This window comes from Calonectris borealis, unplaced genomic scaffold (genome assembly GCF_964195595.1).
Source record: "Calonectris borealis unplaced genomic scaffold, bCalBor7.hap1.2 HAP1_SCAFFOLD_68, whole genome shotgun sequence".
Lineage (NCBI taxonomy): Eukaryota > Metazoa > Chordata > Aves > Procellariiformes > Procellariidae > Calonectris > Calonectris borealis.
The window spans coordinates 1,390-132,939 of NW_027441472.1; positions in this window are offsets into that span (position 1 = coordinate 1,390).

Here is a 131,550-nt window from a genome sequence, read left to right on the forward strand (position 1 = left end):
ACTCTGTTTTTTTTCCTCGAGCTCTCGTTTTATTCCTTGGGCTCTGTTTTTGTTCCTTGAGGGCTGGTTTTGTTCCTCGAACTCTGGTTTTTTTCCTCGGGCTCTCGTTTTCTTCCTCAGGCTCTCATTTTGTTCCTTGAGCTCTGGTTTTGTTCCTCGGGCCCTCCTTTTGTTCCTCGGGCTCTCGTTTTGTTCCGCAGTCTCTGGTTTTGTTTCTCAGGCCCTGGTTTTCTTCGTCAGGCACTGGTTTTGTTCCTCGGGCCCTGGTTTGGTCCCTCGGGCTCTGGTTTGGTTCCTCAGGCTCTGGTTTTGTTCCTCGGGCTCTGTTTTTTTCCTCGAACTATGGTTTTGTTCGTCCGGCTCAGGTTTGGTTCCACGGGCTCTGGTTTTCTTCCTCGGATGCTTTCTTTTTCCCTCGAGGGCTGTTTTTTTTTCTCTGGCTCTGTTTTTTTCCTTCGGGTTCTCTTTTTTTCCTCAAGCTCTGGTTTTGTTTCTCGACAGCTGGTATTGTTCTTCGGGCTCTGGTTTTGTTCCTAGGGCTCTGGTTTAATTCCTCGGGTTCTGGTTTTGTTCCTCGGGCTCTGGTTTTGTTCCTTGGGGTCTGGTTTTTTTCCTCGGGCTCTGGTTTTGTTCCTTGGGGTCTGGTTTTGTTCCTCGGGCTCTGGTTTATTTCCATGGGGTCTGGTTTGGTTCCTTGAGCTCTGGTTTTGTTCCTCGGGCCCTGGTTTTTTTCCTTGGTGTCTGGTTTTGTTCCTTGGGCTCTGGTTTTCTTCCTCGGATTCTGGCTTGGTTCCTCAGGGCGTGGTTTTGTTCCTCAGGCTCTGGCTGTGTTCCTCAGGCCCTGGTTTTGTTCCTCGTGCTGTGGTTTTGTTCCTCGGGCTCTGGTTTAGTTCCTTGGGTTCTGGTTTTGTTCTTCGGGCTCTCGTTTTCTTCCTCTGGCTCTGGTTTTGTTCACCGTGGGCTGATTTTGTTCCTCGGGCTCTGCTTTTGTTGCTCATGCTCTGGGTTTTTACCTCGGGCTCTGTTTTTTTCCACGAACTATGGTTTTGTTCGTCGGGCTCTGGTTTAGTTCCACAGGCTCTCGTTTTCTTCCTCAGGCTCTCGTTTTGTTCCTTGGGCTCTGGTTTTCTTCCGCGGGCTCTGGTTTTGTTCCTCAGGCTCTGTTTATATTCCTCGAGCGCTGGTTTTGTTCCTCGGGCCCTCCTTTTTTTCCTCAGTTTCTCGTTTTGTTCGTCAGGCTGTGGTTTTGTTCCTCGAGGGCTGGTTTTATTCCTCGGGCTCTGGTTTTGTTCCTTGGGCTCTTGTTTATTTACACGGGTTCTGGCTTTGTTCCTTGAGCCCTGGTTTTGTTCCTCGGGCTCTGGTTTTGTTTCCCATGCTCTGAATTTCTTCCTCGATCTCTCGTTTTCTTCATCGGGCCCTACTTTTTTTCCTTGGGCTCCGTTTTTGTATCCTCAGGCTCTGGTTTTATTCCTCGGCATCTGGTTTTGATGCTCGACCTCTCCTTTTATTCCTCAGGCTCTGGTTTTGTTCCTTGGGGTCTGGTTTTGTTCCTCGGTCTCTGGTTTATGTCCACGGGCTCTTGTTTGGTTCCTCGAGCTCTGGCTTTGTTCCTCGGGTCCTCCTTTTGTTCCTCGGGCTCTTGCTTTGTTCCTTGGGCTCTAGTTTTGTTCTTTGGGCTCTCGTTTTCTTCCTCTGCCTCTGGTTTTGTTCACCGTGGGCTGGTTTTGTTCCTCGGGCTCTGGTTTTGTTGCTCATACTCTGGATTTTTACGTCGGGCTCTGTTTTTTTCCATGAACTATGGTTTTGTTCATCGGGCCCTGGTTTAGTTCCACAGGCTCTCATTTTCTTCCTTGGGCTCTCGTTTTGTTCCTTGGGCACTGGTTTTCTTCCTGGGCCTCTGCTTTTGTTCCTCGGGCTCTGGTTTGGTTCCACGGGCTCTGGTTTTGTTCCTCAGCCTGTAGTTTTCTTCCTCGGTCCCTACTTGTTTCCTTCGAGGGCTGGTTTTGTTTCTCAGACTCTGGTTTTGTTCCTGGAGCTCTGGTTTTGTTCCTCGCACCCTGTTTTTTTCCTCAGGCTGTCGTTTTGTTCCTCAGGCTCTGGTTTTTTTCCTCGGCCATGGTTTTCTTCCTAACGCTTTGTTTTTGTTCCTCGGGATCTGGTTTCCTTCCTCGGGCTCTTGCTTTGTTCCTCGGGCTCTAGTTTTGTTCTTTGGGCTCTCGTTTTCTTCCTCTGCCTCTGGTTTTGTTCACCGTGGGCTGGTTTTGTTCCTCGGGCTCTGGTTTTGTTGCTCATACTCTGGATTTTTACGTCGGGCTCTGTTTTTTTCCACGAACTATGGTTTTGTTCATCGGGCCCTGGTTTAGTTCCACGGGCTCTCATTTTCTTCCTTGGGCTCTCGTTTTGTTCCTTGGGCACTGGTTTTCTTCCTGGGCCTCTGCTTTTGTTCCTCGGGCTCTGGTTTGGTTCCACGGGCTCTGGTTTTGTTCCTCAGCTTGTAGTTTTCTTCCTCGGTCCCTACTTGTTTCCTTCTAAGGCTGGTTTTGTTTCTCAGACTCTGGTTTTGTTCCTCGCGCCCTGGTTTTTTCCTCGGGCTGTCGTTTTGTTCCTCAGGCTCTGGTTTTTTTCCTCGGGCCCTGGTTTTCTTCCTAACGCTTTGTTTTTGTTCCTCGGGATCTGGTTTCCTTCCTCGGGCTCTCGTTTTGTTCCGCAGTCTCTGTTTTTTTTCCTCGGGCCCTGGTTTTCTTCCTAACGGTTTGTTTTTGTTCCTCGGGATCAGGTTTCCTTCCTCGGGCCCTGGTTTGGTTCCTCGGTCTCTGTTTTTTTTCCTCGACAATTGGTTTTGTTCCTCGGGCTCTGTTTTTTTCCTCTTGGCTGGTTTTGTTCCTAGGGCTCTGGTTTTGTTCCTCGGGCTCTGGTTTTGTTCCTCAGGCTCTCGTTTTGTTCCTCAGGCTCTGCTTTTTTTCCTCGGCCCTGGTTTTCTTCCTAACGCTTTGTTTTTGTTCCTCGGGATCTGGTTTCCTTCCTCGGGCTCTTGCTTTGTTCCTCGGGCTCTAGTTTTGTTCTTTGGGCTCTCGTTTTCTTCCTCTGCCTCTGGTTTTGTTCACCGTGGGCTGGTTTTGTTCCTCGGGCTCTGGTTTTGTTGCTCATACTCTGGATTTTTACGTCGGGCTCTGTTTTTTTCCACGAACTATGGTTTTGTTCATCGGGCCCTGGTTTAGTTCCACGGGCTCTCATTTTCTTCCTTGGGCTCTCGTTTTGTTCCTTGGGCACTGGTTTTCTTCCTGGGCCTCTGCTTTTGTTCCTCGGGCTCTGGTTTGGTTCCACGGGCTCTGGTTTTGTTCCTCAGCTTGTAGTTTTCTTCCTCGGTCCCTACTTGTTTCCTTCGAGGGCTGGTTTTGTTTCTCAGACTCTGGTTTTGTTCCTGGAGCTCTGGTTTTGTTCCTCGCGCCCTGGTTTTTTCCTCGGGCTGTCGTTTTGTTCCTCAGGCTCTGGTTTTTTTCCTCGGGCCCTGGTTTTCTTCCTAGGGCTTTGTTTTTGTTCTTCGGGATCTGGTTTCCTTCCTCGGGCTCTCGTTTTGTTCCTCAGTCTCTGTTTTTTTTCCTCGGGCCCTGGTTTTCTTCCTAACGGTTTGTTTTTGTTCCTCGGGATCAGGTTTCCTTCCTCGGGCCCTGGTTTGGTTCCTCGGTCTCTGTTTTTTTTCCTTGACAATTGGTTTTGTTCCTCGGGCTCTGTTTTTTTCCTCTTGGCTGGTTTTGTTCCTAGGGCTCTGGTTTTGTTCCTCGGGCTCTGGTTTTGTTCCTCGGGCTCTGGTTTTGTTCCTCAGGCTCTCGTTTTGTTCCTCAGGCTCTCATTTTGTTCCTCGAGGCCTGATTTTGTTCCTAGGGCTCTGGTTTTCTTCCTCGGACTCTGGTTTTTTTCCACATGCTCTCGTTTTCTTCCTCAGGCTCTCATTTTGTCCTCGAGCTCTGGTTTTGTTCCTCGGGCACTGGTTTTGTTCCTCGGTCTCCCTTTTTCTTTCTCGGACTCTCGTTTTGTTCCTTGCGTTCTGGTTTTGTTCCTCGGCTTGTGGTTTTCTTCCTCGGACCTTGCTTTTTTTCCGCGAGGGCTGGTTTTTTTCCTCGGGCCCTGATTTTCTTCCTAGTGTTTTGTTTTTGTTCCTCGGCATCTGGTTTTCTTCCTCGGGCCCTGGTTTTGTTCCTTGGTCTCTGGTTTTGTTCCTCGAAATCTGGTTTAGTTCCTCCAGCTCTGCTTTAGTTCCTCGGGTGCTCCTTTTGTTCCTCGGGCTCTTGCTTTGTTCCTCAGGCTCTGGTTTTGTTCCTTGGTTCTCGTTTTCTTCCTCTGGCTCTGGTTTTGTTCATCGTGGGCTCGTTTTGTTCCTCGGGCTCTGCTTTTGTTGCTCATGCTCTGGGTTTTTACCTCGGGCTCTGTTTTTTTCCACGCACTATGGTTTTGTTCGTCGGGCTCTGGTTTAGTTCCACAGGCTCTCGTTTTCTTCCTCAGGCTCTCGTTTTGTTCCTTGGGCTCTGGTTTTCTTCCGCGGGCTCTGGTTTTGTTCCTCAGGCTCTGTTTATATTCCTCGAGCGCTGGTTTTGTTCCTCGGGCCCTCCTTTTTTTCCTCAGTTTCTCGTTTTGTTCGTCAGGCTGTGGTTTTGTTCCTCGAGGGCTGGTTTTATTCCTCGGGCTCTGGTTTTGTTCCTTGGGCTCTTGTTTATTTACACGGGTTCTGGCTTTGTTCCTTGAGCCCTGGTTTTGTTCCTCGGGCTCTGGTTTTGTTTCCCATGCTCTGGATTTCTTCCTCGATCTCTCGTTTTCTTCATCGGGCCCTACTTTTTTTCCTTGGGCTCTGTTTTTGTATCCTCAGGCTCTGGTTTTATTCCTCGGCATCTGGTTTTGATGCTCGACCTCTCCTTTTATTCCTCAGGCTCTGGTTTTGTTCCTTGGGGTCTGGTTTTGTTCCTCGGTCTCTGGTTTATGTCCACGGGCTCTTGTTTGGTTCCTCGAGCTCTGGCTTTGTTCCTCGGGTCCTCCTTTTGTTCCTCGGGCTCTAGTTTTGTTCTTTGGGCTCTCGTTTTCTTCCTCTGCCTCTGGTTTTGTTCACCGTGGGCTGGTTTTGTTCCTCGGGCTCTGGTTTTGTTGCTCATACTCTGGATTTTTACGTCGGGCTCTGTTTTTTTCCACGAACTATGGTTTTGTTCATCGGGCCCTGGTTTAGTTCCACGGGCTCTCATTTTCTTCCTTGGGCTCTCGTTTTGTTCCTTGGGCACTGGTTTTCTTCCTGGGCCTCTGCTTTTGTTCCTCGGGCTCTGGTTTGGTTCCACGGGCTCTGGTTTTGTTCCTCAGCCTGTAGTTTTCTTCCTCGGTCCCTACTTGTTTCCTTCGAGGGCTGGTTTTGTTTCTCAGACTCTGGTTTTGTTCCTGGAGCTCCGGTTTTGTTCCTCGCGCCCTGTTTTTTTCCTCGGGCTGTCGTTTTGTTCCTCAGGCTCTGGTTTTTTTCCTCGGCCATAGTTTTCTTCCTAACGCTTTGTTTTTGTTCCTCGGGATCTGGTTTCCTTCCTCGGGCTCTTGCTTTGTTCCTCGGGCTCTAGTTTTGTTCTTTGGGCTCTCGTTTTCTTCCTCTGCCTCTGGTTTTGTTCACCGTGGGCTGGTTTTGTTCCTCGGGCTCTGGTTTTGTTGCTCATACTCTGGATTTTTACGTCGGGCTCTGTTTTTTTCCACGAACTATGGTTTTGTTCATCGGGCCCTGGTTTAGTTCCACGGGCTCTCATTTTCTTCCTTGGGCTCTCGTTTTGTTCCTTGGGCACTGGTTTTCTTCCTGGGCCTCTGCTTTTTTTCCTCGGGCTCTGGTTTGGTTCCACGGGCTCTGGTTTTGTTCCTCAGCTTGTAGTTTTCTTCCTCGGTCCCTACTTGTTTCCTTCGAGGGCTGGTTTTGTTTCTCAGACTCTGTTTTTGTTCCTGGAGCTCTGGTTTTGTTCCTCGCGCCCTGGTTTTTTCCTCGGGCTGTCGTTTTGTTCCTCAGGCTCTGGTTTTTTTCCTCGGGCCCTGGTTTTCTTCCTAACGCTTTGTTTTTGTTCCTCGGGATCTGGTTTCCTTCCTCGGGCTCTCGTTTTGTTCCTCAGTCTCTGTTTTTTTTCCTCGGGCCCTGGTTTTCTTCCTAACGGTTTGTTTTTGTTCCTCGGGATCAGGTTTCCTTCCTCGGGCCCTGGTTTGGTTCCTCGGTCTCTGTTTTTTTTCCTTGACAATTGGTTTTGTTCCTCGGGCTCTGTTTTTTTCCTCTTGGCTGGTTTTGTTCCTAGGGCTCTGGTTTTGTTCCTCGGGCTCTGGTTTTGTTCCTCAGGCTCTCGTTTTGTTCCTCAGGCTCTCATTTTGTTCCTCGAGGCCTGATTTTGTTCCTAGGGCTCTGGTTTTCTTCCTCGGACTCTGGTTTTTTTCCACATGCTCTCGTTTTCTTCCTCAGGCTCTCATTTTGTCCTCGAGCTCTGGTTTTGTTCCTCGGGCACTGGTTTTGTTCCTCGGTCTCCCTTTTTCTTTCTCGGACTCTCGTTTTGTTCCTTGCGTTCTGGTTTTGTTCCTCGGCTTGTGGTTTTCTTCCTCGGACCTTGCTTTTTTTCCGCGAGGGCTGGTTTTTTTCCTCGGGCCCTGATTTTCTTCCTAGTGTTTTGTTTTTGTTCCTCGGCATCTGGTTTTCTTCCTCGGGCCCTGGTTTTGTTCCTTGGTCTCTGGTTTTGTTCCTCGAAATCTGGTTTAGTTCCTCCGGCTCTGCTTTAGTTCCTCGGGTGCTCCTTTTGTTCCTCGGGCTCTTGCTTTGTTCCTCAGGCTCTGGTTTTGTTCCTTGGTTCTCGTTTTCTTCCTCTGGCTCTGGTTTTGTTCATCGTGGGCTCGTTTTGTTCCTCGGGCTCTGGTTTTGTTTCTCGACAGCTGCTTGTGTTCTTCGGGCTCTTTTTTTTTTCCTCGGGCTCTGTTTTTATCCTCAAATTATGGTTTTGTTCCTCGGGCTCTGGTTTTCTTCCTCGGGCTCTGTTTTGGTTCCTCGGGCTCTGGTTTAGTTCCTCGGGCTCTGCTTTTGTTTCTCGGGCCCTGGTTTTGATCCTCGGGCTCTGGTTGTGTTCTACGGCCCTGGTTTTGTTCCTCGGGCACTGGTTTTGTTCTTCAGGCTCTGGTTGCATTCCTCAGGCTCTGGTTTGGTTCCTCGGGCTTTGGTTTCGTTCCTCGAACTCTGTTTTAGTTCCTCGGTCTCTGCTTTTTTTCCTCGGGGACTGGTTTTCTTCCTCGGGTTCTGGTTTTGTTCCTCGAGGGCTGGTTTTCTTCCTCGGGCCCTGTTTTTTTTCCTCGTGCTGTGGTTTTTTTCCTCAGGCTCTCGTTTTCTTTCTCTGGCTCTGGTTTTGTTCCTCGGGCCCTGGTTTTCTTCGTTGGGCCCTGTTTTTTTTCCTCGAGCCCTGGTTTTGTTCCTCGGGCTCTGTTTTGGTTCCTTGGGCTCTGGTTTAGTTCCTCGGGCTCTGCTTTTGTTTCTCGGGCCCTGGTTTTGATCCTCGGGCTCTGGTTGTGTTCTACGGCCCTGGTTTTGTTCCTCGGGCTGTGGTTTTATTCTTCGGGCTCTGTTTTTTTTCCATTGGCTCTGGTTTATTTCCTCCGGCGCTGGTTTTGTTCCTCGGGGTCTGGCCTTGTTTTTCGGGCTCTGATTTTGTTCCTCGAGGTCTGGTTTTTTTCCTCGGGCCCTCCTTTTTTTTCCTTGGGCTCTGGTTTTTTTCCTTGACCTCTGGTTTTGTTCCTAGGGCTCTGGTTTTGTTCCTCGAGCTCTGGTTTTGTTCTTCGACCTCAGGTTTTGTTCCTCGGGCTCTGGTTTGGTTTCACGGGCTCTGGTTTTGTTCCTCGGGCTCTTGTTTTGCTTCTATGGCCCTGGTTTTCTTCCGTGGGCCTTGGTTTTTTCCTCAGGTTATGGTTTTGTTCCTCGGGCCCTGGTTTTGTTCCTTGAACACTGGTTTTGTTCCTCGAGCTCTCGTTTTATTCCTTGGGCTCTGTTTTTGTTCCTTGAGGGCTGGTTTTGTTCCTAGGACTCTGGTTTTGTTCCTCGGGCTCTCGTTTTCTTCCTCAGGCTCTCATTTTCTTCCTCGAGCTCTGGTTTTGTTCCTCGGACCCTCCTTCTGTTCCTCGGGCTCTCGTTTTGTTCCGCAGTCTCTGGTTTTGTTCCTCGGGCCCTGGTTTTCTTCCTCAGGCACTGGTTTTGTTCCTCGGGCCCTGCTTTTGTTCCTCGGGGTCTGGTTTTGTTCCTCGGCCTCTGGTTTGGTCCCTTGGGCTGTGGATTGGTTCCTCAGGCTCTGCTTTTGCTCCTCGGGCTCTGGTTTTGTTCCTCGGGCTCTCCTTTTCTTTCTCTGGCACTGGGTTTGTCCATCGTGAGCTGGTTTTGTTCCTCGGGCTGTGCTTTTGTTCCTTATGCTCTGGTTTTGTTCCTCAGGCTATTTTTTTTTCCTCAAAGTATGGTTTTGTTCATCGGGCTCTGGTTTAGTTCCACGGGCTCTCATTTTCTTCCTTGGGCTCTCGTTTTTTTCCTCGGGCACTGGTTTGCTTCCTCGGCCTCTGCTTTTGCTCCTCGGGCTCTGGTTTGGTTCCACGGGCTCTGGTTTTGTTCCTCAGGCTGTGGTTTTCTTCCTCGTACCCTACTTTTTTTCTTCGAGGGCTGGTTTTGTTTCTCAGACTGTGATTTTGTTCCTTGAGCTCTGGTTTTGTTCCTCGGGCCCTGTTTTTTTTCTTTGGGCTCTCGTTTTGTTTCTCAGGCTCTGGTTTTCTTCCTTGGGCCCTGGTTTTCTTCCTAGGGCTTTGTTTTTGTTCTTCGGGATCGGGTTTCCTTCCTCGGGCCCTGGTTTGGTTCCTCGGTCTCTGTTTTTCTTCCTCGATATCTGGTTTAGCTCCTCCGGCTCTGCTTTTTTTCCTTTGGGACCGTTTTTTTTCTACGGGCTCTGGTTGTGTTCCTCGGGCTCTGGTTTGTTTCCTCTGGCTCTGGTTTTGTTCCTTGGGCTCTGTTCATATCCTCGAACTATGGTTTTGTTCACCGGGCTCTGTTTTTTTTCCACGGGCTCTGGTTTTCTTCCTCGGGCTCTGCTTTTGTTCCTCCAGCTCTGGTTTGGTTCCACGGGCTCTGGTTTTGTTCCTCTGTCCCTCCTTTTGTTCCTTGGGCTCTGGTATTTTTCCTCGGGTTCTGGTTTTGTTCCTTGTGGTCTGGTTTTCTTCCTTGGCTTCTGGTTTATTTCCACAGGCTCTGGTTTTGTTCCTCAAGCCCTGGATTTGTTCCTCGGGCCCTGTTTTTTTTTGTTGGGCCCTGGTTTTTTTCCTTGGGCTCTGTTTTTTTCCTCGGACTCTGGCTTGGTTCCTCAGGCCGTGGTTTTGTTCCTCGGGCTCTGGTTGTGTTCCGCGGCCCTGGTTTTGTTCCTCGTGCTGTGGTTTTGTTCCTCGGGCTCTGGTTTAGTGCCTCGGGCTCTGGTTTTGCTACTCTGGCCCTGGTTTTCTTCCTCGGGCCTTGGTTTTGTTCCTCGAACTGTAGTTTTGTTCCGAGGGCTCTCCTTTTATTCCTTGGGCACTGGTGTTGTTTCTCTTGGCTGGTTTTGTTCCATGGGCCGTGGTTTTCTTCCTAGGGCTTTGTTTTTGTTCCTCGGCATCTAGTTTTCTTCCTTGGGCCCTGGTTTGGTTCCTTGGTCTCTGGTTTTCTCCCTCGAAATCTGGTTTATTTCCTCCGGCTCTGCTTTAGTTCCTCAGGTGCTCCTTTTGTTCCTCGGGCTCTTGCTTTGTTCCTCGGGATCTTGCTTTGTTCCTCGGGCTCTGGTTTTGTTCCTTGGTCGTTTTCTTCCTTTGGCTCTGCTTTGTTCCTTGGGCTCTCGTTTTCTTCCTCTGGCTCTGGTTTTGTTCATTGTGGGCTGGTTTTGTTTCTCGGGCTCTGGGTTTGTTTCTCGACATCTGGTTGTGTTCTTCGGGCTCTTTTTTTTTCCCTCGGGCTCTGTTTTTTTCCTCGAATTATGGTTTTGTTCCTCGGGCTCTGGTTTTCTTCCTCGAGCTCTGGTTTGGTTCCTAGGGCTCTGGTTTGGTTCCTTGGGCTCTGCTTTTTTCCTCGAACTATGGTTTTGTTCGTCGGGCTCTGGTTTAGTTCCACGGGCTCTCTTTTTCTTCCTTGGGCTCTCGTTTTGTTCCTCGGGCTCTGGTTTTCTTCCTCGGGCCCTGGTTTTTTTCCTCGAGCCCTGGTTTTGTTCCTCGGGCTCTGGTTTAGTTCCTCGGGCTCTGCTTTTGTTCCTCGGGTTCTGGTTTGGTTCCTCAGGCACTGGTTTTTTTCCTTGGGCTCTGTTTTTTTCCTCGAAGTATGGTTTTGTTCGTTGGTCTCTGGTTTAGTTCCACAGGATCTCGTTTTCTTCCTCGGGCTCTCGTTATGTTCCTCGGGTCTGGTTTTTGTCCTCGGGCTCTGCTTTTGTTCCCTGGCCTCTGGTTTGGTTCCACTGCCTCTGGTTTTCTTCCTCGGACCCTGTTTTTTTTCCTCGAGGGCTGTTTATTTTTCTTGGGCTCTGTTTTGTTCCTTCCGTTTCTCATTTCTTCCTCGGGCTCTGGTTATTTTTCTCGACTGCTGGTTTTGTTCTTCGGGCTCTGGTTTTTGTCCTCGGGCTCTGGTTTTCTTCCTCGGGCTCTGGTTCTCTTCCTCGGACCCTGCTTTTTTTCCTCGGAGGCTGGTGTTTTTTTTCGGGCTCTGTTTTTTTCCTTCAGGTTCTCGTGTTGTTCCTCGGGCTCTGATTTTGTTCCTCTCTTTCTGGTTTTGTTCCACGGGCCCTCCTTTTGTTCCTCGGGCTCTCGTTTTGTTCCTCAGGCTCTGTTTTTTTTCCTCGGGGCCTGGTTTTATTCCTAGGGGTTTGTTTTTGTTCCTCGGCATCCGTTTTTCTTCCTCAGGCCCTGGTTTGTTTCCTCGGTCTCTGATGTTCCTCAAAATCTGGTTTAGTTCCTCAGGCTCTGCTTTTGTTCCTCGGGGACCAATTTTGTTCCTCGGGCTCTGGTTGTGTTCCTCGGGCTCTGGTTTGGTTCCTCCGGCTCTGGTTTTGTTCCTCGGGCTGTTTTTTTCCATGAACTATGGTTTTGTTTGCTGGGCTCTGGTTTTGTTCCACGGGCTCTGGTTTTCTTTCCCGGGCTCTGCTTTTGTTCCTCGGGCTCTGCTTTGGTTCCACGGGCTCTGGTTTTGTTCCTTGGTCCCTCCTCTTGTTCCTTGGCCTCTGGTTTTGTTCCTTGGGTTCTGGTTTTGTTCCTCAAGCTCTGGTTTTCTTCCTCGGGCCCTGGTTTTTTTCTTTGGGCCCTGGTTTTGTTCCTTGGGCTCTGGTTTTCTTCCTCGGGCCCTGGTTTTGTTCCTCGGTCTCTGGTGTTGTTCCTCGAAACCTAGTTTAGTTCCTCTGGATTTGCTTTAGTTCCTCAGGTCCTCCTTTTTTTCCTCGTGCTCTTGCTTTGTGCCTCGGGCTCTTGCTTTGTTCCTCGGCTCTGGATTTGTTCCTCGGGCTCTCGTTTTCTTCCTCTGGCTCTGGTTTTGTTCATCGTGGGCTGGTGTTGTTCCTCGGGCTCTGGTTTTGTTTGTCATGCTCTGGTTTTGTTTGTCGGGCCCTGTTTTTTTCCTCGAAGTATGGTTTTGTTCATCGCGCTCTGGTTTTGTTCCATGGGCCCTCGTTTTCTTCCTTGGGCTCTCGTTTTGTTCCTTGGGCACTGGTTTTCTTCCTCGGGCTCTGCTTTCGTTTCTTGGGGACTGGTTTTGTTCCTCGGGCTCTGGTTGTGTTCTTCGGGCCCTGGTTTTGTTCCTCGTGCTGTGCTTTTGTTCCTCGGTCTCTGTTTTTTTCCCTCGGGCTCTGGTTTATTTCCTCTGGCTCTCGTTTTGTTCCTCGGGGTCTGGCTTTTTTCCTCGGGTTCTGATTTTGTTCCTCGAGGTCTGGTTTTGTTCCTCGGGCCCTCCTTTTTTTCCTCGGGCTCTGGTTTTGTTCCTTGGGCTCTCGTTTTGTTCCTAGGGCTCTAGTTTTTTTCCTCGAGCTCTGGTTTTTTTCTTCGTCCTTTGGTTTTGTTCCTCGGGCTCTGGTTTGGTTTTACTGGCTCTGGTTTTGTTCCTCGGTCTCTGGTTTTGCTTCTCTGGCCCTGGTTTTCTTCCGCGGGCCTTGGTTTTGTTCCCCAGGTTGTGGTTTTGTTCCTCGGGCCCTGGTTTTGTTCCTTGAACACTGGTTTTGTTCCTCGGGCTCTCGTTTTATTCCTTGGGCTCTGTTTTTGTTCCTCGAGGGCTGGTTTTGTTCCTAGGACTCTGTTTTTTTTCCTAGGGCTCTCATTTTCTTCCTCAGGGTCTCATTTTGTTCTTGAGGTCTGGTTTTGTTCCTCGGGCCCTGGTTTTGTTCCTCGGGCCCTGGTTTTGTTCCTCGGGCTCTGGTTTGCTCCCTCGGCCTCTGGTTTGGTTCCTCAGGCTCCGGTTTTGTTCTTTGGGCTCTGTTTTTTTCCTCGAACTATGGTTTTGTTCGTCCGGCTCTGGTTTAGTTCCACGGGCTCTCGTTTTCTTCCTCGGGCTCTGGTTTTCTTCCTCGGGCTCTGGTTTTCTTCCTCGGGCTCTGCTTTTGTTCGTCGGGCTCTGCTTTGGTTCTACGGGCTCTGGTTTTTGTCCTCGGACCCTGCTTTTTTTCTTCGAGGACTGGTTTTGTTTCTCGGGCTCTGGATTTTTCCTTTGGGTTCTCGTTTTTTTTCGGGCTGTGGTTTTGTTCCTCGGGCTCTGGTTTTTTTCCTCGGGCTCTGGGTTAGTTCCTCCGGCTCTGGTTTTGTTCCTCGGGGCCTGGTTTTGTTCCTTGGGCTCTGATTTTGTTTCTCGGGCCGTCCTTTTGTTCCTCGGGCTCTCGTTTTGTTCCTGAGGCTCTATTTTTGTTCCTCCTGCCCTGGTTTTCTTCCTCGGGCTCTCGTTTTGTTCCTTGGGCTCTGGTTTTCTTCCTCTGGGTCTGCTTTTATTCCTCGGGCTCTGATTTTGTTCATCGAGCTCTGGTTTTCTTCCTCGAGTGCGACGAGCGAGGGAATGCAAGCAGTCGACTCAATTTGAGTGATAAGGCCATCTTCAACTTTTACAACAATTACAGCTGGTGTAATTTTAACTTTCTGCAAGGCTTCTCGTGCTTCTCGTGCTTTCTGCAAGGCTTCTCATAGATTCTACAACACGTCTGGGCCAGTTTGCATCTGCATTTCTACAGAGGCAAAAGGACCTATACCCATTAGTTGTTCTACAGTTACTCCAGCTAAACGATCATTTGGGGCTCGGGGCGAGTGCGCAGATATTTCACAAAGTCTTTGCCAGTGAGCTTGCCAAAGTAATTGTTGTGATTGCTTCAAAATAAGCCTCATTATGTTCTTAATATCTTCTGGACATAGCATTCCGCTACCCCAGATATAGTTTAGCATTTGCCTTGCAGGCTCGCTATGCACTCCCGACTCATTAACTGTGTTTCGCAATTGATTTAATATTTTCCAATCTAGGGCCTGATGCACCCCAGTCATAGCCCCCGCGTTATCTACCTGATAGATTACCGGGAAGGCTTGAGGGCTAATTTGATCTAATAAATCAAAATCTTTTTGTTCAACAGCTTCTCGTGCTATTTTGTCCCAACTAACCCGCACTAAATGCGGCTGTTGATGAGCTTGGGACGGGGGTGGGGGGGTGGGGGTGGGGGGGGTGGGGGGTGGGGCCTTTAGAAGACTTTCAGCTTGAGCAGTCTCCTGTCCGCTACTGTCTACCCTCTCATTTTCACTTGGACCCTCCCTCTCCCCCTCCCTTTCCCCCGGTGGTGCGGAGGGACAAGCCCTTTCTGTCGGTGGATCAGGAGGAGGACGAGAGGGTCGGCGAACGACGGGAACAGGAATTCCTGAAGGCGGAGGTGAAAAGTAGTCACGCCCTGCTGTGAGACGTCCAGCAGCAGGATCGGACTGCTCAAGCTGATCGGAGGCAGCTGTAGCTATTCGCCTTTCAGTTTTATATCTTTTTATGCAATTAATAACATCTCTCCAGGATTTCATTAATTTTCTTGCTGATTTATCATCATCAATTACTAGATCCCACAAACAATCTCCATAAGAACGCCACTCGTCTACTTCAAACATACTTTCAGGGTCTTTAAAAAACCCTTTCGCTTTCCCTAACGCAATTAACCCAGCCAGGTCTTTTAATTGGCTTACTCCCCGCTCTTCTAAAAAGCGTTTTAAAATATCGAAGGCTACCTCTACTTCCATTGCGCGCTATCTTGACCCTCTTAATTATCCGGTCGTTTGCAGCCTTTTCCCAAGGGTAGCCTTCTATCGGACGGCGAATCCCTTTTAATCGTCCTGGGTTTGAGCATGGATCAGGCGCGCCGCGACAGCGTCCGCCGATCTTCTGCTCCCTGGTCGCTGCTACCAGTGCTTCTCCGATCTCGCTGTCCGGTGAAAAACAAGGATGGGGGGTCCCTGTTCGGGCGCCACTTGCGACGAGCGAGGGAAGGCAAGCAGTCGACTCAATGTGAGTGATAAGGCCAGCTTCAACTTTATTGTAAAACCCTACACATATTTATACACTAAGTTCTACCTTATGCATACTTGTCTCACAATCATTGGCCTAGCTCTAAAAATTACATTACCATATTCCTCCTACTTTCGGTTACTGCTACATGGTCCGGGTTCCATCCTGTTTTTCTTATACTGTACTTTCTCAAAGTTGCTTATCTGCACAGAGCAAGGTCAGCATGACTTTCTTTTCTCCCTTGTCAGCATGACTCAGAATTTTCCCACCGCGGCCTAGTCTGGCTAACTTTCTCCAACACTCGAGCCCTTCCTTTTTTTCCTCAGGCTCTTGTTTTGTTCCTCAGTCTCTGATTTTGTTCCTCGGGCTCTGGTTTTCTTCCTCGGGCTCTGGTTTGGTTCCTAGGGCTCCGGTTTGGTTCCTCGGGCCTTGGTTTCTTTCCTTGGGCCCTGGTTTTTTTCCTCGGGCACTGGTTCTGTTCCTCGGGCTCTGATTTGGTCCCTCGGGCTCTCGTTTTGTTCCTCAGGCTCTGGTTTTGTTCCTCGGGCTCTGCTTTTGTTCCTCGGGCTCTGGTTTGGTTCCTCGGGCTCTGGTTTTCTTCCTCGGACCCTGCTTTTTTTCCTCAAGGGGTGTTTTTTTTTCTCGGGCTCTGATTTTTTCCTTCGGGTTCTCGTTTTTTCCTTGGGCTCTGGTTTTGTTTCTCGACAGCTGGTTTTGTTCTTCAGGTTCTCGTTTTGTTCCTCGGGCTCCGGCTGTGTTCCTCAGCCTCTGGTTTTGTTTCTCGGGCTCTGGTTTTCTTCCTATGGCTCTGCTTTTATTCCTCGGGCTCTGGTTCTGTTCCTCGAGCTCTGGTTTTCTTCCTCGGGCCCTTCTTTTTTTCCTCAGGCTCTCGTTTTGTTCCTCAGTCTCTGGTTTTGTTCCTCGGGCTCTGGTTTTCTTCCTTGGGCTCTGGTTTGGTTCCTAGGGCTCCGGTTTGGTTCCTCGGGCCTTGGTTTTTTTCCTCGGGCCCTGTTTTTTTTCCTCGGGCACTGGTTCTGTTCCTCGGGCTCTGGTTTGGTCCCTCGGGCTCTCGTTTTGTTCCTCAGGCTCTGGTTTTGTTCCTCGGGCTCTGTTTTTTTCCTCAGACTATGGTTTTGTTCCTCGGCCTCTGGTTTAGTTCCACAGGCTGTCGTTTATTCCTCGGGCTCTCGTTTTGTTCCTCGAGGGCTGGTTTTCTTCCTCGGCCTCTGCCGTTGTTCCTCGGGCTCTGGTGTGGTTCCACAGGCTCTGGTTTTGTTCCTCCGTCCCTCCTTTTGTTCCTCGGGCTCTCGTTTTGTTCCTCGAACTCTGGTTTAGTTACTCGGGCTCTGCTTTTGTTACTCGGGGACTGGTATTGTTCGTCGGGCTCTGGTTGTGTTCCTCGGGCTATGCTTTAGTTCCTCGGGCTCTGCTTTAGTTCCTCGGGGACTGGTTTTGTTCCTAAGGATCTGGTTTAGTTCCTCAGGTTCTGGTTTGGTTCCTCAAGCTCTGTTTTTCTTCCTCGGGCTCTGTTTTCTTCCTCAAACTATGGTTTTGTTCGTCGGGCTCTGGTTTAGTTCCACAGGCTCTCGTTTTCTTCCTCGGGCTCTCGTTTTGTTCCTCGGGGTCTGGTTTTCTTGCTCGGGCTCTGCTTTTTTTCCTTGGGTTCCGGTTTGGTTCCATGGCCTCTGGTTTTCTTCCTCAGACCCTGCTTTTTTTCCTCGAGGGCTGTTTATTTTTCTATGGCTCTGTTTTATTCCTTCGGGTTCTCGTTTTTTCCTCGGTCTCTGGTTTTGTTTCTCGATAGCTGGTTTTGTTCTTCGGGCTCTGGTTTTGTTCCTCGGGCTCTCGTTTTGTTCCTAGGGCTCTGGTTTTTGTCCTCAGGCTCTGGTTTAGTTCCCCGGGCTCTGGATTAGTTCCTCCATTCCTGCTTTTGTTCCTCGGGCTCTGGTTTTGTTCCTCGGGCTCTGGTTTTGTTCCTCGAGGTCTGGTTTTCTTCCTCGGGCCCTGTATTTTTTCCTTGGCGTCTGGTTTTGTTCCTTGGGGTCTGGTATTCTTCCTCGGACTTTTTCTTGGTTCCTCAGGCCGTTGTTTTGTTCCTCGGGCTCTGGTTGTGTTCCTCAGGCCCTGGTTTTGTTCCTCGGTTTCTCCTTTTGTTCCTCGGGCTCTGGTTTTCTTCCTCGGGCTCTCCTTTTGTTCCTCGGGCTCTGTTTTTTTTCCTCTGGCCCTCCTTTTGTTCCTCGGGGTCTCGTTTTGTTCCTCAGGCTCTGGTTTTGTTCCTCGGGGCCTCCTTTTGTTCCTCGGGCTTTTATTTTGTTCCTCGGGCTCTGGTTTTCTTCGTTAGGATCTGGTTTTGTTCCTCGGGCTCTGGTATTGTTCCTCAGGCTCTGGTTTGGTTCCTGCAAATCTGGTGTAGTTCCTTGCGCTCTGCTTTAGTTCCTCGGGTACTGGTTTTGTTCCTCGGGCTCTGGCTGTGTTCCTCAGGCTCCGGTTTTGTTCCTCGGGCTCTGTTTTTCTTCCTCGAACTATGGTTTTGTTCATCGGGCTCTGGTTGAGTTCCACAGGCTCTCGTTTTCTTCCTCGGGCTCTCGTTTTGTTCCTCGGGCACTGGTTTACTTCCTCGCGCTCTGCTTTTGTTCCACGGACTCTGGTTGTGTTCCTTGGTGCGTCTTTTTGTTCCTCGGGCTCTGGTTTTGTTCCTCTGGCTCTGGTTTTGTTCCTCCAGCCCTGTTTATTTTTCCTCGGGCTCTGGTTTTCTTCCTTGGTCTCTGGTTTTCTTCCTCGGACTCTGGCTTGGTTCCTCCGGCCCTGGTTTTGTTCCCCGGGCTCTAGTTGTGTTCCTCGGGCCGTGGCTTTGTTCCTCATGCTGTTGTGTTGTTCCTCGGGCTCTGGTTTTTTTTCCTCGGACCAAGCTTTATTTCCTCGAGGGCTGGTTTTTTTCCTCGGTTTTGTTCCTTCGGGTTCTCGTTTTTCACTCGGGCTCTGGTTTTGTTTCTCGACAGTTGGTTTAGTTCCTCCGGCGCTCCTTTTGTTCATTAGGCTGTGTTTTTTTTCCTCGGGCTCTGGTTTTGTTCCTCGGGCCTTCCTTTTTTTCCTTGGGCTCTCGTTTTGTTTCTCAGGCTCCTGTTTTTTTCTTCGGGCCCTGGTTTTCTTCCACACGCTTTGGTTTTGTTACTCGGGATCTGGTTTTCTTCCACGGGCCCTGGTTTTGTTCTTCGGGCTCTGATTTGGTTCCTCAGCCTCTGGTTTTTTTCCTTGGACTCTGGTTTTGTTCCTCGGGCTCTGGTTTGGTTCCTCGGGCCCTGGTTTTCTTCTTCTGGCTCTCGTTTTGTTCCTTGGGCTCTGGTTTTCTTGCTCGGGCTCTACTTTTGTTCCTCGGGCTCTCGTTTTTTTCTTCGGGCTGTGTTTTTTTGTCCTCGGGTCCTGTTTTTTTTTCCTCGGGCTTTTGGTTTGTTCGTCGGGATCTTGTTTCCTTCCTCGGGCCCTGGTTTGTTTCCTCGGGGCCTGGTTTTGTTCCTCGGGCTCTGGTTTTGTTCCTTGAACTCTGGTTTGGTTCCTCAGGGTCTGGTTTTGGTCCTCAGGCTCTGTTTTTTTCCTCGAACTATGGTTTTGTTCATCGGGCTCTGGTTTTGTTCACGGGCCGTCCTTTTGTTCCTTGGGTTTTTGTTTTGTTCCTCGGGATCTGGTTTTCTTCCTCCGGCCCTCGTTTCGTTCCTTGGGCTCTGGTTTTGTTCCTCAGGCTCTGGTTTGGTTCCTGCAAATCTGGTTTAGTTCCTCGTGCTCTGCTTTAGTTCCTTGGGGACTGGGTTTGTTCCTCGGGCTCTGGCTGTGTTCCTCAGGCTCTGTTTTTTTTCCTCGTGCTCTGTTTTTTTCCTCGAACTATGGTTTTGTTCATCGGGCTCTGGTTTAGTTCCATGGGCTCTCTTTTTCTTCCTCGGGCTCTCGTTTTCTTCCTCGGGCTCTGGTTTTCTTCCTTGGGCTCTGCTTTTGTTCGTCGTGCTCTGGTTTGGTTCCACGGTCTCTGGTTTTGTTCCTCGGTTTCTCCTTTTGTTCCTCGGGCTCTGGTTTTGTTCCGCGGTCTCTTCTTTTGTTCCTCGGGCTCTGGTTTTATTTCTCGGGATCTGTTTTTTTTCCTTGGGCCCTGGTTGTGTTCCTCGAGCTCTGGTTTGGTTCCTCAGGCTCTGGTTTTTTCCTCGGGCTCTGTTTTTTTCCTTGAACTATGGTTTTGTTCATCGGGCTCTTGTTTAGTTCCATGGGCTCTCGTTTTATTCCTTGAGCTCTCGTTTTGTTCGTCGGGCTCTGGTTTTCTTCCTCGGGCTCTGGTTTTGTTCCTCGGGCTCTCGTTTTGTTCCTCGGGCCCTGGTTTTTTTCCTCGGGTCCTGTTTTTTTTGTCCTCGGGCTTTTGTTTTGCTCCTCGGGACCTTGTTTTCTTCCTTGGGGCTGGATTTTTTCTTCGGGCCCTGGTTTTGTTCCTCGGGCTCTGGTTTTGTTACTCGGCCTCTCGTTTTCTTCCTCTGGCTCTGGTTTTGTTCATCGTGGGTGGTTTTGTTCCTCAGGGTCTGGCTGTGTTCCTCATGCTCTGGTTTTGTTCCTCGGGCTTTTTTTTTTCATTGAACTATGGTTTTGTTCGTCGGGCTCTGGTTTAGGTCCTCAGGCTCTCGTTTTCTTCTTTGGGCTCTCGTTTTGTTTCTCGGGCACTGGTTTTCTTCCTCGGTTTCTCCTTTTGTTCCTCGGGCTCTGGTTTTGTTTCTCAGGATCTGTTTTTTTTCCTTGGGCCCTGGTTGTGTTCCTCGAGCTCTGGTTTGGTTCCTCAGGCTCTGGTTTCTTCCTCGGGCTCTGTTTTTTTCCTTGAACTATTGTTTTGTTCATCGGGCTCTTGTTTAGTTCCATGGGCTCTAGTTTTATTCCTCGAGCTCTCGTTTTGTTCGTCGGGCTCTGGTTTTCTTCCTCGGGCTCTGGTTTTCTACCTCGGCCTCTCGTTTTCTTCCTCTGGCTCTGGTTTTGTTCATCGTGGGTGGTTTTGTTCCTCAGGGTCTGGCTGTGTTCCTCATGCTCTGGTTTTGTTCCTCGGGCTTTTATTTTTCGTTGAACTGTGGTTTTGTTCGTCGGGCTCTGGTTTAGGTCCTCAGGCTCTCGTTTTCTTCTTTGGGCTCTCGTTTTGTTTCTCGGGCACTGGTTTTCTTCCTCGGTTTCTCCTTTTGTTCCTCGGGCTCTGGTTTTGTTCCTCGGTCTCTTCTTTTGTTCCTCGGGCTCTGGTTTTGTTTCTCAGGATCTGTTTTTTTTCCTTGGGCCCTGGTTGTGTTCCTCGAGCTCTGGTTTGGTTCCTCAGGCTCTGGTTTTTTCCTCGGGCTCTGTTTTTTTCCTTGAACTATGGTTTTGTTCATCGGGCTCTGGTTTAGTTCCATGGGCTCTCGTTTTCTTCCTCGGGCTCTCGTTTTGTTCCTCGGGCTCTGTTTTTCTTCCTCGGGCTCTACTTTTGTTCCTCGGGCTCTCGTTTTGTTCCTCGGGCTCTGTTTTTTTTCCTTGGGTCCTGTTTCTTTTTCCTCGGGCTTTTGTTTTGTTCGTTGGGATCTTGTTTTCTTCCTCGGGCCCTGGTTTTGTTCCTGGGGCTCTGTTTTTTTCGTTGAACTATGGTTTTGTTCGTCGGGCTCTGGTTTAGGTCCTCAGGCTCTCATTTTGTTTCTCGGGCACTGGTTTTCTTTCTCGGGCTCTGCTTTTGTTCCTCGGGCTCTTGTTTTGTTCCTCGAGCTCTGGTTTTGTTCCACGGGCCCTCCTTTTGTTCCTTGGGCTTTTGTTTTGTTCCTCAGGATCTGGTTTTCTTCCTCGGGCCCTGGTTCGTTTTCCTCGGGCTCTGGTTTTGTTCCTTAGGCTCTGGTTTGGTTCCTGCAAATCTGGTGTAGTTCCTCGCGCTCTGCTTTCGTTCCTCGGGGACTGGGTTTGTTCCTCGGGCTCTGGCTGTGTTCCTCAGGCTCTGGTTTTGTTCCTCGGGCTCCGTGTTTTTCCTCGAACTATGGTTTTGTTCGTCAGGCTCTGGTTTAGTTCCACAGGCTCTTGTTTTCTTCCTCGGGCTCTCGTTTTGTTCCTCGGGCACTGGTTTACTTACCGGGCTCTGCTTTTGTTCCACGGTCTCTGGTTTTGTTCCTCGGCGTCTCCTTTTGTTCCTCGGGCTCTCGTTTTGTTCCTCGGGCTGTGGTTTTGTTCCTTGGGCTCTGGTTTTCTTTCTCGGGCCCTGGTTTTGTTCCTTAGGCCCTAGTTTTCTTCCTAGGGCTCTGGTTTTGTTCCTCAGGCTTTGCTTTTGTTCCTCGGGGACTGGTTTTATTCCTCGGGCTCTGGTTTTCTTCCTCGGGCTCTGTTTTTTTCCTCGAAGTATGGTTTTGTTCGTTGGGCACTTTTTTATTTCTACGGGCTCTCTTTTTCTTCCTCAGGCTCTGGTTTTGTTCCTCCGGCCCTGCTTTTGTTCCTCGGGCTGTGGTTTTGTTCCTTGGGCTCTTGTTTATTTCCACTGGCTCTGGTTTTTTTCCTCGAGCTGTGGTTTTGTTCTTCGGCCCTGTTTTTTTTCCTTGGGCTCTGGTTTTGTTTCTTGGGCACTGGATTTCTTCCTTGGACTCTGGCTTGGATCGTCAGGCCATAGTTTTTTTCCTCGGGCTCTGGTCGTGTTCCTCGGACCCTGATTTTGTTCCTCGTCCTGTGGTTTTTTCCCTTGGGCTCTGGTTTATTTCCTCGGGCTCTGGTTTTGTTTCTGCGCTCCTGCATTTGTTCCTCGGGCTCTTGCTTTGTTCCTCTGGCTCTGGTTTTGTTCTCGGGGACTGGCTTTGTTCCTCGGGCTCTGGCTGTGTTCCTCAGGCTGTGGTTGTTTTCCTCCAGCTCTGTTTTCTTCCTTGAACTATCGTTTTTTTCGTCGGACTCTGGTTTAGTTCCACAGGCTCTCGTTTTATTCCTCGGGCTCTGGTTTTGTTCCTCGGGCTCTGCTTTTGTTCCTCGGGTTCTGGTTTTATTCCACGGGCTCTGGTTTTCTTCCTTGGACCCTGCTTTTTTTCCTCGTGGGCTGGTTTTTTTCCTCGGGATCTGTTTTTATCCCTCGGGTTCTGGTTTTTTCCTCGGGCTGTGGTTTTGTTTCTTGAAAGCTGGTTTTGCTCTTCGGGCTCTGGTTTTGTTCCTCGGGCTCTCGTTTTGTTCATTGGGCTCTGTTTTTTTTCCTCGGGCTCTGGTTTATTTCCTTCAGCTCTGGTTTTGTTACTCGGGGCCTGGTTTTGTTCCTCGGGCTCTGATTTGGTTCCATGAGCTCTGGTTTTGTTCATCGGTCCCTCCTTTTGTTCCTCGGGCTCTACTTTTGTTCCTCCGGATCTGGTTTTCTTCATTGGGCCCTGGTTGTGTTCCTCGGGCTCTGTTTTTTCCCTCGAACTATGGTTTTGTTCACCGGGCCCTGGATTTGTTCCTCGGACTCTGGTTTTGTTCCTTGGCCTCTGATTTTCTGCCTCGGGCTCTGCTTTATTTCCACGGGCTCTGGTTTTGTTCCTCGAGCTCTGGTTTCTTTCCTCGAGGGCTGGTTTTGTTCCTTGAGCTATGGTTTTCTTTCTTGGGCTCTGGTTTGGTTCCTCGTGTCCTGGTTCTTTTCCACGGGCTCTATTTTTGTTCCTCGGACTCTTGTTTTCTTCCTCGGGCTCTGATTTCATTCCTCGAGGGCTGGTTTTCTTCCTCACGCTCTGGTTTTTTTCCTCGAGGGCTGGTTTATTCCTCGGCTCTGGTTTTGTTCCTCAGTTTCTGGTTCGGTTCCTCGGGCCCTGGTTTTATTCCACGGGCTCTAGTTTTGTTCCTATGGCCCTCGTTTTGTTCTTCAGGCACTCCTTTTTGTCCTTGGGCTCTGATTTTCTTCCTTAGGATCTGGTTTTGTTCCTCGAGCTCTGGTTTTATTCCTTGGGCACTGGCTTTGTTCGTCGGGATCCCGTTTTCTTCCTCAGACTCTCGTTTTGTTCCTGGGGTTCTGGTTTTGTTCCTTGAGCTCTGGTTTTCTTCCTCAGGCTCTGGTTTTGTTGCTCGGGCTCTCGATTTCTTCCTCGAGGTCTCGTTTCCTTCTTCGGGCCCTAGATTTGTTCCTCGGGGTCTGGTTGTGTTCCTCGGGCTCTGGTTGTGTTCCTCGGGCTCTGGTTTTTTTCCTCGAGCTCTAGTTTTGTTCTTTGAGCGCTGGTTTTATTCCTCGGACTGTGGTTTTCTTTCATGGGCTCTGGTTTTGTTCCTCGGGCTCTGGTTTTTTTCCTCAGGCCATGGTATTATTCCTCGGGGTTTCATTTTGTTCCTTGGGCTCTGATTCTGTTCGTTGGGCTTTGGTTTTGTTCATCGGGCTCTGGTTTTGTTCCTCTGGCTCTGGTTTGGTACCTCGGGCCCTGGTTTTATTCCACGGGCTCTGGTTTTCTTCCTATGGCCCTCGTTTTGTTCTTCAGGCCCTCCTTTTTGTCCTTGGGCTCTGGTTTTGTTCCTCGGGTTCTGGCTCTCTTCCTCAGGATCTGGTTTTGTTCCTCGAGCTCTGGTTTTGTTCCTTGAGCTCTGGTTTTGTTCCTCGGACTCTGGTTTTCTTCCTCAGGCTCTGGTTTTGTTGCTCGGGCTCGGGATTTCTTCCTCGAGCTCTCCTTTTCTTCTTCGGGCCCTAGTTTTGTTCCTCAGGGTCTGTTTTTGTTCCTCGGGCTCTGCTTGTGTTCCTCGGGCTCTGCTTTTTTCCCTCGAGCTCTAGTTTTTTTCTTCGAGATCTGTTTTTTTTCCTCGGGCTTTCATTTTGTTCCTTGGCCTCTGATTTTGTTCCTCGGGCTTTGGTTTTGTTCCTCGTGCTCTGGTTTTCTTCCTCCGGCTCTGGTTTCCTTCCTGAAGGTGTGTATTAGCTCCTCGGGCTCTGTTTTGTTCCTCGGGCTCTGGGTTTGTTCCTTGGCCTCTGGTTTTCTTCCTCGGGCTCTGATTTTGTTCCTCGAGGGCTGGTTTTTTTCCTCACGCTCTGGTTTTGTTCCTCGGGTCCTGGTTTTTTTCCTCGGGCTCTGGTTTTGTTCCTCTGGCTCTGGTTTTGTTCCTCGAAAGCTGGTTTTGTTTCTCGGGCTCTGGTTTTGTTCCTCGGGTTCTGGTTTGGTTCCTCAGGCCCTGGTTTTATTCCACGGGCTCTGGTCTTCTTCCTATGGCCCTCGTTTTGTTCTTCAGGCCCCCCTTTTTGTCCTTGGGCTCTGGTTTTGTTCCTCGGGCTCTAGTTCTCTTCCTCAGGCTCTGGTTTTGTTCCTCGGGCTCTGGATTTCTTCCTCGAGCTCTCGTTTTCTTCTTCAGGCCCTAGATTTTTTCCTTGGGCTCTGTTTTTTTACCTCTGGCTCTGGTTTTGTTCCTCGGGCTCTGCTTTTGTTCCTCGAGGGCTGTTTTTTTTTCTCGGGCTCTGGTTTTGTTCCTCGGTTTCTGGTTTGGTTCCTCGGGCCCTGATTATATTCCACAGGCTCTGGTTTTCTTTCTATGGCCCTCGTTTTGTTCTTCAGGCCCTCCTTTTTGTCCTTGGCCTTGTTTTTTGTTCCTCGGGCTCTGGTTCTCTTCCTCAGGATCTGGTTTTGTTCCTCGAGCTCTGGTTTTTTTCCTTGGGCACTGGTTTTGTTCCTCGGACTCTCTTTTTTTTCCTCGGGTTCTGGTTTTGTTCCTTGAGCTCTGGTTTTGTTCCTCGGGCTCTTGTTTTCTTCCTTAGGCTCTGGTTTTGTTCCTCGAGTTCTGGATTTTTTCCTCGGGCTCTGTTTGTGTTCCTTGGGCTCTGGTTTTGTTCCTCAAGCTCTAGTTTTGTTCTTCGAGCTCCGGCTTGGTTCCTTGGGTCGTGGTTTTTTTCCTCAGGCTCTGGTTTTGTTCCTCAAGCTCTAGTTTTGTTCTTCGAGCTCCGGCTTGGTTCCTTGGGTCGTGGTTTTTTTCCTCAGGCTCTGGTTTTGTTCCTTGGGGTGTCGTTTTGTTCCTTGGGCTCTGATTTCGTTCCTCGGGCTTTGGTTTTATTCCTCGTGCTCTGGTTTTGTTCCTATGGCCCTCGTTTTGTTCTTCAGGCCCTCCTTTTTGTCCTTGGGCTCTGGTTTTGGTTCCTCGGGCTCTGGTTTTCTTCCTCCGGATCTGGTTTTGTACCTCAGGCTCCGTTTTTCTTCCTGAAGCTCTGTATTAGCTCCTCGGGCTCTGTTTTTTTCTTCGGGCTCTGGTTTTGTTCCTTGGCCTCTGGTTTTCTTCCTCGGGTTCTGCTTTTGTTCCTTGGGCTCTGGTTTTGTTCCTCGGGCTCTGCTTTATTTCCACGGGCTCTGGTTTTGTTCCTCGAGTTCTGGTTTTGTTGCTTGGGCACTGGTTTTTTCCTCGGGCTCTGGTTTTGTTCCTCGGGCTCTGCTTTTGTTCCTCGAGGGCTGGTTTTTTTTCTCGGGCTCTGGTTTTGTTCCTCGGTTTCTTGTTTGGTTCCTCAGGCCCTGGTTTTATTTCACAGGCTCTGGTTTTCTTCCCATGGCCCTCGTTTTGTTCTTCAGGCCCTCCTTTTTGTCCTTGGCCTTGGTTTTTTTCTTCGGGCTCTGGTTATCTTCCTCAGGATCTGGTTTTGTTCCTCGAGCTCTGGTTGTGTTCCTCGGCCTTTGGTTTTGTTCCTCGGGCTCTGGTTTTGTTCCTCGGGCTCTGGTTCTCTTCCTCAGGATCTGGTTTTGTTCCTCGAGCTCTGGTTTTTTTCTTTGAGCACTGGTTTTGTTCGTTGGGCTCTCGTTTTGTTCCTCGGGTTCTGGTTTTGTTGCTTGAGCTCTGGTTTTCTTCCTCAGGCTCTGGCTTTGTTGCTTGGGCTCTGGATTTCTTCCTTAACCTCTCGTTTTCTTCTTCGGGCCCTAGTTTTGTTCCTTGGGCTCTGTTTTTGTTCCTCGGTCTCTGATTTTGTTCCTCGAGCTCTGGTTTTGTTCCTCGAGGGCTGGTTTTTGTTTTCGGGCCCTGGTTTTGTTTCTCGGTTTCTGGTTTGGTTCCTTGGGTCCTGGTTTTATTCCACGGACACTGGTTTTCTTTCTATGGCCCTCGTTTTGTTCTTCAGGCCCTCCTCTTTTTCCTTGGAGTCTGGTTTTGTTCCTCGGGCTCAGGTTCTCTTCCTCAGGACCTGGTTTTGTTCCTCGAGCTCTGTTTTTTTTCATTGGGCACTGGTTTTGTTCCTCGAACTCTCGTTTTGTTCCTTGGGTTCTGGTTTTGTTCCTTGAGCTCTGGTTTTGTTCCTCGGGCTCTGGTTTTCTTCCTCAGGCTCTGGTTTTGTTGCTCGCGCTCTGGATTTCTTCCTCGAGCTCTTGTTTTATTCTTCGGACCCTAGTTTTGTTCCTCTGGCTCTGTTTTGGTTCCTTGGGCTCTGGTTGTGTTCCTCGGGGTCTAGTTTTGTTCCTTGAGCTCTAGTTTTGTTCTTCGAGCTCTAGTTTGGTCCTCGGGTCCTGGTTTTCTTTCACGGGATCTGGTTTTGTTCCTCGGGCTCTCGTTTTCTTCCTCGGACTCTCGTTTTGTTCCTCGGGTTCTGGTTTTGATCCTTGAGGTCTGGTTTTCTTCCTTGGGGTCTGGTTTTCTTCCTCGGGCTCTGGTTTTCTTCCTCAGGCTCTGGTTTTGTTGCTCGGGCTCTGGATTTCTTCCTCGAGCTCTCGTTTTCTTCTTCACGCCCTAGATTTGTTCCTCGGGCTCTGTTTTTGTTCCTCGGGCTCTGGTTGTGTTCCACGGGCTCTGGTTTTGTTCCTCGAGCTCTGGTTTTGTTCCTTGGGCACTGGTTTTGTTCCTCGGGCTCTCGTTTTCTTCCTTGGGTACTGGTTTTGTTCCTCGGGCTCTCGTTTTCTTCCTCGGACTCTCGTTTTGTTCCTCGGGTTCTGGTTTTTTTCCTTGAGCTCTGGTTTTCTTCCTCGGGCTCTGGTTTTCTTCCTCAGGCTCTGGTTTTGTTGCTCGGGCTCTGGATTTCTTCCTCGAGCTCTCATTTTTTTCTTCAGACCCTCGATTTTTTCGTCGGGCTCTGTTTTTGTTCCTCGGGCTGTGGTTGTGTTCCTCGGGCTCTGGTTTTGTTCCTCGAGCTCTGGTTGTGTTCCTTGGGCTCTGGTTTTGTTCCTTGAGCTCTAGTTTTGTTCTTCGAGCTCTGGTTTTGTTCCTGGGGCTCTGGTTTTCTTTCACGCGCTCTGGTTTTCTTCCTCAGGCTCTGGTTTTATTCCTCAGGCCCTGGTTTTATTCCTCGGGGTTTTGTTTTGTTCCTCGGGCTCTGCTTTATTTCCACGGGCTCTGGTTTTGTTCCTCGAGCTCTGGTTTTGTTCCTCGAGGGCTGGTTTTGTTCCTTGGGCTATGGTTTTCTTTCTCGGGCTCTGGCTTGGTTCCTCGGGTCCTGGTTTTTTCCTCGGGCTCTATTTTTGTTCCTCGGGCTCTTGTTTTCTTCCTCAGGCTCTGGTTTTGTTCATGGAGGTCTGGTTTTGTTCCTCGGGCTCTGGCTTGGTTCCTCGGGCCCTGGTTTTTTGCCTCGGGCTCTGGTTTTGTTCCTCGGGCTCTGGTTTTGTTCCTCGGTTTCTGGTTTGGTTCCTCGGGCCCTGGTTTTATTCCACGGGCTCTGGTTTTCTTCCTATGGCCCTCGTGTTGTTCTTCAGGTCCTCCTTTTTGTCCTTGGGTTCTGGTTTTGTTCCTCGGGCTCTGGTTTTCTTCCTCAGGATCTGGTTTTGTTCCTCGAGCTCTGGTTTTGTTCCTTGGGCACTGGTTTTGTTCCTTAGGCACTGGTTTTGTTGCTCGGGCTCTGGTTTTCTTCCTCAGGCTCTGGTTTTGGTGCTCGGGCTCTGGTTTTGTTCCTCGAGCTCTCATTTTTTTCTTCAGGCCCTCGATTTGTTCCTCGGGCTCTGTTTTTGTTCCTCGGGCTGTGGTTGTGTTCCTCGGGCTCTGGTTTTGTTCCTCGAGCTCTGGTTGTGTTCCTTGGGCTCTGGTTTTGTTCCTGGGGCTCTGGTTTTCTTTCACGCGCTCTGGTTTTGTTCCTCTTGTTCTGGTTTTATTCCTCAGGCCTTGGTTTTATTCCTCGGGGTTTCGTTTTGTTCCTCGAGCTCTGGTTTTGTTCCTCGAGGGCTGGTTTTGTTCCTTGGGCTATGGTTTTCTTTCTCGGGCTCTGGCTTGGTTCCTCGCGCCCTGGTTTTTTCCTCGGGCTCTATTTTTGTTCCTCGGGCCCTGTTTTTTTGCCTCGGGCTCTGGTTTTGTTCCTCGGGCTCTGGTTTTGTTCCTCGGTTTCTGGTTTGGTTCCTTGGGCCCTGGTTTTATTCCACGGGCTCTGGTTGTCTTCCTATGGCCCTCGTGTTGTTCTTCAGGTCCTCCTTTTTGTCCTTGGGCTCTGGTTTTGTTCCTCGGGCTCTGGTTTTCTTCCTCAGGATCTGTTTTGTTCCTCGAGCTCTGGTTTTTTTCCTCAGGCCCTGGTTTTATTCTTCGGGGTTTCGTTTTGTTCCTCGGGCTCTGCTTTATTTCCACGGGCTCTGGTTTTGTTCCTCGAGCTCTGGTTTTGTTCCTCGAGGGCTGGTTTTGTTCCTTGGGCTATGGTTTTCTTTCTCGGGCTCTGGCTTGGTTCCTCGGGTCCTGGTTTTTTCCTCGGGCTCTATTTTTGTTCCTCGGGCTCTTGTTTTCTTCCTCAGGCTCTGGTTTTGTTCATGGAGGTCTGGTTTTGTTCCTCGGGCTCTGGCTTTGTTCCTCGGGCCCTGGTTTTTTGCCTCGGGCTCTGGTTTTGTTCCTCGGGCTCTGGTTTTGTTCCTCGGTTTCTGGTTTGGTTCCTCGGGCCCTGGTTTTATTCCACGGGCTCTGGTTTTCTTCCTATGGCCCTCTTTTTGTTCTTCAGGTCCTCCTTTTTGTCCTTGGGTTCTGGTTTTGTTCCTCGGGCTCTGGTTTTCTTCCTCAGGATCTGGTTTTGTTCCTCGAGCTCTGGTTTTGTTCCTTGGGCACTGGTTTTGTTCCTCGGGCTCTCGTTTTCTTCCTCGGACTCTCGTTTTGTTCCTCGGGCTCTGGTTTTGTTGCTCGGGCTCTGGATTTCTTCCTCGAGCTCTCGTTTTCTTCTTCACGCCCTAGATTTGTTCTCGGGCTCTGTTTTTGTTCCTCGGGCTCTGGTTGTGTTCCACTGGCTCTGGTTTTGTTCCTCGAGCTCTGGTTTTGTTCCTTGGGCACTGGTTTTGTTCCTCGGGCTCTCGTTTTCTTCCTTGGGTACTGGTTTTGTTCCTCGGGCTCTCGTTTTCTTCCTCGGACTCTCGTTTTGTTCCTCGGGTTCTGGTTTTTTTCCTTGAGCTCTGGTTTTCTTCCTCGGGCTCTGGTTTTCTTCCTCAGGCTCTTGTTTTGTTGCTCGGGCTCTGGATTTCTTCCTCGAGCTCTCATTTTTTTCTTCAGACCCTCGATTTTTTCGTCAGGCTCTGTTTTTGTTCCTCGGGCTGTGGTTGTGTTCCTCGGGCTCTGGTTTTGTTCCTCGAGCTCTGGTTGTGTTCCTTGGGCTCTGGTTTTGTTCCTTGAGCTCTAGTTTTGTTCTTCGAGCTCTGGTTTTGTTCCTGCGGCTCTGGTTTTCTTTCACGCGCTCTGGTTTTCTTCCTCAGGCTCTGGTTTTATTCCTCAGGCCCTGGTTTTATTCCTCGGGGTTTTGTTTTGTTCCTCGGGCTCTGCTTTATTTCCACGGGCTCTGGTTTTGTTCCTCGAGCTCTGGTTTTGTTCCTCGAGGGCTGGTTTTGTTCCTTGGGCTATGGTTTTCTTTATCGGGCTCTGGCTTGGTTCCTCGGGTCCTGGTTTTTTCCTCGGGCTCTATTTTTGTTCCTCGGGCTCTTGTTTTCTTCCTCAGGCTCTGGTTTTGTTCATGGAGGTCTGGTTTTGTTCCTCGGGCTCTGGCTTGGTTCCTCGCGCCCTGGTTTTTTGCCTCGGGCTCTGGTTTTGTTCCTCGGGCTCTGGTTTTGTTCCTCGGTTTCTGGTTTGGTTCCTCGGGCCCTGGTTTTATTCCACGGGCTCTGGTTTTCTTCCTATGGCCCTCTTTTTGTTCTTCAGGTCCTCCTTTTTGTCCTTGGGTTCTGCTTTTGTTCCTCGGGCTCTGATTTTCTTCCTCAGGATCTGGTTTTGTTCTTCGAGCTCTGGTTTTGTTCCTTGGGCACTGGTTTTGTACCTCGGGCTCTCGTTTTCTTCCTCGGACTCTCGTTTTGTTCCTCGGGTTCTGGTTTTGTTGCTCGGGCTCTGGATTTCTTCCTCGAGCTCTCGTTTTTTTCTTCAGGCCCTAGATTTGTTCCTCGGGCCCTGGTTGTGTTCCTTGGGCTCTGGTTTTGTTTCTCGTGCTCTGGTTTTGTTCCTTTGGCACTGGTTTTGTTCCTCGGGCTCTCGTTTTCTTCCTCGGACTCTCGTTTTGTTCCTCGGGTTCTGTTTTTTTTCCTTGAGCTCTGTTTTTTTTCCTCGGGCTCTGGTTTTCTTCCTCGAGCTCTCGTTTTCTTCTTCACGCCCTGGATTTGTTCCTCGGGCTCTGGTTTTGTTCCTCGAGCTCTGGTTGTGTTCCTTGGGCTCTGGTTTTGTTCCTTGAGCTCTAGTTTTGTTCTTTGAGCTCTGGTTTTGTTCCTGCGGCTCTGGTTTTCTTTCACGGGCTCTGGTTTTGTTCCTCATGTTCTGGTTTTATTCCTCAGGCCCTGGTTTTATTCCTCGGGGTTTTGTTTTGTTCCTCGGGCTCTGCTTTATTTCCACGGGCTCTGGTTTTGTTCCTCGAGCTCTGGTTTTGTTCCTCGAGGGCTGGTTTTGTTCCTTGGGCTATGGTTTTCTTTCTCGGGCTCTGGCTTGGTTCCTCGGGTCCTGGTTTTTTCCTCGGGCTCTATTTTTGTTCCTCGGGCTCTTGTTTTCTTCCTCAGGCTCTGGTTTTGTTCCTCGGGCTCTGGTTTTGTTCCTCGGGCTCTGGCTTGGTTCCTCGCGCCCTGGTTTTTTGCCTCGGGCTCTGGTTTTGTTCCTCGGGCTCTGGTTTTGTTCCTCGGTTTCTGGTTTGGTTCCTCGGGCCCTGGTTTTATTCCACGGGCTCTGGTTTTCTTCCTATGGCCCTCGTGTTGTTCTTCAGGTCCTCCTTTTTGTCCTTGGGTTCTGGTTTTGTTCCTCGGGCTCTGGTTTTCTTCCTCAGGATCTGGTTTTGTTCCTCGAGCTCTGGTTTTGTTCCTTGGGCACTGGTTTTGTTCCTTAGGCACTGGTTTTGTTGCTCGGGCTCTGGTTTTCTTCCTCAGGCTCTGGTTTTGTTCCTCGAGCTCTGGTTTTGTTCCTTGGGCACTGGTTTTGTTCCTTAGGCACTGGTTTTGTTGCTCGGGCTCTGGTTTTCTTCCTCAGGCTCTGGTTTTGTTGCTCGGGCTCTGGATTTCTTCCTCGAGCTCTCGTTTTTTTCTTCAGGCCCTAGATTTGTTCCTCGGGCTCTGTTTTTGTTCCTCGGGCTCTGGTTGTGTTCCAGGGGCTCTGGTTTTGTTCCTCGAGCTCTGGTTTTGTTCCTTGGGCACTGGTTTTGTTCCTCGGGCTCTCGTTTTCTTCCTTGGGTACTGGTTTTGTTCCTCGGGCTCTCGTTTTCTTCCTCGGACTCTCGTTTTGTTCCTCGGGTTCTGGTTTTTTTCCTTGAGCTCTGGTTTTCTTCCTCGGGCTTTGGTTTTCTTCCTCAGGCTCTGGTTTTGTTGCTCGGGCTCTGGATTTCTTCCTCGAGCTCTCGTTTTTTTCTTCAGGCCCTAGATTTGTTCCTCGGGCTCTGTTTTTGTTCCTCGGGCTCTGGTTGTGTTCCAGGGGCTCTGGTTTTGTTCCTCGAGCTCTGGTTTTGTTCCTTGGGCACTGGTTTTGTTCCTCGGGCTCTCGTTTTCTTCCTTGGGTACTGGTTTTGTTCCTCGGGCTCTCGTTTTCTTCCTCGGACTCTCGTTTTGTTCCTCGGGTTCTGGTTTTTTTCCTTGAGCTCTGGTTTTCTTCCTCAGGCTCTGGTTTTCTTCCTCAGGCTCTGGTTTTGGTGCTCGGGCTCTGGATTTCTTCCTCGAGCTCTCATTTTTTTCTTCAGGCCCTCGATTTGTTCCTCGGGCTCTGTTTTTGTTCCTCGGGCTGTGGTTGTGTTCCTCGGGCTCTGGTTTTGTTCCTCGAGCTCTGGTTTTGTTCCTGGGGCTCTGGTTTTCTTTCACGCGCTCTGGTTTTCTTCCTCAGGCTCTGGTTTTATTCCTCAGGCCCTGGTTTTATTCCTCGGAGTTTTGTTTTGTTCCTCGGGCTCTGCTTTATTTCCACGGGCTCTGGTTTTGTTCCTCGAGCTCTGGTTTTGTTCCTCGGGCTCTGGTTTTGTTCCTCGGTTTCTGGTTTGGTTCCTTGGGCTCTGGTTTTATTCCACGGGCTCTGGTTTTCTTCCTATGGCCCTCGTGTTGTTCTTCAGGTCCTCCTTTTTGTCCTCGGGCTCTGGTTATGTTCCTCGGGCTCTGGTTTTCTTCCTCAGGCCCTGGTTTTATTCTTCGGGGTTTCGTTTTGTTCCTCGGGCTCTGCTTTATTTCCACGGGCTCTGGTTTTGTTCCTCGAGCTCTGGTTTTGTTCCTCGAGGGCTGGTTTTGTTCCTTGGGCTATGGTTTTCTTTCTCGGCCTCTGGCTTGGTTCCTCGGGTCCTGGTTTTTTCCTCGGGCTCTATTTTTGTTCCTCGGGCTCTTGTTTTCTTCCTCAGGCTCTGGTTTTGTTCATGGAGGTCTGGTTTTGTTCCTCGGGCTCTGGCTTTGTTCCTCGCGCCCTGGTTTTTTGCCTCGGGCTCTGGTTTTGTTCCTCGGACTCTGGTTTGGTTCCTCGGTTTCTGGTTTGGTTCCTCGGGCCCTGGTTTTATTCCACGGGCTCTGGTTTTCTTCCTATGGCCCTCGTGTTGTTCTTCAGGTCCTCCTTTTTGTCCTTGGGTTCTGGTTTTGTTCCTCGGGCTCTGGTTTTCTTCCTCAGGATCTGGTTTTGTTCCTCGAGCTCTGGTTTTGTTCCTTGGGCACTGGTTTTGTTCCTCGGACTCTCGTTTTGTTCCTCAGGCTCTGGTTTTGTTGCTCGGGCTCTGGATTTCTTCCTCGAGCTCTCGTTTTCTTCTTCACGCCCTAGATTTGTTCCTCGGGCTCTGTTTTTGTTCCTCGGGCTCTGGTTGTGTTCCACGGGCTCTGGTTTTGTTCCTCGAGCTCTGGTTTTGTTCCTCGGGCTCTCGTTTTCTTCCTTGGGTACTGGTTTTGTTCCTCGGGCTCTCGTTTTCTTCCTCGGACTCTCGTTTTGTTCCTCGGGTTCTGGTTTTTTTCCTTGAGCTCTGGTTTTCTTCCTCGGGCTCTGGTTTTCTTCCTCAGGCTCTGGTTTTGTTGCTCGGGCTCTGGATTTCTTCCTCGAGCTCTCTTTTTTTTCTTCAGACCCTCGATTTTTTCGTCGGGCTCTGTTTTTGTTCCTCGGGCTGTGGTTGTGTTCCTCGGGCTCTGGTTTTGTTCCTCGAGCTCTGGTTGTGTTCCTTGGGCTCTGGTTTTGTTCCTTGAGCTCTAGTTTTGTTCTTCGAGCTCTGGTTTTGTTCCTGGGGCTCTGGTTTTCTTTCACGCGCTCTGGTTTTCTTCCTCAGGCTCTGGTTTTATTCCTCAGGCCCTGGTTTTATTCCTCGGGGTTTTGTTTTGTTCCTCGGGCTCTGCTTTATTTCCACGGGCTCTGGTTTTGTTCCTCGAGCTCTGGTTTTGTTCCTCGAGGGCTGGTTTTGTTCCTTGGGCTATGGTTTTCTTTCTCGGGCTCTGGCTTGGTTCCTCGGGTCCTGGTTTTTTCCTCGGGCTCTATTTTTGTTCCTCGGGCTCTTGTTTTCTTCCTCAGGCTCTGGTTTTGTTCATGGAGGTCTGGTTTTGTTCCTCGGGCTCTGGCTTGGTTCCTCGCGCCCTGGTTTTCTGCCTCGGGCTCTGGTTTTGTTCCTCGGGCTCTGGTTTTGTTCATGGAGGTCTGGTTTTGTTCCTCGGGCTCTGGCTTGGTTCCTCGCGCCCTGGTTTTTTGCCTCGGGCTCTGGTTTTGTTCCTCGGGCTCTGGTTTTGTTCCTCGGTTTCTGGTTTGGTTCCTCGGGCCCTGGTTTTATTCCACGGGCTCTGGTTTTCTTCCTATGGCCCTCTTTTTGTTCTTCAGGTCCTCCTTTTTGTCCTTGGGTTCTGGTTTTGTTCCTCGGGCTATGGTTTTCTTCCTCAGGATCTGGTTTTGTTCCTCGAGCTCTGGTTTTGTTCCTTGGGCACTGGTTTTGTTCCTTAGGCACTGGTTTTGTTGCTCGGGCTCTGGTTTTCTTCCTCAGGCTCTGGTTTTGTTGCTCGGGCTCTGGATTTCTTCCTCGAGCTCTCGTTTTTTTCTTCAGGCCCTAGATTTGTTCCTCGGGCTCTGTTTTTGTTCCTCGAGCTCTGGTTTTGTTCCTTGGGCACTGGTTTTGTTCCTCGGGCTCTCGTTTTCTTCCTCGGACTCTCGTTTTCTTCCTCAGGCTCTGGTTTTGTTGCTCGGGCTCTGGATTTCTTCCTCGAGCTCTCGTTTTCTTCTTCACGCCCTAGATTTGTTCCTCGGGCTCTGTTTTTGTTCCTCGGGCTCTGGTTGTGTTCCACGGGCTCTGGTTTTGTTCCTCGAGCTCTGCTTTTGTTCCTTGGGCACTCGTTTTGTTCCTCGGGCTCTCGTTTTCTTCCTTGGGTACTGGTTTTGTTCCTCGGGCTCTCGTTTTCTTCCTCGGACTCTCGTTTTGTTCCTCGGGTTCTGGTTTTTTTCCTTGAGCTCTGGTTTTCTTCCTCGGGCTCTGGTTTTCTTCCTCAGGCTCTGGTTTTGTTGCTCGGGCTCTGGATTTCTTCCTCGAGCTCTCATTTTTTTCTTCAGACCCTCGATTTTTTCGTCGGGCTCTGTTTTTGTTCCTCGGGCTGTGGTTGTGTTCCTCGGGCTCTGGTTTTGTTCCTCGAGCTCTGGTTGTGTTCCTTGGGCTCTGGTTTTGTTCCTTGAGCTCTAGTTTTGTTCTTCGAGCTCTGGTTTTGTTCCTGGGGCTCTGGTTTTCTTTCACGCGCTCTGGTTTTCTTCCTCAGGCTCTGGTTTTATTCCTCAGGCCCTGGTTTTATTCCTCGGGGTTTTGTTTTGTTCCTCGGGCTCTGCTTTATTTCCACGGGCTCTGGTTTTGTTCCTCGAGCTCTGGTTTTGTTCCTCGAGGGCTGGTTTTGTTCCTTGGGCTATGGTTTTCTTTCTCGGGCTCTGGCTTGGTTCCTCGGGTCCTGGTTTTTTCCTCGGGCTCTATTTTTGTTCCTCGGGCTCTTGTTTTCTTCCTCAGGCTCTGGTTTTGTTCATGGAGGTCTGGTTTTGTTCCTCGGGCTCTGGCTTGTTTCCTCGCGCCCTGGATTTTTGCCTCGGGCTGTGGTTTTGTTCCTCGGGCTCTGGTTTTGTTCCTCGGTTTCTGGTTTGGTTCCTCGGGCCCTGGTTTTATTCCACGGGCTCTGGTTTTCTTCCTATGGCCCTCTTTTTGTTCTTCAGGCCCTCCTTTTTGTCCTTGGGTTCTGCTTTTGTTCCTCGGGCTCTGGTTTTCTTCCTCAGGATCTGGTTTTGTTCCTCGAGCTCTGGTTTTGTTCCTTGGGCACTGGTTTTGTACCTCGGGCTCTCGTTTTCTTCCTCGGACTCTCGTTTTGTTCCTCGGGTTCTGGTTTTGTTCCTTGAGCTCTGGTTTTCTTCTTTGGGCTCTGGTTTTCTTCCTCAGGCTCTGGTTTTGTTGCTCGGGCTCTGGATTTCTTCCTCGAGCTCTCGTTTTTTTCTTCAGGCCCTAGATTTGTTCCTCGGGCCCTGGTTGTGTTCCTTGGGCTCTGGTTTTGTTTCTCGTGCTCTGGTTTTGTTCCTTTGGCACTGGTTTTGTTCCTCGGGCTCTCGTTTTCTTCCTCGGACTCTCGTTTTGTTCCTCGGGTTCTGTTTTTTTTCCTTGAGCTCTGTTTTTTTTCCTCGGGCTCTGGTTTTCTTCCTCAGGCTCTGGTTTTATTCCTCGGGCTCCGGATTTCTTCCTCGAGCTCTCGTTTTCTTCTTCACGCCCTGGATTTGTTCCTCTGGCTCTGGTTTTGTTCCTCGAGCTCTGGTTGTGTTCCTTGGGCTCTGGTTTTGTTCCTTGAGCTCTAGTTTTGTTCTTTGAGCTCTGGTTTTGTTCCTGCGGCTCTGGTTTTCTTTCACGGGCTCTGGTTTTGTTCCTCATGTTCTGGTTTTATTCCTCAGGCCCTGGTTTTATTCCTCGGGGTTTTGTTTTGTTCCTCGGGCTCTGCTTTATTTCCACGGGCTCTGGTTTTGTTCCTCGAGCTCTGGTTTTGTTCCTCGAGGGCTGGTTTTGTTCCTTGGGCTATGGTTTTCTTTCTCGGGCTCTGGCTTGGTTCCTCGGGTCCTGGTTTTTTCCTCGGGCTCTATTTTTGTTCCTCGGGCTCTTGTTTTCTTCCTCAGGCTCTGGTTTTGTTCCTCGGGCTCTGGTTTTGTTCCTCGGGCTCTGGCTTGGTTCCTCGGGCCCTAGTTTTTTGCCTCGGGCTCTGGTTTTGTTCCTCGGGCTCTGGTTTTGTTCCTCGGTTTCTGGTTTGGTTCCTCGGGCCCTGGTTTTATTCCACGGGCTCTGGTTTTCTTCCTATGGCCCTCGTGTTGTTCTTCAGGTCCTCCTTTTTGTCCTTGGGTTCTGGTTTTGTTCCTCGGGCTCTGGTTTTCTTCCTCAGGATCTGGTTTTGTTCCTCGAGCTCTGGTTTTGTTCCTTGGGCACTGGTTTTGTTCCTTAGGCACTGGTTTTGTTGCTCGGGCTCTGGTTTTCTTCCTCAGGCTCTGGTTTTGGTGCTCGGGCTCTGGTTTTGTTCCTCGAGCTCTCATTTTTTTCTTCAGGCCCTCGATTTGTTCCTCGGGCTCTGTTTTTGTTCCTCGGGCTCTGGTTGTGTTCCTTGGGCTCTGGTTTTGTTCCTGGGGCTCTGGTTTTCTTTCACGCGCTCTGGTTTTGTTCCTCTTGTTCTGGTTTTATTCCTCAGGCCCTGGTTTTATTCCTCGGGGTTTCGTTTTGTTCCTCGGGCTCTGCTTTATTTCCACGGGCTCTGGTTTTGTTCCTCGAGCTCTGGTTTTGTTCCTCGAGGGCTGGTTTTGTTCCTTGGGCTATGGTTTTCTTTCTCGGGCTCTGGCTTGGTTCCTCGGGTCCTGGTTTTTTCCTCGGGCTCTATTTTTGTTCCTCGGGCTCTTGTTTTCTTCCTCAGGCTCTGGTTTTGTTCATGGAGGTCTGGTTTTGTTCCTCGGGCTCTGGCTTGGTTCCTCGGGCCCTGGTTTTTTGCCTCGGGCTCTGGTTTTGTTCCTCGGGCTCTGGTTTGGTTCCTCGGTTTCTGGTTTGGTTCCTCGGGCCCTGGTTTTATTCCACGGGCTCTGGTTTTCTTCCTATGGCCCTCTTTTTGTTCTTCAGGTCCTCCTTTTTGTCCTTGGGTTCTGGTTTTGTTCCTCGGGCTCTGGTTTTCTTCCTCAGGATCTGGTTTTGTTCCTCGAGCTCTGGTTTTGTTCCTCGGGCTCTCGTTTTCTTCCTCGGACTCTCGTTTTGTTCCTCAGGCTCTGGTTTTGTTGCTCGGGCTCTGGATTTCTTCCTCGAGCTCTCGTTTTTTTCTTCAGGCCCTAGATTTGTTCCTCGGGCTCTGTTTTTGTTCCTCGGGCTCTGGTTGTGTTCCACGGGCTCTGGTTTTGTTCCTCGAGCTCTGGTTTTGTTCCTTGGGCACTGGTTTTGTTCCTCGGGCTCTCGTTTTCTTCCTTGGGTACAGGTTTTGTTCGTCGGGCTCTCGTTTTCTTCCTCGGACTCTCGTTTTGTTCCTCGGGTTCTGTTTTTTTTCCTTGAGCTCTGGTTTTCTTCTTTGGGCTCTGGTTTTCTTCCTCAGGCTCTGGTTTTGTTGCTCGGGCTCTGGATTTCTTCCTCGAGCTCTCATTTTTTTCTTCAGGCCCTCGATTTTTTCGTCGGGCTCTGTTTTTGTTCCTCGGGCTGTGGTTGTGTTCCTCGGGCTCTGGTTTTGTTCCTCGAGCTCTGGTTGTGTTCCTTGGGCTCTGGTTTTGTTCCTTGAGCTCTAGTTTTGTTCTTCGAGCTCTGGTTTTGTTCCTGGGGCTCTGGTTTTCTTTCACGCGCTCTGGTTTTCTTCCTCAGGCTCTGGTTTTATTCCTCAGGCCCTGGTTTTATTCCTCGGGGTTTTGTTTTGTTCCTCGGGCTCTGCTTTATTTCCACGGGCTCTGGTTTTGTTCCTCGAGCTCTGGTTTTGTTCCTCGAGGGCTGGTTTTGTTCCTTGGGCTATGGTTTTCTTTCTCGGGCTCTTGGTTCCTCGGGTCCTGGTTTTTTCCTCGGGCTCTATTTTTGTTCCTCGGGCTCTTGTTTTCTTCCTCAGGCTCTGGTTTTGTTCCTCGGGCTCTGGTTTTGTTCCTCGGGCTCTGGCTTGGTTCCTCGGGCCCTGGTTTTTTGCCTCGGGCTCTGGTTTTGTTCCTCGAGCTCTGGTTTTGTTCCTTGGGCACTGGTTTTGTTCCTCGGGCTCTCGTTTTCTTCCTCGGACTCTCGTTTTGTTCCTCAGGCTCTGGTTTTGTTGCTCCGGCTCTGGATTTCTTCCTCGAGCTCTCGTTTTTTTCTTCAGGCCCTAGATTTGTTCCTCGGGCTCTGTTTTTGTTCCTCGGGCTCTGGTTGTGTTCCACGGGCTCTGGTTTTGTTCCTCGAGCTCTGGTTTTGTTCCTTGGGCACTGGTTTTGTTCCTCGGGCTCTCGTTTTCTTCCTTGGGCACTGGTTTTGTTCCTCGGGCTCTCGTTTTCTTCCTCGGGCTCTGGTTTTCTTCCTCAGGCTCTGGTTTTGTTGCTCGGGCTCTGGATTTCTTCCTCGAGCTCTCATTTTTTTCTTCAGGCCCTCGATTTTTTCGTCGGGCTCTGTTTTTGTTCCTCGGGCTGTGGTTGTGTTCCTCGGGCTCTGGTTTTGTTCCTCGAGCTCTGGTTGTGTTCCTTGGGCTCTGGTTTTGTTCCTTGAGCTCTAGTTTTGTTCTTCGAGCTCTGGTTTTGTTCCTGGGGCTCTGGTTTTCTTTCACGCGCTCTGGTTTTCTTCCTCAGGCTCTGGTTTTATTCCTCAGGCCCTGGTTTTATTCCTCGGGGTTTTGTTTTGTTCCTCGGGCTCTGCTTTATTTCCACGGGCTCTGGTTTTGTTCCTCGAGCTCTGGTTTTGTTCCTCGAGGGCTGGTTTTGTTCCTTGGGCTATGGTTTTCTTTCTCGGGCTCTGGCTTGGTTCCTCGGGTCCTGGTTTTTTCCTCGGGCTCTATTTTTGTTCCTCGGGCTCTTGTTTTCTTCCTCAGGCTCTGGTTTTGTTCATGGAGGTCTGGTTTTGTTCCTCGGGCTCTGGCTTGGTTCCTCGCGCCCTGGTTTTTTGCCTCTGGCTCTGGTTTTGTTCCTCGGGCTCTGGTTTGGTTCCTCGGTTTCTGGTTTGGTTCCTCGGGCCCTGGTTTTATTCCACGGGCTCTGGTTTTCTTCCTATGGCCCTCGTGTTGTTCTTCAGGTCCTCCTTTGTGTCCTCGGGCTCTGGTTTTGTTCCTCGGGCTCTGGTTTTGTTCCTCGGTTTCTGGTTTGGTTCCTCGGGCCCTGGTTTTATTCTACGGGCTCTGGTTTTCTTGCTATGGCCCTCTTTTTGTTCTTCAGGTCCTCCTTTTTGTCCTTGGGTTCTGGTTTTGTTCCTCGGGCTCTGGTTTTCTTCCTCAGGATCTGGTTTTGTTCCTCGAGCTCTGGTTTTGTTCCTTGGGCGCTGGTTTTGTTCCTCGGGCTCTCGTTTTCTTCCTCGGACTCTCGTTTTGTTCCTCGGGTTCTGGTTTTGTTCCTTGAGCTCTGGTTTTCTTCTTTGGGCTCTGGTTTTCTTCCTCAGGCTCTGGTTTTGTTGCTCGGGCTCTGGATTTCTTCCTCGAGCTCTCGTTTTTTTCTTCAGGCCCTAGATTTGTTCCTCGGGCCCTGGTTGTGTTCCTTGGGCTCTGGTTTTGTTTCTCGTGCTCTGGTTTTGTTCCTTTGGCACTGGTTTTGTTCCTCGGGCTCTCGTTTTCTTCCTCGGACTCTCGTTTTGTTCCTCGGGTTCTGTTTTTTTTCCTTGAGCTCTGTTTTTTTTCCTCGGGCTCTGGTTTTCTTCCTCAGGCTCTGGTTTTATTCCTCGGGCTCCGGATTTCTTCCTCGAGCTCTCGTTTTCTTCTTCACGCCCTGGATTTGTTCCTCGGGCTCTGGTTTTGTTCCTCGAGCTCTGGTTGTGTTCCTTGGGCTCTGGTTTTGTTCCTTGAGCTCTAGTTTTGTTCTTTGTGCTCTGGTTTTGTTCCTGCGGCTCTGGTTTTCTTTCACGGGCTCTGGTTTTGTTCCTCATGTTCTGGTTTTATTCCTCAGGCCCTGGTTTTATTCCTCGGGCTCTCGTTTTGTTCCTCGGGCTCTGCTTTATTTCCACGGGCTCTGGTTTTGTTCCTCGAGCTCTGGTTTTGTTCCTCGAGGGCTGGTTTTGTTCCTTGGGCTATGGTTTTCTTTCTCGGGCTCTGGCTTGGTTCCTCGGGTCCTGGTTTTTTCCTCGGGCTCTATTTTTGTTCCTCGGGCTCTTGTTTTCTTCCTCAGGCTCTGGTTTTGTTCCTCGGGCTCTGGTTTTGTTCCTCGGGCTCTGGCTTGGTTCCTCGCGCCCTGGTTTTTTGCCTCGGGCTCTGGTTTTGTTCCTCGGGCTCTGGTTTTGTTCCTCGGTTTCTGGTTTGGTTCCTCGGGCCCTGGTTTTATTCCACGGGCTCTGGTTTTCTTCCTATGGCCCTCGTGTTGTTCTTCAGGTCCTCCTTTTTGTCCTTGGGTTCTGGTTTTGTTCCTCGGGCTCTGGTTTTCTTCCTCAGGATCTGGTTTTGTTCCTCGAGCTCTGGTTTTGTTCCTTGGGCACTGGTTTTGTTCCTTAGGCACTGGTTTTGTTGCTCGGGCTCTGGTTTTCTTCCTCAGGCTCTGGTTTTGGTGCTCGGGCTCTGGTTTTGTTCCTCGAGCTCTCATTTTTTTCTTCAGGCCCTCGATTTGTTCCTCGGGCTCTGTTTTTGTTCCTCGGGCTGTGGTTGTGTTCCTCGGGCTCTGGTTTTGTTCCTCGAGCTCTGGTTGTGTTCCTTGGGCTCTGGTTTTGTTCCTGGGGCTCTGGTTTTCTTTCACGCGCTCTGGTTTTGTTCCTCTTGTTCTGGTTTTATTCCTCAGGCCTTGGTTTTAGTCCTCGGGGTTTCGTTTTGTTCCTCGAGCTCTGGTTTTGTTCCTCGAGGGCTGGTTTTGTTCCTTGGGCTATGGTTTTCTTTCTCGGGCTCTGGCTTGGTTCCTCGCGCCCTGGTTTTTTCCTCGGGCTCTATTTTTGTTCCTCGGGCCCTGTTTTTTTGCCTCGGGCTCTGGTTTTGTTCCTCGGGCTCTGGTTTTGTTCCTCGGTTTCTGGTTTGGTTCCTTGGGCCCTGGTTTTATTCCACGGGCTCTGGTTGTCTTCCTATGGCCCTCGTGTTGTTCTTCAGGTCCTCCTTTTTGTCCTTGGGCTCTGGTTTTGTTCCTCGGGCTCTGGTTTTCTTCCTCAGGATCTGTTTTGTTCCTCGAGCTCTGGTTTTTTTCCTCAGGCCCTGGTTTTATTCTTCGGGGTTTCGTTTTGTTCCTCGGGCTCTGCTTTATTTCCACGGGCTCTGGTTTTGTTCCTCGAGCTCTGGTTTTGTTCCTCGAGGGCTGGTTTTGTTCCTTGGGCTATGGTTTTCTTTCTCGGGCTCTGGCTTGGTTCCTCGGGTCCTGGTTTTTTCCTCGGGCTCTATTTTTGTTCCTCGGGCTCTTGTTTTCTTCCTCAGGCTCTGGTTTTGTTCATGGAGGTCTGGTTTTGTTCCTCGGGCTCTGGCTTTGTTCCTCGGGCCCTGGTTTTTTGCCTCGGGCTCTGGTTTTGTTCCTCGGACTCTGGTTTTGTTCCTCGGTTTCTGGTTTGGTTCCTCGGGCCCTGGTTTTATTCCACGGGCTCTGGTTTTCTTCCTATGGCCCTCTTTTTGTTCTTCAGGTCCTCCTTTTTGTCCTTGGGTTCTGGTTTTGTTCCTCGGGCTCTGGTTTTCTTCCTCAGGATCTGGTTTTGTTCCTCGAGCTCTGGTTTTGTTCCTTGGGCACTGGTTTTGTTCCTCGGGCTCTCGTTTTCTTCCTCGGACTCTCGTTTTGTTCCTCGGGCTCTGGTTTTGTTGCTCGGGCTCTGGATTTCTTCCTCGAGCTCTCGTTTTCTTCTTCACGCCCTAGATTTGTTCTCGGGCTCTGTTTTTGTTCCTCGGGCTCTGGTTGTGTTCCACGGGCTCTGGTTTTGTTCCTCGAGCTCTGGTTTTGTTCCTTGGGCACTGGTTTTGTTCCTCGGGCTCTCGTTTTCTTCCTTGGGTACTGGTTTTGTTCCTCGGGCTCTCGTTTTCTTCCTCGGACTCTCGTTTTGTTCCTCGGGTTCTGGTTTTTTTCCTTGAGCTCTGGTTTTCTTCCTCGGGCTCTGGTTTTCTTCCTCAGGCTCTGGTTTTGTTGCTCGGGCTCTGGATTTCTTCCTCGAGCTCTCATTTTTTTCTTCAGACCCTCGATTTTTTCGTCAGGCTCTGTTTTTGTTCCTCGGGCTGTGGTTGTGTTCCTCGGGCTCTGGTTTTGTTCCTCGAGCTCTGGTTGTGTTCCTTGGGCTCTGGTTTTGTTCCTTGAGCTCTAGTTTTGTTCTTCGAGCTCTGGTTTTGTTCCTGCGGCTCTGGTTTTCTTTCACGCGCTCTGGTTTTCTTCCTCAGGCTCTGGTTTTATTCCTCAGGCCCTGGTTTTATTCCTCGGGGTTTTGTTTTGTTCCTCGGGCTCTGCTTTATTTCCACGGGCTCTGGTTTTGTTCCTCGAGCTCTGGTTTTGTTCCTCGAGGGCTGGTTTTGTTCCTTGGGCTATGGTTTTCTTTATCGGGCTCTGGCTTGGTTCCTCGGGTCCTGGTTTTTTCCTCGGGCTCTATTTTTGTTCCTCGGGCTCTTGTTTTCTTCCTCAGGCTCTGGTTTTGTTCATGGAGGTCTGGTTTTGTTCCTCGGGCTCTGGCTTGGTTCCTCGGGCCCTGGTTTTTTGCCTCGGGCTCTGGTTTTGTTCCTCGGGCTCTGGTTTTGTTCCTCGGTTTCTGGTTTGGTTCCTCGGGCCCTGGTTTTATTCCACGGGCTCTGGTTTTCTTCCTATGGCCCTCTTTTTGTTCTTCAGGTCCTCCTTTTTGTCCTTGGGTTCTGCTTTTGTTCCTCGGGCTCTGATTTTCTTCCTCAGGATCTGGTTTTGTTCTTCGAGCTCTGGTTTTGTTCCTTGGGCACTGGTTTTGTACCTCGGGCTCTCGTTTTCTTCCTCGGACTCTCGTTTTGTTCCTCGGGTTCTGGTTTTGTTGCTCGGGCTCTGGATTTCTTCCTCGAGCTCTCGTTTTTTTCTTCAGGCCCTAGATTTGTTCCTCGGGCCCTGGTTGTGTTCCTTGGGCTCTGGTTTTGTTTCTCGTGCTCTGGTTTTGTTCCTTTGGCACTGGTTTTGTTCCTCGGGCTCTCGTTTTCTTCCTCGGACTCTCGTTTTGTTCCTCGGGTTCTGTTTTTTTTCCTTGAGCTCTGTTTTTTTTCCTCGGGCTCTGGTTTTCTTCCTCGAGCTCTCGTTTTCTTCTTCACGCCCTGGATTTGTTCCTCGGGCTCTGGTTTTGTTCCTCGAGCTCTGGTTGTGTTCCTTGGGCTCTGGTTTTGTTCCTTGAGCTCTAGTTTTGTTCTTTGAGCTCTGGTTTTGTTCCTGCGGCTCTGGTTTTCTTTCACGGGCTCTGGTTTTGTTCCTCATGTTCTGGTTTTATTCCTCAGGCCCTGGTTTTATTCCTCGGGGTTTTGTTTTGTTCCTCGGGCTCTGCTTTATTTCCACGGGCTCTGGTTTTGTTCCTCGAGCTCTGGTTTTGTTCCTCGAGGGCTGGTTTTGTTCCTTGGGCTATGGTTTTCTTTCTCGGGCTCTGGCTTGGTTCCTCGGGTCCTGGTTTTTTCCTCGGGCTCTATTTTTGTTCCTCGGGCTCTTGTTTTCTTCCTCAGGCTCTGGTTTTGTTCCTCGGGCTCTGGTTTTGTTCCTCGGGCTCTGGCTTGGTTCCTCGCGCCCTGGTTTTTTGCCTCTGGCTCTGGTTTTGTTCCTCGGGCTCTGGTTTTGTTCCTCGGTTTCTGGTTTGGTTCCTCGGGCCCTGGTTTTATTCCACGGGCTCTGGTTTTCTTCCTATGGCCCTCGTGTTGTTCTTCAGGTCCTCCTTTTTGTCCTTGGGTTCTGGTTTTGTTCCTCGGGCTCTGGTTTTCTTCCTCAGGATCTGGTTTTGTTCCTCGAGCTCTGGTTTTGTTCCTTGGGCACTGGTTTTGTTCCTTAGGCACTGGTTTTGTTGCTCGGGCTCTGGTTTTCTTCCTCAGGCTCTGGTTTTGTTCCTCGAGCTCTGGTTTTGTTCCTTGGGCACTGGTTTTGTTCCTTAGGCACTGGTTTTGTTGCTCGGGCTCTGGTTTTCTTCCTCAGGATCTGGTTTTGTTCCTCGAGCTCTGGTTTTGTTCCTTGGGCGCTGGTTTTGTACCTCGGGCTCTCGTTTTCTTCCTCGGACTCTCGTTTTGTTCCTCGGGTTCTGGTTTTGTTCCTTGAGCTCTGGTTTTCTTCTTTGGGCTCTGGTTTTCTTCCTCAGGCTCTGGTTTTGTTGCTCGGGCTCTGGATTTCTTCCTCGAGCTCTCGTTTTTTTCTTCAGGCCCTAGATTTGTTCCTCGGGCCCTGGTTGTGTTCCTTGGGCTCTGGTTTTGTTTCTCGTGCTCTGGTTTTGTTCCTTTGGCACTGGTTTTGTTCCTCGGGCTCTCGTTTTCTTCCTCGGACTCTCGTTTTGTTCCTCGGGTTCTGTTTTTTTTCCTTGAGCTCTGTTTTTTTTCCTCGGGCTCTGGTTTTCTTCCTCAGGCTCTGGTTTTATTCCTCGGGCTCCGGATTTCTTCCTCGAGCTCTCGTTTTCTTCTTCACGCCCTGGATTTGTTCCTCGGGCTCTGGTTTTGTTCCTCGAGCTCTGGTTGTGTTCCTTGGGCTCTGGTTTTGTTCCTTGAGCTCTAGTTTTGTTCTTTGTGCTCTGGTTTTGTTCCTGCGGCTCTGGTTTTCTTTCACGGGCTCTGGTTTTGTTCCTCATGTTCTGGTTTTATTCCTCAGGCCCTGGTTTTATTCCTCGGGCTCTCGTTTTGTTCCTCGGGCTCTGCTTTATTTCCACGGGCTCTGGTTTTGTTCCTCGAGCTCTGGTTTTGTTCCTCGAGGGCTGGTTTTGTTCCTTGGGCTATGGTTTTCTTTCTCGGGCTCTGGCTTGGTTCCTCGGGTCCTGGTTTTTTCCTCGGGCTCTATTTTTGTTCCTCGGGCTCTTGTTTTCTTCCTCAGGCTCTGGTTTTGTTCCTCGGGCTCTGGTTTTGTTCCTCGGGCTCTGGCTTGGTTCCTCGCGCCCTGGTTTTTTGCCTCGGGCTCTGGTTTTGTTCCTCGGGCTCTGGTTTTGTTCCTCGGTTTCTGGTTTGGTTCCTCGGGCCCTGGTTTTATTCCACGGGCTCTGGTTTTCTTCCTATGGCCCTCGTGTTGTTCTTCAGGTCCTCCTTTTTGTCCTTGGGTTCTGGTTTTGTTCCTCGGGCTCTGGTTTTCTTCCTCAGGATCTGGTTTTGTTCCTCGAGCTCTGGTTTTGTTCCTTGGGCACTGGTTTTGTTCCTCGGGCTCTCGTTTTCTTCCTCGGACTCTCGTTTTGTTCCTCGGGTTCTGGTTTTGTTCCTTGAGCTCTGGTTTTCTTCTTTGGGCTCTGGTTTTCTTCCTCAGGCTCTGGTTTTGTTGCTCGGGCTCTGGATTTCTTCCTCGAGCTCTCGTTTTTTTCTTCAGGCCCTAGATTTGTTCCTCGGGCCCTGGTTGTGTTCCTTGGGCTCTGGTTTTGTTTCTCGTGCTCTGGTTTTGTTCCTTTGGCACTGGTTTTGTTCCTCGGGCTCTCGTTTTCTTCCTCGGACTCTCGTTTTGTTCCTCGGGTTCTGTTTTTTTTCCTTGAGCTCTGTTTTTTTTCCTCGGGCTCTGGTTTTCTTCCTCAGGCTCTGGTTTTATTCCTCGGGCTCCGGATTTCTTCCTCGAGCTCTCGTTTTCTTCTTCACGCCCTGGATTTGTTCCTCGGGCTCTGGTTTTGTTCCTCGAGCTCTGGTTGTGTTCCTTGGGCTCTGGTTTTGTTCCTTGAGCTCTAGTTTTGTTCTTTGAGCTCTGGTTTTGTTCCTGCGGCTCTGGTTTTCTTTCACGGGCTCTGGTTTTCTTCCTCAGGCTCTGGTTTTATTCCTCAGGCCCTGGTTTTATTCCTCGGGGTTTTGTTTTGTTCCTCGGGCTCTGCTTTATTTCCACGGGCTCTGGTTTTGTTCCTCGAGCTCTGGTTTTGTTCCTCGAGGCCTGGTTTTGTTCCTTGGGCTATGGTTTTCTTTCTCGGGCTCTGGCTTGGTTCCTCGGGTCCTGGTTTTTTCCTCGGGCTCTATTTTTGTTCCTCGGGCTCTTGTTTTCTTCCTCAGGCTCTGGTTTTGTTCCTCGGGCTCTGGTTTTGTTCCTCGGGCTCTGGCTTCGTTCCTCGGGCCCTGGTTTTTTGCCTCGGGCTCTGGTTTTGTTCCTCGGGCTCTGGTTTGGTTCCTCGGTTTCTGGTTTGGTTCCTCGGGCCCTGGTTTTATTCCACGGGCTCTGGTTTTCTTCCTATGGCCCTCGTGTTGTTCTTCAGGTCCTCCTTTTTGTCCTTGGGTTCTGCTTTTGTTCCTCGGGCTCTGGTTTTCTTCCTCAGGATCTGGTTTTGTTCCTCGAGCTCTGGTTTTGTTCCTTGGGCACTGGTTTTGTTCCTCGGGCTCTCGTTTTCTTCCTCGGACTCTCGTTTTGTTCCTCGGGTTCTGGTTTTGTTCCTTGAGCTCTGGTTTTCTTCTTTGGGCTCTGGTTTTCTTCCTCAGGCTCTGGTTTTGTTGCTCGGGCTCTGGATTTCTTCCTCGAGCTCTCGTTTTTTTCTTCAGGCCCTAGATTTGTTCCTCGGGCCCTGGTTGTGTTCCTTGGGCTCTGGTTTTGTTTCTCGTGCTCTGGTTTTGTTCCTTTGGCACTGGTTTTGTTCCTCGGGCTCTCGTTTTCTTCCTCGGACTCTCGTTTTGTTCCTCGGGTTCTGTTTTTTTTCCTTGAGCTCTGTTTTTTTTCCTCGGGCTCTGGTTTTCTTCCTCAGGCTCTGGTTTTATTCCTCGGGCTCCGGATTTCTTCCTCGAGCTCTCGTTTTCTTCTTCACGCCCTGGATTTGTTCCTCGGGCTCTGGTTTTGTTCCTCGAGCTCTGGTTGTGTTCCTTGGGCTCTGGTTTTGTTCCTTGAGCTCTAGTTTTGTTCTTTGAGCTCTGGTTTTGTTCCTGCGGCTCTGGTTTTCTTTCACGGGCTCTGGTTTTCTTCCTCAGGCTCTGGTTTTATTCCTCAGGCCCTGGTTTTATTCCTCGGGGTTTTGTTTTGTTCCTCGGGCTCTGCTTTATTTCCACGGGCTCTGGTTTTGTTCCTCGAGCTCTGGTTTTGTTCCTCGAGGCCTGGTTTTGTTCCTTGGGCTATGGTTTTCTTTCTCGGGCTCTGGCTTGGTTCCTCGGGTCCTGGTTTTTTCCTCGGGCTCTATTTTTGTTCCTCGGGCTCTTGTTTTCTTCCTCAGGCTCTGGTTTTGTTCCTCGGGCTCTGGTTTTGTTCCTCGGGCTCTGGCTTCGTTCCTCGGGCCCTGGTTTTTTGCCTCGGGCTCTGGTTTTGTTCCTCGGGCTCTGGTTTGGTTCCTCGGTTTCTGGTTTGGTTCCTCGGGCCCTGGTTTTATTCCACGGGCTCTGGTTTTCTTCCTATGGCCCTCGTGTTGTTCTTCAGGTCCTCCTTTTTGTCCTTGGGTTCTGCTTTTGTTCCTCGGGCTCTGGTTTTCTTCCTCAGGATCTGGTTTTGTTCCTCGAGCTCTGGTTTTGTTCCTTGGGCACTGGTTTTGTTCCTCGGGCTCTCGTTTTCTTCCTCGGACTCTCGTTTTGTTCCTCGGGTTCTGGTTTTGTTCCTTGAGCTCTGGTTTTCTTCTTTGGGCTCTGGTTTTCTTCCTCAGGCTCTGGTTTTGTTGCTCGGGCTCTGGATTTCTTCCTCGAGCTCTCGTTTTTTTCTTCAGGCCCTAGATTTGTTCCTCGGGCCCTGGTTGTGTTCCTTGGGCTCTGGTTTTGTTTCTCGTGCTCTGGTTTTGTTCCTTTGGCACTGGTTTTGTTCCTCGGGCTCTCGTTTTCTTCCTCGGACTCTCGTTTTGTTCCTCGGGTTCTGTTTTTTTTCCTTGAGCTCTGTTTTTTTTCCTCGGGCTCTGGTTTTCTTCCTCAGGCTCTGGTTTTATTCCTCGGGCTCCGGATTTCTTCCTCGAGCTCTCGTTTTCTTCTTCACGCCCTGGATTTGTTCCTCGGGCTCTGGTTTTGTTCCTAGAGCTCTGGTTGTGTTCCTTGGGCTCTGGTTTTGTTCCTTGAGCTCTAGTTTTGTTCTTTGAGCTCTGGTTTTGTTCCTGCGGCTCTGGTTTTCTTTCACGGGCTCTGGTTTTCTTCCTCAGGCTCTGGTTTTATTCCTCAGGCCCTGGTTTTATTCCTCGGGGTTTTGTTTTGTTCCTCGGGCTCTGCTTTATTTCCACGGGCTCTGGTTTTGTTCCTCGAGCTCTGGTTTTGTTCCTCGAGGGCTGGTTTTGTTCCTTGGGCTCTGGCTTGGTTCCTCGGGCCCTGGTTTTTTGCCTCGGGCTCTGGTTTTGTTCCTCGGGCTCTGGTTTTGTTCCTCGGTTTCTGGTTTGGTTCTTCGGGCCCTGGTTTTATTCCACGGGCTCTGGTTTTCTTCCTATGGCCCTCGTGTTGTTCTTCAGGTCCTCCTTTTTGTCCTTGGGTTCTGGTTTTGTTCCTCGGGCTCTGGTTTTCTTCCTCAGGATCTGGTTTTGTTCCTCGAGCTCTGGTTTTGTTCCTTGGGCACTGGTTTTGTTCCTTAGGCACTGGTTTTGTTCCTTGGGCTCTGGTTTTCTTCCTCAGGCTCTGGTTTTGTTGCTCGGGCTCTGGATTTCTTCCTCGAGCTCTCATTTTTTTCTTCAGGCCCTAGATTTTTTCCTCGGGCTCTGGTTTTGTTCCTCGAGCTCTGGTTGTGTTCCTTGGGCTCTGGTTTTGTTCCTGGGGCTCTGGTTTTCTTTCACGCGCTCTGGTTTTGTTCCTCTTGTTCTGGTTTTATTCCTCAGGCCCTGGTTTTATTCCTCGGGGTTTCGTTTTGTTCCTCGGGCTCTGCTTTATTTCCACGGGCTCTGGTTTTGTTCCTCGAGCTCTGGTTTTGTTCCTCGAGGGCTGGTTTTGTTCCTTGGGCTATGGTTTTCTTTCTCGGGCTCTGGCTTGGTTCCTCGGGTCCTGGTTTTTTCCTCGGGCTCTATTTTTGTTCCTCGGGCTCTTGTTTTCTTCCTCAGGCTCTGGTTTTGTTCATGGAGGTCTGGTTTTGTTCCTCGGGCTCTGGCTTGGTTCCTCGCGCCCTGGTTTTTTGCCTCGGGCTCTGGTTTTGTTCCTCGGGCTCTGGTTTTGTTCCTCGGTTTCTGGTTTGGTTCCTTGGGCCCTGGTTTTATTCCACGAGATCTGGTTTTCTTCCTATGGCCCTCGTGTTGTTCTTCAGGTCCTCCTTTTTGTCCTTGGGTTCTGGTTTTGTTCCTCGGGCTCTGGTTTTCTTCCTCAGGATCTGTTTTGTTCCTCGAGCTCTGGTTTTGTTCCTTGGGCACTGGTTTTGTTCCTCGGGCTCTCGTTTTCTTCCTCGGACTCTCGTTTTGTTCCTCGGGTTCTGGTTTTGTTCCTTGAGCTCTGGTTTTCTTCTTTGGGCTCTGGTTTTCTTCCTCAGGCTCTGGTTTTGTTGCTCGGGCTCTGGATTTCTTCCTCGAGCTCTCGTTTTTTTCTTCAGGCCCTAGATTTGTTCCTCGGGCCCTGGTTGTGTTCCTTGGGCTCTGGTTTTGTTTCTCGTGCTCTGGTTTTGTTCCTTTGGCACTGGTTTTGTTCCTCGGGCTCTCGTTTTCTTCCTCGGACTCTCGTTTTGTTCCTCGGGTTCTGTTTTTTTTCCTTGAGCTCTGTTTTTTTTCCTCGGGCTCTGGTTTTCTTCCTCAGGCTCTGGTTTTATTCCTCGGGCTCCGGATTTCTTCCTCGAGCTCTCGTTTTCTTCTTCACGCCCTGGATTTGTTCCTCAGGCTCTGGTTTTGTTCCTCGAGCTCTGGTTGTGTTCCTTGGGCTCTGGTTTTGTTCCTTGAGCTCTAGTTTTGTTCTTTGAGCTCTGGTTTTGTTCCTGCGGCTCTGGTTTTCTTTCACGGGCTCTGGTTTTGTTCCTCATGTTCTGGTTTTATTCCTCAGGCCCTGGTTTTATTCCTCGGGCTCTCGTTTTGTTCCTCGGGCTCTGCTTTATTTCCACGGGCTCTGGTTTTGTTCCTCGAGCTCTGGTTTTGTTCCTCGAGGGCTGGTTTTGTTCCTTGGGCTATGGTTTTCTTTCTCGGGCTCTGGCTTGGTTCCTCGGGTCCTGGTTTTTTCCTCGGGCTCTATTTTTGTTCCTCGGGCTCTTGTTTTCTTCCTCAGGCTCTGGTTTTGTTCATGGAGGTCTGGTTTTGTTCCTCGGGCTCTGGCTTGGTTCCTCGCGCCCTGGTTTTTTGCCTCGGGCTCTGGTTTTGTTCCTCGGGCTCTGGTTTTGTTCCTCGGTTTCTGGTTTGGTTCCTCGGGCCCTGGTTTTATTCCACGGGCTCTGGTTTTCTTCCTATGGCCCTCGTGTTGTTCTTCAGGTCCTCCTTTTTGTCCTTGGGTTCTGGTTTTGTTCCTCGGGCTCTGGTTTTCTTCCTCAGGATCTGGTTTTGTTCCTCGAGCTCTGGTTTTGTTCCTCGGGCTCTGGTTTTCTTCCTCAGGCTCTGGTTTTGTTGCTCGGGCTCTGGATTTCTTCCTCGAGCTCTCATTTTTTTCTTCAGGCCCTAGATTTGTTCCTCGGGCTCTGTTTTTGTTCCTCGGGCTGTGGTTGTGTTCCTCGGGCTCTGGTTTTGTTCCTCGAGCTCTGGTTGTGTTCCTTGGGCTCTGGTTTTGTTCCTGGGGCTCTGGTTTTCTTTCACGCGCTCTGGTTTTGTTCCTCTTGTTCTGGTTTTATTCCTCAGGTCCTGGTTTTATTCCTCGGGGTTTCGTTTTGTTCCTCGGGCTCTGCTTTATTTCCACGGGCTCTGGTTTTGTTCCTCGAGCTCTGGTTTTGTTCCTCGAGGGCTGGTTTTGTTCCTTGGGCTATGGTTTTCTTTCTCGGGCTGTGGCTTGGTTCCTCGGGTCCTGGTTTTTTCCTCGGGCTCTATTTTTGTTCCTCGGGCTCTTGTTTTCTTCCTCAGGCTCTGGTTTTGTTCATGGAGGTCTGGTTTTGTTCCTCGGGTTCTGGCTTGGTTCCTCGGGCCCTGGTTTTTTGCCTCGGGCTCTGGTTTTATTCCTCGGGCTCTGGTTTGGTTCCTCAGGCCCTGGTTTGGTTCCTCGGGCCCTGGTTTTATTCCACGGGCTCTGGTTTTCTTCCTATGGCCCTCTTTTTGTTCTTCAGGCCCTCCTTTTTGTCCTTGGCCTTGGTTTTTGTTCCTCGGGCTCTGGTTTTCTTCCTCAGGATCTGGTTTTGTTCCTCGAGCTCTGGTTTTGTTCCTTGGGCACTGGTTTTGTTCCTCGGGCTCTCGTTTTCTTCCTCGGACTCTCGTTTTGTTCCTCGGGTTCTGGTTTTGTTCCTTGAGCTCTGGTTTTCTTCTTTGGGCTCTGGTTTTCTTCCTCAGGCTCTGGTTTTGTTGCTCGGGCTCTGGATTTCTTCCTCGAGCTCTCGTTTTTTTCTTCAGGCCCTAGATTTGTTCCTCGGGCCCTGGTTGTGTTCCTTGGGCTCTGGTTTTGTTTCTCGTGCTCTGGTTTTGTTCCTTTGGCACTGGTTTTGTTCCTCGGGCTCTCGTTTTCTTCCTCGGACTCTCGTTTTGTTCCTCGGGTTCTGTTTTTTTTCCTTGAGCTCTGTTTTTTTTCCTCGGGCTCTGGTTTTCTTCCTCAGGCTCTGGTTTTATTCCTCGGGCTCCGGATTTCTTCCTCGAGCTCTCGTTTTCTTCTTCACGCCCTGGATTTGTTCCTCGGGCTCTGGTTTTGTTCCTCGAGCTCTGGTTGTGTTCCTTGGGCTCTGGTTTTGTTCCTTGAGCTCTAGTTTTGTTCTTTGAGCTCTGGTTTTGTTCCTGCGGCTCTGGTTTTCTTTCACGGGCTCTGGTTTTGTTCCTCATGTTCTGGTTTTATTCCTCAGGCCCTGGTTTTATTCCTCGGGCTCTCGTTTTGTTCCTCGGGCTCTGCTTTATTTCCACGGGCTCTGGTTTTGTTCCTCGAGCTCTGGTTTTGTTCCTCGAGGGCTGGTTTTGTTCCTTGGGCTATGGTTTTCTTTCTCGGGCTCTGGCTTGGTTCCTCGGGTCCTGGTTTTTTCCTCGGGCTCTATTTTTGTTCCTCGGGCTCTTGTTTTCTTCCTCAGGCTCTGGTTTTGTTCCTCGGGCTCTGGTTTTATTCCTCGGGCTCTGGCTTGGTTCCTCGCGCCCTGGTTTTTTGCCTCGGGCTCTGGTTTTGTTCCTCGGGCTCTGGTTTTGTTCCTCGGTTTCTGGTTTGGTTCCTCGGGCCCTGGTTTTATTCCACGGGCTCTGGTTTTCTTCCTATGGCCCTCTTTTTGTTCTTCAGGTCCTCCTTTTTGTCCTTGGGTTCTGGTTTTGTTCCTCGGGCTCTGGTTTTCTTCCTCAGGATCTGGTTTTGTTCCTCGAGCTCTGGTTTTGTTCCTTGGGCACTGGTTTTGTTCCTTAGGCACTGGTTTTGTTCCTCGGGCTCTGGTTTTCTTCCTCAGGCTCTGGTTTTGTTGCTCGGGCTCTGGATTTCTTCCTCGAGCTCTCATTTTTTTCTTCAGGCCCTAGATTTGTTCCTCGGGCTCTGGTTTTGTTCCTCGGGCTGTGGTTGTGTTCCTCGGGCTCTGGTTTTGTTCCTCGAGCTCTGGTTGTGTTCCTTGGGCTCTGGTTTTGTTCCTGGGGCTCTGGTTTTCTTTCACGCGCTCTGGTTTTGTTCCTCTTGTTCTGGTTTTATTCCTCAGGCCCTGGTTTTATTCCTCAGGCCCTGGTTTTATTCCTCGGGGTTTCGTTTTGTTCCTCGGGCTCTGCTTTATTTCCACGGGCTCTGGTTTTGTTCCTCGAGCTCTGGTTTTGTTCCTCGAGGGCTGGTTTTGTTCCTTGGGCTATGGTTTTCTTTCTCGGGCTCTGGCTTGGTTCCTCGGGTCCTGGTTTTTTCCTCGGGCTCTATTTTTGTTCCTCGGGCTCTTGTTTTCTTCCTCAGGCTCTGGTTTTGTTCATGGAGGTCTGGTTTTGTTCCTCGGGCTCTGGCTTGGTTCCTCGGGCCCTGGTTTTTTGCCTCGGGTTCTGGTTTTGTTCCTCGGGCTCTGGTTTTTTTCCTCGGTTTCTGGTTTGGTTCCTTGGGCCCTGGTTTTATTCCACGGGCTCTGGTTTTCTTCCTATGGCCCTCTTTTTGTTCTTCAGGTCCTCCTTTTTGTCCTTGGGCTCTGGTTTTGTTCCTCGGGCTCTGGTTTTCTTCCTCAGGATCTGGTTTTGTTCCTCGAGCTCTGGTTTTGTTCCTCGGGCTCTCGTTTTCTTCCTCGGACTCTCGTTTTGTTCCTCAGGCTCTGGTTTTGTTGCTCGGGCTCTGGATTTCTTCCTCGAGCTCTCGTTTTTTTCTTCAGGCCCTAGATTTGTTCCTCGGGCTCTGTTTTTGTTCCTCGGGCTCTGGTTGTGTTCCAGGGGCTCTGGTTTTGTTCCTCGAGCTCTGGTTTTGTTCCTTGGGCACTGGTTTTGTTCCTCGGGCTCTCGTTTTCTTCCTTGGGTACTGGTTTTGTTCCTCGGGCTCTCGTTTTCTTCCTCGGACTCTCGTTTTGTTCCTCGGGTTCTGGTTTTTTTCCTTGAGCTCTGGTTTTCTTCCTCAGGCTCTGGTTTTATTCCTCGGGCTCTGGATTTCTTCTTCGAGCTCTCATTTTTTTCTTCAGGCCCTCGATTTTTTCGTCGGGGTCTGTTTTTGTTCCTCGGGCTGTGGTTGTGTTCCTCGGGCTCTGGTTTTGTTCCTCGAGCTCTGGTTGTGTTCCTTGGGCTCTGGTTTTGTTCCTTGAGCTCTAGTTTTGTTCTTCGAGCTCTGGTTTTGTTCCTGGGGCTCTGGTTTTCTTTCACGCGCTGTGGTTTTGTTCCTCAGGCTCTGGTTTTATTCCTCAGGCCCTGGTTTTATTCCTCGGGGTTTTGTTTTGTTCCTCGGGCTCTGCTTTATTTCCACGGGCTCTGGTTTTGTTCCTCGAGCTCTGGTTTTGTTCCTCGAGGGCTGGTTTTGTTCCTTGGGCTATGGTTTTCTTTCTCGGGCTCTGGCTTGGTTCCTCGGGTCCTGGTTTTTTCCTCGGGCTCTATTTTTGTTCCTCGGGCTCTTGTTTTCTTCCTCAGGCTCTGGTTTTGTTCCTCGGGCTCTGGCTTGGTTCCTCGGGCCCTGGTTTTTTGCCTCGGGCTCTGGTTTTGTTCCTCGGGCTCTGGTTTTGTTCCTCGGTTTCTGGTTTGGTTCCTCGGGCCCTGGTTTTATTCCACGGGCTCTGGTTTTCTTCCTATGGCCCTCTTTTTGTTCTTCAGGTCCTCCTTTTTGTCCTTGGGTTCTGCTTTTGTTCCTCGGGCTCTGGTTTTCTTCCTCAGGATCTGGTTTTGTTCCTCGAGCTCTGGTTTTGTTCCTTGGGCACTGGTTTTGTTCCTTAGGCACTGGTTTTGTTCCTTGGGCTCTGGTTTTCTTCCTCAGGCTCTGGTTTTGTTGCTCGGGCTCTGGATTTCTTCCTCGAGCTCTCATTTTTTTCTTCAGGCCCTAGATTTGTTCCTCGGGCTCTGTTTTTGTTCCTCGGGCTGTGGTTGTGTTCCTCGGGCTCTGGTTTTGTTCCTCGAGCTCTGGTTGTGTTCCTTGGGCTCTGGTTTTGTTCCTGGGGCTCTGGTTTTCTTTCACGCGCTCTGGTTTTGTTCCTCTTGTTCTGGTTTTATTCCTCAGGCCCTGGTTTTATTCCTCGGGGTTTCGTTTTGTTCCTCGGGCTCTGCTTTATTTCCACGGGCTCTGGTTTTGTTCCTCGAGCTCTGGTTTTGTTCCTCGAGGGCTGGTTTTGTTCCTTGGGCTATGGTTTTCTTTCTCGGGCTCTGGCTTGGTTCCTCGGGTCCTGGTTTTTTCCTCGGGCTCTATTTTTGTTCCTCGGGCTCTTGTTTTCTTCCTCAGGCTCTGGTTTTGTTCATGGAGGTCTGGTTTTGTTCCTCGGGCTCTGGCTTGGTTCCTCGGGCCCTGGTTTTTTGCCTCGGGCTCTGGTTTTGTTCCTCGGGCTCTGGTTTGGTTCCTCAGGCCCTGGTTTGGTTCCTCGGGCCCTGGTTTTATTCCACGGGCTCTGATTTTCTTCCTATGGCCCTCTTTTTGTTCTTCAGGCCCTCCTTTTTGTCCTTGGCCTTGGTTTTTGTTCCTCGGGCTCTGGTTTTCTTCCTCAGGATCTGGTTTTGTTCCTCGAGCTCTGGTTTTGTTCCTTGGGCACTGGTTTTGTTCCTCGGGCTCTCGTTTTCTTCCTCGGACTCTCGTTTTGTTCCTCGGGTTCTGGTTTTGTTCCTTGAGCTCTGGTTTTCTTCTTTGGGCTCTGGTTTTCTTCCTCAGGCTCTGGTTTTGTTGCTCGGGCTCTGGATTTCTTCCTCGAGCTCTCGTTTTTTTCTTCAGGCCCTAGATTTGTTCCTCGGGCCCTGGTTGTGTTCCTTGGGCTCTGGTTTTGTTTCTCGTGCTCTGGTTTTGTTCCTTTGGCACTGGTTTTGTTCCTCGGGCTCTCGTTTTCTTCCTCGGACTCTCGTTTTTTTCCTCGGGTTCTGTTTTTTTTCCTTGAGCTCTGTTTTTTTTCCTCGGGCTCTGGTTTTCTTCCTCAGGCTCTGGTTTTATTCCTCGGGCTCCGGATTTCTTCCTCGAGCTCTCGTTTTCTTCTTCACGCCCTGGATTTGTTCCTCGAGCTCTGGTTGTGTTCCTTGGGCTCTGGTTTTGTTCCTTTAGCTCTAGTTTTGTTCTTTGAGCTCTGGTTTTGTTCCTGCGGCTCTGGTTTTCTTTCACGGGCTCTGGTTTTGTTCCTCATGTTCTGGTTTTATTCCTCAGGCCCTGGTTTTATTCCTCGGGCTCTCGTTTTGTTCCTCGGGCTCTGCTTTATTTCCACGGGCTCTGGTTTTGTTCCTCGAGCTCTGGTTTTGTTCCTCGAGGGCTGGTTTTGTTCCTTGGGCTATGGTTTTCTTTCTCGGGCTCTGGCTTGGTTCCTCGGGTCCTGGTTTTTTCCTCGGGCTCTATTTTTGTTCCTCGGGCTCTTGTTTTCTTCCTCAGGCTCTGGTTTTGTTCCTCGGGCTCTGGTTTTGTTCCTCGGGCTCTGGCTTGGTTCCTCGCGCCCTGGTTTTTTGCCTCGGGCTCTGGTTTTGTTCCTCGGGCTCTGGTTTTGTTCCTCGGTTTCTGGTTTGGTTCCTCGGGCCCTGGTTTTATTCCACGGGCTCTGGTTTTCTTCCTATGGCCCTCGTGTTGTTCTTCAGGTCCTCCTTTTTGTCCTTGGGTTCTGGTTTTGTTCCTCGGGCTCTGGTTTTCTTCCTCAGGATCTGGTTTTGTTCCTCGAGCTCTGGTTTTGTTCCTTGGGCACTGGTTTTGTTCCTTAGGCACTGGTTTTGTTCCTTGGGCTCTGGTTTTCTTCCTCAGGCTCTGATTTTGTTGCTCGGGCTCTGGATTTCTTCCTCGAGCTCTCGTTTTTTTCTTCAGGCCCTAGATTTGTTCCTCGGGCTCTGTTTTTGTTCCTCGGGCTGTGGTTGTGTTCCTCGGGCTCTGGTTTTGTTCCTCGAGCTCTGGTTGTGTTCCTTGGGCTCTGGTTTTGTTCCTGGGGCTCTGGTTTTCTTTTACGCGCTCTGGTTTTGTTCCTCTTGTTCTGGTTTTCTTCCTCAGGCTCTGGTTTTATTCCTCAGGCCCTGGTTTTATTCCTCGGGGTTTCGTTTTGTTCCTCGGGCTCTGCTTTATTTCCACGGGCTCTGGTTTTGTTCCTCGAGCTCTGGTTTTGTTCCTCGAGGGCTGGTTTTTTTCCTTGGGCTATGGTTTTCTTTCTCGGGCTCTGGCTTGGTTCCTCGGGTCCTGGTTTTTTCCTCGGGCTCTATTTTTGTTCCTCGGGCTCTTGTTTTCTTCCTCAGGCTCTGGTTTTGTTCATGGAGGTCTGGTTTTGTTCCTCGGGCTCTGGCTTGGTTCCTCGGGCCCTGGTTTTTTGCCTCGGGCTCTGGTTTTGTTCCTCGGGCTCTGGTTTTGTTCCTCGAGCTCTGGTTGTGTTCCTTGGGCTCTGGTTTTGTTCCTGGGGCTCTGGTTTTCTTTCACGCGCTCTGGTTTTGTTCCTCTTGTTCTGGTTTTATTCCTCAGGCCCTGGTTTTATTCCTCGGGGTTTCGTTTTGTTCCTCGGGCTCTGCTTTATTTCCACGGGCTCTGGTTTTGTTCCTCGAGCTCTGGTTTTGTTCCTCGAGGGCTGGTTTTGTTCCTTGGGCTATGGTTTTCTTTCTCGGCCTCTGGCTTGGTTCCTCGGGTCCTGGTTTTTTCCTCGGGCTCTATTTTTGTTCCTCGGGCTCTTGTTTTCTTCCTCAGGCTCTGGTTTTGTTCATGGAGGTCTGGTTTTGTTCCTCGGGCTCTGGCTTGGTTCCTCAGGCCCTGGTTTGGTTCCTCGGGCCCTGGTTTTATTCCACGGGCTCTGGTTTTCTTCCTATGGCCCTCTTTTTGTTCTTCAGGCCCTCCTTTTTGTCCTTGGCCTTGGTTTTTGTTCCTCGGGCTCTGGTTTTCTTCCTCAGGATCTGGTTTTGTTCCTCGAGCTCTGGTTTTGTTCCTCGGGCTCTGGTTTGGTTCCTCGGTTTCTGGTTTGGTTCCTCGGGCCCTGGTTTTATTCCACGGGCTCTGGTTTTCTTCCTATGGCCCTCGTGTTGTTCTTCAGGTCCTCCTTTTTGTCCTTGGGCTCTGGTTTTGTTCCTCGGGCTCTGGTTTTCTTCCTCAGGATCTGGTTTTGTTCCTCGAGCTCTGGTTTTGTTCCTCGGGCTCTCGTTTTCTTCCTCGGACTCTCGTTTTGTTCCTCAGGCTCTGGTTTTGTTGCTCGGGCTCTGGATTTCTTCCTCGAGCTCTCGTTTTTTTCTTCAGGCTCTAGATTTGTTCCTCGGGCTCTGTTTTTGTTCCTCGGGCTCTGGTTGTGTTCCACGGGCTCTGGTTTTGTTCCTCGAGCTCTGGTTTTGTTCCTTGGGCACTGGTTTTGTTCCTCGGGCTCTCATTTTCTTCCTTGGGTACTGGTTTTGTTCCTCGGGCTCTCGTTTTCTTCCTCGGACTCTCGTTTTGTTCCTCGGGTTCTGGTTTTTTTCCTTGAGCTCTGGTTTTCTTCCTCGGGCTCTGGTTTTCTTCCTCAGGCTCTGGTTTTGTTGCTCGGGCTCTGGATTTCTTCCTCGAGCTCTCATTTTTTTCTTCAGGCCCTCGATTTTTTCGTCGGGCTCTGTTTTTGTTCCTCGGGCTGTGGTTGTGTTCCTCGGGCTCTGGTTTTGTTCCTCGGGCTCTGGTTGTGTTCCTTGGGCTCTGGTTTTGTTCCTTGAGCTCTAGTTTTGTTCTTCGAGCTCTGGTTTTGTTCCTGCGGCTCTGGTTTTCTTTCACGCGCTCTGGTTTTCTTCCTCAGGCTCTGGTTTTATTCCTCAGGCCCTGGTTTTATTCCTCGGGGTTTTGTTTTGTTCCTCGGGGTTTTGTTTTGTTCCTCGGGCTCTGCTTTATTTCCACGGGCTCTGGTTTTGTTCCTCGAGCTCTGGTTTTGTTCCTCGAGGGCTGGTTTTGTTCCTTGGGCTATGGTTTTCTTTCTCGGGCTCTGGCTTGGTTCCTCGGGTCCTGGTTTTTTCCTCGGGCTCTATTTTTGTTCCTCGGGCTCTTGTTTTCTTCCTCAGGCTCTGGTTTTGTTCATGGAGGTCTGGTTTTGTTCCTCGGGCTCTGGCTTGGTTCCTCGCGCCCTGGTTTTGTTCCTCGGGCTCTGGTTTTGTTCCTCGGTTTCTGGTTTGGTTCCTCGGGCCCTGGTTTTATTCCACGGGCTCTGGTTTTCTTCCTATGGCCCTCGTGTTGTTCTTCAGGTCCTCCTTTTTGTCCTTGGGTTCTGGTTTTGTTCCTCGGGCTCTGGTTTTCTTCCTCAGGATCTGGTTTTTTTCCTCGAGCTCTGGTTTTGTTCCTTGGGCACTGGTTTTGTTCCTTGAGCTCTGTTTTTGTTCCTCGGGCTCTGGTTTTCTTCCTCAGGCTCTGGTTTTGTTGCTCAGGCTCTGGATTTCTTCCTCGAGCTCTCATTTTTTTCTTCAGGCCCTAGATTTGTTCCTCGGGCTCTGTTTTTGTTCCTCGGGCTGTGGTTGTGTTCCTCGGGCTCTGGTTTTGTTCCTCGAGCTCTGGTTGTGTTCCTTGGGCTCTGGTTTTGTTCCTGGGGCTCTGGTTTTCTTTCACGCGCTCTGGTTTTGTTCCTCTTGTTCTGGTTTTATTCCTCAGGCCCTGGTTTTATTCCTCGGGGTTTCGTTTTGTTCCTCGGGCTCTGCTTTATTTCCACGGGCTCTGGTTTTGTTCCTCGAGCTCTGGTTTTGTTCCTCGAGGGCTGGTTTTGTTCCTTGGGCTATGGTTTTCTTTCTCGGGCTCTGGCTTGGTTCCTCGGGTCCTGGTTTTTTCCTCGGGCTCTATTTTTGTTCCTCGGGCTCTTGTTTTCTTCCTCAGGCTCTGGTTTTGTTCATGGAGGTCTGGTTTTGTTCCTCGGGCTCTGGCTTGGTTCCTCGGGCCCTGGTTTTTTGCCTCGGGCTCTGGTTTTGTTCCTCGGGCTCTGGTTTGGTTCCTCAGGCCCTGGTTTGGTTCCTCGGGCCCTGGTTTTATTCCACGGGCTCTGGTTTTCTTCCTATGGCCCTCTTTTTGTTCTTCAGGCCCTCCTTTTTGTCCTTGGCCTTGGTTTTTGTTCCTCGGGCTCTGGTTTTCTTCCTCAGGATCTGGTTTTGTTCCTCGAGCTCTGGTTTTGTTCCTTGGGCACTGGTTTTGTTCCTCGGACTCTCGTTTTGTTCCTCGGGTTCTGGTTTTGTTCCTTGAGCTCTGGTTTTCTTCTTTGGGCTCTGGTTTTCTTCCTCAGGCTCTGGTTTTGTTGCTCGGGCTCTGGATTTCTTCCTCGAGCTCTCGTTTTTTTCTTCAGGCCCTAGATTTGTTCCTCGGGCCCTGGTTGTGTTCCTTGGGCTCTGGTTTTGTTTCTCGTGCTCTGGTTTTGTTCCTTTGGCACTGGTTTTGTTCCTCGGGCTCTCGTTTTCTTCCTCGGACTCTCGTTTTGTTCCTCGGGTTCTGTTTTTTTTCCTTGAGCTCTGTTTTTTTTCCTCGGGCTCTGGTTTTCTTCCTCAGGCTCTGGTTTTATTCCTCGGGCTCCGGATTTCTTCCTCGAGCTCTCGTTTTCTTCTTCACGCCCTGGATTTGTTCCTCGGGCTCTGGTTTTGTTCCTCGAGCTCTGGTTGTGTTCCTTGGGCTCTGGTTTTGTTCCTTGAGCTCTAGTTTTGTTCTTTGAGCTCTGGTTTTGTTCCTGCGGCTCTGGTTTTCTTTCACGGGCTCTGGTTTTGTTCCTCATGTTCTGGTTTTATTCCTCAGGCCCTGGTTTTATTCCTCGGGCTCTCGTTTTGTTCCTCGGGCTCTGCTTTATTTCCACGGGCTCTGGTTTTGTTCCTCGAGCTCTGGTTTTGTTCCTCGAGGGCTGGTTTTGTTCCTTGGGCTATGGTTTTCTTTCTCGGGCTCTGGCTTGGTTCCTCGGGTCCTGGTTTTTTCCTCGGGCTCTATTTTTGTTCCTCGGGCTCTTGTTTTCTTCCTCAGGCTCTGGTTTTGTTCCTCGGGCTCTGGTTTTATTCCTCGGGCTCTGGCTTGGTTCTTCGGGCCCTGGTTTTTTGCCTCGGGCTCTGGTTTTGTTCCTCGGGCTCTGGTTTTGTTCCTCGGTTTCTGGTTTGGTTCCTCGGGCCCTGGTTTTATTCCACGGGCTCTGGTTTTCTTCCTATGGCCCTCGTGTTGTTCTTCAGGTCCTCCTTTTTGTCCTTGGGTTCTGGTTTTGTTCCTCGGGCTCTGGTTTTCTTCCTCAGGATCTGGTTTTGTTCCTCGAGCTCTGGTTTTGTTCCTTGGGCACTGGTTTTGTTCCTTAGGCACTGGTTTTGTTCCTCGGGCTCTGGTTTTCTTCCTCAGGCTCTGGTTTTGTTGCTCGGGCTCTGGATTTCTTCCTCGAGCTCTCATTTTTTTCTTCAGGCCCTAGATTTGTTCCTCGGGCTCTGTTTTTGTTCCTCGGGCTGTGGTTGTGTTCCTCTAGCTCTGGTTTTGTTCCTCGAGCTCTGGTTGTGTTCCTTGGGCTCTGGTTTTGTTCCTGGGGCTCTGGTTTTCTTTCACGCGCTCTGGTTTTGTTCCTCTTGTTCTGGTTTTATTCCTCAGGCCCTGGTTTTATTCCTCAGGCCCTGGTTTTATTCCTCGGGGTTTCGTTTTGTTCCTCGGGCTCTGCTTTATTTCCACGGGCTCTGGTTTTGTTCCTCGAGCTCTGGTTTTGTTCCTCGAGGGCTGGTTTTGTTCCTTGGGCTATGGTTTTCTTTCTCGGGCTCTGGCTTGGTTCCTCGGGTCCTGGTTTTTTCCTCGGGCTCTATTTTTGTTCCTCGGGCTCTTGTTTTCTTCCTCAGGCTCTGGTTTTGTTCATGGAGGTCTGGTTTTGTTCCTCGGGCTCTGGCTTGGTTCCTCGGGCCCTGGTTTTTTGCCTCGGGCTCTGGTTTTGTTCCTCGGGCTCTGGTTTTGTTCCTCGGTTTCTGGTTTGGTTCCTTGGGCCCTGGTTTTATTCCACGGGCTCTGGTTTTCTTCCTATGGCCCTCTTTTTGTTCTTCAGGTCCTCCTTTTTGTCCTTGGGCTCTGGTTTTGTTCCTCGGGCTCTGGTTTTCTTCCTCAGGATCTGGTTTTGTTCCTCGAGCTCTGGTTTTGTTCCTCGGGCTCTCGTTTTCTTCCTCGGACTCTCGTTTTGTTCCTCAGGCTCTGGTTTTGTTGCTCGGGCTCTGGATTTCTTCCTCGAGCTCTCGTTTTTTTCTTCAGGCCCTAGATTTGTTCCTCGGGCTCTGTTTTTGTTCCTCGGGGTCTGGTTGTGTTCCAGGGGCTCTGGTTTTGTTCCTCGAGCTCTGGTTTTGTTCCTTGGGCACTGGTTTTGTTCCTCGGGCTCTCGTTTTCTTCCTTGGGTACTGGTTTTGTTCCTCGGGCTCTCGTTTTCTTCCTCGGACTCTCGTTTTGTTCCTCGGGTTCTGGTTTTTTTCCTTGAGCTCTGGTTTTCTTCCTCAGGCTCTGGTTTTGTTGCTCGGGCTCTGGATTTCTTCTTCGAGCTCTCATTTTTTTCTTCAGGCCCTCGATTTTTTCGTCGGGGTCTGTTTTTGTTCCTCGGGCTGTGGTTGTGTTCCTCGGGCTCTGGTTTTGTTCCTCGAGCTCTGGTTTTGTTCCTTGGGCTCTGGTTTTGTTCCTTGAGCTCTAGTTTTGTTCTTCGAGCTCTGGTTTTGTTCCTGGGGCTCTGGTTTTCTTTCACGCGCTCTGGTTTTCTTCCTCAGGCTCTGGTTTTATTCCTCAGGCCCTGGTTTTATTCCTCGGGGTTTTGTTTTGTTCCTCGGGCTCTGCTTTATTTCCACGGGCTCTGGTTTTGTTCCTCGAGCTCTGGTTTTGTTCCTCGAGGGCTGGTTTTGTTCCTTGGGCTATGGTTTTCTTTCTCGGGCTCTGGCTTGGTTCCTCGGGTCCTGGTTTTTTCCTCGGGCTCTATTTTTGTTCCTCGGGCTCTTGTTTTCTTCCTCAGGCTCTGGTTTTGTTCCTCGGGCTCTGGCTTGGTTCCTCGGGCCCTGGTTTTTTGCCTCGGGCTCTGGTTTTGTTCCTCGGGCTCTGGTTTGGTTCCTCGGTTTCTGGTTTGGTTCCTCGGGCCCTGGTTTTATTCCACGGGCTCTGGTTTTCTTCCTATGGCCCTCGTGTTGTTCTTCAGGTCCTCCTTTTTGTCCTTGGGTTCTGGTTTTGTTCCTCGGGCTCTGGTTTTCTTCCTCAGGATCTGGTTTTGTTCCTCGAGCTCTGGTTTTGTTCCTTGGGCACTGGTTTTGTTCCTTAGGCACTGGTTTTGTTCCTTGGGCTCTGGTTTTCTTCCTCAGGCTCTGGTTTTGTTGCTCGGGCTCTGGATTTCTTCCTCGAGCTCTCATTTTTTTCTTCAGGCCCTAGATTTGTTCCTCGGGCTCTGTTTTTGTTCCTCGGGCTGTGGTTGTGTTCCTCGGGCTCTGGTTTTGTTCCTCGAGCTCTGGTTTTGTTCCTCGAGGGCTGGTTTTGTTCCTTGGGCTATGGTTTTCTTTCTCGGGCTCTGGCTTGGTTCCTCGGGTCCTGGTTTTTTCCTCGGGCTCTATTTTTGTTCCTCGGGCTCTTGTTTTCTTCCTCAGGCTCTGGTTTTGTTCATGGAGGTCTGGTTTTGTTCCTCGGGCTCTGGCTTGGTTCCTCGGGCCCTGGTTTTTTGCCTCGGGCTCTGGTTTTGTTCCTCGGGCTCTGGTTTGGTTCCTCAGGCCCTGGTTTGGTTCCTCGGGCCCTGGTTTTATTCCACGGGCTCTGGTTTTCTTCCTATGGCCCTCTTTTTGTTCTTCAGGCCCTCCTTTTTGTCCTTGGCCTTGGTTTTTGTTCCTCGGGCTCTGGTTTTCTTCCTCAGGATCTGGTTTTGTTCCTCGAGCTCTGGTTTTGTTCCTTGGGCACTGGTTTTGTTCCTCGGGCTCTCGTTTTCTTCCTCGGACTCTCGTTTTGTTCCTCGGGTTCTGGTTTTGTTCCTTGAGCTCTGGTTTTCTTCTTTGGGCTCTGGTTTTCTTCCTCAGGCTCTGGTTTTGTTGCTCGGGCTCTGGATTTCTTCCTCGAGCTCTCGTTTTTTTCTTCAGGCCCTAGATTTGTTCCTCGGGCCCTGGTTGTGTTCCTTGGGCTCTGGTTTTTTTTCTCGTGCTCTGGTTTTGTTCCTTTGGCACTGGTTTTGTTCCTCGGGCTCTCGTTTTCTTCCTCGGACTCTCGTTTTGTTCCTCGGGTTCTGTTTTTTTTCCTTGAGCTCTGTTTTTTTTCCTCGGGCTCTGGTTTTCTTCCTCAGGCTCTGGTTTTATTCCTCGGGCTCCGGATTTCTTCCTCGAGCTCTCGTTTTCTTCTTCATGCCCTGGATTTGTTCCTCGGGCTCTGGTTTTGTTCCTCGAGCTCTGGTTGTGTTCCTTGGGCTCTGGTTTTGTTCCTTGAGCTCTAGTTTTGTTCTTTGAGCTCTGGTTTTGTTCCTGCGGCTCTGGTTTTCTTTCACGGGCTCTGGTTTTGTTCCTCATGTTCTGGTTTTATTCCTCAGGCCCTGGTTTTATTCCTCGGGCTCTCGTTTTGTTCCTCGGGCTCTGCTTTATTTCCACGGGCTCTGGTTTTGTTCCTCGAGCTCTGGTTTTGTTCCTCGAGGGCTGGTTTTGTTCCTTGGGCTATGGTTTTCTTTCTCGGGCTCTGGCTTGGTTCCTCGGGTCCTGGTTTTTTCCTCGGGCTCTATTTTTGTTCCTCGGGCTCTTGTTTTCTTCCTCAGGCTCTGGTTTTGTTCCTCGGGCTCTGGTTTTGTTCCTCGGGCTCTGGCTTGGTTCCTCGCGCCCTGGTTTTTTGCCTCGGGCTCTGGTTTTGTTCCTCGGGCTCTGGTTTTGTTCCTCGGTTTCTGGTTTGGTTCCTCGGGCCCTGGTTTTATTCCACGGGCTCTGGTTTTCTTCCTATGGCCCTCTTTTTGTTCTTCAGGTCCTCCTTTTTGTCCTTGGGTTCTGGTTTTGTTCCTCGGGCTCTGGTTTTCTTCCTCAGGATCTGGTTTTGTTCCTCGAGCTCTGGTTTTGTTCCTTGGGCACTGGTTTTGTTCCTTAGGCACTAGTTTTGTTCCTCGGGCTCTGGTTTTCTTTCACGGGCTCTGGTTTTGTTGCTCGGGCTCTGGATTTCTTCCTCGAGCTCTCATTTTTTTCTTCAGGCCCTAGATTTGTTCCTCGGGCTCTGTTTTTGTTCCTCGGGCTGTGGTTGTGTTCCTCGGGCTCTGGTTTTGTTCCTCGAGCTCTGGTTGTGTTCCTTGGGCTCTGGTTTTGTTCCTGGGGCTCTGGTTTTCTTTCACGCGCTCTAGTTTTGTTCCTCTTGTTCTGGTTTTCTTTCACGGGCTCTGGTTTTATTCCTCAGGCCCTGGTTTTATTCCTCGGGGTTTCATTTTGTTCCTCGGGCTCTGCTTTATTTCCACGGGCTCTGGTTTTGTTCCTCGAGCTCTGGTTTTGTTCCTCGAGGGCTGGTTTTGTTCCTTGGGCTATGGTTTTCTTTCTCGGGCTCTGGCTTGGTTCCTCGGGTCCTGGTTTTTTCCTCGGGCTCTATTTTTGTTCCTCGGGCTCTTGTTTTCTTCCTCAGGCTCTGGTTTTGTTCATGGAGGTCTGGTTTTGTTCCTCGGGCTCTGGCTTGGTTCCTCGGGCCCTGGTTTTTTGCCTCGGGCTCTGGTTTTGTTCCTCGGGCTCTGGTTTTGTTCCTCAAGCTCTGGTTGTGTTCCTTGGGCTCTGGTTTTGTTCCTGGGGCTCTGGTTTTCTTTCACGCGCTCTGGTTTTGTTCCTCTTGTTCTGGTTTTATTCCTCAGGCCCTGGTTTTATTCCTCGGGGTTTCGTTTTGTTCCTCGGGCTCTGCTTTATTTCCACGGGCTCTGGTTTTGTTCCTCGAGCTCTGGTTTTGTTCCTCGAGGGCTGGTTTTGTTCCTTGGGCTATGGTTTTCTTTCTCGGGCTCTGGCTCGGTTCCTCGGGTCCTGGTTTTTTCCTCGGGCTCTATTTTTGTTCCTCGGGCTCTTGTTTTCTTCCTCAGGCTCTGGTTTTGTTCATGGAGGTCTGGTTTTGTTCCTCGGGCTCTGGCTTGGTTCCTCAGGCCCTGGTTTGGTTCCTCGGGCCCTGGTTTTATTCCACGGGCTCTGGTTTTCTTCCTATGGCCCTCTTTTTGTTCTTCAGGCCCTCCTTTTTGTCCTTGGCCTTGGTTTTTGTTCCTCGGGCTCTGGTTTTCTTCCTCAGGATCTGGTTTTGTTCCTCGAGCTCTGGTTTTGTTCCTCGGGCTCTGGTTTGGTTCCTCGGTTTCTGGTTTGGTTCCTCGGGCCCTGGTTTTATTCCACGGGCTCTGGTTTTCTTCCTATGGCCCTCGTGTTGTTCTTCAGGTCCTCCTTTTTGTCCTTGGGTTCTGGTTTTGTTCCTCGGGCTCTGGTTTTCTTCCTCAGGATCTGGTTTTGTTCCTCGAGCTCTGGTTTTGTTCCTCGGGCTCTCGTTTTCTTCCTCGGACTCTCGTTTTGTTCCTCAGGCTCTGGTTTTGTTGCTCGGGCTCTGGATTTCTTCCTCGAGCTCTCGTTTTTTTCTTCAGGCTCTAGATTTGTTCCTCGGGCTCTGTTTTTGTTCCTCGGACTCTGGTTGTGTACCACGGGCTCTGGTTTTGTTCCTCGAGCTCTGGTTTTGTTCCTTGGGCACTGGTTTTGTTCCTCGGGCTCTCATTTTCTTCCTTGGGTACTGGTTTTGTTCCTCGGGCTCTCGTTTTCTTCCTCGGACTCTCGTTTTGTTCCTCGGGTTCTGGTTTTTTTCCTTGAGCTCTGGTTTTCTTCCTCGGGCTCTGGTTTTCTTCCTCAGGCTCTGGTTTTGTTGCTCGGGCTCTGGATTTCTTCCTCGAGCTCTCATTTTTTTCTTCAGGCCCTCGATTTTTTCGTCGGGCTCTGTTTTTGTTCCTTGGGCTGTGGTTGTGTTCCTCGGGCTCTGGTTTTGTTCCTCGAGCTCTGGTTGTGTTCCTTGGGCTCTGGTTTTGTTCCTTGAGCTCTAGTTTTGTTCTTCGAGCTCTGGTTTTGTTCCTGCGGCTCTGGTTTTCTTTCACGCGCTCTGGTTTTCTTCCTCAGGCTCTGGTTTTATTCCTCAGGCCCTGGTTTTATTCCTCGGGGTTTTGTTTTGTTCCTCGGGCTCTGCTTTATTTCCACGGGCTCTGGTTTTGTTCCTCGAGCTCTGGTTTTGTTCCTCGAGGGCTGGTTTTGTTCCTTGGGCTATGGTTTTCTTTCTCGGGCTCTGGCTTGGTTCCTCGGGTCCTGGTTTTTTCCTCGGGCTCTATTTTTGTTCCTCGGGCTCTTGTTTTCTTCCTCAGGCTCTGGTTTTGTTCATGGAGGTCTGGTTTTGTTCCTCGGGCTCTGGCTTGGTTCCTCGCGCCCTGGTTTTTTGCCTCGGGCTCTGGTTTTGTTCCTCGGGCTCTGGTTTTGTTCCTCGGTTTCTGGTTTGGTTCCTCGGGCCCTGGTTTTATTCCACGGGCTCTGGTTTTCTTCCTATGGCCCTCTTTTTGTTCTTCAGGTCCTCCTTTTTGTCCTTGGGTTCTGCTTTTGTTCCTCGGGCTCTGGTTTTCTTCCTCAGGATCTGGTTTTGTTCCTCGAGCTCTGGTTTTGTTCCTTGGGCACTGGTTTTGTTCCTCGGGCTCTCGTTTTCTTCCTTGGACTCTCGTTTTGTTCCTCGGGTTCTGGTTTTGTTCCTTGAGCTCTGGTTTTCTTCTTTGGGCTCTGGTTTTCTTCCTCAGGCTCTGGTTTTGTTGCTCGGGCTCTGGATTTCTTCCTCGAGCTCTCGTTTTTTTCTTTAGGCCCTAGATTTGTTCCTCGGGCCCTGGTTGTGTTCCTTGGGCTCTGGTTTTGTTTCTCGTGCTCTGGTTTTGTTCCTTTGGCACTGGTTTTGTTCCTCGGGCTCTTGTTTTCTTCCTCAGACTCTCGTTTTGTTCCTCGGGTTCTGTTTTTTTTCCTTGAGCTCTGTTTTTTTTCCTCGGGCTCTGGTTTTCTTCCTCAGGCTCTGGTTTTATTCCTCGAGCTCTGGTTGTGTTCCTTGGGCTCTGGTTTTGTTCCTTGAGCTCTAGTTTTGTTCTTTGAGCTCAGGTTTTGTTCCTGCGGCTCTGGTTTTCTTTTACGGGCTCTGGTTTTGTTCCTCATGTTCTGGTTTTATTCCTCAGGCCCTGGTTTTATTCCTCGGGGTTTTGTTTTGTTCCTCGGGCTCTGCTTTATTTCCACGGGCTCTGGTTTTGTTCCTCGAGCTCTGGTTTTGTTCCTCGAGGGCTGGTTTTGTTCCTTGGGCTATGGTTTTCTTTCTCGGGCTCTGGCTTGGTTCCTCGGGTCCTGGTTTTTTCCTCGGGCTCTATTTTTGTTCCTCGGGCTCTGGTTTTCTTCCTCAGGCTCTGGTTTTGTTCCTCGGGCTCTGGTTTTGTTCCTCGGGCTCTGGTTTTGTTCCTCGGGCTCTGGTTTTGTTCCTCGGTTTCTGGTTTGGTTCCTCGGGCCCTGGTTTTATTCCACGGGCTCTGGTTTTCTTCCTATGGCCCTCGTGTTGTTCTTCAGGTCCTCCTTTTTGTCCTTGGGTTCTGGTTTTGTTCCTCGGGCTCTGGTTTTCTTCCTCAGGATCTGGTTTTGTTCCTCGAGCTCTGGTTTTGTTCCTTGGGCACTGGTTTTGTTCCTTAGGCACTGGTTTTGTTCCTTGGGCTCTGGTTTTCTTCCTCAGGCTCTGGTTTTGTTCCTCGGGCTCTGGATTTCTTCCTCGAGCTCTCGTTTTTTTCTTCAGGCCCTAGATTTGTTCCTCGGGCTCTGTTTTTGTTCCTCGGGCTGTGGTTGTGTTCCTCGGGCTCTGGTTTTGTTCCTCGAGCTCTGGTTGTGTTCCTTGGGCTCTGGTTTTGTTCCTGGGGCTCTGGTTTTCTTTCACGCGCTCTGGTTTTGTTCCTCTTGTTCTGGTTTTATTCCTCAGGCCCTGGTTTTATTCCTCGGGGTTTCGTTTTGTTCCTCGGGCTCTGCTTTATTTCCACGGGCTCTGGTTTTGTTCCTCGAGCTCTGGTTTTGTTCCTCGAGGGCTGGTTTTGTTCCTTGGGCTATGGTTTTCTTTCTCGGGCTCTGGCTTGGTTCCTCGGGTCCTGGTTTTTTCCTCGGGCTCTATTTTTGTTCCTCGGGCTCTTGTTTTCTTCCTCAGGCTCTGGTTTTGTTCATGGAGGTCTGGTTTTGTTCCTCGGGCTCTGGCTTGGTTCCTCGGGCCCTGGTTTTTTGCCTCGGGCTCTGGTTTTGTTCCTCGGGCTCTGGTTTGGTTCCTCAGGCCCTGGTTTGGTTCCTCGGGCCCTGGTTTTATTCCACGGGCTCTGGTTTTCTTCCTATGGCCCTCTTTTTGTTCTTCAGGCCCTCCTTTTTGTCCTTGGCCTTGGTTTTTGTTCCTCGGGCTCTGGTTTTCTTCCTCAGGATCTGGTTTTGTTCCTCGAGCTCTGGTTTTGTTCCTTGGGCACTGGTTTTGTTCCTCGGGCTCTCGTTTTCTTCCTCGGACTCTCGTTTTGTTCCTCGGGTTCTGGTTTTGTTCCTTGAGCTCTGGTTTTCTTCTTTGGGCTCTGGTTTTCTTCCTCAGGCTCTGGTTTTGTTCTTCGGGCTCTGGATTTCTTCCTCGAGCTCTCGTTTTTTTCTTCAGGCCCTAGATTTGTTCCTCGGGCCCTGGTTGTGTTCCTTGGGCTCTGGTTTTGTTTCTCGTGCTCTGGTTTTGTTCCTTTGGCACTGGTTTTGTTCCTCGGGCTCTCGTTTTCTTCCTCAGACTCTCGTTTTGTTCCTCGGGTTCTGTTTTTTTTCCTTGAGCTCTGTTTTTTTTCCTCGGGCTCTGGTTTTCTTCCTCAGGCTCTGGTTTTATTCCTCGGGCTCCGGATTTCTTCCTCGAGCTCTCGTTTTCTTCTTCACGCCCTGGATTTGTTCCTCGGGCTCTGGTTTTGTTCCTCGAGCTCTGGTTGTGTTCCTTGGGCTCTGGTTTTGTTCCTTGAGCCCCAGTTTTGTTCTTTGAGCTCTGGTTTTGTTCCTGCGGCTCTGGTTTTCTTTCACGGGCTCTGGTTTTGTTCCTCATGTTCTGGTTTTATTCCTCAGGCCCTGGTTTTATTCCTCAGGGTTTCGTTTTGTTCCTCGGGCTCTGCTTTATTTCCACGGGCTCTGGTTTTGTTCCTCGAGCTCTGGTTTTGTTCCTCGAGGGCTGGTTTTGTTCCTTGGGCTCTGGTTTTGTTCCTCGGGCTCTGGCTTGGTTCCTCGGGTCCTGGTTTTTTCCTCGGGCTCTATTTTTGTTCCTCGGGCTCTTGTTTTCTTCCTCAGGCTCTGGTTTTGTTCCTCGGGCTCTGGTTTTGTTCCTCGGGCTCTGGCTTGGTTCCTCGGGCCCTGGTTTTTTGCCTCAGGCTCTGGTTTTGTTCCTCGGGCTCTGGTTTTGTTCCTCGGTTTCTGGTTTGGTTCCTCTGGCCCTGGTTTTATTCCACGGGCTCTGGTTTTCTTCCTATGGCCCTCTTTTTGTTCTTCAGGTCCTCCTTTTTGTCCTTGGGTTCTGGTTTTGTTCCTCGGGCTCTGGTTTTCTTCCTCAGGATCTGGTTTTGTTCCTCGAGCTCTGGTTTTGTTCCTTGGGCACTGGTTTTTTTCCTTAGGCACTGGTTTTGTTCCTCGGGCTCTGGTTTTCTTTCACGGGCTCTGGTTTTGTTGCTCGGGCTCTGGATTTCTTCCTCGAGCTCTCATTTTTTTCTTCAGGCCCTAGATTTGTTCCTCGGGCTCTGTTTTTGTTCCTCGGGCTGTGGTTGTGTTCCTCGGGCTCTGGTTTTGTTCCTCGAGCTCTGGTTGTGTTCCTTGGGCTCTGGTTTTGTTCCTGGGGCTCTGGTTTTCTTTCACGCGCTCTGGTTTTGTTCCTCTTGTTCTGGTTCTCTTCCCCAGGCTCTGGTTTTATTCCTCAGGCCCTGGTTTTATTCCTCGGGGTTTTGTTTTGTTCCTCGGGCTCTGCTTTATTTCCACGGGCTCTGGTTTTGTTCCTCGAGCTCTGGTTTTGTTCCTCGAGGGCTGGTTTTGTTCCTTGGGCTATGGTTTTCTTTCTCGGCCTCTGGCTTGGTTCCTCGGGTCCTGGTTTTTTCCTCGGGCTCTATTTTTGTTCCTCGGGCTCTTGTTTTCTTCCTCAGGCTCTGGTTTTGTTCATGGAGGTCTGGTTTTGTTCCTCGGGCTCTGGCTTGGTTCCTCGCGCCCTGGTTTTTTGCCTCGGGCTCTGGTTTTGTTCCTCGGGCTCTGGTTTTGTTCCTCGGTTTCTGGTTTGGTTCCTCGGGCCCTGGTTTTGTTCCTCGAGGGCTGGTTTTGTTCCTTGGGCTATGGTTTTCTTTCTCGGGCTCTGGCTTGGTTCCTCGGGTCCTGGTTTTTTCCTCGGGCTCTATTTTTGTTCCTCGGGCTCTGGTTTTCTTCCTCAGGCTCTGGTTTTGTTCCTCGGGCTCTGGTTTTGTTCCTCGGGCTCTGGTTTTATTCCACGGGCTCTGGTTTTCTTCCTATGGCCCTCGTGTTGTTCTTCAGGTCCTCCTTTTTGTCCTTGGGTTCTGGTTTTGTTCCTCGGGCTCTGGTTTTCTTCCTCAGGATCTGGTTTTGTTCCTCGAGCTCTGGTTTTGTTCCTTGGGCACTGGTTTTGTTCCTTAGGCACTGGTTTTGTTCCTTGGGCTCTGGTTTTCTTCCTCAGGCTCTGGTTTTGTTCCTCGGGCTCTGGATTTCTTCCTCGAGCTCTCGTTTTTTTCTTCAGGCCCTAGATTTGTTCCTCGGGCTCTGTTTTTGTTCCTCGGGCTGTGGTTGTGTTCCTCGGGCTCTGGTTTTGTTCCTCGAGCTCTGGTTGTGTTCCTTGGGCTCTGGTTTTGTTCCTGGGGCTCTGGTTTTCTTTCACGCGCTCTGGTTTTGTTCCTCTTGTTCTGGTTTTATTCCTCAGGCCCTGGTTTTATTCCTCGGGGTTTTGTTTTGTTCCTCGGGCTCTGCTTTATTTCCACGGGCTCTGGTTTTGTTCCTCGAGCTCTGGTTTTGTTCCTCGAGGGCTGGTTTTGTTCCTTGGGCTATGGTTTTCTTTCTCGGGCTCTGGCTTGGTTCCTCGGGCCCTGGTTTTTTCCTCGGGCTCTATTTTTGTTCCTCGGGCTCTTGTTTTCTTCCTCAGGCTCTGGTTTTGTTCATGGAGGTCTGGTTTTGTTCCTCGGGCTCTGGCTTGGTTCCTCAGGCCCTGGTTTGGTTCCTCGGGCCCTGGTTTTATTCCACGGGCTCTGGTTTTCTTCCTATGGCTCTCGTGTTGTTCTTCAGGTCCTCCTTTTTGTCCTTGGGTTCTGGTTTTGTTCCTTGGGCACTGGTTTTGTTCCTCGGGCTCTCGTTTTCTTCCTTGGACTCTCGTTTTGTTCCTCGGGTTCTGGTTTTGTTCCTTGAGCTCTGGTTTTCTTCTTTGGGCTCTGGTTTTCTTCCTCAGGCTCTGGTTTTGTTGCTCGGGCTCTGGATTTCTTCCTCGAGCTCTCGTTTTTTTCTTCAGGCCCTAGATTTGTTCCTCGGGCCCTGGTTGTGTTCCTTGGGCTCTGGTTTTGTTTCTCGTGCTCTGGTTTTGTTCCTTTGGCACTGGTTTTGTTCCTCGTGCTCTTGTTTTCTTCCTCGGACTCTCGTTTTGTTCCTCGGGTTCTGTTTTTTTTCCTTGAGCTCTGTTTTTTTTCCTCGGGCTCTGGTTTTCTTCCTCAGGCTCTGGTTTTATTCCTCGGGCTCCGGATTTCTTCCTCGAGCTCTCGTTTTCTTCTTCACGCCCTGGATTTGTTCCTCAGGCTCTGGTTTTGTTCCTCGAGCTCTGGTTGTGTTCCTTGGGCTCTGGTTTTGTTCCTTGAGCTCTAGTTTTGTTCTTTGAGCTCTGGTTTTGTTCCTGCGGCTCTGGTTTTCTTTCACGGGCTCTGGTTTTGTTCCTCATGTTCTGGTTTTATTCCTCAGGCCCTGGTTTTATTCCTCGGGGTTTTGTTTTGTTCCTCGGGCTCTGCTTTATTTCCACGGGCTCTGGTTTTGTTCCTCGAGCTCTGGTTTTGTTCCTCGAGGGCTGGTTTTGTTCCTTGGGCTATGGTTTTCTTTCTCGGGCTCTGGCTTGGTTCCTCGGGTCCTGTTTTTTTCCTCGGGCTCTATTTTTGTTCCTCGGGCTCTGGTTTTCTTCCTCAGGCTCTGGTTTTGTTCCTCGGGCTCTGGTTTTGTTCCTCGGGCTCTGGTTTTATTCCACGGGCTCTGGTTTTCTTCCTATGGCCCTCGTGTTGTTCTTCAGGTCCTCCTTTTTGTCCTTGGGTTCTGGTTTTGTTCCTCGGGCTCTGGTTTTCTTCCTCAGGATCTGGTTTTGTTCCTCGAGCTCTGGTTTTGTTCCTTGGGCACTGGTTTTGTTCCTTAGGCACTGGTTTTGTTCCTTGGGCTCTGGTTTTCTTCCTGAGGCTCTGGTTTTGTTGCTCGGGCTCTGGATTTCTTCCTCGAGCTCTCGTTTTTTTCTTCAGGCCCTAGATTTGTTCCTCGGGCTCTGTTTTTGTTCCTCGGGCTCTGGTTTTGTTCCTCGAGCTCTGGTTGTGTTCCTTGGGCTCTGGTTTTGTTCCTGGGGCTCTGGTTTTCTTTCACGCGCTCTGGTTTTGTTCCTCTTGTTCTGGTTTTATTCCTCAGGCCCTGGTTTTATTCCTCGGGGTTTTGTTTTGTTCCTCGGGCTCTGCTTTATTTCCACGGGCTCTGGTTTTGTTCCTCGAGCTCTGGTTTTGTTCCTCGAGGGCTGGTTTTGTTCCTTGGGCTATGGTTTTCTTTCTCGGGCTCTGGCTTGGTTCCTCGGGTCCTGGTTTTTTCCTCGGGCTCTATTTTTGTTCCTCGGGCTCTTGTTTTCTTCCTCAGGCTCTGGTTTTGTTCATGGAGGTCTGGTTTTGTTCCTCGGGCTCTGGCTTGGTTCCTCAGGCCCTGGTTTGGTTCCTCGGGCCCTGGTTTTATTCCACGGGCTCTGGTTTTCTTCCTATGGCCCTCTTTTTGTTCTTCAGGCCCTCCTTTTTGTCCTTGGCCTTGGTTTTTGTTCCTCGGGCTCTGGTTTTCTTCCTCAGGATCTGGTTTTGTTCCTCGAGCTCTGGTTTTGTTCCTCGGGCTCTGGTTTGGTTCCTCGGGCCCTGGTTTGGTTCCTCGGGCCCTGGTTTTATTCCACGGGCTCTGGTTTTCTTCCTATGGCCCTCTTTTTGTTCTTCAGGTCCTCCTTTTTGTCCTTGGGTTCTGGTTTTGTTCCTCGGGCTCTGGTTTTCTTCCTCAGGATCTGGTTTTGTTCCTCGAGCTCTGGTTTTGTTCCTCGGGCTCTCGTTTTCTTCCTCGGACTCTCGTTTTGTTCCTCAGGCTCTGGTTTTGTTGCTCGGGCTCTGGATTTCTTCCTCGAGCTCTCGTTTTTTTCTTCAGGCTCTAGATTTGTTCCTCGGGCTCTGTTTTTGTTCCTCGGGCTCTGGTTGTGTTCCACGGGCTCTGGTTTTGTTCCTCGAGCTCTGGTTTTGTTCCTTGGGCACTGGTTTTGTTCCTCGGGCTCTCATTTTCTTCCTTGGGTACTGGTTTTGTTCCTCGGGCTCTCGTTTTCTTCCTCGGACTCTCGTTTTGTTCCTCGGGTTCTGGTTTTTTTCCTTGAGCTCTGGTTTTCTTCCTCGGGCTCTGGTTTTCTTCCTCAGGCTCTGGTTTTGTTGCTCGGGCTCTGGATTTCTTCCTCGAGCTCTCATTTTTTTCTTCAGGCCCTCGATTTTTTCGTCGGGCACTGTTTTTGTTCCTCGGGCTGTGGTTGTGTTCCTCGGGCTCTGGTTTTGTTCCTCGAGCTCTGGTTGTGTTCCTTGGGCTCTGGTTTTGTTCCTTGAGCTCTAGTTTTGTTCTTCGAGCTCTGGTTTTGTTCCTGCGGCTCTGGTTTTCATTCACGCGCTCTGGTTTTCTTCCTCAGGCTCTGGTTTTATTCCTCAGGCTCTGGTTTTATTCCTCAGGCCCTGGTTTTATTCCTCGGGGTTTTGTTTTGTTCCTCGGGCTCTGCTTTATTTCCACGGGCTCTGGTTTTGTTCCTCGAGCTCTGGTTTTGTTCCTCGAGGGCTGGTTTTGTTCCTTGGGCTATGGTTTTCTTTCTCGGGCTCTGGCTTGGTTCCTCGGGTCCTGGTTTTTTCCTCGGGCTCTATTTTTGTTCCTCGGGCTCTTGTTTTCTTCCTCAGGCTCTGGTTTTGTTCATGGAGGTCTGGTTTTGTTCCTCGGGCTCTGGCTTGGTTCCTCGCGCCCTGGTTTTTTGCCTCGGGCTCTGGTTTTGTTCCTCGGGCTCTGGTTTTGTTCCTCGGTTTCTGGTTTGGTTCCTCGGGCCCTGGTTTTATTCCACGGGCTCTGGTTTTCTTCCTCAGGATCTGGTTTTGTTCCTCGAGCTCTGGTTTTGTTCCTTGGGCACTGGTTTTGTTCCTCGGGCTCTCGTTTTCTTCCTTGGACTCTCGTTTTGTTCCTCGGGTTCTGGTTTTGTTCCTTGAGCTCTGGTTTTCTTCTTTGGGCTCTGGTTTTCTTCCTCAGGCTCTGGTTTTGTTCTTCGGGCTCTGGATTTCTTCCTCGAGCTCTCGTTTTTTTCTTTAGGCCCTAGATTTGTTCCTCGGGCCCTGGTTGTGTTCCTTGGGCTCTGGTTTTGTTTCTCGTGCTCTGGTTTTGTTCCTTTGGCAGTGGCTTTGTTCCTCGGGCTCTTGTTTTCTTCCTCGGACTCTCGTTTTGTTCCTCGGGTTCTGTTTTTTTTCCTTGAGCTCTGTTTTTTTTCCTCGGGCTCTGGTTTTCTTCCTCAGGCTCTGGTTTTATTCCTCGGGCTCCGGATTTCTTCCTCGAGCTCTCGTTTTCTTCTTCACGCCCTGGATTTGTTCCTCAGGCTCTGGTTTTGTTCCTCGAGCTCTGGTTGTGTTCCTTGGGCTCTGGTTTTGTTCCTTGAGCTCTAGTTTTGTTCTTTGAGCTCTGGTTTTGTTCCTGCGGCTCTGGTTTTCTTTCACGGGCTCTGGTTTTGTTCCTCATGTTCTGGTTTTATTCCTCAGGCCCTGGTTTTATTCCTCGGGGTTTTGTTTTGTTCCTCGGGCTCTGCTTTATTTCCACGGGCTCTGGTTTTGTTCCTCGAGCTCTGGTTTTGTTCCTCGAGGGCTGGTTTTGTTCCTTGGGCTATGGTTTTCTTTCTCGGCCTCTGGCTTGGTTCCTCGGGTCCTGGTTTTTTCCTCGGGCTCTATTTTTGTTCCTCGGGCTCTGGTTTTCTTCCTCAGGCTCTGGTTTTGTTCCTCGGGCTCTGGTTTTGTTCCTCGGGCTCTGGTTTTATTCCACGGGCTCTGGTTTTCTTCCTATGGCCCTCGTGTTGTTCTTCAGGTCCTCCTTTTTGTCCTTGGCCTTGGTTTTTGTTCCTCGGGCTCTGGTTTTCTTCCTCAGGATCTGGTTTTGTTCCTCGAGCTCTGGTTTTGTTCCTCGGGCTCTGGTTTGGTTCCTCGGGCCCTGGTTTGGTTCCTCGGGCCCTGGTTTTATTCCACGGGCTCTGGTTTTCTTCCTATGGCCCTCTTTTTGTTCTTCAGGTCCTCCTTTTTGTCCTTGGGTTCTGGTTTTGTTCCTCGGGCTCTGGTTTTCTTCCTCAGGATCTGGTTTTGTTCCTCGAGCTCTGGTTTTGTTCCTCGGGCTCTCGTTTTCTTCCTCGGACTCTCGTTTTCTTCCTCAGGCTCTGGTTTTGTTGCTCGGGCTCTGGATTTCTTCCTCGAGCTCTCGTTTTTTTCTTCAGGCTCTAGATTTGTTCCTCGGGCTCTGTTTTTGTTCCTCGGGCTCTGGTTGTGTTCCACGGGCTCTGGTTTTGTTCCTCGAGCTCTGGTTTTGTTCCTTGGGCACTGGTTTTGTTCCTCGGGCTCTCATTTTCTTCCTTGGGTACTGGTTTTGTTCCTCGGGCTCTCGTTTTCTTCCTCGGACTCTCGTTTTGTTCCTCGGGTTCTGGTTTTTTTCCTTGAGCTCTGGTTTTCTTCCTCGGGCTCTGGTTTTCTTCCTCAGGCTCTGGTTTTGTTGCTCGGGCTCTGGATTTCTTCCTCGAGCTCTCATTTTTTTCTTCAGGCCCTCGATTTTTTCGTCGGGCACTGTTTTTGTTCCTCGGGCTGTGGTTGTGTTCCTCGGGCTCTGGTTTTGTTCCTCGAGCTCTGGTTGTGTTCCTTGGGCTCCGATTTTGTTCCTTGAGCTCTAGTTTTGTTCTTCGAGCTCTGGTTTTGTTCCTGCGGCTCTGGTTTTCATTCACGCGCTCTGGTTTTCTTCCTCAGGCTCTGGTTTTATTCCTCAGGCTCTGGTTTTATTCCTCAGGCCCTGGTTTTATTCCTCGGGGTTTTGTTTTGTTCCTCGGGCTCTGCTTTATTTCCACGGGCTCTGGTTTTGTTCCTCGAGCTCTGGTTTTGTTCCTCGAGGGCTGGTTTTGTTCCTTGGGCTATGGTTTTCTTTCTCGGGCTCTGGCTTGGTTCCTCGGGTCCTGGTTTTTTCCTCGGGCTCTATTTTTGTTCCTCGGGCTCTTGTTTTCTTCCTCAGGCTCTGGTTTTGTTCATGGAGGTCTGGTTTTGTTCCTCGGGCTCTGGCTTGGTTCCTCGCGCCCTGGTTTTTTGCCTCGGGCTCTGGTTTTGTTCCTCGGGCTCTGGTTTTGTTCCTCGGTTTCTGGTTTGGTTCCTCGGGCCCTGGTTTTATTCCACGGGCTCTGGTTTTCTTCCTCAGGATCTGGTTTTGTTCCTCGAGCTCTGGTTTTGTTCCTTGGGCACTGGTTTTGTTCCTCGGGCTCTCGTTTTCTTCCTTGGACTCTCGTTTTGTTCCTCGGGTTCTGGTTTTGTTCCTTGAGCTCTGGTTTTCTTCTTTGGGCTCTGGTTTTCTTCCTCAGGCTCTGGTTTTGTTCTTCGGGCTCTGGATTTCTTCCTCGAGCTCTCGTTTTTTTCTTCAGGCCTAGATTTGTTCCTCGGGCCCTGGTTGTGTTCCTTGGGCTCTGGTTTTGTTTCTCGTGCTCTGGTTTTGTTCCTTTGGCACTGGTTTTGTTCCTCGGGCTCTCGTTTTCTTCCTCGGACTCTCGTTTTGTTCCTCGGGTTCTGTTTTTTTTCCTTGAGCTCTGTTTTTTTTCCTCGGGCTCTGGTTTTCTTCCTTAGGCTCTGGTTTTATTCCTCGGGCTCCGGATTTCTTCCTCGAGCTCTCGTTTTCTTCTTCACGCCCTGGATTTGTTCCTCAGGCTCTGGTTTTGTTCCTCGAGCTCTGGTTGTGTTCCTTGGGCTCTGGTTTTGTTCCTTGAGCTCTAGTTTTGTTCTTTGAGCTCTGGTTTTGTTCCTGCGGCTCTGGTTTTCTTTCACGGGCTCTGGTTTTGTTCCTCATGTTCTGGTTTTATTCCTCAGGCCCTGGTTTTATTCCTCGGGGTTTTGTTTTGTTCCTCGGGCTCTGCTTTATTTCCACGGGCTCTGGTTTTGTTCCTCGAGCTCTGGTTTTGTTCCTCGAGGGCTGGTTTTGTTCCTTGGGCTATGGTTTTCTTTCTCGGGCTCTGGCTTGGTTCCTCGGGTCCTGGTTTTTTCCTCGGGCTCTATTTTTGTTCCTCGGGCTCTGGTTTTCTTCCTCAGGCTCTGGTTTTGTTCCTCGGGCTCTGGTTTTGTTCCTCGGGCTCTGGTTTTGTTCCTCGGGCTCTGGTTTTGTTCCTCGGTTTCTGGTTTGGTTCCTCGGGTCCTGGTTTTATTCCACGGGCTCTGGTTTTCTTCCTATGGCCCTCGTGTTGTTCTTCAGGTCCTCCTTTTTGTCCTTGGGTTCTGGTTTTGTTCCTCGGGCTCTGGTTTTCTTCCTCAGGATCTGGTTTTGTTCCTCGAGCTCTGGTTTTGTTCCTTGGGCACTGGTTTTGTTCCTTAGGCACTGGTTTTGTTCCTTGGGCTCTGGTTTTCTTCCTCAGGCTCTGATTTTGTTGCTCGGGCTCTGGATTTCTTCCTCGAGCTCTCGTTTTTTTCTTCAGGCCCTAGATTTGTTCCTCGGGCTCTGTTTTTGTTCCTCGGGCTGTAGTTGTGTTCCTCGGGCTCTGGTTTTGTTCCTCGAGCTCTGGTTGTGTTCCTTGGGCTCTGGTTTTGTTCCTGGGGCTCTGGTTTTCTTTCACGCGCTCTGGTTTTGTTCCTCTTGTTCTGGTTTTATTCCTCAGGCCCTGGTTTTATTCCTCGGGGTTTCGTTTTGTTCCTCGGGCTCTGCTTTATTTCCACAGGCTCTGGTTTTGTTCCTCGAGCTCTGGTTTTGTTCCTCGAGGGCTGGTTTTGTTCCTTGGGCTATGGTTTTCTTTCTCGGCCTCTGGCTTGGTTCCTCGGGTCCTGGTTTTTTCCTCGGGTTCTATTTTTGTTCCTCGGGCTCTTGTTTTCTTCCTCAGGCTCTGGTTTTGTTCATGGAGGTCTGGTTTTGTTCCTCGGGCTCTGGTTTGGTTCCTCGGGCCCTGGTTTGGTTCCTCGGGCCCTGGTTTTATTCCACGGGCTCTGGTTTTCTTCCTATGGCCCTCTTTTTGTTCTTCAGGTCCTCCTTTTTGTCCTTGGGTTCTGGTTTTGTTCCTCGGGCTCTGGTTTTCTTCCTCAGGATCTGGTTTTGTTCCTCGAGCTCTGGTTTTGTTCCTCGGGCTCTCGTTTTCTTCCTCGGACTCTCGTTTTCTTCCTCAGGCTCTGGTTTTGTTGCTCGGGCTCTGGATTTCTTCCTCGAGCTCTCGTTTTTTTCTTCAGGCTCTAGATTTGTTCCTCGGGCTCTGTTTTTGTTCCTCGGGCTCTGGTTGTGTTCCACGGGCTCTGGTTTTGTTCCTCGAGCTCTGGTTTTGTTCCTTGGGCACTGGTTTTGTTCCTCGGGCTCTCATTTTCTTCCTTGGGTACTGGTTTTGTTCCTCGGGCTCTCGTTTTCTTCCTCGGACTCTCGTTTTGTTCCTCGGGTTCTGGTTTTTTTCCTTGAGCTCTGGTTTTCTTCCTCGGGCTCTGGTTTTCTTCCTCAGGCTCTGGTTTTGTTGCTCGGGCTCTGGATTTCTTCCTCGAGCTCTCATTTTTTTCTTCAGGCCCTCGATTTTTTCGTCGGGCACTGTTTTTGTTCCTCGGGCTGTGGTTGTGTTCCTCGGGCTCTGGTTTTGTTCCTCGAGCTCTGGTTGTGTTCCTTGGGCTCTGGTTTTGTTCCTTGAGCTCTAGTTTTGTTCTTCGAGCTCTGGTTTTGTTCCTGCGGCTCTGGTTTTCATTCACGCGCTCTGGTTTTCTTCCTCAGGCTCTGGTTTTCTTCCTCAGGCTCTGGTTTTATTCCTCAGGCCCTGGTTTTATTCCTCGGGGTTTTGTTTTGTTCCTCGGGCTCTGCTTTATTTCCACGGGCTCTGGTTTTGTTCCTCGAGCTCTGGTTTTGTTCCTCGAGGGCTGGTTTTGTTCCTTGGGCTATGGTTTTCTTTCTCGGGCTCTGGCTTGGTTCCTCGGGTCCTGGTTTTTTCCTCGGGCTCTATTTTTGTTCCTCGGGCTCTTGTTTTCTTCCTCAGGCTCTGGTTTTGTTCATGGAGGTCTGGTTTTGTTCCTCGGGCTCTGGCTTGGTTCCTCGCGCCCTGGTTTTTTGCCTCGGGCTCTGGTTTTGTTCCTCGGGCTCTGGTTTTGTTCCTCGGTTTCTGGTTTGGTTCCTCGGGCCCTGGTTTTATTCCACGGGCTCTGGTTTTCTTCCTCAGGATCTGGTTTTGTTCCTCGAGCTCTGGTTTTGTTCCTTGGGCACTGGTTTTGTTCCTCGGGCTCTCGTTTTCTTCCTTGGACTCTCGTTTTGTTCCTCGGGTTCTGGTTTTGTTCCTTGAGCTCTGGTTTTCTTCTTTGGGCTCTGGTTTTCTTCCTCAGGCTCTGGTTTTGTTCTTCGGGCTCTGGATTTCTTCCTCGAGCTCTCGTTTTTTTCTTCAGGCCTAGATTTGTTCCTCGGGCCCTGGTTGTGTTCCTTGGGCTCTGGTTTTGTTTCTCGTGCTCTGGTTTTGTTCCTTTGGCACTGGTTTTGTTCCTCGGGCTCTCGTTTTCTTCCTCGGACTCTCGTTTTGTTCCTCGGGTTCTGTTTTTTTTCCTTGAGCTCTGTTTTTTTTCCTCGGGCTCTGGTTTTCTTCCTTAGGCTCTGGTTTTATTCCTCGGGCTCCGGATTTCTTCCTCGAGCTCTCGTTTTCTTCTTCACGCCCTGGATTTGTTCCTCAGGCTCTGGTTTTGTTCCTCGAGCTCTGGTTGTGTTCCTTGGGCTCTGGTTTTGTTCCTTGAGCTCTAGTTTTGTTCTTTGAGCTCTGGTTTTGTTCCTGCGGCTCTGGTTTTCTTTCACGGGCTCTGGTTTTGTTCCTCATGTTCTGGTTTTATTCCTCAGGCCCTGGTTTTATTCCTCGGGGTTTTGTTTTGTTCCTCGGGCTCTGCTTTATTTCCACGGGCTCTGGTTTTGTTCCTCGAGCTCTGGTTTTGTTCCTCGAGGGCTGGTTTTGTTCCTTGGGCTATGGTTTTCTTTCTCGGGCTCTGGCTTGGTTCCTCGGGTCCTGGTTTTTTCCTCGGGCTCTATTTTTGTTCCTCGGGCTCTGGTTTTCTTCCTCAGGCTCTGGTTTTGTTCCTCGGGCTCTGGTTTTGTTCCTCGGGCTCTGGTTTTGTTCCTCGGTTTCTGGTTTGGTTCCTCGGGTCCTGGTTTTATTCCACGGGCTCTGGTTTTCTTCCTATGGCCCTCGTGTTGTTCTTCAGGTCCTCCTTTTTGTCCTTGGGTTCTGGTTTTGTTCCTCGGGCTCTGGTTTTCTTCCTCAGGATCTGGTTTTGTTCCTCGAGCTCTGGTTTTGTTCCTTGGGCACTGGTTTTGTTCCTTAGGCACTGGTTTTGTTCCTTGGGCTCTGGTTTTCTTCCTCAGGCTCTGATTTTGTTGCTCGGGCTCTGGATTTCTTCCTCGAGCTCTCGTTTTTTTCTTCAGGCCCTAGATTTGTTCCTCGGGCTCTGTTTTTGTTCCTCGGGCTGTGGTTGTGTTCCTCGGGCTCTGGTTTTGTTCCTCGAGCTCTGGTTGTGTTCCTTGGGCTCTGGTTTTGTTCCTGGGGCTCTGGTTTTCTTTCACGCGCTCTGGTTTTGTTCCTCTTGTTCTGGTTTTATTCCTCAGGCCCTGGTTTTATTCCTCGGGGTTTCGTTTTGTTCCTCGGGCTCTGCTTTATTTCCACAGGCTCTGGTTTTGTTCCTCGAGCTCTGGTTTTGTTCCTCGAGGGCTGGTTTTGTTCCTTGGGCTATGGTTTTCTTTCTCGGCCTCTGGCTTGGTTCCTCGGGTCCTGGTTTTTTCCTCGGGTTCTATTTTTGTTCCTCGGGCTCTTGTTTTCTTCCTCAGGCTCTGGTTTTGTTCATGGAGGTCTGGTTTTGTTCCTCGGGCTCTGGCTTGGTTCCTCAGGCCCTGGTTTGGTTCCTCGGGCCCTGGTTTTATTCCACGGGCTCTGGTTTTCTTCCTATGGCCCTCGTGTTGTTCTTCAGGTCCTCCTTTTTGTCCTTGGGTTCTGGTTTTGTTCCTCGAGCTCTGGTTTTGTTCCTCGAGGGCTGGTTTTGTTCCTTGGGCTATGGTTTTCTTTCTCGGGCTCTGGCTTGGTTCCTCGGGTCCTGGTTTTTTCCTCGGGCTCTATTTTTGTTCCTCGGGCTCTGGTTTTCTTCCTCAGGCTCTGGTTTTGTTCCTCGGGCTCTGGTTTTGTTCCTCGGGCTCTGGTTTTGTTCCTCGGTTTCTGGTTTGGTTCCTCGGGTCCTGGTTTTATTCCACGGGCTCTGGTTTTCTTCCTATGGCCCTCGTGTTGTTCTTCAGGTCCTCCTTTTTGTCCTTGGGTTCTGGTTTTGTTCCTCGGGCTCTGGTTTTCTTCCTCAGGATCTGGTTTTGTTCCTCGAGCTCTGGTTTTGTTCCTTGGGCACTGGTTTTGTTCCTTAGGCACTGGTTTTGTTCCTTGGGCTCTGGTTTTCTTCCTCAGGCTCTGATTTTGTTGCTCGGGCTCTGGATTTCTTCCTCGAGCTCTCGTTTTTTTCTTCAGGCCCTAGATTTGTTCCTCGGGCTCTGTTTTTGTTCCTCGGGCTGTGGTTGTGTTCCTCGGGCTCTGGTTTTGTTCCTCGAGCTCTGGTTGTGTTCCTTGGGCTCTGGTTTTGTTCCTGGGGCTCTGGTTTTCTTTCACGCGCTCTGGTTTTGTTCCTCTTGTTCTGGTTTTATTCCTCAGGCCCTGGTTTTATTCCTCGGGGTTTCGTTTTGTTCCTCGGGCTCTGCTTTATTTCCACAGGCTCTGGTTTTGTTCCTCGAGCTCTGGTTTTGTTCCTCGAGGGCTGGTTTTGTTCCTTGGGCTATGGTTTTCTTTCTCGGCCTCTGGCTTGGTTCCTCGGGTCCTGGTTTTTTCCTCGGGTTCTATTTTTGTTCCTCGGGCTCTTGTTTTCTTCCTCAGGCTCTGGTTTTGTTCATGGAGGTCTGGTTTTGTTCCTCGGGCTCTGGCTTGGTTCCTCAGGCCCTGGTTTGGTTCCTCGGGCCCTGGTTTTATTCCACGGGCTCTGGTTTTCTTCCTATGGCCCTCGTGTTGTTCTTCAGGTCCTCCTTTTTGTCCTTGGGCTCTGGTTTTGTTCCTCGGGCTCTGGTTTTCTTCCTCAGGATCTGTTTTGTTCCTCGAGCTCTGGTTTTTTTCCTCAGGCCCTGGTTTTATTCTTCGGGGTTTCGTTTTGTTCCTCGGGCTCTGCTTTATTTATACGGGCTCTGGTTTTGTTCCTCGAGCTCTGGTTTTGTTCCTCAAGGGGTGGTTTTGTTCCTTGGGCTATGGTTTTCTTTCTCGGGCTCTGGCTTGGTTCCTCGGGTCCTGGTTTTTTCCTCGGGCTCTATTTTTGTTCCTCGGGCTCTTGTTTTCTTCCTCAGGCTCTGGTTTTGTTCATGGAGGTCTGGTTTTGTTCCTCGGGCTCTGGCTTGGTTCCTCGCGCCCTGGTTTTTTGCCTCGGGCTCTGGTTTTGTTCCTCGGGCTCTGGTTTTGTTCCTTGGTTTCTGGTTTGGTTCCTCGGGCCCTGGTTTTATTCCACGGGCTCTGGTTTTCTTCCTATGGCCCTCTTTTTGTTCTTCAGGTCCTCCTTTATGTCCTTGGGTTCTGGTTTTGTTCCTCGGGCTCTGGTTTTCTTCCTCAGGATCTGGTTTTGTTCCTCGAGCTCTGGTTTTGTTCCTCGGGCTCTCGTTTTCTTCCTCGGACTCTCGTTTTGTTCCTCAGGCTCTGGTTTTGTTCCTCGGGCTCTGGATTTCTTCCTCGAGCTCTCGTTTTTTTCTTCAGGCCCTAGATTTGTTCCTCGGGCTCTGTTTTTGTTCCTCGGGCTCTGGTTGTGTTCCACGGGCTCTGGTTTTGTTCCTCGAGCTCTGCTTTTGTTCCTTGGGCACTGGTTTTGTTCCTCGGGCTCTCGTTTTCTTCCTCGGACTCTCGTTTTGTTCCTCGGGTTCTGGTTTTGTTCCTTGAGCTCTGGTTTTCTTCTTTGGGCTCTGGTTTTCTTCCTCAGGCTCTGGTTTTGTTGCTCGGGCTCTGGATTTCTTCCTCGAGCTCTCGTTTTTTTCTTCAGGCCCTAGATTTGTTCCTCGGGCCCTGGTTGTGTTCCTTGGGCTCTGGTTTTGTTTCTCGTGCTCTGGTTTTGTTCCTTTGGCACTGGTTTTGTTCCTCGGGCTCTCGTTTTCTTCCTCGGACTCTCGTTTTGTTCCTCGGGTTCTGTTTTTTTTCCTTGAGCTCTGTTTTTTTTCCTCGGGCTCTGGTTTTCTTCCTCAGGCTCTGGTTTTATTCCTCGGGCTCCGGATTTCTTCCTCGAGCTCTCGTTTTCTTCTTCACGCCCTGGATTTTTTCCTCGGGCTCTGGTTTTATTCCTCAAGCTCTGGTTGTGTTCCTTGGGCTCTGGTTTTGTTCCTTGAGCTCTAGTTTTGTTCTTTGAGCTCTGGTTTTGTTCCTGCGGCTCTGGTTTTCTTTCACGGGCTCTGGTTTTGTTCCTCATGTTCTGGTTTTATTCCTCAGGCCCTGGTTTTATTCCTCGGGGTTTTGTTTTGTTCCTCGGGCTCTGCTTTATTTCCACGGGCTCTGGTTTTGTTCCTCGAGCTCTGGTTTTGTTCCTCGAGGGCTGGTTTTGTTCCTTGGGCTATGGTTTTCTTTCTCGGGCTCTGGCTTGGTTCCTCGGGTCCTGTTTTTTTCCTCGGGCTCTATTTTTGTTCCTCGGGCTCTGGTTTTCTTCCTCAGGCTCTGGTTTTGTTCCTCGGGCTCTGGTTTTGTTCCTCGGGCTCTGGTTTTGTTCCTCGGGCTCTGGTTTTGTTCCTCGGTTTCTGGTTTGGTTCCTCGGGCCCTGGTTTTATTCCACGGGCTCTGGTTTTCTTCCTATGGCCCTCGTGTTGTTCTTCAGGTCCTCCTTTTTGTCCTTGGGTTCTGGTTTTGTTCCTCGGGCTCTGGTTTTCTTCCTCAGGATCTGGTTTTGTTCCTCGAGCTCTGGTTTTGTTCCTTGGGCACTGGTTTTGTTCCTTAGGCACTGGTTTTGTTCCTTGGGCTCTGGTTTTCTTCCTCAGGCTCTGGTTTTGTTGCTCGGGCTCTGGATTTCTTCCTCGAGCTCTCGTTTTTTTCTTCAGGCCCTCGATTTGTTCCTCGGGCTCTATTTTTGTTCCTCGGGCTGTGGTTGTGTTCCTCGGGCTCTGGTTTTGTTCCTCGAGCTCTGGTTGTGTTCCTTGGGCTCTGGTTTTGTTCCTTGAACTCTAGTTTTGTTCTTCGAGCTCTGGTTTTGTTCCTGCGGCTCTGGTTTTCTTTCACGCGCTCTGGTTTTCTTCCTCAGGCTCTGGTTTTATTCCTCAGGCCCTGGTTTTATTCCTCGGGGTTTTGTTTTGTTCCTCGGGCTCTGCTTTATTTCCACGGGCTCTGGTTTTGTTCCTCGAGCTCTGGTTTTGTTCCTCGAGGGCTGGTTTTGTTCCTTGGGCTATGGTTTTCTTTCTCGGGCTCTGGCTTGGTTCCTCGGGTCCTGGTTTTTTCCTCGGGCTCTATTTTTGTTCCTCGGGCTCTTGTTTTCTTCCTCAGGCTCTGGTTTTGTTCATGGAGGTCTGGTTTTGTTCCTCGGGCTCTGGCTTGGTTCCTCGCGCCCTGGTTTTTTGCCTCGGGCTCTGGTTTTGTTCCTCGGGCTCTGGTTTTGTTCCTCGGTTTCTGGTTTGGTTCCTCGGGCCCTGGTTTTATTCCACGGGCTCTGGTTTTCTTCCTATGGCCCTCTTTTTGTTCTTCAGGTCCTCCTTTTTGTCCTTGGGTTCTGCTTTTGTTCCTCGGGCTCTGGTTTTCTTCCTCAGGATCTGGTTTTGTTCCTCGAGCTCTGGTTTTGTTCCTTGGGCACTGGTTTTGTTCCTCGGGCTCTCGTTTTCTTCCTTGGACTCTCGTTTTGTTCCTCGGGTTCTGGTTTTGTTCCTTGAGCTCTGGTTTTCTTCTTTGGGCTCTGGTTTTCTTCTTCAGGCTCTGGTTTTCTTGCTCGGGCTCTGGATTTCTTCCTCGAGCTCTCATTTTTTTCTTCAGGCCCTCGATTTGTTCCTCGGGCTCTGTTTTTGTTCCTCGGGCTGTGGTTGTGTTCCTCGGGCTCTGGTTTTGTTCCTCGAGCTCTGGTTGTGTTCCTTGGGCTCTGGTTTTGTTCCTTGAGCTCTAGTTTTGTTCTTCGAGCTCTGGTTTTGTTCCTGCGGCTCTGGTTTTCTTTCACGCGCTCTGGTTTTCTTCCTCAGGCTCTGGTTTTATTCCTCAGGCCCTGGTTTTATTCCTCGGGGTTTTGTTTTGTTCCTCGGGCTCTGCTTTATTTCCACGGGCTCTGGTTTTGTTCCTCGAGCTCTGGTTTTGTTCCTCGAGGGCTGGTTTTGTTCCTTGGGCTATGGTTTTCTTTCTCGGGCTCTGGCTTGGTTCCTCGGGTCCTGGTTTTTTCCTCGGGCTCTATTTTTGTTCCTCGGGCTCTTGTTTTCTTCCTCAGGCTCTGGTTTTGTTCATGGAGGTCTGGTTTTGTTCCTCGGGCTCTGGCTTGGTTCCTCGCGCCCTGGTTTTTTGCCTCGGGCTCTGGTTTTGTTCCTCGGGCTCTGGTTTTGTTCCTCGGTTTCTGGTTTGGTTCCTTGGGCCCTGGTTTTATTCCACGGGCTCTGGTTTTCTTCCTATGGCCCTCTTTTTGTTCTTCAGGTCCTCCTTTTTGTCCTTGGGTTCTGCTTTTGTTCCTCGGGCTCTGATTTTCTTCCTCAGGATCTGGTTTTGTTCCTCGAGCTCTGGTTTTGTTCCTTGGGCACTGGTTTTGTTCCTCGGGCTCTCGTTTTCTTCCTTGGACTCTCGTTTTGTTCCTCGGGTTCTGGTTTTGTTCCTTGAGCTCTGGTTTTCTTCTTTGGGCTCTGGTTTTCTTCCTCAGGCTCTGGTTTTGTTGCTCGGGCTCTGGATTTCTTCCTCGAGCTCTCGTTTTTTTCTTTAGGCCCTAGATTTGTTCCTCGGGCCCTGGTTGTGTTCCTTGGGCTCTGGTTTTGTTTCTCGTGCTCTGGTTTTGTTCCTTTGGCACTGGTTTTGTTCCTCGGGCTCTTGTTTTCTTCCTCGGACTCTCGTTTTGTTCCTCGGGTTCTGTTTTTTTTCCTTGAGCTCTGTTTTTTTTCCTCAGGCTCTGGTTTTATTCCTCGAGCTCTGGTTGTGTTCCTTGGGCTCTGGTTTTGTTCCTTGAGCTCTAGTTTTGTTCTTTGAGCTCTGGTTTTGTTCCTGCGGCTCTGGTTTTCTTTTACGGGCTCTGGTTTTGTTCCTCATGTTCTGGTTTTATTCCTCAGGCCCTGGTTTTATTCCTCGGGGTTTTGTTTTGTTCCTCGGGCTCTGCTTTATTTCCACGGGCTCTGGTTTTGTTCCTCGAGCTCTGGTTTTGTTCCTCGAGGGCTGGTTTTGTTCCTTGGGCTATGGTTTTCTTTCTCGGGCTCTGGCTTGGTTCCTCGGGTCCTGGTTTTTTCCTCGGGCTCTATTTTTGTTCCTCGGGCTCTGGCTTTCTTCCTCAGGCTCTGGTTTTGTTCCTCGGGCTCTGGTTTTGTTCCTCGGGCTCTGGTTTTGTTCCTCGGGCTCTGGTTTTGTTCCTCGGTTTCTGGTTTGGTTCCTCGGGCCCTGGTTTTATTCCACGGGCTCTGGTTTTCTTCCTATGGCCCTCGTGTTGTTCTTCAGGTCCTCCTTTTTGTCCTTGGGTTCTGGTTTTGTTCCTCGGGCTCTGGTTTTCTTCCTCAGGATCTGGTTTTGTTCCTCGAGCTCTGGTTTTGTTCCTTGGGCACTGGTTTTGTTCCTTAGGCACTGGTTTTGTTCCTTGGGCTCTGGTTTTCTTCCTCAGGCTCTGGTTTTGTTGCTCGGGCTCTGGATTTCTTCCTCAAGCTCTCATTTTTTTCTTCAGGCCCTAGATTTGTTCCTCGGGCTCTGTTTTTGTTCCTCGGGCTGTGGTTGTGTTCCTCGGGCTCTGGTTTTGTTCCTCGAGCTCTGGTTGTGTTCCTTGGGCTCTGGTTTTGTTCCTGGGGCTCTGGTTTTCTTTCACGCGCTCTGGTTTTGTTCCTCTTGTTCTGGTTTTATTCCTCAGGCCCTGGTTTTATTCCTCGGGGTTTCGTTTTTTTCCTCGGGCTCTGCTTTATTTCCACGGGCTCTGGTTTTGTTCCTCGAGCTCTGGTTTTGTTCCTCGAGGGCTGGTTTTGTTCCTTGGGCTATGGTTTTCATTCTCGGGCTCTGGCTTGGTTCCTCGGGTCCTGGTTTTTTCCTCGGGCTCTATTTTTGTTCCTCAGGCTCTTGTTTTCTTCCTCAGGCTCTGGTTTTGTTCATGGAGGTCTGGTTTTGTTCCTCGGGCTCTGGCTTGGTTCCTCGGGCCCTGGTTTTTTGCCTCGGGCTCTGGTTTTGTTCCTCGGGCTCTGGTTTGGTTCCTCAGGCCCTGGTTTGGTTCCTCGGGCCCTGGTTTTATTCCACGGGCTCTGGTTTTCTTCCTATGGCCCTCTTTTTGTTCTTCAGGCCCTCCTTTTTGTCCTTGGCCTTGGTTTTTGTTCCTCGGGCTCTGGTTTTCTTCCTCAGGATCTGGTTTTGTTCCTCGAGCTCTGGTTTTGTTCCTTGGGCACTGGTTTTGTTCCTCGGGCTCTCGTTTTCTTCCTCGGACTCTCGTTTTGTTCCTCGGGTTCTGTTTTTTTTCCTTGAGCTCTGTTTTTTTTCCTCGGGCTCTGGTTTTCTTCCTCAGGCTCTGGTTTTATTCCTCGGGCTCCGGATTTCTTCCTCGAGCTCTCGTTTTCTTCTTCACGCCCTGGATTTGTTCCTCGGGCTCTGGTTTTGTTCCTCGAGCTCTGGTTGTGTTCCTTGGGCTCTGGTTTTGTTCCTTGAGCTCTAGTTTTGTTCTTTGAGCTCTGGTTTTGTTCCTGCGGCTCTGGTTTTCTTTCACGGGCTCTGGTTTTGTTCCTCTTGTTCTGGTTTTATTCCTCAGGCCCTGGTTTTATTCCTCGGGGTTTTGTTTTGTTCCTCGGGCTCTGCTTTATTTCCACGGGCTCTGGTTTTGTTCCTCGAGCTCTGGTTTTGTTCCTCGAGGGCTGGTTTTGTTCCTTGGGCTATGGTTTTCTTTCTCGGGCTCTGGCTTGGTTCCTCGGGTCCTGGTTTTTTCCTCGGGCTCTATTTTTGTTCCTCGGGCTCTTGTTTTCTTCCTCAGGCTCTGGTTTTGTTCCTCGGGCTCTGGTTTTGTTCCTCGGGCTCTGGCTTGGTTCCTCGCGCCCTGGTTTTTTGCCTCGGGCTCTGGTTTTGTTCCTCGGGCTCTGGTTTTGTTCCTCGGTTTCTGGTTTGGTTCCTCGGGCCCTGGTTTTATTCCACGGGCTCTGGTTTTCTTCCTATGGCCCTCGTGTTGTTCTTCAGGTCCTCCTTTTTGTCCTTGGGTTCTGGTTTTGTTCCTCGGGCTCTGGTTTTCTTCCTCAGGATCTGGTTTTGTTCCTCGAGCTCTGGTTTTGTTCCTTGGGCACTGGTTTTGTTCCTTAGGCACTGGTTTTGTTCCTCGGGCTCTGGTTTTCTTTCACAGGCTCTGGTTTTGTTGCTCGGGCTCTGGATTTCTTCCTCGAGCTCTCATTTTTTTCTTCAGGCCCTAGATTTGTTCCTCGGGCTCTGTTTTTGTTCCTCGGGCTGTGGTTGTGTTCCTCGGGCTCTGGTTTTGTTCCTCGAGCTCTGGTTGTGTTCCTTGGGCTCTGGTTTTGTTCCTGGGGCTCTGGTTTTCTTTCACGCGCTCTGGTTTTGTTCCTCTTGTTCTGGTTTTCTTCCTCAGGCTCTGGTTTTATTCCTCAGGCCCTGGTTTTATTCCTCGGGGTTTTGTTTTGTTCCTCGGGCTCTGCTTTATTTCCACGGGCTCTGGTTTTGTTCCTCGAGCTCTGGTTTTGTTCCTCGAGGGCTGGTTTTGTTCCTTGGGCTATGGTTTTCTTTCTCGGGCTCTGGCTTGGTTCCTCGGGTCCTGGTTTTTTCCTCGGGCTCTATTTTTGTTCCTCGGGCTCTGGTTTTCTTCCTCAGGCTCTGGTTTTGTTCCTCGGGCTCTGGTTTTGTTCCTCGGGCTCTGGTTTTGTTCCTCGGTTTCTGGTTTGGTTCCTCGGGTCCTGGTTTTATTCCACGGGCTCTGGATTTCTTCCTATGGCCCTCGTGTTGTTCTTCAGGTCCTCCTTTTTGTCCTTGGGTTCTGGTTTTGTTCCTCGGGCTCTGGTTTTCTTCCTCAGGATCTGGTTTTGTTCCTCGAGCTCTGGTTTTGTTCCTTGGGCACTGGTTTTGTTCCTTAGGCACTGGTTTTGTTCCTTGGGCTCTGGTTTTCTTCCTCAGGCTCTGATTTTGTTGCTCGGGCTCTGGATTTCTTCCTCGAGCTCTCGTTTTTTTCTTCAGGCCCTAGATTTGTTCCTCGGGCTCTGTTTTTGTTCCTCGGGCTGTGGTTGTGTTCCTCGGGCTCTGGTTTTGTTCCTCGAGCTCTGGTTGTGTTCCTTGGGCTCTGGTTTTGTTCCTGGGGCTCTGGTTTTCTTTCACGCGCTCTGGTTTTGTTCCTCTTGTTCTGGTTTTATTCCTCAGGCCCTGGTTTTATTCCTCGGGCTCTCGTTTTGTTCCTCGGGCTCTGCTTTATTTCCACGGGCTCTGGTTTTGTTCCTCGAGCTCTGGTTTTGTTCCTCGAGCTCTGGTTTTGTTCCTTGGTCACTGGTTTTGTTCCTCGGGCTCTCATTTTCTTCCTTGGGTACTGATTTTGTTCCTCGGGCTCTCGTTTTCTTCCTCGGACTCTCGTTTTGTTCCTCGGGTTCTGGTTTTTTTCCTTGAGCTCTGGTTTTCTTCCTCGGGCTCTGGTTTTCTTCCTCAGGCTCTGGTTTTGTTGCTCGGGCTCTGGATTTCTTCCTCGAGCTCTCATTTTTTTCTTCAGGCCCTCGATTTTTTCGTCGGGCTCTGTTTTTGTTCCTCGGGCTGTGGTTGTGTTCCTCGGGCTCTGGTTTTGTTCCTCGAGCTCTGGTTGTGTTCCTTGGGCTCTGGTTTTGTTCCTTGAGCTCTAGTTTTGTTCTTCGAGCTCTGGTTTTGTTCCTGCGGCTCTGGTTTTCTTTCACGCGCTCTGGTTTTCTTCCTCAGGCTCTGGTTTTATTCCTCAGGCCCTGGTTTTATTCCTCGGGGTTTTGTTTTGTTCCTCGGGCTCTGCTTTATTTCCACGGGCTCTGATTTTGTTCCTCGAGCTCTGGTTTTGTTCCTCGAGGGCTGGTTTTGTTCCTTGGGCTATGGTTTTCTTTCTCGGGCTCTGGCTTGGTTCCTCGGGTCCTGGTTTTTTCCTCGGGCTCTATTTTTCTTCCTCGGGCTCTTGTTTTCTTCCTCAGGCTCTGGTTTTGTTCATGGAGGTCTGGTTTTGTTCCTCGGGCTCTGGCTTGGTTCCTCGCGCCCTGGTTTTTTGCCTCGGGCTCTGGTTTTGTTCCTCGGGCTCTGGTTTTGTTCCTCGGTTTCTGGTTTGGTTCCTCGGGCCCTGGTTTTATTCCACGGGCTCTGGTTTTCTTCCTATGGCCCTCTTTTTGTTCTTCAGGTCCTCCTTTTTGTCCTTGGGTTCTGCTTTTGTTCCTCGGGCTCTGATTTTCTTCCTCAGGATCTGGTTTTGTTCCTCGAGCTCTGGTTTTGTTCCTTGGGCACTGGTTTTGTTCCTCGGGCTCTCGTTTTCTTCCTTGGACTCTCGTTTTGTTCCTCGGGTTCTGGTTTTGTTCCTTGAGCTCTGGTTTTCTTCTTTGGGCTCTGGTTTTCTTCCTCAGGCTCTGGTTTTGTTGCTCGGGCTCTGGATTTCTTCCTCGAGCTCTCGTTTTTTTCTTTAGGCCCTAGATTTGTTCCTCGGGCCCTGGTTGTGTTCCTTGGGCTCTGGTTTTGTTTCTCGTGCTCTGGTTTTGTTCCTTTGGCACTGGTTTTGTTCCTCGGGCTCTTGTTTTCTTCCTCGGACTCTCGTTTTGTTCCTCGGGTTCTGTTTCTTTTCCTTGAGCTCTGTTTTTTTTCCTCGGGCTCTGGTTTTCTTCCTCAGGCTCTGGTTTTATTCCTCGAGCTCTGGTTGTGTTCCTTGGGCTCTGGTTTTGTTCCTTGAGCTCTAGTTTTGTTCTTTGAGCTCTGGTTTTGTTCCTGCGGCTCTGGTTTTCTTTTACGGGCTCTGGTTTTGTTCCTCATGTTCTGGTTTTCTTCCTCAGGCCCTGGTTTTATTCCTCGGGGTTTTGTTTTGTTCCTCGGGCTCTGCTTTATTTCCACGGGCTCTGGTTTTGTTCCTCGAGCTCTGGTTTTGTTCCTCGAGGGCTGGTTTTGTTCCTTGGGCTATGGTTTTCTTTCTCGGGCTCTGGCTTGGTTCCTCGGGTCCTGGTTTTTTCCTCGGGCTCTATTTTTGTTCCTCGGGCTCTTGTTTTCTTCCTCAGGCTCTGGTTTTGTTCCTCGGGCTCTGGTTTTGTTCCTCGGGCTCTGGTTTTGTTCCTCGGGCTCTGGTTTTGTTCCTCGGTTTCTGGTTTGGTTCCTCGGGCCCTGGTTTTATTCCATGGGCTCTGGTTTTCTTCCTATGGCCCTCGTGTTGTTCTTCAGGTCCTCCTTTTTGTCCTTGGGTTCTGGTTTTGTTCCTCGGGCTCTGGTTTTCTTCCTCAGGATCTGGTTTTGTTCCTCGAGCTCTGGTTTTGTTCCTTGGGCACTGGTTTTGTTCCTTAGGCACTGGTTTTGTTCCTTGGGCTCTGGTTTTCTTCCTCAGGCTCTGGTTTTGTTGCTCGGGCTCTGGATTTCTTCCTCGAGCTCTCATTTTTTTCTTCAGGCCCTAGATTTGTTCCTCGGGCTCTGTTTTTGTTCCTCGGGCTGTGGTTGTGTTCATCGGGCTCTGGTTTTGTTCCTCGAGCTCTGGTTGTGTTCCTTGGGCTCTGGTTTTGTTCCTTGAGCTCTAGTTTTGTTCTTCGAGCTCTGGTTTTGTTCCTGCGGCTCTGGTTTTCTTTCACGCGCTCTGGTTTTCTTCCTCAGGCTCTGGTTTTATTCCTCAGGCCCTGGTTTTATTCCTCGGGGTTTTGTTTTGTTCCTCGGGCTCTGCTTTATTTCCACGGGCTCTGATTTTGTTCCTCGAGCTCTGGTTTTGTTCCTCGAGGGCTGGTTTTGTTCCTTGGGCTATGGTTTTCTTTCTCGGGCTCTGGCTTGGTTCCTCGGGTCCTGGTTTTTTCCTCGGGCTCTATTTTTCTTCCTCGGGCTCTTGTTTTCTTCCTCAGGCTCTGGTTTTGTTCATGGAGGTCTGGTTTTGTTCCTCGGGCTCTGGCTTGGTTCCTCGCGCCCTGGTTTTTTGCCTCGGGCTCTGGTTTTGTTCCTCGGGCTCTGGTTTTGTTCCTCGGTTTCTGGTTTGGTTCCTCGGGCCCTGGTTTTATTCCACGGGCTCTGGTTTTCTTCCTATGGCCCTCTTTTTGTTCTTCAGGTCCTCCTTTTTGTCCTTGGGTTCTGCTTTTGTTCCTCGGGCTCTGATTTTCTTCCTCAGGATCTGGTTTTGTTCCTCGAGCTCTGGTTTTGTTCCTTGGGCACTGGTTTTGTTCCTCGGGCTCTCGTTTTCTTCCTTGGACTCTCGTTTTGTTCCTCGGGTTCTGGTTTTGTTCCTTGAGCTCTGGTTTTCTTCTTTGGGCTCTGGTTTTCTTCCTCAGGCTCTGGTTTTGTTGCTCGGGCTCTGGATTTCTTCCTCGAGCTCTCGTTTTTTTCTTTAGGCCCTAGATTTGTTCCTCGGGCCCTGGTTGTGTTCCTTGGGCTCTGGTTTTGTTTCTCGTGCTCTGGTTTTGTTCCTTTGGCACTGGTTTTGTTCCTCGGGCTCTTGTTTTCTTCCTCGGACTCTCGTTTTGTTCCTCGGGTTCTGTTTCTTTTCCTTGAGCTCTGTTTTTTTTCCTCGGGCTCTGGTTTTCTTCCTCAGGCTCTGGTTTTATTCCTCGAGCTCTGGTTGTGTTCCTTGGGCTCTGGTTTTGTTCCTTGAGCTCTAGTTTTGTTCTTTGAGCTCTGGTTTTGTTCCTGCGGCTCTGGTTTTCTTTTACGGGCTCTGGTTTTGTTCCTCATGTTCTGGTTTTCTTCCTCAGGCCCTGGTTTTATTCCTCGGGGTTTTGTTTTGTTCCTCGGGCTCTGCTTTATTTCCACGGGCTCTGGTTTTGTTCCTCGAGCTCTGGTTTTGTTCCTCGAGGGCTGGTTTTGTTCCTTGGGCTATGGTTTTCTTTCTCGGGCTCTGGCTTGGTTCCTCGGGTCCTGGTTTTTTCCTCGGGCTCTATTTTTGTTCCTCGGGCTCTTGTTTTCTTCCTCAGGCTCTGGTTTTGTTCCTCGGGCTCTGGTTTTGTTCCTCGGGCTCTGGTTTTGTTCCTCGGGCTCTGGTTTTGTTCCTCGGTTTCTGGTTTGGTTCCTCGGGCCCTGGTTTTATTCCATGGGCTCTGGTTTTCTTCCTATGGCCCTCGTGTTGTTCTTCAGGTCCTCCTTTTTGTCCTTGGGTTCTGGTTTTGTTCCTCGGGCTCTGGTTTTCTTCCTCAGGATCTGGTTTTGTTCCTCGAGCTCTGGTTTTGTTCCTTGGGCACTGGTTTTGTTCCTTAGGCACTGGTTTTGTTCCTTGGGCTCTGGTTTTCTTCCTCAGGCTCTGGTTTTGTTGCTCGGGCTCTGGATTTCTTCCTCGAGCTCTCATTTTTTTCTTCAGGCCCTAGATTTGTTCCTCGGGCTCTGTTTTTGTTCCTCGGGCTGTGGTTGTGTTCATCGGGCTCTGGTTTTGTTCCTCGAGCTCTGGTTGTGTTCCTTGGGCTCTGGTTTTGTTCCTGGGGCTCTGGTTTTCTTTCACGCACTCTGGTTTTGTTCCTCTTGTTCTGGTTTTATTCCTCAGGCCCTGGTTTTATTCCTCGGGGTTTCGTTTTGTTCCTCGGGCTCTGCTTTATTTCCACGGGCTCTGGTTTTGTTCCTCGAGCTCTGGTTTTGTTCCTCGAGGGCTGGTTTTGTTCCTTGGGCTATGGTTTTCTTTCTCGGGCTCTGGCTTGGTTCCTCGGGTCCTGGTTTTTTCCTCGGGCTCTATTTTTGTTCCTCAGGCTCTTGTTTTCTTCCTCAGGCTCTGGTTTTGTTCATGGAGGTCTGGTTTTGTTCCTCGGGCTCTGGCTTGGTTCCTCGGGCCCTGGTTTTTTGCCTCGGGCTCTGGTTTTGTTCCTCGGGCTCTGGTTTGGTTCCTCAGGCCCTGGTTTGGTTCCTCGGGCCCTGGTTTTATTCCACGGGCTCTGGTTTTCTTCCTATGGCCCTCTTTTTGTTCTTCAGGCCCTCCTTTTTGTCCTTGGCCTTGGTTTTTGTTCCTCGGGCTCTGGTTTTCTTCCTCAGGATCTGGTTTTGTTCCTCGAGCTCTGGTTTTGTTCCTTGGGCACTGGTTTTGTTCCTCGGGCTCTCGTTTTCTTCCTCGGACTCTCGTTTTGTTCCTCGGGTTCTGGTTTTGTTCCTTGAGCTCTGGTTTTCTTCTTTGGGCTCTGGTTTTCTTCCTCAGGCTCTGGTTTTGTTGCTCGGGCTCTGGATTTCTTCCTCGAGCTCTCGTTTTTTTCTTCAGGCCCTAGATTTGTTCCTCGGGCCCTGGTTGTGTTCCTTGGGCTCTGGTTTTGTTTCTCGTGCTCTGGTTTTGTTCCTTTGGCACTGGTTTTGTTCCTCGGGCTCTCGTTTTCTTCCTCGGACTCTCGTTTTGTTCCTCGGGTTCTGTTTTTTTTCCTTGAGCTCTGTTTTTTTTCCTCGGGCTCTGGTTTTCTTCTTCAGGCTCTGGTTTTATTCCTCGGGCTCCGGATTTCTTCCTCGAGCTCTCGTTTTCTTCTTCACGCCCTGGATTTGTTCCTCGGGCTCTGGTTTTGTTCCTCGAGCTCTGGTTGTGTTCCTTGGGCTCTGGTTTTGTTCCTTGAGCTCTAGTTTTGTTCTTTGAGCTCTGGTTTTGTTCCTGCGGCTCTGGTTTTCTTTCACGGGCTCTGGTTTTGTTCCTCTTGTTCTGGTTTTATTCCTCAGGCCCTGGTTTTATTCCTCGGGCTCTCGTTTTGTTCCTCGGGCTCTGCTTTATTTCCACGGGCTCTGGTTTTGTTCCTCGAGCTCTGGTTTTGTTCCTCGAGGGCTGGTTTTGTTCCTTGGGCTATGGTTTTCTTTCTCGGGCTCTGGCTTGGTTCCTCGGGTCCTGGTTTTTTCCTCGGGCTCTATTTTTGTTCCTCGGGCTCTTGTTTTCTTCCTCAGCCTCTGGTTTTGTTCCTCGGGCTCTGGTTTTGTTCCTCGGGCTCTGGCTTGGTTCCTCGCGCCCTGGTTTTTTGCCTCGGGCTCTGGTTTTGTTCCTCGGGCTCTGGTTTTGTTCCTCGGTTTCTGGTTTGGTTCCTCGGGCCCTGGTTTTATTCCACGGGCTCTGGTTTTCTTCCTATGGCCCTCGTGTTGTTCTTCAGGTCCTCCTTTTTGTCCTTGGGTTCTGGTTTTGTTCCTCGGGCTCTGGTTTTCTTCCTCAGGATCTGGTTTTGTTCCTCGAGCTCTGGTTTTGTTCCTTGGGCACTGGTTTTGTTCCTTAGGCACTGGTTTTGTTCCTCGGGCTCTGGTTTTCTTTCACAGGCTCTGGTTTTGTTGCTCGGGCTCTGGATTTCTTCCTCGAGCTCTCATTTTTTTCTTCAGGCCCTAGATTTGTTCCTCGGGCTCTGTTTTTGTTCCTCGGGCTGTGGTTGTGTTCCTCGGGCTCTGGTTTTGTTCCTCGAGCTCTGGTTGTGTTCCTTGGGCTCTGGTTTTGTTCCTGGGGCTCTGGTTTTCTTTCACGCGCTCTGGTTTTGTTCCTCTTGTTCTGGTTTTCTTCCTCAGGCTCTGGTTTTATTCCTCAGGCCCTGGTTTTATTCCTCGGGGTTTCGTTTTGTTCCTCGGGCTCTGCTTTATTTCCACGGGCTCTGGTTTTGTTCCTCGAGCTCTGGTTTTGTTCCTCGAGGGCTGGTTTTGTTCTTTGGGCTATGGTTTTCTTTCTCGGGCTCTGGCTTGGTTCCTCGGGTCCTGGTTTTTTCCTCGGGCTCTATTTTTGTTCCTCGGGCTCTTGTTTTCTTCCTCAGGCTCTGGTTTTGTTCATGGAGGTCTGGTTTTGTTCCTCGGGCTCTGGCTTGGTTCCTCGCGCCCTGGTTTTTTGCCTCGGGCTCTGGTTTTGTTCCTCGGGCTCTGGTTTTGTTCCTCGGTTTCTGGTTTGGTTCCTCGGGCCCTGGTTTTATTCCACGGGCTCTGGTTTTCTTCCTATGGCCCTCGTGTTGTTCTTCAGGTCCTCCTTTTTGTCCTTGGGCTCTGGTTTTGTTCCTCCGGCTCTGGTTTTCTTCCTCAGGATCTGGTTTTGTTCCTCGAGCTCTGGTTTTGTTCCTCGGGCTCTCGTTTTCTTCCTCGGACTCTCGTTTTGTTCCACGGGCTCTGGTTTTGTTCCTCGAGCTCTGGTTTTGTTCCTTGGTCACTGGTTTTGTTCCTCGGGCTCTCATTTTCTTCCTTGGGTACTGGTTTTGTTCCTCGGGCTCTCGTTTTCTTCCTTGGACTCTCGTTTTGTTCCTCGGGTTCTGGTTTTTTTCCTTGAGCTCTGGTTTTCTTCCTCGGGCTCTGGTTTTCTTCCTCAGGCTCTGGTTTTGTTGCTCGGGCTCTGGATTTCTTCCTCGAGCTCTCATTTTTTTCTTCAGGCCCTCGATTTTTTCGTCGGGCTCTGTTTTTGTTCCTCGGGCTGTGGTTGTGTTCCTCGGGCTCTGGTTTTGTTCCTCGAGCTCTGGTTGTGTTCCTTGGGCTCTGGTTTTGTTCCTTGAGCTCTAGTTTTGTTCTTCGAGCTCTGGTTTTGTTCCTGCGGCTCTGGTTTTCTTTCACGCGCTCTGGTTTTCTTCCTCAGGCTCTGGTTTTATTCCTCAGGCCCTGGTTTTATTCCTCGGGGTTTTGTTTTGTTCCTCGGGCTCTGCTTTATTTCCACGGGCTCTGGTTTTGTTCCTCGAGCTTTGGTTTTGTTCCTCGAGGGCTGGTTTTGTTCCTTGGGCTATGGTTTTCTTTCTCGGGCTCTGGCTTGGTTCCTCGGGTCCTGGTTTTTTCCTCGGGCTCTATTTTTGTTCCTCGGGCTCTTGTTTTCTTCCTCAGGCTCTGGTTTTGTTCATGGAGGTCTGGTTTTGTTCCTCGGGCTCTGGCTTGGTTCCTCGGGCCCTGGTTTTTTGCCTCGGGCTCTGGTTTTGTTCCTCGGGCTCTGGTTTTGTTCCTCGGTTTCTGGTTTGGTTCCTCGGGCCCTGGTTTTATTCCACGGGCTCTGGTTTTCTTCCTATGGCCCTCGTGTTGTTCTTCAGGTCCTCCTTTTTGTCCTTGGGTTCTGGTTTTGTTCCTTGGGCACTGGTTTTGTTCCTCGGGCTCTCGTTTTCTTCCTTGGACTCTCGTTTTGTTCCTCGGGTTCTGGTTTTGTTCCTTGAGCTCTGGTTTTCTTCTTTGGGCTCTGGTTTTCTTCCTCAGGCTCTGGTTTTGTTGCTCGGGCTCTGGATTTCTTCCTCGAGCTCTCGTTTTTTTCTTCAGGCCCTAGATTTGTTCCTCGGGCCCTGGTTGTGTTCCTTGGGCTCTGGTTTTGTTTCTCGTGCTCTGGTTTTGTTCCTTTGGCACTAGTTTTGTTCCTCGGGCTCTTGTTTTCTTCCTCGGACTCTCGTTTTGTTCCTCGGGTTCTGGTTTTTTTCCTTGAGCTCTGTTTTTTTTCCTCGGGCTCTGGTTTTCTTCCTCAGGCTCTGGTTTTATTCCTCGGGCTCCGGATTTCTTCCTCGAGGTCTCGTTTTCTTCTTCACGCCCTGGATTTGTTCCTCAGGCTCTGGTTTTGTTCCTCGAGCTCTGGTTGTGTTCCTTGGGCTCTGGTTTTGTTCCTTGAGCTCTAGTTTTGTTCTTTGAGCTCTGGTTTTGTTCCTGCGGCTCTGGTTTTCTTTCACGGGCTCTGGTTTTGTTCCTCATGTTCTGGTTTTATTCCTCAGGCCCTGGTTTTATTCCTCGGGGTTTTGTTTTGTTCCTCGGGCTCTGCTTTATTTCCACGGGCTCTGGTTTTGTTCCTCGAGCTCTGGTTTTGTTCCTCGAGGGCTGGTTTTGTTCCTTGGGCTATGGTTTTCTTTCTTGGGCTCTGGCTTGGTTCCTCGGGTCCTGTTTTTTTCCTCGGGCTCTATTTTTGTTCCTCGGGCTCTGGTTTTCTTCCTCAGGCTCTGGTTTTGTTCCTCGGGCTCTCGTTTTCTTCCTCGGACTCTCGTTTTGTTTCTCGGGCTCTGGTTTTGTTCCTCGGTTTCTGGTTTGGTTCCTCGGGCCCTGGTTTTATTCCACGGGCTCTGGTTTTCTTCCTATGGCCCTCGTGTTGTTCTTCAGGTCCTCCTTTTTGTCCTTGGGTTCTGGTTTTGTTCCTCGGGCTCTGGTTTTCTTCCTCAGGATCTGGTTTTGTTCCTCGAGCTCTGGTTTTGTTCCTTGGGCACTGGTTTTGTTCCTTAGGCACTGGTTTTGTTCCTTGGGCTCTGGTTTTCTTCCTCAGGCTCTGGTTTTGTTGCTCGGGCTCTGGATTTCTTCCTCGAGCTCTCATTTTTTTCTTCAGGCCCTAGATTTGTTCCTCGGGCTCTGTTTTTGTTCCTCGGGCTGTGGTTGTGTTCCTCGGGCTCTGGTTTTGTTCCTCGAGCTCTGGTTGTGTTCCTTGGGCTCTGGTTTTGTTCCTGGGGCTCTGGTTTTCTTTCACGCGCTCTGGTTTTGTTCCTCTTGTTCTGGTTTTATTCCTCAGGCCCTGGTTTTATTCCTCGGGGTTTCGTTTTGTTCCTCGGGCTCTGCTTTATTTCCACAGGCTCTGGTTTTGTTCCTCGAGCTCTGGTTTTGTTCCTCGGGCTCTGGTTGTGTTCCACGGTGTCGTGGTTTAACCTGGCAGGCAGCCAAATACCTTGGAGGGCGCCCAACGTGGGGCTCGAAGGGTTGAGATAACGATAGATCTGACCAAAGTGTGTTAAGGCAAAATTGTTATAAGCATCCATTATATTGATTGGTCACAATGTTGATGTATTGGCTGTCAAAGTTGTGGGGCTGGCTCTCAATGTTGGGTCATGTAATACCTTGCTTGCAGTATGTGTTCCCTTTTGTGCTGTTTATCATCAGTCGGAACTGGGCCAAGATTATCATTTTGTTGCTGTTTTATGAGGTGATAAAATCATTGGTCGTAAGTCTAATCTGGTATCTGTACTCGGCACTGCCATCATTTCTGTACCTCGGGAAGCACCTCTTAGAAATTATTGGTAATTGCACTTGTTTCTCCTCGGAGAATGAATTTAAGGGGGAGACGGGATGGGACACTCTCTCCCACTTGTTCATCTTCCCTTCCATATCGTCAGAAACTCCTTTTTCTTCTATCCTCTTCACAAAGATGTCCACAATATTCCCTGAGAATTTTGAATATCCTTGGGATGCTCAAACAAGCATGTTCATATTGGTATTATGTCTCCTGAATGTGGTTCAGGCCTTGTTTAGGGTGAAACAACTATTCAGGAATACTGTCCAGAGATCAACCCTCAGGAACAAGAAAAGAGGGAGGGCAAGCAGCGGTGCCTCATTGGGGCAGGCGGAGTGGCGAGTCTCGGGGGCGGCTACAGACACGGTGGCTACTCAAAACCCCACGACAGGCACTGCAGCTACTCCAACCCCCATGACAAGCACTGCAGCTACCCAAACCCCAGCAACAGGCACTACAGCTGAACCAGAGGACCAACCCTTGCTGGTATCCGTTGCCCCTGTACAGAAGAGGAAATCTTGGAAGCGGAGATCAGGTCGTTTAGAAAGGGATGATGAAAGAGCAGGGACATCACGAGGAGAGGAGGAGGAAGAGGAAGAACTCATAAACGAGACGGAAACCACCCGATCCCTATCCCTGAGTGAGCTGAGAGATATGCGGAAAGATTTCAGCCGTCGTCCAGGCGAGCATATTGTTACCTGGCTGCTCCGATGCTGGGATAATGGGGCCAGTAGCCTGGAATTGGAGGGGAAGGAAGCCAAACAGCTGGGATCCCTTGCTAGGGAAGGAGGCATTGACAAAGCAATTGGAAAAGGGACACAGGTCCTCAGCCTCTGGAGGCGACTACTGTCAGGCGTGAAGGAAAGGTATCCCTTCAAGGAAGATGTTATATATCGCCCAAGCAAATGGACCACTATGGAGAGAGGTATCCAGTACCTGAGAGAACTAGGCGTGCTGGAGGTGGTTTATAGTGACCTGAACGACAACCAAACGCCCAAAGATCCAGATGACGTCCAGTGCACGCGACCCATGTGGCGGAAGTTGGTACGGAGCGCACCAGCATCGTACGCCAGTTCGTTGGCAGTACTGTGCTGGAAAGAGGAAGAAGCACCAACGGTGGATGAGGTGGTTAGCAGACTTCGGGATTTTGAAGAAACTATCTCCTCCTCCCTTGTCTCGGCTGTAGAGAAGCTGTCCCGAGAGGTCCAGCAACTCAAAGACAATAGGTCCTATTCTCCACCTGTACAGACCAGTATCTCAGCCATTAGGAGTCAGCGTTTTTCTCCTCAAGAGAGAGGATATAGAAAGTACACACCACGGGGCACCCTGTGGTTTTACCTGCGTGACCACGGAGAGGACATGAGGCAGTGGGATGGAAAACCTACCTTGACCCTAGAGGCACGTGTACGTGAGTTGCAAGGAAAAACAATCACACAAGGGGGTCCTCTCAGGAAAAATGCTGCTCCAGTTTTCAGGAAAACCCTGTCTCACGACGGTCCAGTTTCCAGTGAACAGTTCCCCAGACAGAGTAGAAGGGCTGATTTTACTTTGGACTGTAATGAAGGAATTCTTGACTCACGTTTGCAAGAAGTGAGAAGCGGATACTATGACCAGAACTAGAGGGGCCCTGCCTCCGGCCAGGTGGAGGAAAGGGACAACCGGGTTTACTGGACTGTGTGGATTCGATGGCCTGGCACATCAGAGCCACAGGAGTATAAGGCTCTCGTAGACACCGGTGCACAGTGCACCCTAATGCCATCAAGCTATAAAGGGGCAGAACCCATCTGTATTTCTGGAGTGACAGGGGGATCCCAAGAGTTAACTGTGTTGGAGGCCGATCGCTACTTGGTTATCGGTCAGCGCGGGTGGTAAGCAATTGCATTGTACATCACTCATTTTGTATATTCTATCATTATTTATTATCATTATTCTCCCTTTTCTGTTCTATTAAACTGTCTTTATCTCAACCCACGAGTTTTTCTCACTCTTACCCTTCCGATTCTCTCCCCGTCCCACTGGGGGGGCGGGGGGAGTGAGTGAGCGGCTGCGTGGTATTTGGCTGCCTGCCAGGTTAAACCACGACACACGGGCTCTGGTTTTGTTCCTCGAGCTCTGGTTTTGTTCCTTGGTCACTGGTTTTGTTCCTCGTGGTCTCATTTTCTTCCTTGGGTACTGGTTTTGTTCCTCGGGCTCTCGTTTTCTTCCTCGGACTCTCGTTTTGTTCCTCGGGTTCTGGTTTTTTTCCTTGAGCTCTGGTTTTCTTCCTCGGGCTCTGGTTTTCTTCCTCAGGCTCTGGTTTTGTTGCTCGGGCTCTGGATTTCTTCCTCGAGCTCTCATTTTTTTCTTCAGGCCCTCGATTTTTTCGTCGGGCTCTGTTTTTGTTCCTCGGGCTGTGGTTGTGTTCCTCGGGCTCTGGTTTTGTTCCTCGAGCTCTGGTTGTGTTCCTTGGGCTCTGGTTTTGTTCCTTGAGCTCTAGTTTTGTTCTTCGAGCTCTGGTTTTGTTCCTGCGGCTCTGGTTTTCTTTCACGCGCTCTGGTTTTCTTCCTCAGGCTCTGGTTTTATTCCTCAGGCCCTGGTTTTATTCCTCGGGGTTTTGTTTTGTTCCTCGGGCTCTGCTTTATTTCCACGGGCTCTGGTTTTGTTCCTCGAGCTCTGGTTTTGTTCCTCGAGGGCTGGTTTTGTTCCTTGGGCTATGGTTTTCTTTCTCGGGCTCTGGCTTGGTTCCTCGGGTCCTGGTTTTTTCCTCGGGCTCTATTTTTGTTCCTCGGGCTCTTGTTTTCTTCCTCAGGCTCTGGTTTTGTTCATGGAGGTCTGGTTTTGTTCCTCGGGCTCTGGCTTGGTTCCTCGCACCCTGGTTTTTTGCCTCGGGCTCTGGTTTTGTTCCTCGGGCTCTGGTTTTGTTCCTCGGTTTCTGGTTTGGTTCCTCGGGCCCTGGTTTTATTCCACGGGCTCTGGTTTTCTTCCTATGGCCCTCTTTTTGTTCTTCAGGTCCTCCTTTTTGTCCTTGGGTTCTGGTTTTGTTCCTCGGGCTCTGGTTTTCTTCCTCAGGATCTGGTTTTGTTCCTCGAGCTCTGGTTTTGTTCCTTGGGCACTGGTTTTGTTCCTCGGGCTCTCGTTTTCTTCCTCGGACTCTCGTTTTGTTCCTCGGGTTCTGGTTTTGTTCCTTGAGCTCTGGTTTTCTTCTTTGGGCTCTGGTTTTCTTCCTCAGGCTCTGGTTTTGTTGCTCGGGCTCTGGATTTCTTCCTCGAGCTCTCTTTTTTTTCTTCAGGCCCTAGATTTGTTCCTCGGGCCCTGGTTGTGTTCCTTGGGCTCTGGTTTTGTTTCTCGTGCTCTGGTTTTGTTCCTTTGGCACTGGTTTTGTTCCTCGGGCTCTCGTTTTCTTCCTCGGACTCTCGTTTTGTTCCTCGGGTTCTGTTTTTTTTCCTTGAGCTCTGTTTTTTTTCCTCGGGCTCTGGTTTTCTTCCTCAGGCTCTGGTTTTATTCCTCGGGCTCCGGATTTCTTCCTCGAGCTCTCGTTTTCTTCTTCACGCCCTGGATTTGTTCCTCAGGCTCTGGTTTTGTTCCTCGAGCTCTGGTTGTGTTCCTTGGGCTCTGGTTTTGTTCCTTGAGCTCTAGTTTTGTTCTTCGAGCTCTGGTTTTGTTCCTGCGGCTCTGGTTTTCTTTCACGGGCTCTGGTTTTGTTCCTCATGTTCTGGTTTTATTCCTCAGGCCCTGGTTTTATTCCTCGGGGTTTTGTTTTGTTCCTCGGGCTCTGCTTTATTTCCACGGGCTCTGGTTTTGTTCCTCGAGGGCTGGTTTTGTTCCTTGGGCTATGGTTTTCTTTCTCGGGCTCTGGCTTGGTTCCTCGGGTCCTGGTTTTTTCCTCGGGCTCTATTTTTGTTCCTCGGGCTCTGGTTTTCTTCCTCAGGCTCTGGTTTTGTTCCTCGGGCTCTGGTTTTGTTCCTCGGGCTCTGGTTTTGTTCCTCGGGCTCTGGTTTTGTTCCTCGGTTTCTGGTTTGGTTCCTCGGGTCCTGGTTTTATTCCACGGGCTCTGGTTTTCTTCCTATGGCCCTCGTGTTGTTCTTCAGGTCCTCCTTTTTGTCCTTGGGTTCTGGTTTTGTTCCTCGGGCTCTGGTTTTCTTCCTCAGGATCTGGTTTTGTTCCTCGAGCTCTGGTTTTGTTCCTTGGGCACTGGTTTTGTTCCTTAGGCACTGGTTTTGTTCCTTGGACTCTGGTTTTCTTCCTCAGGCTCTGATTTTGTTGCTCGGGCTCTGGATTTCTTCCTCGAGCTCTCGTTCTTTTCTTCAGGCCCTAGGTTTGTTCCTCGGGCTCTGTTTTTGTTCCTCGAGCTCTGGTTGTGTTCCTTGGGCTCTGGTTTTGTTCCTGGGGCTCTGGTTTTCTTTCACGCGCTCTGGTTTTGTTCCTCTTGTTCTGGTTTTATTCCTCAGGCCCTGGTTTTATTCCTCGGGGTTTCGTTTTGTTCCTCGGGCTCTGCTTTATTTCCACAGGCTCTGGTTTTGTTCCTCGAGCTCTGGTTTTGTTCCTCGAGGGCTGGTTTTGTTCCTTGGGCTATGGTTTTCTTTCTCGGCCTCTGGCTTGGTTCCTCGGGTCCTGGTTTTTTCCTCGGGTTCTATTTTTGTTCCTCGGGCTCTTGTTTTCTTCCTCAGGCTCTGGTTTTGTTCATGGAGGTCTGGTTTTGTTCCTCGGGCTCTGGCTTGGTTCCTCAGGCCCTGGTTTGGTTCCTCGGGCCCTGGTTTTATTCCACGGGCTCTGGTTTTCTTCCTATGGCCCTCGTGTTGTTCTTCAGGTCCTCCTTTTTGTCCTTGGGTTCTGGTTTTGTTCCTCGGGCTCTGGTTTTCTTCCTCAGGATCTGGTTTTGTTCCTCGAGCTCTGGTTTTGTTCCTTGGGCACTGGTTTTGTTCCTTAGGCACTGGTTTTGTTCCTTGGGCTCTGGTTTTCTTCCTCAGGCTCTGGTTTTGTTGCTCGGGCTCTGGATTTCTTCCTCGAGCTCTCATTTTTTTCTTCAGGCCCTAGATTTGTTCCTCGGGCTCTGTTTTTGTTCCTCGGGCTGTGGTTGTGTTCCTCGGGCTCTGGTTTTGTTCCTCGAGCTCTGGTTGTGTTCCTTGGGCTCTGGTTTTGTTCCTGGGGCTCTGGTTTTCTTTCACGCGCTCTGGTTTTGTTCCTCTTGTTCTGGTTTTATTCCTCAGGCCCTGGTTTTATTCCTCGGGGTTTCGTTTTTTTCCTCGGGCTCTGCTTTATTTCCACGGGCTCTGGTTTTGTTCCTCGAGCTCTGGTTTTGTTCCTCGAGGGCTGGTTTTGTTCCTTGGGCTATGGTTTTCTTTCTCGGGCTCTGGCTTGGTTCCTCGGGTCCTGGTTTTTTCCTCGGGCTCTATTTTTGTTCCTCGGGCTCTTGTTTTCTTCCTCAGGCTCTGGTTTTGTTCATGGAGGTCTGGTTTTGTTCCTCGGGCTCTGGCTTGGTTCCTCGGGCCCTGGTTTTTTGCCTCGGGCTCTGGTTTTGTTCCTCGGGCTCTGGTTTTGTTCCTCAGTTTCTGGTTTGGTTCCTCGGGCCCTGGTTTTATTCCACGGGCTCTGGTTTTCTTCCTATGGCCCTCTTTTTGTTCTTCAGGCCCTCCTTTTTGTCCTTGGCCTTGGTTTTTTTTCCTCGGGCTCTGGTTTTCTTCCTCAGGATCTGGTTTTGTTCCTCGAGCTCTGGTTTTGTTCCTTGGGCACTGGTTTTGTTCCTCGGGCTCTCGTTTTCTTCCTCGGACTCTCGTTTTGTTCCTCGGGTTCTGGTTTTGTTCCTTGAGCTCTGGTTTTCTTCTTTGGGCTCTGGTTTTCTTCCTCAGGCTCTGGTTTTGTTCTTCGGGCTCTGGATTTCTTCCTCGAGCTCTCGTTTTTTTCTTCAGGCCCTAGATTTGTTCCTCGGGCCCTGGTTGTGTTCCTTGGGCTCTGGTTTTGTTTCTCGTGCTCTGGTTTTGTTCCTTTGGCACTGGTTTTGTTCCTCGGGCTCTCGTTTTCTTCCTCGGACTCTCGTTTTGTTCCTCGGGTTCTGGTTTTTTTCCTTGAGCTCTGTTTTTTTTCCTCGGGCTCTGGTTTTCTTCCTCAGGCTCTGGTTTTATTCCTCGGGCTCCGGATTTCTTCCTCGAGCTCTCGTTTTCTTCTTCACGCCCTGGATTTGTTCCTCGGGCTCTGGTTTTGTTCCTCGAGCTCTGGTTGTGTTCCTTGGGCTCTGGTTTTGTTCCTTGAGCTCTAGTTTTGTTCTTTGAGCTCTGGTTTTGTTCCTGCGGCTCTGGTTTTCTTTCACGGGCTCTGGTTTTGTTCCTCATGTTTTGGTTTTATTCCTCAGGCCCTGGTTTTATTCCTCGGGGTTTCGTTTTGTTCCTCGGGCTCTGCTTTATTTCCACGGGCTCTGGTTTTGTTCCTCGAGCTCTGGTTTTGTTCCTCGAGGGCTGGTTTTGTTCCTTGGGCTATGGTTTTCTTTCTCGGGCTCTGGCTTGGTTCCTCGGGTCCTGGTTTTTTCCTCGGGCTCTATTTTTGTTCCTCGGGCTCTTGTTTTCTTCCTCAGGCTCTGGTTTTGTTCCTCGGGCTCTGGTTTTGTTCCTCGGGCTCTGGCTTGGTTCCTCGGGCCCTGGTTTTTTGCCTCGGGCTCTGGTTTTGTTCCTCGGGCTCTGGTTTTGTTCCTCGGTTTCTGGTTTGGTTCCTCGGGCCCTGGTTTTATTCCACGGGCTCTGGTTTTCTTCCTATGGCCCTCTTTTTGTTCTTCAGGTCCTCCTTTTTGTCCTTGGGTTCTGGTTTTGTTCCTCGGGCTCTGGTTTTCTTCCTCAGGATCTGGTTTTGTTCCTCGAGCTCTGGTTTTGTTCCTTGGGCACTGGTTTTGTTCCTTAGGCACTGGTTTTGTTTCTCGTGCTCTGGTTTTGTTCCTTTGGCACTGGTTTTGTTCCTCGGGCTCTCGTTTTCTTCCTCGGACTCTCGTTTTGTTCCTCGGGTTCTGGTTTTTTTCCTTGAGGTCTGTTTTTTTTCCTCGGGCTCTGGTTTTCTTCCTCAGGCTCTGGTTTTATTCCTCGGGCTCCGGATTTCTTCCTCGAGCTCTCGTTTTCTTCTTCACGCCCTGGATTTGTTCCTCGGGCTCTGGTTTTATTCCTCGAGCTCTGGTTGTGTTCCTTGGGCTCTGGTTTTGTTCCTTGAGCTCTAGTTTTGTTCTTTGAGCTCTGGTTTTGTTCCTGCGGCTCTGGTTTTCTTTCACGGGCTCTGGTTTTGTTCCTCATGTTCTGGTTTTATTCCTCAGGCCCTGGTTTTATTCCTCGGGGTTTTGTTTTGTTCCTCGGGCTCTGCTTTATTTCCACGGGCTCTGGTTTTGTTCCTCGAGCTCTGGTTTTGTTCCTCGAGGGCTGGTTTTGTTCCTTGGGCTATGGTTTTCTTTCTCGGGCTCTGGCTTGGTTCCTCGGGTCCTGTTTTTTTCCTCGGGCTCTATTTTTGTTCCTCGGGCTCTGGTTTTGTTCCTCGGGCTCTGGCTTGGTTCCTCGGGCCCTGGTTTTTTGCCTCGGGCTCTGGTTTTGTTCCTCGGGCTCTGGTTTTGTTCCTCGGTTTCTGGTTTGGTTCCTCGGGCCCTGGTTTTATTCCACGGGCTCTGGTTTTCTTCCTATGGCCCTCGTGTTGTTCTTCAGGTCCTCCTTTTTGTCCTTGGGTTCTGGTTTTGTTCCTCGGGCTCTGGTTTTCTTCCTCAGGATCTGGTTTTGTTCCTCGAGCTCTGGTTTTGTTCCCTGGGCACTGGTTTTGTTCCTTAGGCACTGGTTTTGTTCCTTGGGCTCTGGTTTTCTTCCTCAGGCTCTGGTTTTGTTGCTCGGGCTCTGGATTTCTTCCTCGAGCTCTCGTTTTTTTCTTCAGGCCCTAGATTTGTTCCTCGGGCTCTGTTTTTGTTCCTCGGGCTGTGGTTGTGTTCCTCGGGCTCTGGTTTTGTTCCTCGAGCTCTGGTTGTGTTCTTTGAGCTCTGGTTTTGTTCCTGCGGCTCTGGTTTTCTTTCACAGGCTCTGGTTTTGTTCCTGGGGCTCTGGTTTTCTTTCACGCGCTCTGGTTTTGTTCCTCTTGTTCTGGTTTTATTCCTCAGGCCCTGGTTTTATTCCTCGCGGTTTTGTTTTGTTCCTCGGGCTCTGCTTTATTTCCACGGGCTCTGGTTTTGTTCCTCGAGCTCTGGTTTTGTTCCTCGAGGGCTGGTTTTGTTCCTTGGGCTATGGTTTTCTTTCTCGGACTCTGGCTTGGTTCCTCGGGTCCTGGTTTTTTCCTCGGGCTCTATTTTTGTTCCTCGGGCTCTTGTTTTCTTCCTCAGGCTCTGGTTTTGTTCATGGAGGTCTGGTTTTGTTCCTCGGGCTCTGGCTTGGTTCCTCAGGCCCTGGTTTGGTTCCTCGGGCCCTGGTTTTATTCCACGGGCTCTGGTTTTCTTCCTATGGCCCTCTTTTTGTTCTTCAGGCCCTCCTTTTTGTCCTTGGCCTTGGTTTTTGTTCCTCGGTCTCTGGTTTTCTTCCTCAGGATCTGGTTTTGTTCCTCGAGCTCTGGTTTTGTTCCTCAGGCTCTGGTTTGGTTCCTCGGTTTCTGGTTTGGTTCCTCGGGCCCTGGTTTTATTCCACGGGCTCTGGTTTTCTTCCTATGGCCCTCTTTTTGTTCTTCAGGTCCTCCTTTTTGTCCTTGGGTCTGGTTTTGTTCCTCGGGCTCTGGTTTTCTTCCTCAGGATCTGGTTTTGTTCGTCGAGCTCTGGTTTTGTTCCTCGGGCTCTCGTTTTCTTCCTCGGACTCTCGTTTTGTTCCTCAGGCTCTGGTTTTGTTGCTCGGGCTCTGGATTTCTTCCTCGAGCTCTCGTTTTTTTCTTCAGGCTCTAGATTTGTTCCTCGGGCTCTGTTTTTGTTCCTCGGGCTCTGGTTGTGTTCCACGGGCTCTGGTTTTGTTCCTCGAGCTCTGGTTTTGTTCCTTGGGCACTGGTTTTGTTCCTCGGGCTCTCATTTTCTTCCTTGTGTACTGGTTTTGTTCCTCGGACTCTCGTTTTGTTCCTCGGGTTCTGGTTTTTTTCCTTGAGCTCTGGTTTTCTTCCTCGGGCTCTGGTTTTCTTCCTCAGGCTCTGGTTTTGTTGCTCGGGCTCTGGATTTCTTCCTCGAGCTCTCATTTTTTTCTTCAGGCCCTCGATTTTTTCGTCGGGCTCTGTTTTTTTTCCTCGGGCTGTGGTTGTGTTCCTCGGGCTCTGGTTTTGTTCCTCGAGCTCTGGTTGTGTTCCTTGGGCTCTGGTTTTGTTCCTTGAGCTCTAGTTTTGTTCTTTGAGCTCTGGTTTTGTTCCTGCGGCTCTGGTTTTCTTTCACGCGCTCTGGTTTTCTTCCTCAGGCTCTGGTTTTATTCCTCAGGCCCTGGTTTTATTCCTCGGGGTTTTGTTTTGTTCCTCGGGCTCTGCTTTATTTCCACGGGCTCTGGTTTTGTTCCTCGAGCTCTGGTTTTGTTCCTCGAGGGCTGGTTTTGTTCCTTGGGCTATGGTTTTCTTTCTCGGGCTCTGGCTTGGTTCCTCGGGTCCTGGTTTTTTCCTCGGGCTCTATTTTTGTTCCTCGGGCTCTTGTTTTCTTCCTCAGGCTCTGGTTTTGTTCCTCGGGCTCTGGTTTTGTTCCTCGGGCTCTGGCTTGGTTCCTCGGGCCCTGGTTTTTTGCCTCGGGCTCTGGTTTTGTTCCTCGGGCTCTGGTTTTGTTCCTCGGTTTCTGGTTTGGTTCCTCGGGCCCTGGTTTTATTCCACGGGCTCTGGTTTTCTTCCTATGGCCCTATTTTTGTTCTTCAGGTCCTCCTTTTTGTCCTTGGGTTCTGGTTTTGTTCCTCGGGCTCTGGTTTTCTTCCTCAGGATCTGGTTTTGTTCCTCGAGCTCTGGTTTTGTTCCTTGGGCACTGGTTTTGTTCCTCGGGCTCTCGTTTTCTTCCTCGGACTCTCGTTTTGTTCCTCGGGTTCTGGTTTTGTTCCTTGAGCTCTGTTTTTTTTCCTCGGGCTCTGGTTTTCTTCCTCAGGCTCTGGTTTTATTCCTCGGGCTCCGGATTTCTTCCTCGAGCTCTCGTTTTCTTCTTCACGCCCTGGATTTGTTCCTTGGGTTCTGTTTTTGTTCCTCGGGCTGTGGTTGTGTTCCTCGGGCTCTGGTTTTGTTCCTCGAGCTCTGGTTGTGTTCCTTGGGCTCTGGTTTTGTTCCTCGAGCTCTAGTTTTGTTCTTCGAGCTCTGGTTTTGTTCCTGCGGCTCTGGTTTTCTTTCACGGGCTCTGGTTTTGTTCCTCATGTTCTGGTTTTATTCCTCAGGCCCTGGTTTTATTCCTCGGGGTTTCGTTTTGTTCCTCGGGCTCTGCTTTATTTCCACGGGCTCTGGTTTTGTTCCTCGAGCTCTGGTTTTGTTCCTCGAGGGCTGGTTTTGTTCCTTGGGCTATGGTTTTCTTTCTCGGGCTCTGGCTTGGTTCCTCGGGTCCTGGTTTTTTCCTCGGGCTCTATTTTTGTTCCTCGGGCTCTTGTTTTCTTCCTCAGGCTCTGGTTTTGTTCCTCGGGCTCTGGTTTTGTTCCTCGGGCTCTGGCTTGGTTCCTCGGGCTCTGGTTTTTTGCCTCGGGCTCTGGTTTTGTTCCTCGGGCTCTGGTTTTGTTCCTCGGTTTCTGGTTTGGTTCCTCGGGCCCTGGTTTTATTCCACGGGCTCTGGTTTTCTTCCTATGGCCCTCGTGTTGTTCTTCAGGTCCTCCTTTTTGTCCTTGGGTTCTGGTTTTGTTCCTCGGGCTCTGGTTTTCTTCCTCAGGATCTGGTTTTGTTCCTCGAGCTCTGGTTTTGTTCCTTGGGCACTGGTTTTGTTCCTCGGGCTCTCGTTTTCTTCCTCGGACTCTCGTTTTGTTCCTCGGGTTCTGGTTTTGTTCCTTGAGCTCTGTTTTTTTTCCTCGGGCTCTGGTTTTCTTCCTCAGGCTCTGGTTTTATTCCTCGGGCTCCGGATTTCTTCCTCGAGCTCTTGTTTTCTTCTTCACGCCCTGGATTTGTTCCTCGGGTTCTGTTTTTGTTCCTCGGGCTGTGGTTGTGTTCCTCGGGCTCTGGTTTTGTTCCTCGAGCTCTGGTTGTGTTCCTTGGGCTCTGGTTTTGTTCCTCGAGCTCTAGTTTTGTTCTTTGAGCTCTGGTTTTGTTCCTGCGGCTCTGGTTTTCTTTCACGCGCTCTGGTTTTCTTCCTCAGGCTCTGGTTTTATTCCTCAGGCCCTGGTTTTATTCCTCGGGGTTTTGTTTTGTTCCTCGGGCTCTGCTTTATTTCCACGGGCTCTGGTTTTGTTCCTCGAGCTCTGGTTTTGTTCCTCGAGGGCTGGTTTTGTTCCTTGGGCTATGGTTTTCTTTCTCGGGCTCTGGCTTGGTTCCTCGGGTCCTGGTTTTTTCCTCGGGCTCTATTTTTGTTCCTCGGGCTCTTGTTTTCTTCCTCAGGCTCTGGTTTTGTTCCTCGGGCTCTGGTTTTGTTCCTCGGGCTCTGGCTTGGTTCCTCGCGCCCTGGTTTTTTGCCTCGGGCTCTGGTTTTGTTCCTCGGGCTCTGGTTTTGTTCCTCGGTTTCTGGTTTGGTTCCTCGGGCCCTGGTTTTATTCCACGGGCTCTGGTTTTCTTCCTATGGCCCTCTTTTTGTTCTTCAGGTCCTCCTTTTTGTCCTTGGGTTCTGGTTTTGTTCCTCGGGCTCTGGTTTTCTTCCTCAGGATCTGGTTTTGTTCCTCGAGCTCTGGTTTTGTTCCTTGGGCACTGGTTTTGTTCCTCGGGCTCTCGTTTTCTTCCTCGGACTCTCGTTTTGTTCCTCGGGTTCTGGTTTTGTTCCTTGAGCTCTGTTTTTTTTCCTCGGGCTCTGGTTTTCTTCCTCAGGCTCTGGTTTTATTCCTCGGGCTCCGGATTTCTTCCTCGAGCTCTCGTTTTCTTCTTCACGCCCTGGATTTGTTCCTCGGGTTCTGTTTTTGTTCCTCGGGCTGTGGTTGTGTTCCTCGGGCTCTGGTTTTGTTCCTCGAGCTCTGGTTGTGTTCCTTGGGCTCTGGTTTTGTTCCTCGAGCTCTAGTTTTGTTCTTCGAGCTCTGGTTTTGTTCCTGGGGCTCTGGTTTTCTTTCACGGGCTCTGGTTTTGTTCCTCATGTTCTGGTTTTATTCCTCAGGCCCTGGTTTTATTCCTCGGGGTTTTGTTTTGTTCCTCGGGCTCTGCTTTATTTCCACGGGCTCTGGTTTTGTTCCTCGAGCTCTGGTTTTGTTCCTCGAGGGCTGGTTTTGTTCCTTGGGCTCTGGTTTTCTTTCTCGGGCTCTGGCTTGGTTCCTCGGGTCCTGGTTTTTTCCTCGGGCTCTATTTTTGTTCCTCGGGCTCTTGTTTTCTTCCTCAGGCTCTGGTTTTGTTCCTCGGGCTCTGGTTTTGTTCCTCGGGCTCTGGCTTGGTTCCTCGGGCCCTGGTTTTTTGCCTCGGGCTCTGGTTTTGTTCCTCGGGCTCTGGTTTTGTTCCTCGGTTTCTGGTTTGGTTCCTCGGGCCCTGGTTTTATTCCACGGGCTCTGGTTTTCTTCCTATGGCCCTCGTGTTGTTCTTCAGGTCCTCCTTTTTGTCCTTGGGTTCTGCTTTTGTTCCTCGGGCTCTGGTTTTCTTCCTCAGGATCTGGTTTTGTTCCTCGAGCTCTGGTTTTGTTCCTTGGGCACTGATTTTGTTCCTCGGGCTCTTGTTTTCTTCCTCGGACTCTCGTTTTGTTCCTCGGGTTCTGGTTTTGTTCCTTGAGCTCTGTTTTTTTTCCTCGGGCTCTGGTTTTCTTCCTCAGGCTCTGGTTTTATTCCTCGGGCTCCGGATTTCTTCCTCGAGCTCTCGTTTTCTTCTTCACGCCCTGGATTTGTTCCTCGGGTTCTGTTTTTGTTCCTCGGGCTGTGGTTGTGTTCCTCGAGCTCTGGTTTTGTTCCTCGAGCTCTGGTTGTGTTCCTTGGGCTCTGGTTTTGTTCCTCGAGCTCTAGTTTTGTTCTTCGAGCTCTGGTTTTGTTCCTGCGGCTCTGGTTTTCTTTCACGCGCTCTGGTTTTGTTCCTCATGTTCTGGTTTTATTCCTCAGGCCCTGGTTTTATTCCTCGGGGTTTCGTTTTGTTCCTCGGGCTCTGCTTTATTTCCACGGGCTCTGGTTTTGTTCCTCGAGCTCTGGTTTTGTTCCTCGAGGGCTGGTTTTGTTCCTTGGGCTATGGTTTTCTTTCTCGGGCTCTGGCTTGGTTCCTCGGGTCCTGGTTTTTTCCTCGGGCTCTATTTTTGTTCCTCGGGCTCTTGTTTTCTTCCTCAGGCTCTGGTTTTGTTCCTCGGGCTCTGGTTTTGTTCCTCGGGCTCTGGCTTGGTTCCTCGGGCCCTGGTTTTTTGCCTCGGGCTCTGGTTTTGTTCCTCGGGCTCTGGTTTTGTTCCTTGGGCACTGGTTTTGTTCCTCGGGCTCTCGTTTTCTTCCTCGGACTCTCGTTTTGTTCCTCGGGTTCTGGTTTTGTTCCTTGAGCTCTGTTTTTTTTCCTCGGGCTCTGGTTTTCTTCCTCAGGCTCTGGTTTTATTCCTCGGGCTCCGGATTTCTTCCTCGAGCTCTCGTTTTCTTCTTCACGCCCTGGATTTGTTCCTCGGGTTCTGTTTTTGTTCCTCGGGCTGTGGTTGTGTTCCTCGGGCTCTGGTTTTGTTCCTCGAGCTCTGGTTGTGTTCCTTGGGCTCTGGTTTTGTTCCTCGAGCTCTAGTTTTGTTCTTCGAGCTCTGGTTTTGTTCCTGCGGCTCTGGTTTTCTTTCACGGGCTCTGGTTTTGTTCCTCATGTTCTGGTTTTATTCCTCAGGCCCTGGTTTTATTCCTCGGGCTCTCGTTTTGTTCCTCGGGCTCTGCTTTATTTCCACGGGCTCTGGTTTTGTTCCTCGAGCTCTGGTTTTGTTCCTCGAGGGCTGGTTTTGTTCCTTGGGCTATGGTTTTCTTTCTCGGGCTCTGGCTTGGTTCCTCGGGTCCTGTTTTTTTCCTCGGGCTCTATTTTTGTTCCTCGGGCTCTTGTTTTCTTCCTCAGGCTCTGGTTTTGTTCCTCGGGCTCTGGTTTTGTTCCTCGGGCTCTGGCTTGGTTCCTCGCACCCTGGTTTTTTGCCTCGGGCTCTGGTTTTGTTCCTCGGGCTCTGGTTTTGTTCCTCGGGCTCTGGTTTGGTTCCTCGGGCCCTGGTTTTATTCCACGGGCTCTGGTTTTCTTCCTATGGCCCTCTTTTTGTTCTTCAGGTCCTCCTTTTTGTCCTTGGGTTCTGGTTTTGTTCCTCGGGCTCTGGTTTTCTTCCTCAGGATCTGGTTTTGTTCCTCGAGCTCTGGTTTTGTTCCTTGGGCACTGATTTTGTTCCTCGGGCTCTCGTTTTCTTCCTCGGACTCTCGTTTTGTTCCTCGGGTTCTGGTTTTGTTCCTTGAGCTCTGTTTTTTTTCCTCGGGCTCTGGTTTTCTTCCTCAGGCTCTGGTTTTATTCCTCGGGCTCCGGATTTCTTCCTCGAGCTCTCGTTTTCTTCTTCACGCCCTGGATTTGTTCCTCGGGTTCTGTTTTTGTTCCTCGGGCTGTGGTTGTGTTCCTCGGGCTCTGGTTTTGTTCCTCGAGCTCTGGTTGTGTTCCTTGGGCTCTGGTTTTGTTCCTCGAGCTCTAGTTTTGTTCTTCGAGCTCTGGTTTTGTTCCTGGGGCTCTGGTTTTCTTTCACAGGCTCTGGTTTTGTTCCTCATGTTCTGGTTTTATTCCTCAGTCCCTGGTTTTATTCCTCGGGGTTTCGTTTTGTTCCTCGGGCTCTGCTTTATTTCCACGGGCTCTGGTTTTGTTCCTCGAGCTCTGGTTTTGTTCCTCGAGGGCTGGTTTTGTTCCTTGGGCTATGGTTTTCTTTCTCGGGCTCTGGCTTGGTTCCTCGGGTCCTGGTTTTTTCCTCGGGCTCTATTTTTGTTCCTCGGGCTCTTGTTTTCTTCCTCAGGCTGTGGTTTTGTTCCTCGGGCTCTGGTTTTGTTCCTCGGGCTCTGGCTTGCTTCCTTGGGCCCTGGTTTTTTGCCTCGGGCTCTGGTTTTGTTCCTCGGGCTCTGGTTTTGTTCCTCGGTTTCTGGTTTGGTTCCTCGGGCCCTGGTTTTATTCCACGGGCTCTGGTTTTCTTCCTATGGCCCTCTTTTTGTTCTTCAGATCCTCCTTTTTGTCCTTGGGTTCTGGTTTTGTTCCTCGGGCTCTGGTTTTCTTCCTCAGGATCTGGTTTTGTTCCTCGAGCTCTGGTTTTGTTCCTTGGGCACTGGTTTTGTTCCTCGGGCTCTCGTTTTCTTCCTCGGACTCTCGTTTTGTTCCTCGGGTTCTGGTTTTGTTCCTTGAGCTCTGTTTTTTTTCCTCGGGCTCTGGTTTTCTTCCTCAGGCTCTGGTTTTATTCCTCGGGCTCCGGATTTCTTCCTCGAGCTCTCGTTTTCTTCTTCACGCCCTGGATTTGTTCCTCGGGTTCTGTTTTTGTTCCTCGGGCTGTGGTTGTGTTCCTCGGGCTCTGGTTTTGTTCCTCGAGCTCTGGTTGTGTTCCTTGGGCTCTGGTTTTGTTCCTTGAGCTCTAGTTTTGTTCTTCGAGCTCTGGTTTTGTTCCTGCGGCTCTGGTTTTCTTTCACGGGCTCTGGTTTTGTTCCTCATGTTCTGGTTTTATTCCTCAGGCCCTGGTTTTATTCCTCGGGGTTTCGTTTTGTTCCTCGGGCTCTGCTTTATTTCCACGGGCTCTGGTTTTGTTCCTCGAGCTCTGGTTTTGTTCCTCGAGGGCTGGTTTTGTTCCTTGGGCTCTGGTTTTCTTTCTCGGGCTCTGGCTTGGTTCCTCGGGTCCTGGTTTTTTCCTCGGGCTCTATTTTTGTTCCTCGGGCTCTTGTTTTCTTCCTCAGGCTCTGGTTTTGTTCCTCGGGCTCTGGTTTTGTTCCTCGGGCTCTGGCTTGGTTCCTCGGGCCCTGGTTTTTTGCCTCGGGCTCTGGTTTTGTTCCTCGGGCTCTGGTTTTGTTCCTCGGTTTCTGGTTTGGTTCCTCGGGCCCTGGTTTTATTCCACGGGCTCTGGTTTTCTTCCTATGGCCCTCTTTTTGTTCTTCAGGTCCTCCTTTTTGTCCTTGGGTTCTGGTTTTGTTCCTCGGGCTCTGGTTTTCTTCCTCAGGATCTGGTTTTGTTCCTCGAGCTCTGGTTTTGTTCCTTGGGCACTGGTTTTGTTCCTCGGGCTCTCGTTTTCTTCCTCGGACTCTCATTTTGTTCCTCGGGTTCTGGTTTTGTTCCTTGAGCTCTGTTTTTTTTCCTCGGGCTCTGGTTTTCTTCCTCAGGCTCTGGTTTTATTCCTCGGGCTCCGGATTTCTTCCTCGAGCTCTCGTTTTCTTCTTCACGCCCTGGATTTGTTCCTCGGGTTCTGTTTTTGTTCCTCGGGCTGTGGTTGTGTTCCTCGGGCTCTGGTTTTGTTCCTCGAGCTCTGGTTGTGTTCCTTGGGCTCTGGTTTTGTTCCTTGAGCTCTAGTTTTGTTCTTCGAGCTCTGGTTTTGTTCCTGCGGCTCTGGTTTTCTTTCACGGGCTCTGGTTTTGTTCCTCATGTTCTGGTTTTATTCCTCAGGCCCTGGTTTTATTCCTCGGGGTTTCGTTTTGTTCCTCGGGCTCTGCTTTATTTCCACGGGCTCTGGTTTTGTTCCTCGAGCTCTGGTTTTGTTCCTCGAGGGCTGGTTTTGTTCCTTGGGCTCTGGTTTTCTTTCTCGGGCTCTGGCTTGGTTCCTCGGGTCCTGGTTTTTTCCTCGGGCTCTATTTTTGTTCCTCGGGCTCTTGTTTTCTTCCTCAGGCTCTGGTTTTGTTCCTCGGGCTCTGGTTTTGTTCCTCGGGCTCTGGCTTGGTTCCTCGCGCCCTGGTTTTTTGCCTCGGGCTCTGGTTTTGTTCCTCGGGCTCTGGTTTTGTTCCTCGGTTTCTGGTTTGGTTCCTCGGGCCCTGGTTTTATTCCACGGGCTCTGGTTTTCTTCCTATGGCCCTCTTTTTGTTCTTCAGGTCCTCCTTTTTGTCCTTGGGTTCTGGTTTTGTTCCTCGGGCTCTGGTTTTCTTCCTCAGGATCTGGTTTTGTTCCTCGAGCTCTGGTTTTGTTCCTTGGGCACTGGTTTTGTTCCTCGGGCTCTCGTTTTCTTCCTCGGACTCTCGTTTTGTTCCTCGGGTTCTGGTTTTGTTCCTTGAGCTCTGTTTTTTTTCCTCGGGCTCTGGTTTTCTTCCTCAGGCTCTGGTTTTATTCCTCGGGCTCCGGATTTCTTCCTCGAGCTCTCGTTTTCTTCTTCACGCCCTGGATTTGTTCCTCGGGTTCTGTTTTTGTTCCTCGGGCTGTGGTTGTGTTCCTCGGGCTCTGGTTTTGTTCCTTGAGCTCTGGTTGTGTTCCTTGGGCTCTGGTTTTGTTCCTCGAGCTCTAGTTTTGTTCTTCGAGCTCTGCTTTTGTTCCTGCGGCTCTGGTTTTCTTTCACGGGCTCTGGTTTTGTTCCTCATGTTCTGGTTTTATTCCTCAGGCCCTGGTTTTATTCCTCGGGGTTTCGTTTTGTTCCTCGGGCTCTGCTTTATTTCCACGGGCTCTGGTTTTGTTCCTCGAGCTCTGGTTTTGTTCCTCGAGGGCTGGTTTTGTTCCTTGGGCTATGGTTTTCTTTCTCGGGCTCTGGCTTGGTTCCTCGGGTCCTGGTTTTTTCCTCGGGCTCTATTTTTGTTCCTCGGGCTCTTGTTTTCTTCCTCAGGCTCTGGTTTTGTTCCTCGGGCTCTGGTTTTGTTCCTCGGGCTCTGGCTTGGTTCCTTGGGCCCTGGTTTTTTGCCTCGGGCTCTGGTTTTGTTCCTCGGGCTCTGGTTTTGTTCCTCGGTTTCTGGTTTGGTTCCTCGGGCCCTGGTTTTATTCCACGGGCTCTGGTTTTCTTCCTATGGCCCTCTTTTTGTTCTTCAGGTCCTCCTTTTTGTCCTTGGGTTCTGGTTTTGTTCCTCGGGCTCTGGTTTTCTTCCTCAGGATCTGGTTTTGTTCCTCGAGCTCTGGTTTTGTTCCTTGGGCACTGGTTTTGTTCCTCGGGCTCTCGTTTTCTTCCTCGGACTCTCGTTTTGTTCCTCGGGTTCTGGTTTTGTTCCTTGAGCTCTGTTTTTTTTCCTCGGGCTCTGGTTTTCTTCCTCAGGCTCTGGTTTTATTCCTCGGGCTCCGGATTTCTTCCTCGAGCTCTCGTTTTCTTCTTCACGCCCTGGATTTGTTCCTCGGGTTCTGTTTTTGTTCCTCGGGCTGTGGTTGTGTTCCTCGGGCTCTGGTTTTGTTCCTCGAGCTCTGGTTGTGTTCCTTGGGCTCTGGTTTTGTTCCTCGAGCTCTAGTTTTGTTCTTCGAGCTCTGGTTTTGTTCCTGGGGCTCTGGTTTTCTTTCACGGGCTCTGGTTTTGTTCCTCATGTTCTGGTTTTATTCCTCAGGCCCTGGTTTTATTCCTCGGGGTTTCGTTTTGTTCCTCGGGCTCTGCTTTATTTCCACGGGCTCTGGTTTTGTTCCTCGAGCTCTGGTTTTGTTCCTCGAGGGCTGGTTTTGTTCCTTGGGCTCTGGTTTTCTTTCTCGGGCTCTGGCTTGGTTCCTCGGGTCCTGGTTTTTTCCTCGGGCTCTATTTTTGTTCCTCGGGCTCTTGTTTTCTTCCTCAGGCTCTGGTTTTGTTCATGGAGGTCTGGTTTTGTTCCTCGGGCTCTGGCTTGGTTCCTCGGGCCCTGGTTTTTTGCCTCGGGCTCTGGTTTTGTTCCTCGGGCTCTGGTTTTGTTCCTCGGTTTCTGGTTTGGTTCCTCGGGCCCTGGTTTTATTCCACGGGCTCTGGTTTTCTTCCTATGGCCCTCGTGTTGTTCTTCAGGTCCTCCTTTTTGTCCTTGGGTTCTGGTTTTGTTCCTCGGGCTCTGGTTTTCTTCCTCAGGATCTGGTTTTGTTCCTCGAGCTCTGGTTTTGTTCCTTGGGCACTGGTTTTGTTCCTCGGGCTCTCGTTTTCTTCCTCGGACTCTCGTTTTGTTCCTCGGGTTCTGGTTTTGTTCCTTGAGCTCTGGTTTTTTTCCTCGGGCTCTGGTTTTCTTCCTCAGGCTCTGGTTTTATTCCTCGGGCTCCGGATTTCTTCCTCGAGCTCTCGTTTTCTTCTTCACGCCCTGGATTTGTTCCTCGGGTTCTGTTTTTGTTCCTCGGGCTGTGGTTGTGTTCCTCGGGCTCTGGTTTTGTTCCTCGAGCTCTGGTTGTGTTCCTTGGGCTCTGGTTTTGTTCCTTGAGCTCTAGTTTTGTTCTTCGAGCTCTGGTTTTGTTCCTGCGGCTCTGGTTTTCTTTCACGGGCTCTGGTTTTGTTCCTCAGGCTCTGGTTTTATTCCTCAGGCCCTGGTTTTATTCCTCGGGCTCTCGTTTTGTTCCTCGGGCTCTGCTTTATTTCCACGGGCTCTGGTTTTGTTCCTCGAGCTCTGGTTTTGTTCCTCGAGGGCTGGTTTTGTTCCTTGGGCTATGGTTTTCTTTCTCGGGCTCTGGCTTGGTTCCTCGGGTCCTGTTTTTTTCCTCGGGCTCTATTTTTGTTCCTCGGGCTCTTGTTTTCTTCCTCAGGCTCTGGTTTTGTTCATGGAGGTCTGGTTTTGTTCCTCGGGCTCTGGCTTGGTTCCTCGCGCCCTGGTTTTTTGCCTCGGGCTCTGGTTTTGTTCCTCAGGCTCTGGTTTTGTTCCTCGGTTTCTGGTTTGGTTCCTCGGGCCCTGGTTTTATTCCACGGGCTCTGGTTTTCTTCCTATGGCCCTCTTTTTGTTCTTCAGGTCCTCCTTTTTGTCCTTGGGTTCTGGTTTTGTTCCTCGGGCTCTGGTTTTCTTCCTCAGGATCTGGTTTTGTTCCTCGAGCTCTGGTTTTGTTCCTTGGGCACTGATTTTGTTCCTCGGACTCTCGTTTTGTTCCTCGGGTTCTGGTTTTGTTCCTTGAGCTCTGTTTTTTTTCCTCGGGCTCTGGTTTTCTTCCTCAGGCTCTGGTTTTATTCCTCGGGCTCCGGATTTCTTCCTCGAGCTCTCGTTTTCTTCTTCACGCCCTGGATTTGTTCCTCGGGTTCTGTTTTTGTTCCTCGGGCTGTGGTTGTGTTCCTCGGGCTCTGGTTTTGTTCCTTGAGCTCTGGTTGTGTTCCTTGGGCTCTGGTTTTGTTCCTCGAGCTCTAGTTTTGTTCTTCGAGCTCTGCTTTTGTTCCTGCGGCTCTGGTTTTCTTTCACGGGCTCTGGTTTTGTTCCTCATGTTCTGGTTTTATTCCTCAGGCCCTGGTTTTATTCCTCGGGCTCTCGTTTTGTTCCTCGGGCTCTGCTTTATTTCCACGGGCTCTGGTTTTGTTCCTCGAGCTCTGGTTTTGTTCCTCGAGGGCTGGTTTTGTTCCTTGGGCTCTGGTTTTCTTTCTCGGGCTCTGGCTTGGTTCCTCGGGTCCTGGTTTTTTCCTCGGGCTCTATTTTTGTTCCTCGGGCTCTTGTTTTCTTCCTCAGGCTCTGGTTTTGTTCCTCGGGCTCTGGTTTTGTTCCTCGGGCTCTGGCTTGGTTCCTTGGGCCCTGGTTTTTTGCCTCGGGCTCTGGTTTTGTTCCTCGGGCTCTGGTTTTGTTCCTCGGTTTCTGGTTTGGTTCCTCGGGCCCTGGTTTTATTCCACGGGCTCTGGTTTTCTTCCTATGGCCCTCTTTTTGTTCTTCAGGTCCTCCTTTTTGTCCTTGGGTTCTGGTTTTGTTCCTCGGGCTCTGGTTTTCTTCCTCAGGATCTGGTTTTGTTCCTCGAGCTCTGGTTTTGTTCCTTGGGCACTGGTTTTGTTCCTCGGGCTCTCGTTTTCTTCCTCGGACTCTCGTTTTGTTCCTCGGGTTCTGGTTTTGTTCCTTGAGCTCTGTTTTTTTTCCTCGGGCTCTGGTTTTCTTCCTCAGGCTCTGGTTTTATTCCTCGGGCTCCGGATTTCTTCCTCGAGCTCTCGTTTTCTTCTTCACGCCCTGGATTTGTTCCTCGGGTTCTGTTTTTGTTCCTCGGGCTGTGGTTGTGTTCCTCGGGCTCTGGTTTTGTTCCTTGAGCTCTGGTTGTGTTCCTTGGGCTCTGGTTTTGTTCCTCGAGCTCTAGTTTTGTTCTTCGAGCTCTGCTTTTGTTCCTGCGGCTCTGGTTTTCTTTCACGGGCTCTGGTTTTGTTCCTCATGTTCTGGTTTTATTCCTCAGGCCCTGGTTTTATTCCTCGGGCTCTCGTTTTGTTCCTCGGGCTCTGCTTTATTTCCACGGGCTCTGGTTTTGTTCCTCGAGCTCTGGTTTTGTTCCTCGAGGGCTGGTTTTGTTCCTTGGGCTATGGTTTTCTTTCTCGGGCTCTGGCTTGGTTCCTCGGGTCCTGGTTTTTTCCTCGGGCTCTATTTTTGTTCCTCGGGCTCTTGTTTTCTTCCTCAGGCTCTGGTTTTGTTCCTCGGGCTCTGGTTTTGTTCCTCGGGCTCTGGCTTGGTTCCTTGGGCCCTGGTTTTTTGCCTCGGGCTCTGGTTTTGTTCCTCGGGCTCTGGTTTTGTTCCTCGGTTTCTGGTTTGGTTCCTCGGGCCCTGGTTTTATTCCACGGGCTCTGGTTTTCTTCCTATGGCCCTCTTTTTGTTCTTCAGGTCCTCCTTTTTGTCCTTGGGTTCTGGTTTTGTTCCTCGGGCTCTGGTTTTCTTCCTCAGGATCTGGTTTTGTTCCTCGAGCTCTGGTTTTGTTCCTTGGGCACTGGTTTTGTTCCTCGGGCTCTCGTTTTCTTCCTCGGACTCTCGTTTTGTTCCTCGGGTTCTGGTTTTGTTCCTTGAGCTCTGTTTTTTTTCCTCGGGCTCTGGTTTTCTTCCTCAGGCTCTGGTTTTATTCCTCGGGCTCCGGATTTCTTCCTCGAGCTCTCGTTTTCTTCTTCACGCCCTGGATTTGTTCCTCGGGTTCTGTTTTTGTTCCTCGGGCTGTGGTTGTGTTCCTCGGGCTCTGGTTTTGTTCCTCGAGCTCTGGTTGTGTTCCTTGGGCTCTGGTTTTGTTCCTCGAGCTCTAGTTTTGTTCTTCGAGCTCTGGTTTTGTTCCTGGGGCTCTGGTTTTCTTTCACGGGCTCTGGTTTTGTTCCTCATGTTCTGGTTTTATTCCTCAGGCCCTGGTTTTATTCCTCGGGGTTTCGTTTTGTTCCTCGGGCTCTGCTTTATTTCCACGGGCTCTGGTTTTGTTCCTCGAGCTCTGGTTTTGTTCCTCGAGGGCTGGTTTTGTTCCTTGGGCTCTGGTTTTCTTTCTCGGGCTCTGGCTTGGTTCCTCGGGTCCTGGTTTTTTCCTCGGGCTCTATTTTTGTTCCTCGGGCTCTTGTTTTCTTCCTCAGGCTCTGGTTTTGTTCATGGAGGTCTGGTTTTGTTCCTCGGGCTCTGGCTTGGTTCCTCGGGCCCTGGTTTTTTGCCTCGGGCTCTGGTTTTGTTCCTCGGGCTCTGGTTTTGTTCCTCGGTTTCTGGTTTGGTTCCTCGGGCCCTGGTTTTATTCCACGGGCTCTGGTTTTCTTCCTATGGCCCTCGTGTTGTTCTTCAGGTCCTCCTTTTTGTCCTTGGGTTCTGGTTTTGTTCCTCGGGCTCTGGTTTTCTTCCTCAGGATCTGGTTTTGTTCCTCGAGCTCTGGTTTTGTTCCTTGGGCACTGGTTTTGTTCCTCGGGCTCTCGTTTTCTTCCTCGGACTCTCGTTTTGTTCCTCGGGTTCTGGTTTTGTTCCTTGAGCTCTGGTTTTTTTCCTCGGGCTCTGGTTTTCTTCCTCAGGCTCTGGTTTTATTCCTCGGGCTCCGGATTTCTTCCTCGAGCTCTCGTTTTCTTCTTCACGCCCTGGATTTGTTCCTCGGGTTCTGTTTTTGTTCCTCGGGCTGTGGTTGTGTTCCTCGGGCTCTGGTTTTGTTCCTCGAGCTCTGGTTGTGTTCCTTGGGCTCTGGTTTTGTTCCTTGAGCTCTAGTTTTGTTCTTCGAGCTCTGGTTTTGTTCCTGCGGCTCTGGTTTTCTTTCACGGGCTCTGGTTTTGTTCCTCAGGCTCTGGTTTTATTCCTCAGGCCCTGGTTTTATTCCTCGGGCTCTCGTTTTGTTCCTCGGGCTCTGCTTTATTTCCACGGGCTCTGGTTTTGTTCCTCGAGCTCTGGTTTTGTTCCTCGAGGGCTGGTTTTGTTCCTTGGGCTATGGTTTTCTTTCTCGGGCTCTGGCTTGGTTCCTCGGGTCCTGTTTTTTTCCTCGGGCTCTATTTTTGTTCCTCGGGCTCTTGTTTTCTTCCTCAGGCTCTGGTTTTGTTCATGGAGGTCTGGTTTTGTTCCTCGGGCTCTGGCTTGGTTCCTCGCGCCCTGGTTTTTTGCCTCGGGCTCTGGTTTTGTTCCTCAGGCTCTGGTTTTGTTCCTCGGTTTCTGGTTTGGTTCCTCGGGCCCTGGTTTTATTCCACGGGCTCTGGTTTTCTTCCTATGGCCCTCTTTTTGTTCTTCAGGTCCTCCTTTTTGTCCTTGGGTTCTGGTTTTGTTCCTCGGGCTCTGGTTTTCTTCCTCAGGATCTGGTTTTGTTCCTCGAGCTCTGGTTTTCTTCCTTGGGCACTGATTTTGTTCCTCGGACTCTCGTTTTGTTCCTCGGGTTCTGGTTTTGTTCCTTGAGCTCTGTTTTTTTTCCTCGGGCTCTGGTTTTCTTCCTCAGGCTCTGGTTTTATTCCTCGGGCTCCGGATTTCTTCCTCGAGCTCTCGTTTTCTTCTTCACGCCCTGGATTTGTTCCTCGGGTTCTGTTTTTGTTCCTCGGGCTGTGGTTGTGTTCCTCGGGCTCTGGTTTTGTTCCTCGAGCTCTGGTTGTGTTCCTTGGGCTCTGGTTTTGTTCCTCGAGCTCTAGTTTTGTTCTTCGAGCTCTGGTTTTGTTCCTGGGGCTCTGGTTTTCTTTCATGGGCTCTGGTTTTGTTCCTCATGTTCTGGTTTTATTCCTCAGGCCCTGGTTTTATTCCTCGGGCTCTCGTTTTGTTCCTCGGGCTCTGCTTTATTTCCACGGGCTCTGGTTTTGTTCCTCGAGCTCTGGTTTTGTTCCTCGAGGGCTGGTTTTGTTCCTTGGGCTCTGGTTTTCTTTCTCGGGCTCTGGCTTGGTTCCTCGGGTCCTGGTTTTTTCCTCGGGCTCTATTTTTGTTCCTCGGGCTCTTGTTTTCTTCCTCAGGCTCTGGTTTTGTTCCTCGGGCTCTGGTTTTGTACCTCGGGCTCTGGCTTGGTTCCTCGCGCCCTGGTTTTTTGCCTCGGGCTCTGGTTTTGTTCCTCGGGCTCTGGTTTTGTTCCTCGGTTTCTGGTTTGGTTCCTCGGGCCCTGGTTTTATTCCACGGGCTCTGGTTTTCTTCCTATGGCCCTCTTTTTGTTCTTCAGGTCCTCCTTTTTGTCCTTGGGTTCTGGTTTTGTTCCTCGGGCTCTGGTTTTCTTCCTCAGGATCTGGTTTTGTTCCTCGAGCTCTGGTTTTGTTCCTTGGGCACTGGTTTTGTTCCTCGGGCTCTCGTTTTCTTCCTCGGACTCTCGTTTTGTTCCTCGGGTTCTGGTTTTGTTCCTTGAGCTCTGTTTTTTTTCCTCGGGCTCTGGTTTTCTTCCTCAGGCTCTGGTTTTATTCCTCGGGCTCCGGATTTCTTCCTCGAGCTCTCGTTTTCTTCTTCACGCCCTGGATTTGTTCCTCGGGTTCTGTTTTTGTTCCTCGGGCTGTGGTTGTGTTCCTCGGGCTCTGGTTTTGTTCCTCGAGCTCTGGTTGTGTTCCTTGGGCTCTGGTTTTGTTCCTTGAGCTCTAGTTTTGTTCTTCGAGCTCTGGTTTTGTTCCTGCGGCTCTGGTTTTCTTTCACGGGCTCTGGTTTTGTTCCTCAGGCTCTGGTTTTATTCCTCAGGCCCTGGTTTTATTCCTCGGGCTCTCGTTTTGTTCCTCGGGCTCTGCTTTATTTCCACGGGCTCTGGTTTTGTTCCTCGAGCTCTGGTTTTGTTCCTCGAGGGCTGGTTTTGTTCCTTGGGCTATGGTTTTCTTTCTCGGGCTCTGGCTTGGTTCCTCGGGTCCTGGTTTTTTCCTCGGGCTCTATTTTTGTTCCTCGGGCTCTTGTTTTCTTCCTCAGGCTCTGGTTTTGTTCATGGAGGTCTGGTTTTGTTCCTCGGGCTCTGGCTTGGTTCCTCGCGCCCTGGTTTTTTGCCTCGGGCTCTGGTTTTGTTCCTCGGGCTCTGGTTTTGTTCCTCGGTTTCTGGTTCGGTTCCTCGGGCCCTGGTTTTATTCCACGGGCTCTGGTTTTCTTCCTATGGCCCTCTTTTTGTTCTTCAGGTCCTCCTTTTTGTCCTTGGGTTCTGGTTTTGTTCCTCGGGCTCTGGTTTTCTTCCTCAGGATCTGGTTTTGTTCCTCGAGCTCTGGTTTTGTTCCTTGGGCACTGATTTTGTTCCTCGGGCTCTCGTTTTCTTCCTCGGACTCTCGTTTTGTTCCTCGGGTTCTGGTTTTGTTCCTTGAGCTCTGTTTTTTTTCCTCGGGCTCTGGTTTTCTTCCTCAGGCTCTGGTTTTATTCCTCGGGCTCCGGATTTCTTCCTCGAGCTCTCGTTTTCTTCTTCACGCCCTGGATTTGTTCCTCGGGTTCTGTTTTTGTTCCTCGGGCTGTGGTTGTGTTCCTCGGGCTCTGGTTTTGTTCCTCGAGCTCTGGTTGTGTTCCTTGGGCTCTGGTTTTGTTCCTCGAGCTCTAGTTTTGTTCTTCGAGCTCTGGTTTTGTTCCTGGGGCTCTGGTTTTCTTTCACGGGCTCTGGTTTTGTTCCTCATGTTCTGGTTTTATTCCTCAGGCCCTGGTTTTATTCCTCGGGGTTTCGTTTTGTTCCTCGGGCTCTGCTTTATTTCCACGGGCTCTGGTTTTGTTCCTCGAGCTCTGGTTTTGTTCCTCGAGGGCTGGTTTTGTTCCTTGGGCTATGGTTTTCTTTCTTGGGCTCTGGCTTGGTTCCTCGGGTCCTGGTTTTTTCCTCGGGCTCTATTTTTGTTCCTCGGGCTCTTGTTTTCTTCCTCAGGCTCTGGTTTTGTTCCTCGGGCTCTGGTTTTGTTCCTCGGGCTCTGGCTTGGTTCCTCGCGCCCTGGTTTTTTGCCTCGGGCTCTGGTTTTGTTCCTCGGGCTCTGGTTTTGTTCCTCGGTTTCTGGTTTGGTTCCTCGGGCCCTGGTTTTATTCCACGGGCTCTGGTTTTCTTCCTATGGCCCTCTTTTTGTTCTTCAGGTCCTCCTTTTTGTCCTTGGGTTCTGGTTTTGTTCCTCGGGCTCTGGTTTTCTTCCTCAGGATCTGGTTTTGTTCCTCGAGCTCTGGTTTTGTTCCTTGGGCACTGGTTTTGTTCCTCGGGCTCTCGTTTTCTTCCTCGGACTCTCGTTTTGTTCCTCGGGTTCTGGTTTTGTTCCTTGAGCTCTGTTTTTTTTCCTCGGGCTCTGGTTTTCTTCCTCAGGCTCTGGTTTTATTCCTCGGGCTCCGGATTTCTTCCTCGAGCTCTCGTTTTCTTCTTCACGCCCTGGATTTGTTCCTCGGGTTCTGTTTTTGTTCCTCGGGCTGTGGTTGTGTTCCTCGGGCTCTGGTTTTGTTCCTCGAGCTCTGGTTGTGTTCCTTGGGCTCTGGTTTTGTTCCTCGAGCTCTAGTTTTGTTCTTCGAGCTCTGGTTTTGTTCCTGGGGCTCTGGTTTTCTTTCACAGGCTCTGGTTTTGTTCCTGGGGCTCTGGTTTTATTCCTCAGGCCCTGGTTTTATTCCTCGGGGTTTCGTTTTGTTCCTCGGGCTCTGCTTTATTTCCACGGGCTCTGGTTTTGTTCCTCGAGCTCTGGTTTTGTTCCTCGAGCTCTGGTTTTGTTCCTCGAGGGCTGGTTTTGTTCCTTGGGCTATGGTTTTCTTTCTCGGGCTCTGGCTTGGTTCCTCGGGTCCTGGTTTTTTCCTCGGGCTCTATTTTTGTTCCTCGGGCTCTTGTTTTCTTCCTCAGGCTCTGGTTTTGTTCCTCGGGCTCTGGTTTTGTTCCTCGGGCTCTGGCTTGGTTCCTCGCGCCCTGTTTTTTTGCCTCGGGCTCTGGTTTTGTTCCTCGGGCTCTGGTTTTGTTCCTCGGTTTCTGGTTTGGTTCCTCGGGCCCTGGTTTTATTCCACGGGCTCTGGTTTTCTTCCTGTGGCCCTCTTTTTGTTCTTCAGGTCCTCCTTTTTGTCCTTGGGTTCTGGTTTTGTTCCTCGGGCTCTGGTTTTCTTCCTCAGGATCTGGTTTTGTTCCTCGAGCTCTGGTTTTGTTCCTTGGGCACTGATTTTGTTCCTCGGGCTCTCGTTTTCTTCCTCGGACTCTCGTTTTGTTCCTCGGGTTCTGGTTTTGTTCCTTGAGCTCTGTTTTTTTTCCTCGGGCTCTGGTTTTCTTCCTCAGGCTCTGGTTTTATTCCTCGGGCTCCGGATTTCTTCCTCGAGCTCTCGTTTTCTTCTTCACGCCCTGGATTTGTTCCTCGGGTTCTGTTTTTGTTCCTCGGGCTGTGGTTGTGTTCCTCGGGCTCTGGTTTTGTTCCTCGAGCTCTGGTTGTGTTCCTTGGGCTCTGGTTTTGTTCCTCGAGCTCTAGTTTTGTTCTTCGAGCTCTGGTTTTGTTCCTGCGGCTCTGGTTTTCTTTCACGGGCTCTGGTTTTGTTCCTCATGTTCTGGTTTTATTCCTCAGGCCCTGGTTTTATTCCTCGGGGTTTCGTTTTGTTCCTCGGGCTCTGCTTTATTTCCACGGGCTCTGGTTTTGTTCCTCGAGCTCTGGTTTTGTTCCTCGAGGGCTGGTTTTGTTCCTTGGGCTATGGTTTTCTTTCTCGGGCTCTGGCTTGGTTCCTCGGGTCCTGGTTTTTTCCTCGGGCTCTATTTTTGTTCCTCGGGCTCTTGTTTTCTTCCTCAGGCTCTGGTTTTGTTCCTCGGGCTCTGGTTTTGTTCCTCGGGCTCTGGCTTGGTTCCTCGGGCCCTGGTTTTTTGCCTCGGGCTCTGGTTTTGTTCCTCGGGCTCTGGTTTTGTTCCTCAGTTTCTGGTTTGGTTCCTCGGGCCCTGGTTTTATTCCACGGGCTCTGGTTTTCTTCCTATGGCCCTCTTTTTGTTCTTCAGGTCCTCCTTTTTGTCCTTGGGTTCTGGTTTTGTTCCTCGGGCTCTGGTTTTCTTCCTCAGGATCTGGTTTTGTTCCTCGAGCTCTGGTTTTGTTCCTTGGGCACTGGTTTTGTTCCTCGGGCTCTCGTTTTCTTCCTCGGACTCTCGTTTTGTTCCTCGGGTTCTGGTTTTGTTCCTTGAGCTCTGTTTTTTTTCCTCGGGCTCTGGTTTTCTTCCTCAGGCTCTGGTTTTATTCCTCGGGCTCCGGATTTCTTCCTCGAGCTCTCGTTTTCTTCTTCACGCCCTGGATTTGTTCCTCGGGTTCTGTTTTTGTTCCTCGGGCTGTGGTTGTGTTCCTCGGGCTCTGGTTTTGTTCCTCGAGCTCTGGTTGTGTTCCTTGGGCTCTGGTTTTGTTCCTCGAGCTCTAGTTTTGTTCTTCGAGCTCTGGTTTTGTTCCTGGGGCTCTGGTTTTCTTTCACGGGCTCTGGTTTTGTTCCTCATGTTCTGGTTTTATTCCTCAGGCCCTGGTTTTATTCCTCGGGGTTTCGTTTTGTTCCTCGGGCTCTGCTTTATTTCCACGGGCTCTGGTTTTGTTCCTCGAGCTCTGGTTTTGTTCCTCGAGGGCTGGTTTTGTTCCTTGGGCTCTGGTTTTCTTTCTCGGGCTCTGGCTTGGTTCCTCGGGTCCTGGTTTTTTCCTCGGGCTCTATTTTTGTTCCTCGGGCTCTTGTTTTCTTCCTCAGGCTCTGGTTTTGTTCCTCGGGCTCTGGTTTTGTTCCTCGGGCTCTGGCTTGGTTCCTCGGGCCCTGGTTTTTTGCCTCGGGCTCTGGTTTTGTTCCTCGGGCTCTGGTTTTGTTCCTCGGTTTCTGGTTTGGTTCCTCGGGCCCTGGTTTTATTCCACGGGCTCTGGTTTTCTTCCTATGGCCCTCTTTTTGTTCTTCAGGTCCTCCTTTTTGTCCTTGGGTTCTGGTTTTGTTCCTCGGGCTCTGGTTTTCTTCCTCAGGATCTGGTTTTGTTCCTCAAGCTCTGGTTTTGTTCCTTGGGCACTGGTTTTGTTCCTCGGGCTCTCGTTTTCTTCCTCGGACTCTCGTTTTGTTCCTCGGGTTCTGGTTTTGTTCCTTGAGCTCTGTTTTTTTTCCTCGGGCTCTGGTTTTCTTCCTCAGGCTCTGGTTTTCTTCCTCAGGCTCTGGTTTTATTCCTCGGGCTCCGGATTTCTTCCTCGAGCTCTCGTTTTCTTCTTCACGCCCTGGATTTGTTCCTCGGGCTCTGGTTTTGTTCCTCGAGCTCTGGTTGTGTTCCTTGGGCTCTGGTTTTGTTCCTCGAGCTCTAGTTTTGTTCTTTGAGCTCTGGTTTTGTTCCTGCGGCTCTGGTTTTCTTTCACGGGCTCTGGTTTTGTTCCTCATGTTCTGGTTTTATTCCTCAGGCCCTGGTTTTATTCCTCGGGCTCTCGTTTTGTTCCTCGGGCTCTGCTTTATTTCCACGGGCTCTGGTTTTGTTCCTCGAGCTCTGGTTTTGTTCCTCGAGGGCTGGTTTTGTTCCTTGGGCTATGGTTTTCTTTCTCGGGCTCTGGCTTGGTTCCTCGGGTCCTGGTTTTTTCCTCGGGCTCTATTTTTGTTCCTCGGGCTCTTGTTTTCTTCCTCAGGCTCTGGTTTTGTTCATGGAGGTCTGGTTTTGTTCCTCGGGCTCTGGCTTGGTTCCTCGGGCCCTGGTTTTTTGCCTCGGGCTCTGGTTTTGTTCCTCGGGCTCTGGTTTTCTTCCTCAGGATCTGGTTTTGTTCCTCGAGCTCTGGTTTTGTTCCTTGGGCACTGGTTTTGTTCCTCGGGCTCTCGTTTTCTTCCTCGGACTCTCGTTTTGTTCCTCGGGTTCTGGTTTTGTTCCTTGAGCTCTGTTTTTTTTCCTCGGGCTCTGGTTTTCTTCCTCAGGCTCTGGTTTTATTCCTCGGGCTCCGGATTTCTTCCTCGAGCTCTCGTTTTCTTCTTCACGCCCTGGATTTGTTCCTCGGGTTCTGTTTTTGTTCCTCGGGCTGTGGTTGTGTTCCTCGGGCTCTGGTTTTGTTCCTCGAGCTCTGGTTGTGTTCCTTGGGCTCTGGTTTTGTTCCTCGAGCTCTAGTTTTGTTCTTCGAGCTCTGGTTTTGTTCCTGGGGCTCTGGTTTTCTTTCACAGGCTCTGGTTTTGTTCCTGGGGCTCTGGTTTTATTCCTCAGGCCCTGGTTTTATTCCTCGGGGTTTCGTTTTGTTCCTCGGGCTCTGCTTTATTTCCACGGGCTCTGGTTTTGTTCCTCGAGCTCTGGTTTTGTTCCTCGAGCTCTGGTTTTGTTCCTCGAGGGCTGGTTTTGTTCCTTGGGCTATGGTTTTCTTTCTCGGGCTCTGGCTTGGTTCCTCGGGTCCTGGTTTTTTCCTCGGGCTCTATTTTTGTTCCTCGGGCTCTTGTTTTCTTCCTCAGGCTCTGGTTTTGTTCCTCGGGCTCTGGTTTTGTTCCTCGGGCTCTGGCTTGGTTCCTCGGGCCCTGGTTTTTTGCCTCGGGCTCTGGTTTTGTTCCTCGGGCTCTGGTTTTGTTCCTCGGTTTCTGGTTTGGTTCCTCGGGCCCTGGTTTTATTCCACGGGCTCTGGTTTTCTTCCTATGGCCCTCTTTTTGTTCTTCAGGTCCTCCTTTTTGTCCTTGGGTTCTGGTTTTGTTCCTCGGGCTCTGGTTTTCTTCCTCAGGATCTGGTTTTGTTCCTCGAGCTCTGGTTTTGTTCCTTGGGCACTGGTTTTGTTCCTCGGGCTCTCGTTTTCTTCCTCGGACTCTCGTTTTGTTCCTCGGGTTCTGGTTTTGTTCCTTGAGCTCTGTTTTTTTTCCTCGGGCTCTGGTTTTCTTCCTCAGGCTCTGGTTTTATTCCTCGGGCTCCGGATTTCTTCCTCGAGCTCTCGTTTTCTTCTTCACGCCCTGGATTTGTTCCTCGGGTTCTGTTTTTGTTCCTCGGGCTGTGGTTGTGTTCCTCGGGCTCTGGTTTTGTTCCTCGAGCTCTGGTTGTGTTCCTTGGGCTCTGGTTTTGTTCCTCGAGCTCTAGTTTTGTTCTTCGAGCTCTGGTTTTGTTCCTGGGGCTCTGGTTTTCTTTCACGGGCTCTGGTTTTGTTCCTCATGTTCTGGTTTTATTCCTCAGGCCCTGGTTTTATTCCTCGGGGTTTCGTTTTGTTCCTCGGGCTCTGCTTTATTTCCACGGGCTCTGGTTTTGTTCCTCGAGCTCTGGTTTTGTTCCTCGAGGGCTGGTTTTGTTCCTTGGGCTATGGTTTTCTTTCTCGGGCTCTGGCTTGGTTCCTCGGGTCCTGGTTTTTTCCTCGGGCTCTATTTTTGTTCCTCGGGCTCTTGTTTTCTTCCTCAGGCTCTGGTTTTGTTCCTCGGGCTCTGGTTTTGTTCCTCGGGCTCTGGCTTGGTTCCTCGGGCCCTGGTTTTTTGCCTCGGGCTCTGGTTTTGTTCCTCGGGCTCTGGTTTTGTTCCTCGGTTTCTGGTTTGGTTCCTCGGGCCCTGGTTTTATTCCACGGGCTCTGGTTTTCTTCCTATGGCCCTCTTTTTGTTCTTCAGGTCCTCCTTTTTGTCCTTGGGTTCTGGTTTTGTTCCTCGGGCTCTGGTTTTCTTCCTCAGGATCTGGTTTTGTTCCTCGAGCTCTGGTTTTGTTCCTTGGGCACTGGTTTTGTTCCTCGGGCT